The sequence below is a fragment of the Pelmatolapia mariae genome, linkage group LG4 (assembly GCF_036321145.2).
Source record: "Pelmatolapia mariae isolate MD_Pm_ZW linkage group LG4, Pm_UMD_F_2, whole genome shotgun sequence".
Taxonomy (NCBI): domain Eukaryota; kingdom Metazoa; phylum Chordata; class Actinopteri; order Cichliformes; family Cichlidae; genus Pelmatolapia; species Pelmatolapia mariae.
The window spans coordinates 874,448-1,018,626 of NC_086230.1; the positions used below are offsets into that span (position 1 = coordinate 874,448).

At 43.2% G+C, this 144,179-nt stretch overlaps 4 protein-coding genes and 3 long non-coding RNA genes across 8 annotated transcripts in view; 4 read left to right on the plus strand and 3 right to left on the minus strand.

Moving 5' to 3' along the window:
• LOC134625762 (guanine nucleotide-binding protein subunit alpha-13-like) overlaps window positions 1–7,238 on the minus strand; it is a 17,257-nt gene extending 10,019 nt beyond the window's left edge. The window contains exon 1 of the mRNA XM_063471030.1: window positions 6,940–7,238. Within this exon, the coding sequence (XP_063327100.1) occupies window positions 6,940–7,222 (283 nt within the window). The 5' untranslated portion in view covers window positions 7,223–7,238. The remainder of the gene's footprint in view (window positions 1–6,939) is intronic.
• A 21,746-nt stretch (window positions 7,239–28,984) lies between these two features.
• rgs9a (regulator of G protein signaling 9a) lies at window positions 28,985–88,048 on the plus strand. Its single transcript, XM_063471049.1, has 17 exons — window positions 28,985–29,218; window positions 33,204–33,300; window positions 40,689–40,739; window positions 41,358–41,464; window positions 53,199–53,250; window positions 58,605–58,663; window positions 59,178–59,254; window positions 60,178–60,259; window positions 60,373–60,435; window positions 62,332–62,361; window positions 62,500–62,561; window positions 82,776–82,889; window positions 84,075–84,190; window positions 84,749–84,836; window positions 85,362–85,500; window positions 85,598–85,680; window positions 87,292–88,048. Exons 1-17 carry the CDS (start codon window positions 29,150–29,152, stop codon window positions 87,446–87,448), a joined length of 1,446 nt encoding a protein of 481 aa, XP_063327119.1. The 5' UTR covers window positions 28,985–29,149; the 3' UTR covers window positions 87,449–88,048.
• Window positions 88,049–88,159: 111 nt separating this feature from the next.
• Window positions 88,160–109,545, minus strand: cog1 (component of oligomeric golgi complex 1). The gene is made up of 15 exons (XM_063471041.1): window positions 109,148–109,545; window positions 107,986–108,233; window positions 107,692–107,873; window positions 107,403–107,579; window positions 106,828–106,984; window positions 105,007–105,217; window positions 104,516–104,873; window positions 103,578–104,026; window positions 102,919–103,065; window positions 102,664–102,825; window positions 99,611–99,735; window positions 97,272–97,380; window positions 94,393–94,502; window positions 92,479–92,563; window positions 88,160–90,959 (listed from the first exon to the last, which is right to left on the minus strand). Exons 1-15 carry the CDS (start codon window positions 109,451–109,453, stop codon window positions 90,822–90,824), a joined length of 2,964 nt encoding a protein of 987 aa, XP_063327111.1. The 5' UTR covers window positions 109,454–109,545; the 3' UTR covers window positions 88,160–90,821.
• An 8,424-nt stretch (window positions 109,546–117,969) lies between these two features.
• rogdi (rogdi atypical leucine zipper) lies at window positions 117,970–127,391 on the minus strand. Of its 2 annotated transcripts, XM_063471033.1 has the most exons (12): window positions 127,282–127,391; window positions 126,900–127,072; window positions 125,364–125,435; window positions 124,958–125,040; window positions 124,720–124,777; window positions 124,556–124,636; window positions 123,033–123,128; window positions 122,857–122,955; window positions 121,830–121,943; window positions 121,695–121,744; window positions 121,187–121,313; window positions 117,970–119,800 (listed from the first exon to the last, which is right to left on the minus strand). In XM_063471033.1, the coding sequence occupies exons 2-12, from the start codon at window positions 126,972–126,974 to the stop codon at window positions 119,759–119,761; spliced, it is 897 nt and encodes a 298-aa protein (XP_063327103.1). In that variant the 5' UTR covers window positions 126,975–127,072; window positions 127,282–127,391; the 3' UTR covers window positions 117,970–119,758. The 2 variants fall into 2 exon arrangements, with proteins under 2 accessions (XP_063327103.1, XP_063327104.1); XM_063471034.1 differs by lacking the exon at window positions 127,282–127,391 and having other exon boundaries at window positions 124,720–124,774; window positions 126,900–127,119.
• A 168-nt stretch (window positions 127,392–127,559) lies between these two features.
• LOC134625765 (uncharacterized) lies at window positions 127,560–129,711 on the plus strand. The gene is made up of 3 exons (XR_010093756.1): window positions 127,560–128,078; window positions 128,847–128,938; window positions 129,606–129,711. It is a non-coding gene; the product is annotated as an uncharacterized LOC134625765 (long non-coding RNA).
• Window positions 129,712–130,061: 350 nt separating this feature from the next.
• LOC135932817 (uncharacterized) lies at window positions 130,062–131,826 on the plus strand. Its single transcript, XR_010573647.1, has 5 exons — window positions 130,062–130,117; window positions 130,231–130,382; window positions 130,499–130,531; window positions 130,836–131,020; window positions 131,479–131,826. It is a non-coding gene; the product is annotated as an uncharacterized LOC135932817 (long non-coding RNA).
• An 84-nt stretch (window positions 131,827–131,910) lies between these two features.
• On the plus strand, window positions 131,911–134,509 carry LOC134625232 (uncharacterized). The gene is made up of 3 exons (XR_010093710.1): window positions 131,911–132,777; window positions 133,249–133,342; window positions 133,452–134,509. It is a non-coding gene; the product is annotated as an uncharacterized LOC134625232 (long non-coding RNA).
• Window positions 134,510–144,179: the final 9,670 nt, after the last annotated feature.

Here is a 144,179-nt window from a genome sequence, read left to right on the forward strand (position 1 = left end):
TAGATAACAAAATAATTATCCTTATTGCTGTTTTAGAGGAGCGGTGCTTCAAAGGATAGTTGCAGATTTCTGTCAGAATCTGCAGATTATACAGTAAAAATAAAATGTTCATCTTGTCTTCCCAACAGTTTCACTAACATCTACACTGGATGGCCAGGAAGCGTTCGCGATGTCTTCTCCGGCGCTGATAATTGGCGTCTGTCTCGTGTCAGTGACGTAAAAGACGGATTTAATGCGACATGACCGTTCAAACAGCAGTCGCTTTCTAAAACATCGGATATGTATCGGATTCAGTACCACATACGAAAGTGACCCAGATCGGATTTGAAAATATCGGATTTGTGCCGTTCACACTGTCATACCATGATCGGATATGGGTCGCATAGGGTCAAAAAAATCAGATTTGATGCGCTTTCGCCTGCAGTGTGAACGTAGCCTAAATTAATATCATTGTTCTGTTTTATTCTTCCGTACGTTTTGTGTGCTTAACTACTTCTGCAAATCAGGACTGTGCTCTTACTTTCATTTTTGTAACTTTTGATGAATTTTTCTTCAAACGAAGAGAGAAACTCCTCTTCAAAGCCACTCCACTTTGAAACTCAGCCCGTTCAGCAGACTTGGAGCAAGAGGAAAACTTTAAACAGCTCCTCGAACTATTAAGGTGTTATCTTAATATAATATCTTTAATGTTTTCAAACAGTGATAGTTTAAGTTTAATGAAGAATTTTGCGTGATGACATCACCTGCTCTAAAAACTGAGGCTGGACGATAATCTGCAAAAACACCTCTCTCTCTTTCACAGCCAAACATACATGTATAACATATATGCAGCTATGGCTGTCCTCACTAAGACAATGACCTTTATAAAAACACAGTGAATCACACGATTTAAACAAGGACACTGTCTACATCTGCATCCACAACAACGTTAGCTGTTCTCTGCTCCTGGGGCCATTGTTTCAGCGGTACAGACTCAAAAACACGTGTCGTTGTGCTCACACTGTTACAGGTTTCTCAGTGGGACCCACAGTGTGTGTGCTGTTTGTTTGTATCTCAGCAGGGATTTCCTGCCTAAGGATCACACACAGGCTGCTCCTGATTGGTCGATTCAGCACCTTCAGCCCAGTGACCGTATAAAAGAGAGACACTGATTCAGACTGCTCGACTGGCATAGAAACACAGAGGTGCATGTGTGTGTGTCAGAGGGGTGTTTACTACCTGCCACCAATCAGAAACCCTTTCACGATAAACTGTGTGTCAGATCAACTTTGACATGCAGCAATATTTTTGTCTTATTCTGTATTCTGGCGGTTTTATAGTAACAGGCGTCCATACCTCATGTGAATAATTCCCTGAGTTTCTGATCTCAGGCTGACAGATCAGGGTTTTGTTGGTTTCTCTTTTTTCTGATCTTATTTACATTTTCAACTTTAACATCCAGACTTTGTGTTTGTGACAGTGAGCCACAGTCAGCGTCCCTTTGGCCTTTCTGACTTCCTCCTCAGACATGATTGTTTCATTTATTTAACATCGTCACTACTTTCTACACTTCAGCTCAACAGACTGCAGACTGCAGGCAGCATGCACGAGCCCAGGGTTCACAATATGTAAGGTGGTAACAACAAGATCAGCAAGTACGCACGTTTCATATATCTGACTGTGATTCTGCATAAGCACAATGGTAGCAACATTTCTAGGTAGGATATGATGACTAGGGCCAACACTTTAAAAACATGTGGTAGAAATGGCAGAAAACTAAACTGGATGAACAATCATATATATCTATTCTTCTATGGACTGGGTATGCGCTACAAATGAAATGATTTGAAAATGATCGACCTACAGAGGACTAAATTCAAAGACATGGCCTCCATGTGCTACGAATGACACGATCGGGGCATCACTCAGGTCCATCCTGGTGCCGTTAAATGGCCTGAAACATATTTCTATAAGATCCAGGTGAGCGAGGGGGTCAATGGTATCAACTGCATCATTCTCCAGGAACTGCCTGATACTCCTGCCACGTGAAACTGGCTACTGCTGCACACAAGGAGGACCCACTGTACCAGCGTAGCTAACCGACAAAGGCTCCCATGATGCCATCCCGATACCTAATGCCAGTCAGGCTGCTGTTGCCTGGGCTGCAGAGGTTCAATGGATGTGCCTCCCTGCAACATCACTGACCCAACACCAAACCAGTCACGCTTAATGATGTTTCAGACCTTTCCACATCTGTCACACATGCTCAGGCTGAACCTGCTCTTATTATTATGTGAAAAGCACCGAGCACCAGTGGTGCAGCTTCCAGCTTTGTTATTCTATGGCAAATACCAGTCGGGCTCCAGTCACACCAGTGGGCTGCTGGAGATCATTTCAGCACCTGGGTGGAGTTCTCTTTTCTCCTCGTCTGTCCTCATATTGTGTATTTCCATTGTTCTACCTCTCCGATCTGTCTTCCCCATGTGATGTTTGTGTAATGTATGTATGATCAGAAGGGTAAGTTGGCGCTGGTTAGGCCGGCAGCCTTAACGCTTTATTGATCCTTTTGGATCAATAAAGTACAATCAATCAATCAATAAACAGTCATTTTGCTTCTTGTCTTTGTGTGTGCTGACGCTGCCTGAACTCTGCCCATGGTCCAAGTCCACCACAGGTACTGTGAAAAGAAAGAAAATGAGCTGCTGCACCTAAAATCTTTGAATGTTAGGGAATGTTGACACTTTATGTACATGACCTCTGTTTGACAGCGGTCACATTCAGAAGCATATAAGTCACATGTGCATTAAGTTAAGGGGGTGCCATAAACTCACTCTAATGAACTGTATGGCACACTGACCTGAACGTCATTGTGACGTTGTGCTAATGCTACCTGTTCCCCTCTGCGGGCCAAATTTCCTTGGTGAGATACTAACACCAAGTTGTTCTCCGATGCATCAGCTGGACAGTGGAGATGTGACAATGTCAGACAGAAAGCACTGTGTGAATGAAACCGGCTGTGTGAAGCCCTTTGAGTAAAGTCCATTTGCCATTTAGCACAATGTATGCTGTGGGGGCTCCCGGGTCCATACAAAGATGAAATCTGACACGTGGTGGTGGTCAGAATGGGACTTTTACAGAACCATCTGAAAGTAGTAGCACTGCAGACAGAGGGCACACCAAAATCAAGCATGCATTTTGTTTTTAAAAGGATAGTTACTGAACTTTTTAATTCCGTCTTGGACGCATGTTCCTCACCTATTAATAACAAAGGCCAACGTAGGACCCAAGCAGCCCAAGTGTATCTACTCAGTTTATTAATATTCAGGTTTTTGGGGCTTTAACATACTCGTGAAATTTTGCACATGGGTGAGAGCCGGTGAAAATGTAAGTATTTTACTGGCTTTGAACACTGCTGATTTAAAAATGGCTCTAGAGCAGCACCAAAGCAAACGTTGATCATTCACCAGGAAATTGTAATTTGCCATCATTCACACATAGACTGTCCAATCCTGACCAACCTTCTCACGTGTGATGAGTCGACACCCCTGAACACATTTCAACTGCCATATTTAACAGTGGTCACAGCACCACCCAGTGGGAACAGGAAACGTCATGTTTTACACTTTGGGCTACAGTTTGAAGACGGGTTATGTCAGCAACCTCAACTTTATCCAGGAAAGCCTTCAGAGGTGGTCTTAGGTCACATTCAAAGCTGACTTTTCATCCGAGGCCATGACCCTGGCAGCGTGGAATCAGAGGGGGATTTGAGGGGCTTACAAAACCTGATTATGCCTGGCACACACCTCCTGTGTGATGAAGCCATTTATGTTTTATAGTCGCTGTCGTGGAATTGTGCACACTAGGGCTGCCACAAACGATTATTCTGATAGTCGACTAGTCACCGATTATTTTTGCGATTAGTCGACTAATCAGATCATCATCCATTGGATGTAAAACGTACAGCTTATTGCACCAGCAGCATCTGCTCTTATATAACTATCATTAGCTTACAGCTTTAAGTGTTTAAGGTATGTGCTAACTAAAAATAAAGACAAGATGATAGTTTATTGAATTTTAATGAAATTTGCAGATTGCTTTGGTGGAGTTTAATAAACTCAGCCGTCTGCTCCTTGCTATCTAAAATATATCAGAACACCGGAGTAAACTCTCGAGCATCTCACACTTCTGATAATCAGCTGTCTGCTTGGTGTTTATTCAGCTGTGTAAAAACTATAACTTTAATCTCAGCCAAACAGATTTACTCAGGAACAAATAAAATACTGAAAAAAGCCAAACAATAACATTTTTAAGTTATCTAAGTGACTTATATATCATGTTTAACCTGAGTAGCGAAAGACGGCGGTGGGTTTGAAAACGATTTGCCGGGAGTCCGGTGTTCTCAGCGGCTCTAGTGAGCCTTGAACCCCGGCTCGCTATCGAGCTGGTGGGTAACAGACGTCTCCGAAAACGTTGGAACACTTTTGAAAATATGTGGTGTCTTGATAAACTGAGCAGATATTTGAGGTTTACATTCTCGCCTGAAAATATGTTAAACGTTTATTTTGTGACCCAGAAAGAATAATAAGAGTAATATTAAAACTAACTAGCTGCCGCCATTGTTGGAAACTGAGCAGGGCCGCGCTATGAATTCTGGGACACAGCTTCTTCTTCTTCGGGGTTTAACAGCAGCTGGCATCCTTGTACACGCAGCGCTGCCATCTTCTGTTTCAGTCCGTTATTACACTCTTAAATCCTACTACTTATTCCTGCGTCTTTGTGATCTTACGAAGCTTCAAACGACGCGTCGACTATTAAATTAGTCGTCGACGATTTTGATAGTCGACGTAATCGTGGCAGCCCTATTGCACACTGTGTCCAAGCACCACCTACAAAATGTCAAAAAGCAGCCGCTGCACTACGTTTCATCTATGAGTCTGACATTTGGCAGCCTGTAAGACAACAAGGCGTAAAAAGTCTCAACTAAAAGAACCAACAACATGAAGTCAGCCATTTTTAACTGAATGTGTAATTTTGGTGATATTTTCAGATCTTCTATTTTTAGGAACTCCTCTGAGGGATTTGGTCAGATCAGTTATCTTCGTACAGTGTAAAGACAGTGGTGACGTTAAATTGCAAAGCGAGTTTTCGTGAAATCGTGTAATCATGGTGGGATTGACAAATTTCGCTATTTCGCCATCCAGGACGAAATACTAAACTCCATTATAAGAAAGTTGCTATAAGAAATCTAAAGGAATCCCTCCCAAACTTCATGGTGAGAGTTCCACCCTGAAAAGATTTATATGCCATCTGTCAGCAGTTGTTAGAGTGACGCCTGGTAGAAAGAGGAAATGTGCAGCAGGTCATAAGAATCCTTCAATCTTGATGAAACGTTAAGGAAGTAGGACAGCATTATTCTTTAAAGTAGGCTTAGTTAGTTAATGCTGTTTATTTCTGGAAATACCCTGAAATCAACGTATGATCTGCATCAACATGAAACACATGTGAAACCACAGGTTTGGAGCACGCTGAGCTCCAGTGCCTGCCACTGTGTCTCAAGTTTGACAAGTTTAAAGACCTCACTGAATAAAACCTCCACCTGTACGGGGCATAATTATGTCAGCTCAGCTAACAGTAACGTGATTGAAAGTATGGTGCTGTGATGAGCATAGTGCCACAGCAGAGACATGATCTGCCTCACTCTACCAGATGCCTTTGACTATTGTTTGCTCTGTAACTGTCGGTCACAGTTTGCTGTGCTTCTCCACAAACAGCTCGTTTTTTCCTTTCCTGTTAGGTTGCAGGTTGTGAGATTTCACTTATTCAGCAATGTTTAAAGAGACGTGAATGGTCCTTTATATGTTTTAATTTATTCATCAATTATCTATAGAAAGTCCCAATGAATAACTTTTGCATCTGTTGCAACCTAAACTGCTGACTATTTTGGCCAACAATCAGAATCTGGACATAGATTTACTTCAATATTTGATTACAAAAAATGACTTACTACTTATATCCAAATTCAACAACAAAAACAAACTTCCATTTTCACTTATAAAATGTCATAAATATTATCAATCTGCGACTAGACATGTCTGTTAAGACCAGTTGAAATGTTGGCAAACATCCCCAGAAAGCATGAAAACCAGTTAAGCTGGAACAAAACCGCAGCTCTCGCATGGGTGGCCCTGCAGTTCTTACAAAAACTTTCATGACAAACCACACAAGGCAACACTTCCCATAATACAGCATGCTCACGTCTGCACTTTTATTCCAAAGCAATGAAAAACTGGTCTGGTTCGCAAAAAGACATCGCTGCAGAGCGATTATGTAACACTTAGAGCAGGGGTGCCCAATCCCAGTCCTCGAGAGCTACCGTCCTGCAGCTTTTAGATGGATCCTTGTTCCGACACACCTGAATCAAATGAATGGCTTGTTATCAGGCATTTGCCAAACTTGATGGCATGCTGAAGAGGCAATCAAACCATTTGATTCAGCTGTGTTGGAGTAGGGATGCATCTAAAAGCTGCAGGACAGTAGCTCTCGAGGACTGGGATTGGGCACCCCTGACTTAGAGGCTTAAAAGTAATAAACAACACACCCAGTGCACTCTAAATAAACTAGTTCCCTTTTCCTCAACTTTGTCCATACACACGGACCAGTCTGCATGTTTTTCACTGAACAAGAGAGCAGAAATCACATGTAAATATCGGCGAAGCTTTTACTAATCACAAACGATAAAGCGCTGCATTCAGAACCACCATGCAAACACAAACAGCAGAGGCGTTTCTTGGTTACTCAACAAGCTAACCAGACTAGCTTGGTCGAGCACAGAAAATCGGCTGAACAGAAGCTAGCATGGCTCCCAACTTCCCACTGGCTACTCCTACAGCCCCATCACTACAAACGTCGGAACAAACCTGTTCCAATATGTGAAAAGCAGTCGGTATAATGTCGGCTTACCTTTAATAACATTACTAAAAATCGTAGCCCTGAATTCTTCTTTGGCCTTCTGATCGAAGTCCTGCCCATGAATAATACGCATTTGCTTGAGGAAAGTGGACTTGCCGCTTTCTCCCGCCCCGAGCAATAAGATCTTTACTAGCTTTTTAACATAAGTCTTTTCTCGATCAATACACTTATCTATCTCTTTGGATTTCCGCAGCTGCTCTGCCTCGCGTCTTGTAAGGAGGCAGTTGGAGAAAAATTCAGATAAAGCGGAGCGGGATGGCAGGAAATCCACCATGTTTGAAACAACTTCATCGATATACAGAGGGTGGATGGGAGGGCTGAGTCCAGTGCTGCGTTCACGGTCCGTAGGAATCCTCCTCCGAACGACGTTTCGCTTGTGTGTTTCAGCTGACACTCAGTTTTGATTTAAAATGGACGTTTTCTGCAAATGATGCCCTTATTGGCACATTTTTCATGGAGACTAATTTACAATACAGCGCAAAAATCTTGAACAGTAATGTAATATAATTTCCAGAGGTGGGTGGTAAAGAAATACAAATACTTTGTTGCAGCTGTAAGCAAACTCAGAGACGTGGCAAGAATGAACTCAGAACTAACTCGTTAAACTTAAATCATCCTAATAATATCAAAACACTCGGAAAAGTACAAAATTAAATCAATAACTAAATAAACTTGATTCCTGTGTGGGCCATTGAGTCATAGGCTGTCTTGTAGTCAGTCCAGGCAGTGCACAGTTCAGTCTGGTATTGCAGTCTAGGACGACTGCTCGGTCGTCACAAAAATAAACACAAAAAAATATTTTATTTTATGTGCTGGAATGTGCAGAAAATAGGTTTAAATGTTAAACAAATGTCTTCCAGTCAGAGAATGTTGCATATAATTAAGTTTTTGCTTGATGCATAAAGTTAAAAAATTTAAAGTTTAAAGTTTTAAAAAGAGACGTTTCCATTTGATTACATTTTGCATGATGGATTATGCAGAAAAAGTAGAATTGGGCTGAAAGATCTATTGCTTTATCACCTATTCAGGTTGTAAATCGTGTTTTTAAAAAGTAACTAAGTAACTAAGTAATTAATTACTTTTGAAAATAAGTAATCAGTAAAGTAATGGGATTACTTTTTTGGGGAAGTAATCAGTAATTAGTTACTGATTACTTTTTTCAAGTAACTTGACCAACACTGGACAGGAGCTTCCATGTGGTACTAAGGCAGGTTATTGTAGTTGGATGGGACCGGTCCCTTCTGGGGGTCCTTGGGTATCAGGACTGTCCGGCCTTCAGTTAGCCATTCTGGGAGTCTCATCCATTAGCAGCTGGGTCATTTGTGCTGCCAGATGCTCATGGAGTACCTGAACATCTGGGGCCTGGTTATGTCTAACTCTTTTTACTGGAGACCTGTTCTTGGATGCCTACCACTGTGATATATATATTTTCTTTCTTTAATTCCCCTCTCACCCCTGCGGTCTATCCTTCAAGCTTGTGTCCTCTACCAGAGGCCTGGGAGGCTGAGGGTCCTGTGCAGTATCTTAGCTGTTCCTAGGACTGCGCTCTTCTGGACAGAGATCTCCAATGTTGTTCCTGGGATCTGCTGGAGCCGCTCACCTAGCTCCAAGTGCTTTGATTACCACTGGGACCACTGTTACCTTCACCCTCCATATCTTCTCGAGGTCTTCTCTAAGACCTTGGTACTCCTCTTAAGTACTTTTGTTCTAATCTACCAACTTTCTCATGGAGCAAGCTCTTGCACCAGACTGAGGGTAATTGATGGTCTTTAATATTTCTCCCATTTCCATTTAATTGCACCAGCAGTTGTTACCTCCTCACCAAGCTTCTTGCTAATGGTCTTTTATCCGATTCCAGCTTTGTGCAGATCTATAATCTTGTCCCTGATATCGTGATCCGAACAAACAAACAAACAAACAAACAAACAAACAAACATGAAAACTGTAATAACTTTTCAATCAATTTTTCAATCATATGTCTTTCACTTCCACTCTTCTGTTAATACCTATTAACACCTAATAAAGCATACTGTCAATGTGCTGTGCGGCGGGCAGGTTCAGGACCGAATATAAAGAAAGTAGCTCAAAGGGCAGATTTATTATTGGCACTCACAGGTAAAACCAATAGAAACACTAGCAAGGCTGGAGAGGAGCCAGGAATCCAAACATTAATAATAGAAGAAACACAAAACAAGGGAGCATTTTAGAATTGAAAGATGAATTAAAAAGAAATAAATAAATATTTGTTTGTTGTTTGTTTATTTTTACTCTTGTCATCAGAGTTTTTAAGAGGTTTGTGGACAAGATGGCGGATGTAGCAGGTGGTGGTGCAGACGTAGCTCCGGCTTTCAAACCAGAGATATATAAAACAACTGATGGAAGGGTAATTGTAGAGGATGAACTACTTAATTTCCTTGCTGTAAAAATCAAAACTTTAAGTCAGGATGAAATTGTGTTGTTGGCCACGAACACATTTGAATCCGAGGGGATTGATGCCTCCAAGAAAGTTTTGTTTGAGCTCTGCCCTACTACCTCACAGCGGTGCGTTGGATATAAAGGACAGCATAAAGACGCCAACAATATTAAACTCTGTCTCAAAGTGCTGAATGAGTGTGGGGAGAATATCCCAAGATTTGTCTCTCATCACCTGAATGATTTGCCGCCTGTTACATACTCCAGCATGGATGTGTGTTGTCTACTACGGCGAATGTACCAGCTGTGTGCTGAGGTGGCTGCTTTAAAACATGTAGTTAAACTACAGGCAGATGTCTTCGAGCAAGTTATGACCAATGCTGTGGAGGTCGACCAACGTGTGACTGCTTTTGAGTGTCAGTCTGAGGTGCCGGCTGAGCCTGTTACTCTGAATGCTCAGGGGTCGGGGACCGCTTCCCACTTTCCCCTGGGGAAACACGTAGAGGAGCGGTGGGGGAGTCGAAGTAAAGGCGGCCCGCGCGGAAGGCAGGGAGCCGGAGCTTTGGCTGCTTCAAGGACTGGGACAAGCACAGTGTCAGCGTTTTGTCCGGAGATGTTGCTATGTGGTCAAGATCGGGCTCCGACGACAGCCTCAGGTCGTAATATGGAAACTACTGCAACAACAGAGGATCCCGTTGAGACAGTGATTTCTACATGCTCCCCGCAATGGAGTAAAGTTGTGAAAAATGGCAAGCCTCGTCACAAGCTGGAGAAGGTTAATTCGGGTTCAGGAATGCATGCTGCTACCACTGGACGCAATAAGAGGCCTGGACCTGTATCGATTATCGGCACTGGAGCTGTGAGTACAATCAGAACTGTGAAAACTAAATTGGTGAGCGTGTTTGCCACTAAATTTGCTCTGGATGTAGATGCAGAAACTCTTGCTCTGTATTTGAGAGAGAAACTCAGAAGAGATGTGACCTGTCAAAAAACTCCTAGTAAACGTAGCAGGTTCGGCTCTTTCAAGGTTACTGCTGAATGTAATGATGTGGGTGAAATGTACAATCCTGAACTCTGGCCTGAAGGGGCTCTGGTCCGGCGTTTTTATGAACCTCGTATGCCCGGTACGGTGGTGCCAAACTCAGTGGATCCAGCAGGGGAGATAACTGCGCCTTCTGGTACCAACGTATCTACATGAAGATGTCTATTAGGGTATTATCTTACAACTGTTGTGGTCTACGTTTGGGACAGAGTGCAGGGGACAAAGCTCGACGGATTGTTGTGGACAGTCTGCTTGCAGAATGTGACATTTTATGCTTGCAGGAGACATGGTTGTCCAAACAGGACCTGGGAAAACTTAACTGTCTAAATGCAAGTTTTTTGGGAGTGGGGGAATCAACAACTGATCTCAGCACAGCTATAGTCAGAGGTAGAATACCTGGAGGGGTTGCTGTGCTTTGGGACAAAAAAATAGACCCTGTGATAAAGCCCATTAGACTGAATGTAGACTGGTGTATTGGTATACAATATACACAGAATAATAGTAGTTTTATCATTCTTAATATTTATACTCCCTATGAATCTTGTCAAAATGAGCAAGAATACCTCAGTAGGCTGGCTTTTATTAATGCATTTATTCAAGACAACGATACCTACAGCATATATGTTTTGGGTGATTTTAATGCTGATCTCACAGACAGCAGTTCTCGGTTTGCTAACCACTTAACCCACTTTTGTGAAGTTAACAATCTTATCCTGTCTACCAAAGTGTTACTGCCTGCAGATAGCTATACATACATAATTAAAGCCTGGCATAGTACATCATGGCTGGACCACTGTATTTGTACAGCTGATGGACATGCAGCTTTAGCAAACATGACTATTAGGTATGAGGTAACTGTGTCAGATCATATACCTTTTGGTTTTACTGTGAATGTGGAACAAATGCCAGCAACAACTGGAAATAATATTGCTAATATTGCTACCAGTGTAAAATTAGACTGGTCAGCATGTAGTGAAGATGATTTCTTAGCTTATCATAGTAATACCGATATACATCTGAACAACATTTCTTTGCCCAAAGAAGCTATTTTGTGCAAGGATGTCAACTGTAAGAATGCTGTGCATAAACATTTACTCTGCTCCATGTATGATGATATAGTGACTGCTCTGTATGAAAGTGGTACACTGCTTGATAAACAATATAAGCATAAGAAACCTAAGATCAGACCTGGCTGGAAAGAACATGTATCCATGTACCATGATGAAGCTCGTATAGCTTATAAATGTTGGGCCATGGCTGGAAGACCTAAACAAGGCCCAGAATTTGAACAGAAAAAATGTGCGAATGCCAGATATAAGTACGCTGTTTGCTTTATAACTAAAAATGAGCAAATGCTGAGAGCAGATTCTTTGGCCAGGAAAATGCTGTGTAATAATATGACAGATTTTTGGAAGGAGGTAAAAGCTCTTAATAACTGTAAACCATCTCTACCATCAACTGTTGAAGGTGTTTCTGGGGCAGATAACATTGCTGCATTATGGAGACAGCATTACAGTGCGTTGTTTAACTGTATAAAAAGTGATCCATATGAGGACAATTTTGACATGAGTAATGACACAATAAGTGTAAGGACACATGAAGTATATGAAGCCATTCATAGGTTATCTGATAATAAATCCTCTGGTTTGAATTACATCACTGCAGAACATTTAAAACATGCTAGTTTAAGGCTAGCTCCTCTTCTAGCGCTCTGCTTCACTGGGTTTATGATTCATGGCATATTACCAGACTCAATGCTGTGTATTTTACTGGCACCAGTTATGAAGGACAAAGCTGCAAAAGTGAGCTGTTTGGATAATTATAGGCCGATTGCACTAGCCAGTATTTTATCTAAGGTGTTAGAAAGAATCTTGTTTGACAGAGTTAGTGTGTTCATCTCCTCTCTGGATAATCAGTTTAGCTTCAAACCAAAGCACGGCACTGACATGTGCATATATGCACTCAAGGAAACAGTCAGTTTGTATAGGGCTAAAAATTCATCTGTCCTCATGTGTTTCATTGATGCCTCTAAGGCTTTTGATCGAGTGAACCACAGAAAACTTTTTGATAAATTGAAGAGACGGGGAGTTCCTCAATACATCGTGAGGATTCTCTCTTACTGGTACGCTCATCAGAACATGCAGGTTAAATGGGGAAGCAGTATTTCTGCCCCCTTTGGTGTCAGCAATGGTGTCAGACAGGGTGGGATTTTGTCTCCAATTTTATTTAATCTATATGTTGATGATTTGTCCATACAGCTGAGAGCCTGTAACACTGGGTGTATATTAGGTAAAACATTGATAAATCATCTTATGTATGCAGATGACCTGGGTGTTTTTAGTCCAAGCAGTGCTGGGTTACAGGAGCTTCTTAACATCTGTACTGAATATGGTGTGCAATATGACATAGAGTACAATGCTGTTAAAAGTGCTGTTTTGATATGTAGAACCAAGCAGGATAAACAGTTAAATTTCCCTTTGTTTAAACTGGCCCAAAAAACTCTTGTAGTTCATAAAAAGGTGAAATACCTCGGTCACTTTATAACTGAGCAAATGAATGATGATGATGACATATACAGACAACGATGTGAGCTCTATGTGCAGGCAAATACTATTGCACGCAAATTCAGCTTTTGTTCACTTCCAGTTAAAGTGGCTTTGTTTAAAGCGTATTGCACACCGCTATATACTGCCCCCTTGTGGTCATCCTACAAACAATGTAGCATGCAGAAGCTGCATGTTGCATATAATGATGCGATGAGAATCCTTTGCAGGATACTTAGAAGGGGTAGTGCCAGCCAGATGTTTGTAGCTGTGGGTGTTTGGACTTTTAAAGCACTTTTAAAAAAGTTGATGTTCAATTTTAGAGAACGACTGGATGGTTCAAGTAACAGTATAATTTTAGCACTTACAGATCCGACAGTGAGTGGTTCCTGTTACTCATCCAGTCTGAGAAAGCACTGGTTGAAGTGTTTGTGTATTTGTTGTTTTCTTTTAAATAATTGTGTTATATGTATATTATGGTTTTATGTTTTTACATATGCTTTATATATACGGCCATAGTGATCGATGTAGCGGTTCCGAATGACAGCAACATCAGAAAGAAGGAACACGAGAAGCTGGAGAAATACCAAGGGCTCAGAGAAGAGCTCGAGAGTATGTGGAGGGTGAAGGTAACGGTGGTCCCCGTGGTAATCGGTGCACTAGGTGCGGTGACTCCCAAGCTAGGCGAGTGGCTCCAGCAGATCCCAGGAACAACATCGGAGATCTCTGTCCAGAAGAGCGCAGTCCTGGTTTATACCTTGCGTTTTTTGTTTTTTTTGGGGGGTGGGGGGGTGGGGGGGGGGGGGGGGGGGTTCTGTCTTGTTTTTATGGACATGAAGTCTGCCAATAAAGATTGAATTGAAAAATATGACAAAAGATAAAACACATTTCAGAAATATACATGGAAACACTCACTGCACAGTAGGAAATTATTTCATATGGAAACACTTTCTTCTGTGTTCCCTTCACAGTCAGCCGATTTGTCAAATATACTGGATATGGCAATGCTGCCGGGCTGTTGGCAGCTCAAGGACTGCTTAATGGAAGAATGAGTTCTAGTAACAGCCAGTACTCCAGCGACTCAGACTCAGACACAGAAGAGTCCCGAGAGGCCAAAGCCAAGATTAACCTGGTGACTGGCCGGGTAGAAGCAGACCAGCCTGATCCAATGGAGGGCATGACGGACGAAGAGAAAGAAGAGGAGGCACGTCACCTCATCAGTATGATCAACACAGGGCTGGACTGGCCATCGGGCATACCGGGCATTTGCCCGGTGGGCCGCCCGTGATTTTTCATTTTTATGGTGGTGTTTTATTTCTTTTCTATTTTTAAAGGTATAAATGAATGGTGGTGGATTGACCAGTTGGTCATGATTGACTCTGGGCTTGATCAATTACAGCCAAGGAGGTCGGACTTTAAAGTTGAGGTGAAACGGAACGCGATTTGTCCTACTTTGTTGTACTACTTTGGCTAGAAAGTTGCTAATTCAATCATGAAACTGATCAATGATCAGCTGATCGGCTTTTCTCTCTGCGCCAGAAAGAGGAAACCGACGGAGGTCGAGTTAAACAACAGCAGCATGTTTAAGCTTGATCAGCTGTTGTTAGAATTTATTTAATATTACTTTCTAGTATCAGCTGATGTTTGCTGGAGCCACAGCTGTAAAGCTGCTGGTCATGATGTCGGTTTGGATATGTGGTGAGAGGGAAACATGAAGATGAAACCAGGAGATGTCCTTACTGAATCATCAGAGCTGAACAGGTGATGGAGAAACAGGTTTACCTTTTAGGTGACATGAATGAGTTGAAGGGAAGTTATGAAGTGTTTCTGAGAGACAAATAACACCAGGATCCTTTTCTAAGTAGCTGACAGCTGGTAACTGTGCAGGGGCGGGTCTAGCAAAGTGTTGCCAGGGGGGCAGGTAGGGCATTAACAGGGAAAGGGGGGCACAAAGAAATACTTTCTTATTCTCATTTAAAATGTCTCGCTTTTATTAAATAATTATCTGAATCTTACAACCAAAGTTTTCATCTGATGTAAAATGTATAGAAATCTATTATTGTATTCAATAAATATTAAGTCTAATATACCCTAGTAAGTTATAGTATTCTTTCCTTTGGGAAAGTACCATCTGTGCAGTCTGCAATTCTGTTGAAGAAAGACGTTGAATCTGTTTAATTACTGGAGAAAAATGATAGATTTCTGTGCATTTTTTATAAGTGCATTAAATTAAAATCGGTTTTGTCAATTAAGCATCTTGAGGCAGAGGGTGGGGGGGGTGGTTCCCTATTTTTTTTCTTTTCGTTTTTTTGCTGGGAGTTGGCAACCCTATTAGTGAGGTATATGTAATTATGAATTAGGTTGTTTTATATTTTTGCTAAGTACTGTTTAGAATACCAGAATAGGGAGGATGGTGTAGGTTTAAGTTTATTATAAAGGCTTTATGGCTCTTCCTATAATACCATGGTGGGCTGGTCACTAGTCAAAATGCCCGGGCTGGTTTTTTGTCCCAGTCCAGCCCTGGATCAACAGACTGTCACGGTGAGTGTGTTAATAATGCAGAACACACAGTATGGTTAAAGAGAAGCTTTCATTTATAATGACGTATATACTGTTTCTTACCCAGTGACCAAATCATTCAGCCAATGGGTGTGACAGCAGAGGGCAGACTGGCTCCACTTTGGGGCCAAATGAGTGACTGCACGCTGGAAGAAGAGGAAGAGGAAGAATTGAATCTCATGCCAGAGGGGAGCAAAGACAGTCAGATGGAATAGGATGATGTAAACACAGAGCGAGGCAGAGATGCTAACACACATATATCCAGTGTTGGGAAGGTTACTTTTGAAATGTACTCCACTACAGATTACAGGATACATGCCCCTAAATGTTGTTTGTAATGTATTCCATTAAGTTACTCAACTTGTGCAGATTTGCAGCTAGCAGGTTGTTAATGCTATCCAGCTAGTCTAACAGTCTATGACCTAACCTCAGAAAGCAACAAATGTTTGTGGATTTTGTTATAAGGGTTAATAAACATCTCTTCTTTGAAACATTGTTCTTCTTCTTGGAATCAAAATGAACGTTGCAGAAACAGCACGAGCTGCTTTGATCTACCAAAAGCAGAAAATCTGAGGTAAAATCAGTCAGGTGAAAAAATTAAGATATAAATAATAATTCAATGCAATGTTTCAGGTAGCTTAGTCTTACAGTTGTTGATATCAGTACAATTGACACTGTGTGTCAGGGAACTAGTGGCTTTTATGTTTGTAGTTATTTAACTTCCATCCATCCATCTAACTTAGGGGAAAGAAATGCCAGGTTGGTGCAGGCTGGTTACTTTAGGTGTATGTGGTCACGTGTTGTCGTTAACTAAATGAGTTGGTTCACTTTATGCAGGCATTCCCCAGCTCTCTATGAGTGAACCTAAAGAAGTCACTTAGATAAAACATTTCTCCCACTGAAAACGTCCAGATGAACAGAATGAACTTGTTGGGATTTCCTGTTATGTTATCCACATGCTGGCAGAACAGCAGTTTGTGCTCCCCGATGATGATGGCGTGGAGAGACGGAGGTGTTTTCTCTGAAGAACTACCAGAGTCACAAAGGGCTGCAGAGCCTGTTTCTTGACAGAGGCTCTGCAGAGGCTAAACAAAGCAGAGAAAATTACAGTGCTGATGTGATCAGTTCTGATCTCTCATGAGAGGCAGGTAAACCATCCCAGCTAAAGAAGAAATAGTTGTAGAACTTAACGTTCTTCATACGACACATGTTGTGCAGTTTGTGTCAGAGTTTGTGCTTTGCATTTTCTGTGATTTTGTTGCCTGATGTTGTGAGCAGGTATGGAGAAATGGAATAAAAGGGAAATGGAGCTCATAATTGAAGCATGTTATAACTTTCAGACTGTTTGCTCAGGCGTACCACAGTACAGGCTGGGGACATTTGTGCTGTATTTTTCAAATGAGATACTCTTGTAGTAACATAACCATGTGGTAACGTGACTTAACACTGTTTCTTTTTGTTCCCCTCAGTGTTGAAGAAGATGACATTTCAAGGAGTCCTAAAAGAGAAGAAGACTGGAGCAGCTGAGAGAATCCCATCCTGAAGCAGGAAAACTGTCGCCGAGCACCTCCATCAGCAGCACGCCATCACTGACACAGACCAGCCTGGTGAGACAGCTTTCCTTATCCAGCATGTCCAACAGCTGGAAAAGAAACTGCACCACTGTGATGCTTCATCAACATGTGCCAGACGATGTTCCTGATTTAGTTCCTATTCTCTGAATTCTGTATTCTCTGTATGCTCCTAAACTGATGATTCATGAACCAGGACGCCGCTGAGAGGTTCTCTGCCATGTTTGATGCTGACATGACTTGCAGTGATGTGGACTCACTTGTTTCCTCCTTTGAGAATCGGTGTAACTCTATTTTAGACATAGTGGCACCTCTGAAAAAAGTACTGTCCTATGTTTGAAATCTCTTCCTAGGATAAATGAAAATATTCATAATTTTAGGAGATGCTGTCACAAGCTGGAACTTTTGTGGAAGGGTTCCAAGCTCGAGGTTCACAGGTTACATTTTAAAGAATCTATTTTCTTACTAAATGACACGTGGAAAATGTCAGAACAGAGTATTTTGGACACCTTATAGCTTCAAAAAAGAAAAATCCTAAATTCTTGTTTAATACGATTAAGACTATTGTTTCTCCTGATGCTCCTTGTGCACCAGTTTACTCAACATCTGATTGTAATGAGTTTTTGAATTATTTCACAAATAAGGTCACTGCCATCAGGTCAAACATCTCTCCATCTCAGTATCAAGCTTACAATGTGCTTACCGTTCATACTTGGTCCTCCTTTACTCCTGTTACCTTACAGGTCATCAGAGCTTTGTTGGTCATATGAAACAGACTTCAAGCCTCCTTGATGTCCTTCCTGCCTCACTTTTCACTAGTGTCTTTGACTCTATTGGTCCCTGTATTGTGGAAATGATAAATATTTCTCTTCATACTGGCTCAGTTCCCAGCTTCTTTAAAAAAGCTGTTGTTGAGCCAATATTAAAGAAACCTCACCCGGATGCATCCCTCCCTAACAGTTACAGGCCAATGTCCAAATTGTCTTTTGTACCAGAGATTTTGGAAAAAACTGGAGGACAACAAATTAACTATTTCCTGGAGAAAAATGCTGCTATGGACGTTTTCCAGTCTGGTTTTCATAAATTGCACTCTACAGAAGCAGCTTTGCTTTAAGTGTTTAGTGACATCTTGATGGCAGCAGACTCTGGAGAGTACACAGATCTGGTCCTGTTGGATCTGCCTTTGATACTGTAGGTCACAGGATCATGATAACCAGACTCAAGAACCTGTTTGGGATTACTGGTATTGTTTCAAATGGTTCATGTTCTAAACACAGACGACACGAGAGCTCTCGATTAACACTCCTCGTTTATTAGTCATCACCACACAACTGAATACTTTTCCCTCCAAAACACAGCAACAACACTTCCTGAGAGCTGGGTGTGAGTGGAGCCCTCCAGTGGTCCACCACAATGTCATATTTGTCTGGGAGATCTTTTACTGTTCGTATGAATCAAGTGATGATCAACAGTTTTGCCTTGTGAGGTACCTCAGGGATCTGTCCTGGGTCCAATTCTCGTTTTGCTTTATATATTCCCCCTAGGCCAAATTATTAGGCGCTACAATAATATCTCCTACTATCTCTATGCTGATGACATTCAGTTATACTGTTCTTCAAAGTCTCTGAGTTTCATAAATTGTCTAGTTTAAGTAATTGCCTGACAGAAATTAAGCAATTGTTAAATGACAGCTTCCTCCAGCTAAACTCTGATAAAACAGAAACTCTAATTATTGCTCCAGACCACATGGTCTCAGAAATCAGGCAGCATATCAGCTTCTTAGAGCCTTCTGTTAAATCGAGCCTCAGAAACCTCGGTGTCATGTTTGACAGCTCGATGTGGCTCGAGCAGCACTCTAAGCAGCTGGTCCGAAACTGTTTTTTTTATCATCTAAGGAATATTTCAAAACTCGGACTAATGATGTCAAAGTCTGAAGTGGAGATGATTATTCATGCTTTTATTTCTTCCTGTTGGATTATTGCAATGGTCTTTTTATTTCTTTTGACAAATCAGCTTTAAATTGTCTTCAGACTGCGCAGAATGCTGCAGCACGACTCTTACACCAATGCTGTGTTTGATATTCTCCCATCACGCATTGTTAAGGGCTGCTTTGACGTAATTGGACCGAGCATTCTATTCTTAATGAATTTTTCTCTACTCTCTGGATCTGTCCCACTGGCCTTTAAGCATGCTGTAGTCCAGCCTATTTTGAAAAAAAAAAAAAGAATCTTGATTGTTATGATCTCTTGAACTATAGACCGATCTCTAAGCTTCCGTTTCTGTCCAAGATCCTGGAGCGACTACTTCTTTCTCAGCTTCAGGCGTATTTAGACGCGAACAACATTGCCGAGAAGTTTCAGTCTGCCTTTAAGCCACGGCACAGCACTGAAACAGCCTTACTTAGAGTTCTCAATGACTTTCTTGTAAGCACTGATTCAGGACGCTCTGTGGTCCTGGTTTTATTGGACCTTTCCTCGGCTTTTGATATGGTGGATCATAACATTCTTCTACTAAGACTTGAGCATACTGTGGGTATAAGAGGCACTGCCCTTAACTGGTTTAAATCTTATCTCGCTGACAGGTCATTCTCGGTTAAATTGGGCAACTTCTCATCTTCCTCGGTACCTGTACGCTGTGGTGTGCCTCAAGGATCTGTATTAGGCCCTATTCTCTTCTCACTATATCTGCTCCCTCTTGGACCAATTTTTGAGAAGTATAATATTGCCTTTCATTGCTATGCTGATGATATACAGATTTATTTTGCGATTACTGACGATCTTGCTATGTCTAGATGCAAGATGGCACCGGTGTGTATGGCTGGCCGTCTTCCTCCTCCCTGCTTTAGACTCCTTTTTCTCGACTTTTGCATAGTACTACTCATTCTTTTAACATTATGTTCATCTGGTGGCAACACACTAATTACCTATGACCGGCAAATGCTTCTGGACCTTTTCTCAATCTCATGACTTGGACTCACGATGGACCTTGGGAGGCGCCAGTTTGATGCGCTCGGTCACGGGGTAAACGGAGCGGCATTCGTGTCTGTCTTAAGGCTTATTTTCGAGCTCAGGCTATGGCTGATCCATATGCTACCACGGACCTTCTAGCTACCTCTTCCTGCTCCCGGCACCGGCTTTCTGTTCGATCACTCAGCCGTCGGTGGATTTGCTTCGCTGGGCAGCAAGACTACCCCGCCCTCCCAGAGGAATCCCTACCTATTCGGACCTGGATATCATCTTCCAGAGGTGGTGTGTGCCGCAACAATCTAAGTCATCTACGCCGCGCTACGAGCAGAGATGCAACTATGACGCGGATGGCTCTACTGAATGCAAGGTCACTGGTGAACAAGACTTTTATTTTAAATGACTTCTTCCTCTCTTCGGGGCTTGACATCTTGTTCCTGACAGAGACATGGATTCGCCCTGATGACTCCTTCTCCTTCTCGGAGCTTCTTCCCCCTGCCTGTTCCTTCTTTAGCTCACCAAGGCTTACGGGTAGAGGTGGTGGCTTAGCCTCAGTTTTTAAAAATATACATAAAGCTCGGCAGCTGCCTTCTCCTACCTACGGTAGCTTTGAAGTTCAATTAGTGGAACTGGTCAATTCTTCTAAAACCTTGTGTGCTGTGGTTTATCGACCGCCGAAGTATAATAAATTTTTTATTCATGATTTTACTGATCTGTTAGGATCTATCTTTGTTGAATATGACTGTGTTCTTACTACTGGTGATTTTAACATTCATATTTGCTGTAAGGATGACCTTTTAGCCACGGACTTTCTTACCTTAACTGAGTCTTTTAACCTTGTTCAGTGGGTTAATGGGCCAACCCACTTCAAAGGCCATACCTTCGATTTGGTTTTCTCATATGGCTTGGATATTTGTATTAAGCATATTGATAATGTTGGGATCTCTGATCACTTCCCAGTTATCTTTGACACTGATCTGTGTAAGATTGAACTGTATCCTGAGAATCCCCGACGCCCTATGCGTATTATTAATTATGAATCTGTGACTAAATTTTCTGTGGCTTTCCTCAACTCTGCCTCTACTACCAGCTTTGACTGCTCCAAACATCATACGTTTGACAACATCGCTAATTCTTTGCTATCCATGTGTTCTTCCATCCTTGATACTGTAGCACCGATCAAAATGAAATCCCCTAGAACTAATGCTCAATGTTGGTTTAATGATTCTACGCGTGCCCTGTGGCGTGTATGCCGCCGAGCCGAGAGGAAATGGAAGAAAGATAATCTCCAGGTATCCTTTGATACTTTGTGTTCTAGCCGCCTGGAGTTTCAAATTGCTGCTAAACGTGCTAAAGCAGCCTTTTTCTCTGATATTATTGTGACCAATGGCCATAACCCTCGATTGCTATTTAAAATCTTTAATTCAGTGGTTAATCCCTGCCCTGATATGCCGATGGTCCCATCCCCAGCTCTCTGTGAACAATTTCTAAAATACTTTACTGATAAAATTCTATCTCTCAAATCCTCACTCCCCCCAGTGGTGAGCCCTGCTCTCACTGGAGAATGTGCTTCAACTTTTCATCAGTTTGAGCCAGTGTCACTCTGTACACTTAAGCAAATTGTCAAGCAACTGAAAATGACTAGTTCTGCATATGAACCTCTTCCGCCTCGCATTGTGAAGGATGGCTTTGATGTAATTGGGCCCAGTATTCTGTTTTTAATGAACTTATCATTGTCTTCTGGCTATGTTCCCTCTGTTTTTAAATATGCTATAGTGCAACCTGCTCTTAAAAAAGGTGTCTTGATCATTGTGATTACGTTAATTATAGGCCGATATCCAAACTTCCGTTCCTCTCCAAAATCCTAGAGAAGATAGTTCTCTCGCAACTCCAGGCTTACCCGGATGCGCATGACATCTGTGATAAATTTCAATCTGGTTTTAAACCACGCCACAGCACTGAAACAGCTTTGCTGAGAGTCCTTAATGATCTTCTCTTAATTACTGATTCAGGGCATTCTGCTGTATTAGTCTTATTGGATTTGTCCTCAGCCTTTGATATGGTTGACCATAATATTTTATTAACGAGGTTAGAATGCACTGTGGGCATTCGGGGTGAAGCCCTTAACTGGTTCAAATCATACCTTTTGAACAGGTCTTTCTCCGTTAACTTGGGTACTTATTCTTCCTCAACTGCATCCTTATGCTGTGGTGTGCCCCAAGGCTCTGTGCTTGGCCCAATGTTATTCTCATTATATATGCTCCCCCTAGGCTTAATCTTTGAAAAATATAACATTTCTTATCACCTCTATGCCGATGATATACAAATATATTTTCAATTAGATGATGACGACATTGCTCCTTCGTTGCACTGCTTCCTCGAGTGCATGAGAGAAGTCAGAGAATGGCTTTCAGGCAATTCCCTTATCCTGAATGAAAAGAAAACAGAGATTGTGGTGTTTGGCAACCATATCCGTAGGGGTCTATTAGCTGATACCTTTGGTTCCTTTCCCACTTCTGTCTCTGACTCAGTTAGTGACCTAGGTGTCCTGCTGGATAGCTCCTTCAAATTTAACAAACAAGTGTCTTCAGTAATCAAATCTAGCTTTTACCAACTGCGCCTTAAGATAAGATAAGATAAGATAAGATAACCTTTATTAGTCCCACACGTGGGAAATTTGTTTTGTCACAGCAGGAAGTGGACAGTGCAAAAGTTATGAAGGACAATTAGAATAAAATAAAATAAGAATAAATACAGTACACAACTGTACAGAATAGAATAAAAATAGAATACTATATACAGTAGAATAAAATAGAATAAAATATACAATAGGATAAAAATAGAATACAAATGCTATATACAACAGAGTGAAAAATACAACGGTGCCAGAAAGATTATTGCACATTTGTGTTATTGCACATTTGTGGATGTGTGTGTATGATCAGTTAAAGTCTTTGTTGTGGAGTCTGACAGCAGTGGGGAGGAAAGACCTGCGAAATGTCTCCGTCCCACACCGTGGGTGCCGCAGTCTCCCACTGAAGGAGCTGCTCAGTGCTGTCACAGTCTCATGCATCGGGTGGGAGATGTTGTCCAGCAGGGATGACAGCTTAGCCACCATTCTCCTGTCACTCACAACCTCCACTGGGTCCAGAGGGCATCCTAGAACAGAGCTGGCCCTGCGGATCAGCCTGTTCAGTCTTTTCCTGTCCCCAGCAGAGATGCTGCCGCCCCAGCAGACCACACCATAAAAGATGGCTGAGGCCACCACAGAGTCATAGAAGGTCTTCAGGAGTGGGCCCTCCACTCCAAACGACCTGAGTCTCCGCAGCAGGTACAGCCTGCTCTGCCCTTTCCTGTAGAGGGCGTCTGAGTTATGAGTCCAGTCCAGTTTGTTGTTCAGATGAACACCAAGGTACCTGTAGCTGTCCACAGTCTCAATGTCCATACCTTGGATGTTCAGTGGTTGCAGTGGAGGATGTTTGTGCCTGCGGAAGTCTACCACCAGCTCCTTGGTTTTACTGGCATTGATCTGGAGGTAGTTCAGCTGGCGCCAGTCCACAAAGTCCTGAGTCAGTCCTCTGTACTCCTTGTCGTCCCCATCAGTGATGAGGCCGACTATAGCAGAGTCATCAGAGAACTTCTGCAGGAAGCACTGGGTGGAGTTGTGGGAGAAGTCTGCAGTGTAGATGGTGAAGAGGAACGGAGCCAGAACCGTTCCCTGTGGGGCCCCCGTACTGCAGACGACCCTGTCCGACACACAGCCCTGAGTCCTCACATACTGTGGTCGGTCGGTGAGGTAGTCCAAAATCCAGGTAGTGAGGTGATGGTCCACTCCAGAGTTCTCCAGCTTGTCCTTCAGAACCGAGGGAAGAATAGTGTTGAAGGCACTGGAGAAATCAAAGAACATGATTCTCACAGTGCTCCCAGCCTTATTGCTAAGGCTAAGCACTATGTCTCTCATAAAGATCTTGTAAAGCTCATTCATGCTTTTGTGACTTCTAGATTGGATTACTGTAATTCTCTCTACTTTGGTCTTCACTCAGCTCTCCTTCACAGACTTCAGCTTGTCCAGAATGCTGCGGCTCGCCTCCTGACTGGCACTAGAAAGCATGCCTCTATCACCCCTGTTCTTATTGATTTGCATTGGTTACCCATAAAATATCGCATTAAATTTAAAATATTGTTGCGCACCTTTAAAATTATAAATAATTTAGCCCCTCGTTATCTTGTCGATCTTCTTAGTCTATATGTCCCTGGGCGAGCCCTCAGGTCTTCAGCCCAATTACTCCTGGCTCAGCCTAGATCTAGACTTAAATCTAGGGGTGACCGTGCTTTTGCCCTGGTTGCACCGAATCTGTGGAACAACCTTCCTATCGCTATCCGTGCGTCAGACTCCGTTTTATCTTTTAAATCCCGTTTAAAAACTCATTTATTCAACATAGCTTTTCCATCTAGTTAGTGTCCCCATTTTATTTTTGGTTCAATTTCTTATTTATGTACTTTATCTTTCAGCTATATCTGTTCTTAGTAACTTTGTTCTTATATTCCCTTCTATTGAATAGTGAGTTTGGTGAATTCTTATCAGGACTTTCAGTAGATTTTGATCATTTTCTTATTGTTGGTGATCTGAACATCCATGTGTGTTGTCCATCTAAACCTCTGGTTAGAGACTTCGTATCACTGCTGGACTCTTTTAACCTGACTCAGTATGTGTCTGGCTCCACACATGAGAAAGGTCACACACTGGACCTCGTTATGTCTCACGGCCTGAGTATCCACGTCTCTGAAATCTGTGAGAGTGCGTGTATCTCTGATCACCGTCCTGTTCTGTTTTCTGCCACTGCACAATGTTCTGTTGCTGCAGTTAAAGCTCCTTCACGCCGCCACCGGATCATCAATACCCATGTACCATCCCAGTTTTCTGCTGCTTTTAACAACTCTGAGCTCTCCACGGTGGACTGGATTGATTCCCTGTGTGCAGAAGATTTAACTGCTCTTTTCAACTCAACATGCACTTCTATTCTGGACTCCATCGCTCCCCTAAAATCACTCCGTCCCAAAGCTCATGCTGAACCCTGGATTACAGACTCTGTTCGCGCTCTCAGGCGCTCCTGCAGGCGTGCTGAGAGAAAGTGGAAAAAGGACAAGCTGCAAATCTCCTTCAATATCCTGAGAGACTCTCTTTTATCTTATCAGAAAGCTGCTAAAGAGGCTAAGTCCTCCTACATATCTAACCTGGTTAGCAGTAATGTCCATAAACCTCAGACTTTGTTTCGTGTTTTAAACTCCATTGTTGATCCTCATACGTCCACTGGCCTCACACCTTCTGCCACCCTTTGCAATGACTTTTTATGTTTCTTTGTTAATAAGATTTCCTCCCTGCAGTCTGTCATTCCACCTCCACTTTTAAATCCCTGTGTTTCTCTCCCGTGCCAATCTGCCTTTAATCAGTTCGAGTTAATCTCTCTTTCTCAGCTGCATGAAACAGTCTGCAAGGTCAAGTCTACCAACTGTTCCACTGACGCTATCCCCTCTTGTCTTCTGAAGCAGGTCCTGGACTCAGTTGGACCTGTCCTTCTGGTCCTGATCAATGCCTGTCTCAGCTCTGGTTGTTTCCCAACACTTTTTAAGCATGCTGTTGTTCAACCTCTCCTCAAAAAGCCTAACCTGGATCCAGCTATACTCTCTAATTATAGGCCCATCTCCAATCTGCCCTTTCTGTCCAAAGTATAGGAACTAGTTGTCTTTAGGCAGCTCCAGTCATTTTTAGACAACAACAGTCTCTATGAGAAGTTTCAGTCTGGTTTTAGAGCTCGTCACAGTACTGAAACCGCCTTACTGAGAGTTTTTAATGATTTGCTTTTAACTGTAGACTCTGGTCGTGCTGCTGTCCTAGTAACCTTAGACCTGACAGCAGCCTTCGACACTGTCGATCACAACATACTGTTATCCCGCCTAGAACACTGTGTCGGTCTGAAAGGTACTGTTTTAAAGTTTTTCCAGTCCTACCTGGATAACAGGAGTTTTTCTGTTCACCTTGGTGAACTGTCATCTCCCAGAGCTCCTTTAACTTGTGGTGTACCTCAGGGGTCCATTCTAGGCCCCCTGCTGTTTATTCTGTATTTGCTCCCTCTGGGCGATGTGCTGCGCAAACATAATGTGTCCTTCCACTTTTTTGCTGATGACATACAGATCTACCTCCCTCTGAGGTTAGACTGTAAGGACTCTTTGCAGCCGTTATTCTCCTGTCTGTCTGACGTTAAGTCTTGGATGGCTCTTAACCTTCTACATTTAAATGAAAGTAAAACTGAAGTCATTGTGTTTGGGCTTCCTAAAGACCCCAACCCTTCCTTTGATTTTATGGGACCCCTAACTTCTGAATGTACTTCCTCCATTAAGAGCCTCGGTGTTACTTTTGACAGTGCTTTTAAATTTGATAAACAAATCAGCTCCGTAGTCAAGGGATCTTTTAATCACCTACGGATTTTAGCTAAAGTCAAGTCTTACCTGTGCAGGAACGATCTAGAAAGGGTGGTCCATGCTCTTATTACTTCACGGCTGGACTACTGTAACTCCCTTTATGCTGGTTTAGATCGTTCCTGTTTGCATCGCCTCCAACTGGTGCAGAACGCTGCTGCTCGCATGCTGACCGGTTCCAAAAGGAGAGACCACATCACTCCGGTCCTCTGCTCTCTCCACTGGCTCCCAGTTGCTTTTAGAATTGATTTTAAAATTTTATTGCTGGTTTTTAAGGTTCTAAACGGTACTGCACCTCCTTACCTGGCAGAGCTTCTTAGCACTTACTGCCCCAGGAGATCTCTGAGGTCAGCAGACTTGATGCTTTTAGATGTTCCCAGGTACAGATTGAAGACTAGGGGAGAGAGGGCTTTTGCTGTGGCTGCACCCAGACTGTGGAACAGTTTACCCCCTCACATTAGATTCTCCACAAGCCTAGGAACTTTTAAAACTGCTCTTAAAACTCACCTCTTTTCATTGGCTTTTAGCAAGGTTTAACCTATTGTTTTAATTTATTGTTTTATCAGTGAGGTATTTTATGTACCTGTGTTTTATAGTATTTTATATTTGTATTTTATTGTACAGCACTTTGGTCAGCCTTGGTTGTTTTTAAATGTGCTTTATAAATAAACTTGACTTGACTTGACTTGACTATTGCTGTATAATTAGTGCCCTTAACCTGATGACATATGTGGTACTTTGTTAATAGTCTTTTATTTAATGTCTTAATTTTCCTGTTTTTATTGTAAAGCACTTTGGTGTACCGCCGGTCTTTTAAGCGTGCTATACAAATAAAGTTGTATTGTATTGTCTTTTCACTATTTTTGTGAATGCATGCGTGAGGTTAAAGATTGGTTCAAGAGTAATTCTCTTGTCCTGAACGAAAAGAAAACGGAGATCGTGGTGTTCGATAGTAAAATCCCCCGTGACCAATTGTGTGCTGCTCTGATGCCTTTTGCTAGCTCTCCTTCTGATTATGCCAGTAATTTGGGCATATTACTGGATAGCTCATTTAAATTTGACAAGCAAGTGTCTGCCGTAGTGAGGTCTAGTTTTAATCAGCTGTGCCATATTTCTAAGGCTAAGCACTATATTCCGCACAATGACCTGTAAAAACTTATTCACACATTCGTGACTTCCAGGTTGGACTACTGCAACTCTCTTTACATTGGCCTTTCCTCCTCCCTTCTCCTTAGATTGCAGACTGTCCAGAATGTGGCGGCACGCCTTTTGACAGGTAGCAGGAAATTTTCTTCCATCACTCCTGTTCTTGCTGGCTTGCACTGGCTGCCAGTTAAATACCGTATTCAATTTAAAATACTATGTTTCACATACAAAATTATCAATAATTTGGCGCCGAGCTACCTCAATGAGCTTCTTAGGCTACACACTCCTGTCAGAGCACTTAGATCTGCTACCCAACTTCTTCTGGAGCAACCTCGTTCTCGGCTGAAGTCTCAGGTCGACTGTGCGTTTGCTGTAGCTGCCCCAGTCTATGGAACAATCTTCCTGTTGCTATCCGGGCGTCTGACTCTATGCCATTGTTTAAATCACGGCTGAAGACTTATTTATTTAATCTTGCTTTTCCACCTAGTTAATATTTGGTGTGCGTTGATACATTTTTATCCATTATGCTTTGTTAACTACTTTTATGTATTATGATTGTCAAGGTTTTATAATTGATACGTGCCAGGTCCTTTCTCTTTTCCCTCCCCTCTCTTTATTTTTTGACAAGCACCTTGGTATACCCTTGGTTTTTAGTGTGCTTTATAAATAAAGTTTATTATTATTATTACTATTATTATTATTATTATTATTATTATTATTATTAAACAGGCACCAACAGAAGATCTCATATCACTCCAGTTTTAGCCTCCCTTCACTGGTTGCATGTAAGTTTCAAGTTTCATTTTAAAATTTTAGTTCTAACCTTCATGGCCCTAAATGGTCAAGTTCCCCAGTACATATCTGACCTGCTGAACCCGCATTCATCTTCCCGAGCTCTGAGGTCATCAGGTCAGAGTCTGCTGGTGGCCCCACGCACTCTATTTAAACTCGTGGTGATCGGGCAGCAGCACCACGGCTGTGGAATCCTCTTCCACTGTTTTTACACTGACTCCATTGATTCTTTTAAAAAACAGCTGAAGACATTTTCATATAGACAAGATTTCAACTAATTTGTTGTTTTTATGTTGTATTTTGCTGTTTTACATTGTATATGTTGTATTTTCAGTCTTTGCATTGTGAAGCACTTTGTGATTTTTATCTGTGAAAAGCACTATATAAATACATTTGACTTACTTACTTACAGCCATTACAACTGTACACTGAGACACAGCATCGATCTTGACTCTTGTCAGTCAGAGCCAGGCCTTTCTCTGTAATTGCCTTGGGTGAGAGAAAAAGCTTACAGCTGACTGGAAGATTAATCCATCCTTAGCCTCCGGTCTTACAGTCTCCTCACAGACGCTACCTCTGTTCACTGCAGGCATGCATTTGCCTGTCAGCAACTAAACCTGTTCTAACTGGGACATTTCATACCAGGATTTGATTTGATTGCTTTACATCTGATTCACGCTTCATTCATCTGCAAAAATGACTATCAGAACAGCGCGCCCAAACCGGGCACAACATTTCCAGCCCCGTTTGTATTGCCTCAAAAAGGTGGGTCAATATCATTACTGTTATAGCATTATTATGTATTCCTTTTGTAATATATCTTGATTATCCATCATTCATTAATAATTAAAGGCTTTTTCACATTAGGCTCTAGATTTCTATATAAACTGCTTTTGTGAAAAAAGAAAAATACAAAGCACACAAGCTGCAATAACCTTGTTTCCCTACTTCCTGTTCTTAAGCGTATATAAAGATTTTTCTGTTGCATGCAGTATCTAATGGATACCCATGCATTTGCATGAGATTTAAACATGATTGGTTTGCCAGCATGAGAGGCTTGCTGAAGCTAATCCTTTATTCCACCTAAAAGCTAATTAGTGTTATTGTTTGGCAGCATGATGTCACTGCAGTCTAAAGCATCTGAACAACCTTATCGTTATGCACTTCAGATAAAGATATTAACTTTCAAACAATTCATTGGCACAATGAGGCAAAGACACAGGAATAAGATAAACAAAGAAGTATTCCAGTATTAACTGGGGCGATTGTGGCTCATGAGTTGGGAGGTCACCTTGTAATCGGAAGGTTGCCGGTTCGAGCCCTGGCTCGGACAGTCTTGGTCGTTGTGTCCTTGGGCAAGACACTTCACCCGTTGCCTACTGGTGGTAGTCAGAGCGCCCGGTGGCGCCAATGTCCGGCAGCCTTGCCTCTGTCAGTGCGCTACAGGGTGGCTGTGGCTACAATGTAGCTTGCCATCATCAATGTGTGTGGATGACTGGATAAAGCGCTTTGGGGTCCTTAGGGACTAGTAAAGTGCTATACAAATACAGGCCATTTAACCTAACTAATCAGATTCTTTATGAAATAGGCCTGGTGTTTTACAGTATGAAAGCTATTCTTACCCAGTTTACTACTATTCCAATTTAAAAAACTTGCGTAAAGAGAGGGGCTGAGCTGTCAACTGATCAACATTTGGTGGTGAGTTGGATCAGGTGGCAGGGGGGGATGCTGGACAGACCTGGCACACCTAAAGGTATAGTGAGGGTGCGCTGGGAATGCCTGGCAGAGACAGTGGTCCGTGAGATCTTTAACGCATACCTCCGGCAGAGTTTCAGCAGCATTCTGAGGGAGACTGGGCACACTGAGCCCCAATCCGGTCTTTAAGTCTGATGTCATTAGCCATGTCTGGGCCCAAACTCCGCTGCAGGTCCCAAAGTCAAACGATCACTGCAGCATTAGTGAGAGTTGAAAAACTGTTTAAATTCTTTCATCTGTAATAAAATGATCAGTGTGGCTGCTCTACCAGGTGTAACAATTAAGTTTAACCTCTTAAGCCCCAACGCCCCCTGATACGGGGGCAAAAGGCAGGAGATCAGGTAGGCTTGGGGCTTAAGAGGTTAACATCCAGGTATCTATGAAGACGGAATTTATGACATTTAACGGAGTTAGAAGTTAGCAGGAAGTTAGCTCGCTAGCTTCCATCTAAATATAATATAGCATGTTCTGACTGAGAGATTTCTGAAAAAAATCAAACATACAGCTCTGCTATCACTTCCAACATAAATGAAGACAGAAAACTAAACAGCATTTCCAGTGGGATTAAGGAGGTCCTCGAAGTATTCCTTCCACTGCCTGACAATGTTCAATGTTCAGCAGTGCTCCACCTGCAATATACATAATGCAGGTACAGCGCCGCTTTCCCCTCTTGAGTCGCCTGATGATTTGCCAGAATCTCTGCAAGGCAATCCAAAAATCTTTTTCGATGGCCTCCCCGAACTCCTTCCACACCTGAGTTTTTGCTTTAGCCATTGCCGCATGCTGCTTGGCCTGTCGGTACCTATAAGCTTCCTCCGAAGTCCCACAAGCTAACCAAGCCCGATAGGCTTCCTTCTTCAGCCTGCTGGCTCCCTTCATCTCTGGTGTCCACCATTTGGTTCAGGGGTTACCACCACAACAGTTACCAACAACCCTGCTGCCGCAGCTCAGTGCAGCAGCTTTGGCAATGGAGGTACTGAACATGGTCTATAGAGTTCGAAATTTATGACGTAATTCCCGGGGTAAAAGCACAAAGGATTGTAGGTACAAGTGGCTAGCTTGCGACAAGAAATCCCTTTCCTTTTCCCTTTCTGCACTATCGCTGCCCCCTCTCTCTTCCAGTACTCCAAAGCGAAGAGACAAACACGACGGCCGGGCACGTTGCCGGGTTTTCTTTGTCCCGCTCCGATTTTGGTGGATTTTAATGCTGTGGCTGACGCCAGTGGACTTTTAGTGTTGTTTTTATGTTTTTACTGTGTGTTCTAAGTGGCCAGGGGTGTTTTTAACTGTTTAAAATCTTTTTGTGAAATAAATTATATTTTAGTAATCGAGTTTTATATTGTTCTATTGGCTTGGCTACTCCACTGCTCTGTCTGTTTTTTGAAGGGTTGCCCTTCACTTAAAATAAAACCTGGTGTCCACCTACACATCTGGCTACTCAGAACATGTCAGTGTCCTGTACCCATCCATCGGTAAACTGGAACTGGGCTTGTTGCAGGGATCTGAAGTTACCAAACACTTCATGAGTGTATGCACTCACACTTAGGAACATATAATTATAAATATGAGCGTGATGAAGGTTGGGCAGCACGCTAATGTCTTCAGTCCACTCTGCTCGTATGGGTCTGACCCTTTCATTACTTTGATTTTTTTCCTCATACCTTTTTTTTTTTTGCCTTTTTGTCAAGTCTGTCTTTGTACGGACCTGCTGTGTTCTTCTTCATTTTGTACATAACTGTTTGTGGGGCAAATAAAATGCAAGTAGGGATTAAAACAGCAGAATGAATGGTTACCGGTGCTGGAAATGCTAGCGCTTGATGGTTTTTATTACCACTAATCATTTTAAAGCTCAGTTTTTAAACCCTTCCGATGTAACTACAGCCCAGCCCATGCAGCAGTATATTAATGACTAACCTCGTATTGTGGATGGATTATCTCAGTTGTTCTCCTGACTGAAGTTTGGTCCGTTTACAGCATCGTGCCATGCGACTGCATTTGCCCCTAACCATGGGGAACGCTCACATGAACTTTTATCGAGTGGAAAAAAGTCCTCCGTTTGTTAGCGTTCATCCTCCAGCTTTACTGTTTATGTTATGCTAACATAGCTTTGTTGCACTAGCGATCACGTAGCACATCATTATATACCAGCTTGCCCAATTTCAGTAACCCTACCAACATCACTGGAAGCAGAGTCTGGGGATGAGGGGGACGACTCGTCCATCTTTGGGGGTGAGGTCTCTGAGGCTGCTAAACAACTCCCTGGTGGCAGGGGCTCCTGTGGAGGGTGAGGTGTGCCACCTGAGTTCCTGAAGGCTCTGCATGTTGTATTGCTGTCTTGGTTGACACGCCTCTACAAGGTTGCATGGAGGTCTGGGGCAGTACCTTCGGTCCTGGTCATGGAACACTGGACCAGCTCTTTATCCTCTCGAGGATACTTGATATAGGAGTTTGCCCAGCCACTCTAGATGTGCTTTGTGGACTTGAAGAAGGCATTTGACCGTGTCCTTCGGGGTGTCCTGTGTGAGGTGCTTCGGGAGTATGGGGTGTCTGGCCCATAGCAACAAGTCAGACTTGTTTCCGGTTGGTGATGGGCTCTGCCAGGGCTGCCCCTTTGTCACCGATTCTGTTCATAATTTTTATGGACAGAATTTCTAGATGCAGCCAAGTAGCAGAAGGCTTTCTCTTGGTGGTCTGAAAATCTCATCTCTGCTTTTCGTGGATGATGTGGCTCTGTTGGCTTCATCAGGTGATGGCCTCCAGCTCGCACTGGAACAGTTCGCAGCTGAGTGTCAAGCGGTGGGAATGAGGATCAGCACCTCCAAATCTGAGGCCATGGTTCTCAGCCGGAAAAGGGTGGCGTGCCCACTCTGTGTCAGGGATGAGTTCCTGCCCCAAGTGGGAGAGTTTAAGTATCTCGACGACAGCGACAGCTTCCAAAGGCTGTGTCTCTGTTGTTCTCTTTATATTAATCTTTTTCATTCACCTCTGTTTTCAGCTGGAGTCGATTTTGCTAGAAATGCAGGACCCAAAAAGTGGAGTTAAAGGTACAGAGCAGAAGCTCAATATCACTACCATCCCACATGTCATTGCTGGTGAGTGTGACACACACACACACACACACACACACACACACACACACACACACACACACACACACACACACACACACAATGTAAATAAAACTGAATTAAATTAAACTCAAACATTTTTAACTGGTACATGATGTAGGAGGTAGAGCAGATCATCAACTAATCAGAAGATTGGTGGATCAAACCCTGGTCTCCCAGAGTGCTTAGAGTAGAACAGCACTATATAAAAACCAGTCAAGACTATTTTGTATGATGCCTGCTGATACCTTCCCTCTGATATGTTGCCCAGAGAGGCTAATAGTAAGAGAGTCTCTTACTATTAGCCTCTCATTACTAATGACACTCATTCTCTCCAGTCACTTACATACCCCTCAAAAGTTTGGTATCACTTGCAAATATCTTTGTTTTACAAAGAAAAACACATTCTCATGCAATTCACAAAGAATTTGATACATTTCACAAACAATTAAAATTAATCAGATTATTTTTATAGAATGATCTACCTTTGTGGAGAGAGGCCTATTATCAACAACTGTCAGTGCTGTGGATCAATTTCCTGGTGTGGCTGCTTATCCAAATGAATAATTTTAAAAGGCTAATTCATTAGTAGAAACCCATTTTGCAATTCTGTTGCACAGCTGAAAACCATTGCACTAACAAGGAAGCCAAAAAGGAGCATGGCATGCTCATGGCATGGCCCAAAGGGCCTGTAAACAAAAAGAAAGAATAATCAGTCAGAATTCCCACTGTAATGGAACGGCCAGCATGGTCTGAACCTTATTGAGCTGTTGTGGTAACAGCTTGACTGTATGGTACGAAGCCAGTCTCCATTGAGCCAATACATCTTTAGAGATGCTCCAGGAAACATGGGCTGAAGTCTCATCAGATTACCTTGAAAAATTGACAGTTAGAATGTCTGAGGTCTGCCAGGCTGCAGCTGCTGCAAACGCTGTTTGTTTTTAAATTTAAAATTCATTTTGTTTATATAGCGCGAAATCACAGCAACATGTGGTTCAAGGTGCTTCATGTTGGAAGGTAAAGACACTAAAATAATACCATAGAGCAGGAGTGGGCAACTCCACGCCTCGAGGGTCCTGCAGGTTTTAGATGTGTCCTTGATCCAACACAGCTGATTCAAATGGCTAAATGACCTCCTCAACATGTCTCGAAGTTCTCCCGAGGCCTGAGAATGAAGTAATCATGTGATTAAGGTGTGTTGACCCAGGGTGAGATCTAGAACCTTCCATTGAAATCTGTATTTTCAACTCTATACATGAGCGTGTTCTGTTTATTTTCTATTTCCTGTTCAGACTAATCTAATATGTTTTTAATGGAAAACGATAGAAGCTCCAGGCTGATCCCAGACGGTAGTGGAAATGTGAGGAAAAGGCAATTAATGGTAAGATGAGGTGAACAAACCCTCACTGTATCATTTTTCAAAGAGGAAAGTAGAAGGTTCACTTCTACTTCTCACTCACAAGGTGAGCGTTCCTCTTCTCAGCCGCCTGTTTCAATGAAGTATGAGGGGAAAACACGAGTGCTGTAATCTGTTGCTGCAGGGACTGGAGTTTGAGACCAAATCCAAGATTCTGGCAGCCTTCTTAGCAAAATCCAGATGACCTGACATCTGCTGTGCCCTGGTAACATGGGCATGTATAGAAAATGGCGTGTTCGCTTGGAAATTGCAGTAGTCCATATGAGTGATATCCATGATAAAGATGCTTCCATTTACATGCACACTGACTAATCCAAGTGACGGACTGGTTTTTTCAGAGGCTTTAACTTTACATAACACAGCAACTGCTATCATTTTGAGGCCTTTGTGGAAGTTGACACAAACAAAATATGGACCAGCTCTACTTCCCATTTGTGTTGGGCACGATGGGAACTTGTCAGGTGCATGCTATGAAAAAATGACTGTACACTAGAACATGGTTGACTTTTGACATATATTTTTTGAATCATCCTGCCTCGTTGAAAACCTGCATTCATGCATTTATTTCTTTTCTTACTTCTGGACTGGATCAGCATTCCCCGGATTTCCCCCAAATCTTCCCGAAAGCCTTCTGTTGATCCAAAAATACCAGAGTAAATGTTAGATTTGTATTGTTGGATTGTCATTTATGCTTAGAAATATCTACTCATATATGAGTTTATAATCAATGTCATGTTGGTAGAGGTTTGATCCTTAGGAGTCTGCAAAGACTGTGTGCATTCCAGAGTGTTCTGGCATTCACACCCACATCCTGGGAGCATGGGAGAGGTCGTACCTTCTCTTATTGTTTTGTGGTAGGATAAACATATCTATGTCTGTTTTAGTCTAAGTGCCTTTTGTTTAGATGAACTGCTGGACTTCCAGACCAGCAGGTTTAGGGAAGTCGTTTATGGGGTCACACTCTGACCCCACACACACACACACACATACTTACACAACGTACAGGCAAGGTACTCTTTGTTTGTATGTATACGTCACATGTTAATGAACCTATGTATATTCATGTGACCTCAATAAAAGAGCATTGTTGCGAGGGAGCAGACGAGAGTCCGACGGAGGTCAAGTGGGCGGAACGACATCTGGCTCCGGTCCGGTCTCCCTCATGCATGAGTAACACAAAGAACTTTGCCTACTTGGTGTTCAATGCTTTTGCTGTGTAGTTAAATTGTCTCGTTCCAGCGGTGGGCCTGTGCTAGACAGACCCATCAGTAAAGATTGAGATTTATATCATATATATTTTGTAGAGATGGCACGATACCACTTTTTTATGTCCGATACCGATACCGATATCATAAATTTGGATATCTGCCGATACCGATATTAATCCGATATAGTGTGTTTTTAAGAATAGAATAGAATAGAATAATCCTTTAATTGTCCCACAAGGGGAAATTTTTTAATCAATAAAACTGTTTTTTTTTAATATCTTGCTGCATTTTGTATAAGTTCATACTCAAGTTTAAATAAACAACAACACTAAAGCTATTCTGTTATACCTGTATGTAAAAAATACACTGCACCCAAAATATTTCATAGTTCAGCAATACTGATCAATCTAATAAACTTAAACCTACTCCATCCTTACTATTCTGGTATTTTAAAAAGTACTTAGCAGAAATATTAAGCAACCTAATTAATAGGGTTGCAAACTCCCAGCAAAAAAAAATAGGGAACCACCCCCACCCTCCACCTCATGATGCTTAATCGATGTAATCAACTTTAATTTGATGCAGTGTGAAAAAATGCACAGAAATAAATTATTTTTCAAGAATAATTAAATATATTCAACATCTTTCTTCTACAGAATTGCAGACTGCACAGATGGTACTTTCCCAAAGGAAAAAGTACTATAGCTTACTAGGGTATATTAGACTTAACAGTTACTATATACAGTAATGGACTTCTATACATTTTACATCAGATTAAAACTTTGGGTGTAAGATTCAGATAATTATTTATTAAAAGCTAGACATTTTAAATGAGAATAAGAAAGATAAGTATGTCTTTGTGCCCCCTTTTCCCTGTTAATGCCCTATCGGCCCCCCTGGCTAAACTTTGCTAGATCCGCCCCTGCACAGTTACCAGCCGTCAGCTACGTAGAAAAGGATCCTGGTGTAGAAAGTAATATTAAATAAAATCTAACAACATCTTATCAAGGTTAAACGTGCTGCTGTTGTTCAGCCGCTGGTTTCCTCTTTCTGGTGCAAAGTGGGCCAAAAACAAAGAAGAGAGACGGACTCACGACAGAAAAGCCGATCAGCTGATCATTAAGCAGTTTCACGATTGAAGTAGCAGCAAGAGAGGGAGAGAGAGAGGCTCCATATATCGGTTGTTAAGCTTAACGTGGGAACGCTTTACAAACATTCAGAGATGAACTTACACACTTGCTTTACTTCTCTGTGGAATAACTTCCTCGGAGATTAAATGCTGGATTGCTAGCGAGGCTACAAATAAACACAGCCGCTCTATCACGTGAGCACACTGCTTCAACGTGCTACGGTTACAAGCCGAGTTACGTCGTGTCACAAGTTTTGTGAGGTGCTTTTTTGATATTTAATGGATCGGATTACATTTTTTAATTTCTCGCTGATATCCGATCCAGTAATTTAGGTCAGTATCGGACCGATACCGATACTTAATATCGGATCGGTCCATCTCTAATATTTTGCAAACATATGTTAATAATCACTGTATGTGTTATAATGTCCATGCAAAGTTTGGTTCTGATTTTCCCATTTGTTGAGGAGATGATGGGGTAGGTTACATACATTATACTAAGGTAACTGCATGTCACTGACCTTTCTACTCTTGCCCATAGTTTATCTTTTGTCCTGTTCATTGGGTGATTTTTGTGTGGTCGGTCTGAGCTCCTTGTCTTCACCTTACAGTGCACCTTGAACTGACTGTTACTGTGAACTGGTGCTATATATAAAAAACAACCAAGTGAATAAAAACATATAATTCTGTAAATGGCATTAAATAAATGTTTCAAATTGATTTAAAATACCACAAACTGATACAGAACAATTAAAGATTTAAGTAGAAAAAGAACAAATAATTCTCATAGTTTTGGTTCTTTCACTAAAGCCTACCTGTTATTTCTGAAGCTAAATGCTCCTGTTTTTTGAACCTTCATACTTTGTCCTGTCCGATGTGCTAGACCACAAGGTGACAGTGCGTTTACCTCTCAGGTATTTAATCTGTACAGCCTCGCTGGATTATTTAAAGCTTTGCTGCTTAAGCTACTCTGCCAGCAGCTAAATAAAGCAGCCATGATTGGATGATATCTGTGCAGTGCTCTAAGAACCAAAGTGGCTTTTTAATCTGGACTAAGGCCTGGAAGGGAAATTTGAGCAGCCAACCAGTGTGTAAATGATGTGTTAGAACCAGAGGTATTCCATCAGGGGGGTGTAGGTGTTGGTAGCTGTAGGTGGCTGCGACCTGCTCCGCTGCTGCCCACATAGCAGCAGCAGCAGCCCATTGTGTGGACCCGGATCTGGCCCACACAATGGGCTTACACATGGCCCACATACCGCACAGAATGACGGCTTTTTGGTGGCCCACACATGGGCCAGCACAAGGCCAGTTGCAGACACACTGCTGGCCCTGTGCTGGCCTAGAAAAGTTTCAGCTCTGGCCCCAGATGTCAGTCTGATGTGGACCTTAATCAAGCCATGTAATAACAACATGTAGTGCAAAAGTACCATGACGAAACTCTGCTCAGACAGTGAATGGACTGATTCTTATATAGCACTTTTCTACTCTCCCAGATTACTCAAAGTGCTCTATACAAAATGCCACATTCACCCAACCACACACTTTATCTAAACTGAGTGCTTCCTAACTACGTTCATAGTCTTGACATGCAGACTGGAGGAGTCAGGGATCGAACCACTAACCTCCCGATCAGTAGGTGACCTGCTCTACCTCCTGAGCTACAGCCACCCGGTAGTAAACATGAGTAAACCCTCACTAGGTTTTGGATAAAGTGTACACTCACAAACCTGTTAAACCTGCATTTGAAATGTTGGCTACCATAGCAGTATTGCCAGACCTGGCCCACATCTGGCAGACATACACCCTGCCATGACACCAGTCAGTCAGAAGTGCCAGTTGATGCCGGATCCGGGCCAGACCTGTTTTCTATGAGCCAGGGCCACGTAGACCAAACCACAATCGAGCCAGATGTGGCATGCCATGACATAAAGAGTGCCATCTACGCCAGACCTGGCCCATATCTGCATGATATGTCATGTCTGGGTATTGCAGCATAACTAAGGAAGGATTCAGGGTCACCTGGTCCAGTCCTAACTATATGCTTGAGCAAAAAGGAAAGTTTGAAGCCTAATCTTGAAAGTAGAGATAGTGTCTGTCTCCTGAATCCAAACTGGAAGCTGGTTCCACAGAAGAGGGGCCTGAAAACTGAAGGCTCTGCCTCCCATTCTACTTTTAAATACTCTAGGAACAACAAGTAAGCCTGCAGTGTGAGAGCGACGTGCTCTAATAGGGTGATATGGTACTACAAGGTCATTAAGATAAGATGGGGCCTGATTATTTAAGACCTTGTATGTGAGGAGCAGGATTTTGAATTCTGGATTTAACAGGAAGCCAATGAAGGGAAGCCAATACAGGAGAAATCTGCTCTCTCTTTCTAGTCCCTGTCAGGACTCTTGCTGCAGCATTTTGGATTAACTGAAGGCTTTTCAGGGAGTTTTTAGGACATCCTGATAATAATGAATTACAGTAGTCCAGCCTAGCCTGTGGTAAACAGCTGATTATAAGATCCAAGCATTTATTCATGGCAGGACTTCTATGAGCAGTCTTGTAGGAATGGGGTCTAAAAGACACGTTGATGGTTTGGAGGAAGTAATTGTTGAAGTTAACTCATACCAATAAGTAAGGTCTCTACCACAGCAACAGTAAACAGAATTAAATAATCCCAGAATCAAACCCAGTGCCCTGCAGCACAGTGAGTTAGCAGAGAGCAGGAAGACCTACCTTACATGAGGGTTAAATGAACCATAGATATTAGAATCAAACCCTTTGAAACAATGAATGAAGTCACCCTGGTAAAGATAAGCAGAAGCTGCTTGTTGTGAGGCAGCAGTGCTAACCACTGTGCTCCCCGCTGTGTAATCTATTACTGTAAAGATAAATGTTATTAAGAAATGATCATACTAAAGAAGGGTTTCAGAGTTTACTGTTACATATTCTGTTTTTATGTGATGATGTGCTGAGCATGCTCACTGATAGTTTGAGAAATGCCTGATACTAGTCTAATACTAGATTAAATGCAGGGCTGAGGTTGACATTTCCAGCACCTGCATGCATGTTAAAATGACCTACTATCTATTATATCTGAGCCTATATAAGGCTGTGTGCCAGGTTCTCAAATAAAATAAAACTGTATCTGGTCGTTGGTATGACTCGGGGGTGATGATTCATTTAAACTAACATACTAATCATGCTGTAACCATGTCTCTGTAAGACATTATTAAAGGAATTTAACCTAATGTTTATAGTCCACATTTAACTGTTTTACACTTTGGAACAGCTGAGGGTGCTATTTGGTTCTTTCTTTGTGAATTTTTATTCTTAAGTTGTTTTTATTTTCTGTTTTTTGCTGTTAAAGCAAGAATCATGTCAGTATCTTCTTCTTTCTTAATAGGATTTCCAAATTAACCTCTAGTGTACTCATGTTTCTGGCTTTCATTAAAATAATTTGGGATGAAATAATTTTCTTTTTGCTTTTTTTGATTTTGGTGAGATTTTGAACCCATTTTTTCAAAGGATTTATAATTTTGGTTTCCACTGACCAACAAATGACACAACATAAACACAAAGACGTGTGATTTAAGTGTTCTTAATTCTGATCAGTATATTTGTCGCCACACAGGTAATGACATAATTGCTTGGATTAGCAACAAAATGAAGACCACTACAGAAGGTACGATTAAAGCTCTTTTTCTAAATGTACTGCAGCCCTGCACTTTGAGACATTAAATCACTGCACACACCATTTACCAGAGTTACTATAGTTTTATTTCTTTTTGCCTTTTTGCTTTTACTTCAGTGTAGTTTCACTTAGTTTCCATTGTGAATTTGCTCATTTCAAGTTAGTTTTTATTTTCTGAGAATGTTTTGTTTCAGCCAGTTTTAGTGTTTATTAATTATTAATGTATGGATTTGGAAAAATCAGTACAAGTTTAAAAACCCCCCCAAAAAACTAAAGAACTTTTTGAAAGCAGCGGACAACCAAAGTGGAGTTGGCATTTACTTCCTGTGTTTGCATAGGTTCCCTCTGGGTACTGGGCTTCCTCCCACAGTTCAGACATGCAGTTAGTGGGGTTAGGTTAACTGGTAACTCTAAATTGCCCATAGGTGTGGATGTGAGTGTGAATGGTGTTTGTCTCTATGTGTTAGCCCTGCGATAGACTGTCACCCTGCCTCTCGTCCTGTAATAGCTGGGATATTACCTCTGTATTATGAATTTATATTTAAGAGAACACCAGCCAAATGTTGTTTGAACTGATTTTATTCTCTTTCTTTCCTGCCTTTGTTCCAGAGGCTCAGACCTTTGGCACCATGTTGGTAGCTTATGGTTACATCTACCCGCTGCAGAACCATAAGAAGCTGGTCATGTGCAACGACAGCAGCCTGTACCGTTTCCAGGTAAAGCTAAATGTTTGCTTCAGCTTTGCTACATTTGATAAGAGTCAGAGTCACACTGTCCCATCGTAGGTAAAGTATGTGAAGGAGTTTATATGGAATTTGTCAGAAGTTACACGTGAGAAAAAACATAATCTGAGCAAATCGTTTCATTCTGTGGGTGCAGGTATTTATTAGCAATTAAATTCCTTCTGCATAAATTCAACAACCTCTGAGCGTAGGACTCAGACGTAGTCCTGCTAACGTGTCTGTGCGCATACACTGTTTGGTTGGAAAGGGGGATCAGTCAATCAATAAATGAATTAAATAAATACAGCCATCATTAAATAATGAATTAAATGTTTTAATTAAATTATTTAATTAATTAAATAAACATAAAAATAATTAATTAAAAGCCCATTTGTTTAATTTATTTCCAATTTTAATTAGCTAACTGCACATTTAATTAATTAATTAATTAATTAAGTATTTAATTAATCATTTAATGATGTATTTATTTAATTCATGCTGGCACTCCTGGCTCTACAGCTGTGTTCATAAATGTATTTTATTTGTCAGCCGTCAGGTTGTGGGGTTAACGCTGATCGAGTCAAAACCATTGCTTTGGTCTGGTTGCTGTTCTTATAATGGTACCAATACAGCCTACACACAATCGTTTGGACCCAAACGATACCTAACCTTTTGAAACACCCTGTTTGTCTGTCACCCATACACTGACAACATGTTTTAGCCAAGAATGTCCTGGCTTAATCTTCAAATATATGTGAGATGGAGCGCAGAGTGAAGGTAGAAGGACCAACAAGTGCTCAGCATCTCTGGGAACTCCTTCAAGACTGTTGGAAACCATTTCAGGAGACGACCTCATGAAGCTCATGGAGAGAAGGCCAGGAGTGAGCAAAGCAGGAATCAAAGCAAAGGATCTGAAATATCAAACATGTTTTGAGTTATTTCACACGTTTTTGTTTACTACATAATTCCACGTGTTCATTCATAGTTTTGATGGCTTCAGTGAGAATCTACAATGGAAATAGTCATGAAAATAAAGAAAAAGCTAACTTTTGATTGGTAGTGTATGTAAAATAGTTTGCAGTCAACATGAAAAAAGTTGGGTCCATGACTACAGTATATTACTGATGCTCATCAAGCCAACACAAAGACTTCGAGGCTGCTATTTTAACCATTTTCTGGAGAATTGATTGGTCAGCAGGCAGTGATTTCATACCTGTTAATCTCTAATCTGAATCTTGTAACCAGCTCCAGAGTAGGTTAGGTTTGCAGTGTAAGTTACCATGGCAATGTACTGTGGCAAGAAGGGTTCAGGGTTCTCATGTTGGTGATACAGAACCCAGGGTTAACCTCGAAGTTTCCTGGATAAGTAACCTCGTGCTTCATAGTACAGGCCTCAGACTATATGAACTGGACAGGAAACTTTGAAAGATGTGCTAGCACTCACGTACGCTGTGCATAATTATAACCATACACACAAACAACATAACAGGTGGAACCACTTCCTTGACCTGATATCAGCTACTGCATGAAAACATGATTCATGGTGCCACAAGTCCTTCAGCAAAGGGAAACTGAAAACACCCATATAGACTGCTAAGAAACCCTTTAGGCCTGTGGATTGGATCCTCCAATCAGAGTACAGATTTGTATGATGAGCAAGATGTTGAATCATCTCATCAGTGAAGGGTGCATGTACAGCCTCAGGGGTTCAAATCTTGAGTCATTAACCTGGAAATCCTTGATGTCTTCATGCCTTCAGATTTTGCTCTTGTTTAGACCTGAGGGGGGACTTGGATCAGGGGTTGTCCTCTGGCTCCTCCAAGGAAACTGTTTTTTAGCCTGATACCAGGCAGAAAACGTTCCCTCTGAGCCTGAAGGAAAAGGAAAGGAACACACACACACACTACTAGTTAAAAGTTTTATAACACCCCAATTTTCCAGTTTGTTATTGAAGATTATGCAGTTTAATGTCTCATTGCATTCTTAAATGAAAGTATAGTACCAATAAACAGTTGGAGTAAAAAAGAAATCATGGAATCAGTTTATGGACCAAAATGTATCCTAAACTTTGACTCATCAAAGTTGCACCTTTGGCAGATATAACAGCTGAACACAGCCGTGGCTTCTTTCTACAATAGAAATCAAATCTTCTCCCATATCTGTAGCAGAAGTTCCCATAAATGTGGACCTTGTAGGTTGCTTTGCTTTCACTCTTCTGTCCAGTTCAAACCAGCTCGATGGGGTTTAAGTCTGGAGACTGTGCTGGACACTCTATGTTTTCAAGCTCACCATCCTGTTCTTTTTTCCTGAGGTAGTTCTGGCACAGCTTGGACTTATGTTTTGAGTCATTATCCTGCTGTAGGATGAACCCCTGACCAACCAGAGGGTCCTGCATGGTGCTGCAGGATGCTGTGGTAGCTGTTTTGGTTCAGGGAGCCTCTCACTCTGTACCAGTCACCGACCCTGGATCCAGCAAACAGCCCCAGACCATCACACTTCCTTCTGCATGTTTGACAGTTGATGCCACACACTGTGGAACCATCCTTTCGCCTACTCGACGGCGTACAAAGATCCTGCATGATTTCAAATGTTGATCCATGAGTCCATAATACCTTCTTCCAGTTTTCAGTAGTCCAATGGTGGTGTTTCATGGCCCAGCCAGGCCTCTTTGTCCTATTCTGACGTCTGTCAAACCTGCAGCTTGAAGTTTTCTCTTTACAGTTGAAACTGAGACTTGCTCACTACAACCAGTATTAAGCTGCTTGAAGCTGTTGTCCTGTGAGCCGCCATCACACAAGCTGTTAACTCTCAGAAACTTGTCCTCTGGTTCAGTCGTGTCTTTGGGTCTGCAGACCTCTTCCTGTCACAGTTTCTGAGCCTTTGGATTGTGAAGGAAACTACTCACTGACACCTTGACTTTCTTTGCAGTTTCTCTGTAGCACAGACCTACATTTATAAGTGTTATGATGGTCTGTCTCTCTTCCATTGTTTTCCTTTTCACACCATTTTGTACCAACACACTACTTTCTGCAGTCCAATACTGTTCAACTGATGCTTACGAGGGTCTGGCACCACAGTGTGTTCCAGCACTGCTTTTATGCAGACAGAGGGGTTAGAAGTAATCCAGAAAAGTTGAAACACCTGTAGGAATTTGTAGCTCCAGCTTTCAAGACTTAAACAAACTATTGCTGCAGAACAGCTTTAAATTGTTAACTCATTTTATGTTCCCCTGAAAATGTATAATTCTGAAATGTACATGATTTTTCAGTTTTTGAAAAATAACTTTTTAAAAAATCTCTGGCAGTTCATCACTTACCTTTGTACCATTTCAAGCTGTTCATTGGACTTGAACGACTTGAACTGCAATAAATAACTGGAAAAATTGGGATGTTCTAAAATTTGTATATAAAGAAATCTCTTTTCATCAAATGCAGAGTAAAGATGGCGGGACACCAACTAGGGAGAAACAAAGGGAACAACACTGTCACCCCTGATGTAGCAGGTTTATCAGAGACACTCAGGAGAAGCTTCTCCAAGCACGACATCCCAGATTTGTTCAACATGCCATAACCAAGTAGTAGAGATGGCTCAGATAGTCGGAGTGAAGTTAGGCACTCTCATTAAAATGTAGTGACTCAAAATGTGCTCATCAGTTTTGTTGAACAGGCTCATACAGGGGTATAGTTTATCTTTATGTTTTTATGAATAAATAAAAAATCACTGTGAAAGGATTGATCTGTGCTACACAACAGTAACTGGCTGAGTTTTTTGACTTTTTGAAAGTGAAGTATTGGTTTAGGCCAGGGGTGTCAAACTCAATTGCACAGGGGGCCAAAACAAGGCACACTTTAGGTCGCGGGCCAAAGAAAATAAACATTTTTTGAACACACTTAAACAATGTTTTTTAAACATAAATATGAATAAAAACAGACAGGAATATAATTCCAGATTAAATAAACTTAAAAAAATAAACTTTAACTTTAAATATTTTGCTCTTCATAAAATTATATCCTGTCAAAATTATGCAAGTTAGAAATATGAACATGCTGCCAAAAACCCCAGAAAAAATAAATGAAAGCAAACACAAGGTTGGAGCCGCATGTAGACGGAGCTGGGAATTGCTTCAGGAATGGAACTAATAAACTGTGCGGGCCATTCTTTGTTGTACTTTCCCTTGAGTGTATCATTACTCTGCAGCTCCATCTGAATCTGCACAGGTGCAGTTTCCACGTAAATTGGTTGCGAAGCAGCTCGAAATTCTCTTTTTGTGCTTCAAAGTCACCAAAGCGTCATGCGAACTCAGTGCGCAGTACGCTCAGTTTATCAGCAAAGTGCGCCGACTTGGTTCAACATTACTTGGCAACAGGGAAAGTGAGGCAGGTTGCACTGGTGCATTTGTGACAGCTTCACTTGAAATGCCTTCACCGCATCATACATGTCCATGAACTGACAGATTTCCTTGCTGAGCTCAAAAACTCTATTGAGAACTTTTCCCCAACTCAGCCAACGGACCTCTGTATGATGAGGAATGTCGGCAAACTCTGAATCTGTTTCCCACATAAAAGACTGAAATTGATGGTGATTTAAACTTTTAGCTCAGATAAAATTTACAGTTTGCGTTGCGGTGATCATTACATGCTCCATTTTTAGGACTTTACCACACAGCCTTTCCTGGTGTATGATGCAGTGATATGCTGTTAACTCACCGGTACAGTTCTCCTCCTGCATCTTTACTCGCATCCTGCTGACTAGTCCACTTTTTTCACCGCACAACACCGGCGCTCCATCTGTTGTAAGTCCAACAAGTTTGTCCCAGGGCAGTTTCATGTCGGTTACACTTTGACATACGTTTTCAAAAATGTCTTTTCCTGTCGTTGTCCCGTGCATCGATTTAATGTTCAATATTTCCTCTCCACTGATGAAGATGGTCAGCTGTGTCCATCATGTCTGTACTTTCATCCACAGCAAGAGAGTATGCAATAAAGTTTTTGTTTCTTTCACACAACTGTGTTCTTAAATCAGTGGCCATCTCACAAACCCGATCAGCAATCGTATTTCTCCTCAGGCTCACATTTGCCAAAATCTGCGTTTTGTCCGGACACAAGACGTCTCACACCTTCATCATGCAGCTCTGCAGAGTGCCGGGCTGATTTGGCTGTCTCCTCTGCTACAATAAAATTTGCTTTCACAACAGCTTCACTTTGTGATTTACCAGTTTACCAGCAATGTCTGTAAACATATATTCAGCCTCCCACCGGTGCTGAAAGGCTCTGCTTTCAGAATCAACTTTTCTCTTTGCCATTGTGAGGGGCTAGCTTCGCAATAACAGAAGTTTGACTTGATTGACGCGGGCATGTTCCCAGGTAGCCTAGCGTTCGGCAAGGAGGCTGCAGCGCTGCATTATGGGATCTGTTGTCTGTGTGTTATTAGCGCCTCATATCGCCTGGCCATGCATAACAGTAATAAAAAAATCTAGTTAAAATTATATTATACACCGGAGGTGAGGCAGCAACGACGTGAGTTCAGCGAGGTGTTGAAGATATTGCGGGAGAAAAAAATGGAACAAAGTCTTCCGTATCCAGCTAAACTTCATGTGAAATACAATGGACACCTGAAGGTCTTTGCTACACCGGGTGAGGTGTCCATGTTTATAAGCTCTGAGCTGAATAGTTTGTAATAGAGCTGTATGATTTAAGCTTCTTCTGTAAAAGATTATTTAATGTTCTGAGAGACCGTATATATTAATTTTTTTTTCTATTTAACAGTTTGTTTGAGCACGGACTTAAGCCTAGTGTATTTTTTTTTTCTGATTGAATTGGACACTCTGTGGAGGAAGGTGTTGAAGGCCGTGTGCCCAGTGGCCTTGGGCCGAGAGGGACGCCAGTACTTCAGTCCAGAAGTGCTTTATGCAGGGGTGGGGGTGGATGGGGAGTGGGGAGTGCCTATGGGTTTTTTGTTTTGTTTTGGGGTGTTTTGGGGGGGGGGGTTGGTGTGGTTTTTTTATGTGTGTGTGTGTATGTACGCGGATGGCGATGGAAGTCGATATCTGATCGAGTTGATAGATGATGTTTGGGTTAAACAATGAGGTGTGCTTTGAGGGAAACGATGTAAAAATAGTTTCTTGGAATGTAAAAGGTCTCGGACATATAATTAAAAGAGGTAAAGTTCTTTCACATCTTAAAACACTCAAAGCAGAGATAATATTCCTTCAGGAAACTCATATAAATATTAACAACCAACGTAGATTAAGAGCAAATTGGATATCTGAAGTGTATCAAGCTCCTTTTACCAGTAAGGCCAGAGGTGTTGCGATTCTCCTTAAAAAGAATGTTTCATTTTGTTCAGACTCTGTGATCAGTGTTGCCAACTTAGCGACTTTGTCGCTATATTTAGCGAGTTTTCAGACCCCCTAGCGACTTTTTTTCTGAAAAAAGTCGCTAAAAAAAGACGTGAAAGCGCGTATCGCTTTTACTCTCAACAAGCAGTGGGTGCTGTAACGCAGTCAGTTCTTCTTTTACTCTTTTACTCTTATGCTGTTTTGTGGATCACAAGGTTTAAAACTACTTATAAACACACACACACAAAGTAACTCCACCAGAGTGCCTATTTCGGGTCACTTTTGCCGGTCCAAGCCCGGGTAAAGGAGCAGGGTTGGAATTGTGACATTAAAAAAAACAATAATTGCTAAAAGAAATTTAATTTGTAGTTCTAAATAAACTCTAAATGCATTTAGGACGTTTTTTACTCACTTTATGTCTCTTCCACGATGTTATTTCTCTCTCCAACAACGTAGGTTACAATTATATTAGCATGACCAATTATGCAAATTAGGTGATGACGTCATTTAGCGACTTCTAGCGACTTTTAGGACAACCAATAGCGATTTTCCTTACTGAGGAGTTGGCAACACTGTCTGTGATCGCTGACCCATATGGCAGATACCTTATAGTCACTGGTCAAATTAATTCACTACCGATAACCTTGCTTAACATCTATGCGCCAAATGTGGATAATCCAGATTTTTTAAGAATGTTTTCAACTTAATACCTACAGTTACCGCCAACATTATTATTGGTGGTGACTTTAACTGCTTTCTCGATACTTTTTTGGATAGACTATCTATAAAAGCACCCTCTAATATTAGGTCAGTACAAACTCTGAATGATTTAATTAAAACCAGAAATTTAATTGATATCTGGCGCGTACAACATCCCACTGAGAGGGCCTATTCATTTTTCTCTCATGTTCATAAAACCTATACTAGAATTGACTATTTTCTGATATCCTCAGAGCTGCTGCCCATAGTTGTTGATTCAAATTACCATAATCTTGTAATATCTGATCACTGCCCGGTTTCAATGGTCTTTAAAAACATTTTGACCAAAAATTATAATTGACGTTTTAACCCTTCCCTTCTGAATGATCAAGAATTTATTAATTATCTCAATGTGAATATGGATATGTTTCTTGCTACAAATGATAACGGAGAAGTTTCAGATTCTACTTTATGGGAGACCTTTAAAGTCGTGATGAGAGGTCACATTATTTCCTTTGAATCTTCCAAGAAAAAAATATTGGGAAAAAGGCTTAAAGAAATAGAAAATAAGCTTCCTGAACTGGAAGAAGTATATAGATCATCTTTGTTGCAAACTGATTTAAATGAAATTTTGAAATTAAGGTATGAATATAACACAATTTTAAATAAACGCATTAGCAATCTTCTCTTGAAGCTCAAACAGAGACATTTTGAATTTGGAGATAAACCAGAGAAACTGCTGGCAAATCAACTTAGAGGGGAACAAGCAAAACGAGCAATTCAAAAAGTGATAATGAAATCCGGTAAAGTAAGTACCAATCCAAAGGAAATTAATACCTGTTTTACCAAATTCTATAACGATCTGTATTCTAGTAAAATTAAAACCTCACAAAGTGATTTTAGCAACTTATTCGATCAATTGTCTATTCCCCAGTTAGATGAAGCCCTGAGAGATGAAATTGATTCCCCTATCTCCGAAAAACATCTTTTAAGAACAATCCAAGCCTTACCACTTGGAAAGACAGCTGGCCCAGATGGATTCGGTAATGAATTCTATAAAGCCTTCCAAAATAAAATTATTCCTCTCATGCTTAGGATGATAAATGATTCCGTTAAAAATAAAAGGTTACCAACTTCACTTTACGAGGCAAATATCTGTTTGCTTCACAAAACTGGAAAGGAGGAAGGCGACCCAGCCAATTATAGACCCATTGCTCTTTTAAATTGCGATCATAAAATCATAACCAAAGTCTTAGCTACAAGATTGAGCAAACATATTTCAACAATTATACATCCTAATCAAACAGGATTTATTCCTGGTAGATGGTTATTTAATAATGTCCGTTTATTATTAAATACAATTTACTCAGGTTATGGAAAAGAGGTTAAAACAGCAGTACTTTCTCTGGATGCCCAAAAAGCGTTTGATCAGATTGAATGGCCTTATATATTTGAGACTCTAAAAAGATTTGGTTTTGGGGAATATTTTAGGGATTGGATTAAAATGATTTATCTGTGTCCGGTGTCCTGCATTCTCACTAACGCAGAGAAATCCTCCCCCTTTCATCCACAACGCGGGGTGAGACGGGGGATCCCCTCTCACCGCTTCTTTTTGATATAGCTCTGGAGCCCCTTGCCATTAACATAAGAAACCACCCTGGTATACAGGGAGTTAAATTTGGAACTGTTGAAAGTCTTGTTAATATGTATGCAGATGATTTACTGATCTGCCTTTCCGAACCAGAAATTTCACTCCCTAATCTTTTAAATTGCATTAAACACTTTGGAAAATTATCAGGATATATGATCAATTGGGACAAATCTGAATTTATGCCAATAACAGATAATCTATGCCCAAAGTTTCTCAGCTCACTCCCATTCAAATTAGTGACAACATCTTTTGCCTATCTTGGTCTTAACTCCTCTATAAATTGAATTTCTTGGAAATGCTGGACAAGCTCAAAGACGATATTAGAAAATGGAAACTGCTTCCTCTGTCTCTGATTGGTCGAGTAAATGCAGTTAGAATGGTGTCTCTGCCACGATTTTTATATCTTTTTCAAAACCTTCCTATTTATTTGCCACTTAAATTTTTTAAGCAGCTTGATTCTTTGATTCATTCATTCATTTGGGCAGGAAAACCCCCTCGGATATCCAAGGCTCATCTTCAAAAAAATACTTCCAGCGGGGGGTTGGGTCTCCCTGTGTTTAGACATTATTACTGGGCAGCAAATTCAAGAGCTCTATTGCACTGGCAGTGGGGTTCGCCTACTGATTAGTGTTATGATAAGCTTCCGATCTGGCTCCAGGTAGAGGCAGCAACAGTATCTGAAGCCTCATTACCGGTCTTATTGTTTTCTAACACGGGTTCTTCTAATAATTCTATCAGTCATAATTTTGTTGTTAAACACTCCTTAAAGATATTAAGTCAAATTAGGAAATCCCTTAAACTACCTGACTTTTCAGTAAGAATGCCAATAATACATAATTACTTGTTTAAGCCAGGTAAAATGGATAGGGTGTTTTTAGAATGGGGGGGAAAGGGATTGAAATGCATTGAGGATTTGTATATAGATGACAAATTTATGTCTTTCCTTCAACTCCAACAAAAGTTTCAGTTACCTCAATCACATTTTTTTTCGTTATCTTCAAATAAGGAATTTTGTTCAACAAAACTTTTCAGACTTTCCACTGAAGCCACTAAGTCATACTTACTTTGATATAATTCGGAAAGCAGATTTTAAACATCTGATATCTCAGTTTGTCAAGTGCTTTACAATCCCAGGTGATTCTGATCGAATTAAGAACACATGGGCTGAAGACCTCGGTGTTCCTCTGTCTGAGGACCAATGGTCAAATTGTTTGTCCAATATTCAGAAAGGCTCAACAGACGCCAGATATAAATTAATCCAGTTTAAAGTTATTCACAGATGACATTTTTCTAAACTTAAACTTAACCGGATCTATAATTCTGTATCCCCCTTATGTGATAGATGTAATATCGGTGAAGGTTCCCTTGCACATCTATTTTGGCATTGCCCTGTCTTGAAAGCTTTTTGGAGCCAGATTTTTACATGGTTTTCAAACCACTAGTACCACTAGATAGTACACTGGCTATACTTGGATCATTTGCATCAATCGAATCTTTTTCCTTTTCACAAAAACAGATAATTACAATGGGTATGCTGGCTGCAAAGAAACTTAATGAGATGGTGTCTGTGGCCAGGGTGGAACAGATAAGATTTGCAATAAAGTGCAATAATCTTTTCTGGCATCGTTGTATTTTTACTCAGTTGTATATAGCATTTTTATCTTATTGTATATTTTATTCTATTTTATTCTAGTGTATATAGTATTCTATTTTATTCTATTCTGTACAGTTGTGTACTGTATTTATTCTTATTTTATTTTATTCTAATTTTTGCTTCATAACTTTTGCACTGTCCACTTCCTGCTGTGACAAAACAAATTTCCCACGTGTGGGACTAATAAAGGTTATCTTATCTTATTTGATAGAAAGGGGAATCTGGCGAGTTTTTGTACGATTTGGCAGCCATTTCTAGAATTTTTAAAAATTAACTGATCATAATTTATGCCTCACATTCCGCGTGAATTTTCTTATTTAATTTTACTCTTTAGTTAGTTAATATTGTTATAATTTTTTTTTCTTTTGTTTCTTTTTTCATGCTTATAAGTTCACAAAGGCTAAATGTAGTAATTGTCCTCAGTTGAATCTGTATAAGCATGCTGTGTTTAATTTAAAAACAAAAAATAAAATATATTTAAAAAAAAAATCTAGATAAAATGATCTCACGGGCCAGATATAAATGTACGCCGGGCCGGATGTGGCCCGCGGGCCCTGAGTTTGACACGTGGTTTAGGCGGTGGCTGTAACTCAGGAGGTAGAGCAGGTCATCAACTGATCAAAAGGTTGGTGGTTTGATCCCTGAGTCCTCCCGTCTGCATGCCAAATATCATTGGGCGAGACACTAACCCAAGTCGCCCTGTGATGCATCCACTGGAGTGTCAATGTCAGAAAGAAAGAATGCTTGTGTGAAGGAGGTATGTTGTAGCTCTTATTTGTACTGTACTGGCTTCACTTTGATGGTGTGTGCAGTTACATGTGTTTGCTGCAGGCATGTTTACATGTCTCTATTTTAGTTATCATTTCTAGATCCTTGAGCTCACACGATCCTTTCCCGATTCTCGTTATGAGTTTTTGTTTTTAAGTCCTAAAACGTCCTTTTCTACAGCAGACTGATGGGACAGTGGTGCAGAGACTTCAGGACTTGCCTCCAGCATTAAAGTAATCCACAGTTAGTGGAAAACAGACACGTGTGCGATGGCTTCATGTGCGCATCCATACTGAGTTCTACACACATTGTTGTGCGACTGGGAATAAACTCCTGTGCCTGTGAAATGAAATGATTTGCTTGCATTATGTTTTTTATGACATAAAATAATTCTGTGCTGGTCATGTATATGTGTGTGGGCTGTGTATTTTATGTTGGCAAACTATTCATTAAACAAAACCAAAGAGTGTACGTACAGTTAAAGGTCAGGGAAGTACATGTGCTTTCTTTAGACTGTTTGCTGTAATTTAGTTGTTTAAATAACATCTAGAAACTCTGTTATTTAAAATGTAAACATTGAAAGCAGACCTATAACTGGTGTCATTTTCAATATTTTCAGACTCCTTACTTCTGGCCAACACAGAAATGGGTCCCAGACGACTCTGATTATGGTGGGTATCCTGTGATATGAACTTACCTGCACTTTGTTTCTACTGGAACCTGCAGGCGGTGTCATACCTCAGTCACCACATATTAAACATTTACAGTGGGATGAAAAAGTGTGGGCAACCTTGTTAATAGTCATTATTTTCGTGTATAAATCGTTGGTTGTTACAATAAAAAATGTCAGTTAAATATATCATATAGGAGACACACTCAGTGATATTTGAGAAGTGAAATGAAGTTTATTGGATTTACAGAAAGTGTGCAATAATTGTTTAAACAAAATCAGGTAGGTGCATAAATTTGGGCACCACAAAAAAAGAAATGAAATCAATATTTAGTAGATCCGCCTTTTGCAGAAATTCCAGCCTCTAAACGCTTCCTGTAGGTTCCAATGAGAGTCTGGATTGTGGTTGAAGGTATTTTGGACCATTCCTCTTTACAAAACATCTCTAGTTCATTCAGGTTTGATGGCTAAGAAAACAGTCCTCATGAACTGGAAAAATAAAAATAATCTTAATTCTAACCAGTATAGAAATTATCTATTAGATTACATTAGTCTTGATACAGCCTCTGCCACCACATCAGATCAATTGCTCTGGGCTCCTTTGATCAGCTCCATCACCTAGTGGGGGTGGGGGGTCATAGTTTGGTCCCACCTTCACTATTGTGATTGGTGTGGGGGTAGGGACAGGCTTAGGGCGTCGGGGGGTTCCCCAGGAGCATCTTCCTTGGGGGGCTCAACCCGGGGTAGCGGTCATGGCCAATTAGGGGCTCTGTCGGCTCTTAGGTGACGGTTTCCTCGTGGCTGCGTGCAGCGGGGCTAGGGGAGGGTCTGTGCTGACGGACGTGGGTTACTGACCTGGTAGCCTGGCTGCCCCTGGGTGGATCCGGGACGGGCGTGAGGTTCTGGGGGCGCTCCGTCTCTGGGCTGGGGCCCTGGCCGGGCCTCAGGGGTTTGGGTCCTGGTTGGTGTGTTGCCGGGGTTGTGGGCGGGTGGGTGTATGGGGGCCCAGCCCTGGCGCAGGGTGCCGCCGGTGCATCGAGCCACCTGGGGGGCTCTTCAACTGGTGGGGGAGGATGTCACATCTTGCAGGAGCTTTCCTCTCCTCAGGAATTCTCTCTGCAGGAGGGGGAGATACAGGAGAGGTGGAGGAAGATCTCAGCCTGGGCGTCTATTGTCTTGTGTAGTCTGGAAGATGAGTGGATGATGGGGTGGGTGCAGTTTTCTCTGTAGTGGGGTCGGGTGGACTGTCCCGGGCTCTGTGGGGCCGGGTGGCGCTGCTGCACTTGGCCCCGGTCCGGATGGGCCTGGGCCCCCTTTCCCTGGCGGGTTGCGGAGTATGGGGGTGCCTACTGGGGTCAGCGGGGGAGCTGGCCCCAGGGAGGGGTCACTTGCCCCTCCCTTCCTTCCCTCCCCATCTCCAGCGGCCTCCCTCTTCCCGCTCCACCACAATCACCCACACATGCAGGGCCTTGGGGTAGGGGTGTGTCACCAGGGTGCAGAGGAGGCATCCCCCCCCTCTGTCCCCTTCTGGCTGCCTGTGCCTCAATTTTATCCCACGACTTAGACATTCACATTACTCACACTCTCATTACACATACATATAGGATCTTGGGGGTGGGCACGCTACACAGAATCCAAATTACCATCAGGGTGTACAACCTCACCCCTGGCGTCGTTGCCCACCTCTCAATTTTAAATACACGTAGACATTGAGGGCTAGCAGGAGGGGCTATGCGCTTACCTGCTGCTCTGGCAGGTAGCTCCATGCCCTCCTGGGTTTTAAATGCACCTTAGAACACACATACATCAACACTACATATGAGCGGGCGGAGGGAGGTTTGGAGTCTTCTCACACCCCCGTTCTCTGCGGCCTGCTGGAGCGGGGGGGCTAGGAGGAGGAGTTGGCCGTCCAACTGGGGTCTGGAATGTGGGGCCTCCCTGCTGCTGCGGAGTCGGGGCGGTCTGCTTCTCTCCACCGCAGGGAAAACGGTAACGCCACCTGGGTCTGGGTGCAGTTTCCCCCTCCAGGGGCAAGGGTACCTAGACCCGGTTCTTAGAGTACGCTTGGGGAGTGTGATTGTGTGTACAGTGTCTCTTTATGTCTGTCTCCACGTTGGTTGAGTGTGGAGTAATTGCCTATGAGAGCATGAGGGTGGGAGTGGATGTTTGTATCTGTGTGTGTCTGTATGTCTGTGTCTATATGTCAGGTTGGGTATCAGACGCCACCTCTCTGGGGACATCTCAGGTCCTCCAAGGTTTGGAGGCCCATCTCCCCCCACCACTTCCCCTGCCGGTGGCGGACGCCCCCAGACATCGGTGCGTTGGTGGTTCTTTGTGTCCGGGGGTGGGCGTCCAGATACACACCAGCTCACTCCTTGGCGGCTGCTTATCGAGGCCTGGAGCCTGGGGCTCGCTCGGGCCACTTCGGAGGTGGGGTGCCCTCGGCCTCTCGGCCCGGGGCTCGGTCACTCAGGCACAGCCGGCTGCCGGCGGAGCTCACGGGCACGTCACTGCAACCCCCCCTGGCTTCTGCTCTGCGGCTGCTGAGTGACCCCTCATCTGGGACTCTCCTCAGCTCTTTCTGGGATAGTGGCGCGGCTGCCCCTCTGTTGGTCGTCCTTGGTCTCTTGTGTTCTGGGGGCCTCTGGATGTCTGGAGTTTTGATCTCCTCCACACCTGCTTCATGCCCTGGAGGACGGGGCAGCGGCCCTCCACACCCTCTAGCAGATCATTACATGAAGGAACCTTTTAAAAAAATCAAGCGCGTCCATGCTCACAGGTGTACACACGGGTGATCACACACACAAACTACACCCTTTTTGGCTCCTACCTCAAAGCACACTGTGCGCTGTCAATCTTACGTGCTGCACAACAATGTTTAACATTTAATATTTACTGCCATATTCCCATATATCATTGTGATGTTGTTTATTCTATTACTCTTGTTTTCTTCTGCTTGTTTTCTTTTTTCTTTCTCAACAGGTGATCCAGGTGGTCAATATGCATTTTTTTTTTTGTCTGCTTATTCTGTTGGTTTTTGTTTTTTTGCCCTTTTTCCCCGTCCTTCTTCCCAGCTGTTTTTCTTTCCCTCTTTCTTTCTCCCCTTTCTTTCCCCCAGTAAAGTCTGTCCCGCATACAACAAGTAAAAATAAAATAAAGAATTAAAGGTGAAACAAATAGACCATTACGGCAAGGCTGGGATGGTCCATTTGGTAAAGTAAATCCGTTGGGCATCTTTCTTCGCCTTTAGACAATAATTCTAATGGCAAAAGATCCAAACGGGACAGGCAAAAAAAAAAAAAAAAAAAAAAAGGTTTGATGGCTTCCGAGCATGGACAGCTCTCTGTAACTCACACCACAGATTTTCAATAATATTCAGGTCTGGGACTGAGACGGCCGTTCCAGAACGTTGTACTTGTTCCTCTGCACGAATGCCTTAGTGGATTTTGAGCAGTGTTTCGGGTCGTTGTCTTGTTGAAAGATCCAGCCCCGGCACAGCTTCAGCTTTGTCACTGATTCCTGGACATTGGTCTCCAGGATCTGCTGATACTGAGTGGAATCCATGTGTCCCTCAACTTTGACAAGATTCCCAGTCCCTGCACTGGCCACACAGCCCCACAGCATGATGAAACCACCACCATATTTTACTGTAGGTAGCAGGTGTTTTTCTTGGAATGCTGTGTTCTTTTTCCTCCATGCATAACGCCCCTTGTTGTGCCCAAATAACTCAATTTTAGTTTCATCAGTCCACAGCACCTTATTCCAGAATGAAGCTGGCTTGTCCAAATGTGCTTTAGCAAACCTCAAGCGGCTCTGTTTGTGCTGTGGGCGGAGAAAAGGCTTCCTCTGCATCACTCTCGCATACAGCATCTCCTTGTGTAAAGTGCTCCGAATGGTTGAACGATGCACAGCGACTCCATCTGCTGCAAGATGATGTTGTAGGTCTTTGGTGCTGGTCGGTGGGTCGACTCTGACTGTTCTCACCATTCGTCGCTTCTGTCTATCCGAGAGTTTTCTTGGTCTGCCACTTCGAGCCTTAACTTGAACTGAGCCTGTGGTCTTCCATTTTCTCAATATGTTCCTAACTGTGGAAACAGACAGCTTAAATCTCTGAGACAGCTTTCTGTATCCTTCCCATAAACCATGATGGTGAACAATCTTTGTCTTCAGGTCATCTGAGAGTTGTTTTGAGACCCCCATGTTGCTACTCTTCAAAGAGGAGGGAAACTTACAATTGACCCCCTTAAATACTCTTTCTCATTATTGGATTCACCTGTGTATGTAGGTCAGGGGTCACGGAGCTCACCGAGCCAATTTGAGTTCCAATAATTAGTTTTAAAGGTTTTGGAATCAATAAAATGACAACAGTGCCCAAATTTATGCACCTGCCTGATTTTGTTTAAACAATTATTGCACACTTTCTGTAAATCCAATAAACTTCATTTCACTTCTCAAATATCACTGCGTGTCTCCTATATGATATATTTAACTGACATTTTTTATTGTAACAACCAACGATTTATACACGGAAATAATGACTATTTACAAGGTTGCCCAAACTTTTGCATCCCACTGTAAATACAGAGAATGACTGGTAGGAGTATTAATGGATATAACTCACTTAAACTAACAATAAAACTTGACTGTCTGTTTTTAGGTAAATATATTTAAGTTGAATTAATTGACAAAAGTTTTGTATTTTAATTTTTTCCCACAAAGATAAATAAAAACGTTCTCGCCTGATCTTCTCAGAAACAAATCCTGATCTTTTTCAAAGGGAGCGGAGCCGGTTTGAAAAAGCCTCCAATGATGCACTCAGCAAACAGCGTTAATATTTTCAATGTTAAACATTTCCTCAAATAATAAGTGGAACACCACAAATGCAGCCCAGGAGAAACAAGCCTGTGTTGAGTCAGTGTGCCAACATCATACCAGAGCTGTGCAGGCTGCACCGGTCGCACAGTTGTTGTTTGCTTACAATGCTGCTCCTGTTCTTTGTGCTGGATTACTGCAGCATGAAAACACTGGGCTAATTTTATGACATCGTAGGACAGATCGAATCATTTGAAATAATTCATGCGAGTTAAAGCTGCTAATAAACCATTTTACTTCCATACCTTTAATATAGTAACAGTATAAAGCAGTAACCTGGAGGACATAGAAACAACTATGAAATTACCAGGATTTATATTAAACAAAGACATTTAAACCAGTAAATTATAAAGAAAATAATGTTGTTTATAAAAAGACTGGTTTTGTTTATTGTAGCTAATAATCTGATGAATAAAAGTTAGTTTTATTTTTTAAATAGTCAGTTTGCAGTGACTGTGTTTTTATTGTGTTTTGTGGTTTTAGCTATTTACCTGGCAAAGCGCAACATCCGGAAGAAGGGCATGTTGGAACCACATGAACAGGTATGACAATGTTTCTGTTTCTAGATGTGTAAGTGCATGAGTAGCACAATCATTATTCCATTATTAATTGGAATACATTAAGTCTATGTATACTGGTCTTCAACTCAATAAGGCTTCTCAGATTTAAGCTGGAAGATTTAAGTTGAAGGCTGATGTCACAGAATGATACTGAAATAAACCAACAGTGCAATTTTGGTTCTTCTTGTTTTACTGTTTTCTTATTTGAAGCAGCAGGAATGAAATGGTGATGAAGACATTTAACTTTTCAAACGTCACCAGCCCCGGCCTCATACTTTCTGCCTCGATTGTGCCGCAGTGGCTCCTTTTACTCTGTGGGCCCTCTTTCTGTCTTTTTGATGCTCACCTCCTCTTCACCTTTCTGTTTCTTTGGCATCTCACCGATCAGAGGCTCTCTTCATCTCCTGTTTACAACAAGAATGCAATCAGCACGTGCTGATTAAACTCTTAAACTAAAAGGGATTTTCACCTTGCTGTATGTTTGTGTTTCAAACAGGCACATTACAATCACCTCCATGAATGGCTGAACCACAAATGGGATTTCATTGTGATGCAAGCAACTGAACAGTATAAGTAAGTGACACTATCACTTCTAATAGATGGGAGTAAAAAAGTTTGATTTTTGGATTTATACTAAAACAGTGGAACTGCTTTAAATGGACACGATTGGTGAGTTATATTTAGGAAACTGTAAAACAGAAGCCCTTATTCTTGTGTACACTTTTGGTATTTATTATCTCACCTTTTCAGCCATTTCCTCTTGAAAATATTTTTGATCATTTTGATTTTTATCTCTGAAGAAGTTAAATATTCTTCCTTTAATTGCATCAACATATCTTTGACTCTCATACTGGGAGTGAACAGCTACCAAATGCAAGCTTGACACAATCAATCCCAGACCTTAAACTGTAGTGGAACGAGGGAATCAGCTTACCTGGCTGTTAAACTATTGGATAGAGACAGACAGTGGGAGGGAGAGGAGGATGGACACACCTGGATCAGGCTCCATGACAAACTGTTTCCTGACAGTAATAAGCAGGCTGTTACTACACAAACAGATACCTTCTTGTTGGCTAGATTTCAAAGCTCCACCTACAGCTGCTTTTTTCCTTCTACGTCAGATGGTTTGTTGATTTGATTAGTTTAGGTTGAAGGACAACCTAAACTAATTCATAACAGTTCCAAGGAGAACTTCATCGATGGTTCTGTGTAACAAACCATTTTTGGGGTCAGGTTAAGCAACAGCCACGATACAAAGTAATATGGGCTTTGGTTTGCCACAGTCATCTGATGGCACCGTATTTTCCAACCACCTGCATACGTCTTAGAATTGTTGCACATGCCATGTGCTGCAGTTTGCTGCAGTGTGGTCACTAATGTACAGTGATTGGTCCTGATGCTGTGACGGGTCTTGTAGGCACTTCTGTCATTTGGTTTTAGGTTTTCACAGATGATTTCCTCTTAAAACCCCACTTACCTGCTTGTACATGTGTCAGGGCTGGCAAAGAGAGGAAGAAGCCAGATCGCGTGGTGTTTGACTGCCAGGAGAGGGCGTACTGGATGGTGAACAGGCCTCCGGTCAGTCTTTCAAACTCTGTGCTGTCTACATGTTTTAATCTCATTTATAATCGTGATCTGTAATTGTATTATTTAGACTGTATTTATCTTGAATGTGTGTTCTGTGTGTCCAGCGTTGTGCTCACAGTGCCATGGACTGTGGTCCAGAGAGGCTCGTTGACCCAAACACAGATGAGGTGAAAGGTCAGTAAACATAGAAACCCACAAACAGGTGTGGAGCCACGACTGTGTTACATGATTACATGAACTTAAAATCCTCTTTCTGGAGACTCAGTCTAACATTATAAAGCACTGTATGAGTGAAAAATGGTACCGTAAATACCATTTAAATACCATGATACTGTAAATACTCTAAATACTGTAAATACCCATTTCCACATCAGTTTTCAGATTTTAATTATATTTCCAAATTTACGAAAAGCTACATGTTTCTGTTATAAGTGGTGAATAAATTAGAGGCAGAGACATTTTAGGAAAGCTGCTGAAGACACACAATGAAACTAAAACTATCAGTATATAAAATATTTCCACCAGTGGGAGCATCAAACATCCCTGTTAGCTGAGTGAGGTGACACTAGCTCCTGTCTGTCCTGTTAAATGCATAATATCAGCTTGTTAGTCTCTGATCCTTGGAGGCACTTCTATACTGTAATAATCAAAGTGAAATCCATCATGGCACTGTTTCATTGGTAATTTTGTGATGGCAGTAGAGCTTCAGTTGGAGTTTTGATTGGATGCTCAACCTTCTATATCTGTATTTATTTTAAATATTAAAGGAAAGGCTACTTTCTTTATACTGTATTTACAGGGTTAAGATATTCAGAAAACGTATTTATTGCATCTCCCTTCCTTCTGTTTTCCTCTAACACAGATCTCTTTTCTCACATGAAGATGAAAGAGTAATGCAGAAAGGTTTATGTGTGTCTACACAGTGGGGTGAAAAAGTTTTCACAGGGTCATTTCTGGGGTGGATTTACTGCCACACTCATTCCTAGAAAGACTGGTAACTGTCGAGAAAGTTCTCCACCTGTGGAGACATAATCTTTATGTGGAGACATAATCTTTATGTCTTTTTTGCATGTTTGTCACACTTCAATGTGTCAGATCATCAAACAAATCTGAATATTAAACAAAGATAACACGAGCAAACACAAAGTGCAGTTTTGTTCACAGAGAGAAAATAAACACAGATCCAGAATTTACTAAATGAAGAACACAAGAGTACTTCACAGAAGTCAAAACAAGGCTTCATAGTAGTGAAACCTTGTAATGGGCACAGAAGCAGGAGGGTAACGAGACAACTACAAAAAAGAGACCAATAAACCGATGGATCAAACTCCATGGTGATGAAGAAAAGACATGTGCAAACCAGAAATAACTTTGCTTAAGTAGCCAGACTTTATATCCCCACTGTGTGACATTATAGTGTTGTGGTGTGGTAAGTGGTCATTGTACTAATGAGCAAAACCAAATTGGCTGCCCTGCAGCAGACTGGCAACCTGTCCAGGCTGTACTCTGCCTTTCATCCCATGGCAGCTGGGATGGGCTCCAGCACTCCAGAGAACCTGAATTAGATACATGGAATAAAATGGATGGATGGAAATGGACTATCCGATGAACCTTGAGGATGGTTTGATGGTACAGTCTTCCACTGTTACCTCACACCATGCGGGTTCTGGTATCAAACCTCCAAATTTGCTGGGGCATCAATTTGGCCAAAGGCATGTTTGATGGAATAATGAGTCGTTCTGAATTGTTTATAGGTGTGAATGTTAGAGTTTGTGGTTGTCTGTCTCTGTCTTAGAAAACTTATTCAATTCTAGCATAGGGGAAAAGCACTGATATTGATATTTGGCTGCAATTGTCAAAAAGCTTTGCAAAGTTAAGTAATCATTTACCCCAGAGGAACCATTTCTGCTTCAATAGACCTGATCTAGACCCGTAGCATCAAAACGTCTTTCTGTATTTAATCATACTTGTTAAGCTTATCACATAACGAGTACTACTGCACCAAAAAAATGCTTCCATGAAAACTATTTTATGATTTTTATTTTATAATTCTTTTCTTTCAGAAAACCACTTTTGATATCTATAGACGCAAGGTAAGTCTTAATTTGAGTTGCTATTGAAAAATTAAAAATATGCATGCATAAATACACAGCTTTAGCTGTACATAGGTACAAAGGTACTTTAGAAATGGAAATAATGCAAATAACGATTCTGTGTGTGTTTTATTCTAGAACTTGTTCTATCAACAAGCTATCATGAGGTCCAAGGTCAAATCTAGCGTCTCTCTGGGAGCGTAAGTTTCTTTCTGGTACCAAGACACAGATTAACCCTGCAGATGCCCCGCCCCTCCCTGAGCCTGGTTCTGCTGGAGGTTTCTTCCTCTTAAAAGGGAGTTTTTCCTTCACACTGTCACCAAAGTGCTAGCTCATAGGGGTCATCGGATTGTTGGAGTTTGTTTGTGCTATCATCTGATCTTTACCTTACAATATAAAGCACCTTGAGGTGACTGTTGTTGTGATTTGGCGCTGTATAAATTAACTGAATTGAACTGAACTGTAGTTTTACTTGTTCATTGGGTTTTAAAAACTGGGATATATCGACAAAGAGTGATTCAGAAAACCCCTATGAGAAGACCATCGAGGGAACAGTTCAAACACTCTGCCCAGGATAGAGTTACCAGGGCCCCGCCCTGGAGCCAGGCCTGGGGAGGGTGCCTGAGGGCAAGCGTCTGGTGGCCCGGCTGGGCACAGCCCTAAAAAGGAGAGGCACCGTAGGGGTCAGTTGCATTGTGAGCAGGGCGGCGGCCAGGAGTGGAGGTCCTGGCGGACCGATCCCCGGCTATCAAGACTGGCAATTGGGACATGGAATGTCACCTTTCTGGTGGGGAAGGAATCCTGTTAGTGCATGAGGTTGAGAGGTACCGGCTAGATATAGTCGGGCTCACCTCAACGCACGGCTTGAGCTCTGAACCCAGTCTCCTGGAGAGGGGCTGGAGTCTGGAGTTGCCCCTGGCGAGAGGCGGCGGGATGCACTGGGTATCCTGGTATCCTCTCAGCTTGCTGCCTGTATGTTGGGGTTTGTCCCAGTGGATGAGAGGGTTTGTTCCCTGTGCCTTCGGGTCGGGGAATGGGTCCTGACCACCGTCTGCACTTATGCGCCGAGTGGTGGTTTAGAGTACCCAGCCTTCTTGGAGTCACTGGGTGGGGTTCCGGAGGGTTCTCTGCCTGGGGACCCTGTTGTCCTACTTGGAGACTTTGCTCACATGGGCAATGTCAGCGAGACCTGGAGGGGCATGATTGGCAGGTACGGCCTCCCGGATCTGAACCCGAGCGGTGCTTTGTTATTGGACTTCTATGCAAACCACAGTTTGTCCATAACAAACATCATGTTCGAACATAAGAGTTTCCATAAGTGCACGTGACACCAGGATGATCCAAGCCACAGGTCGATGATTGACTTTGTAATCGTATCACCAGACCTAAGGCCATTTGTTCTGGACACTCGGGTAATGAGAGGGGCTGAGTTGTCAACTGATCACCACCGGATGATGAGTTGGATCAGGTGGCGGGGGAGGATGCTGGACAGACCTGGCATGCCTAAACGTACAATGAGGGTGTGCTGGGAATGCCCCAGCACACACTGGAACGGTTCGCAGCCGAGTGTGAAGCGGTGGGAATGAGAATCAGCACCTCCAAATCTGAGGCCATGGTCCTCAGCCGGAAAAGGGTGGAGTGCCCACTACGGGTCAGGGATGAGTTCCTGCCCCAAGTGGAGGAGTTTAAGTATCTCGGGGTCTTGTTCACGAGTGATGGGAGAAGGGAGCGGGACATCGATAGACGGATTGGTGCTGCGGCTGTAGTGATGCGGTCGCTGTACTGGTCTGTTGTGATGAAGAGAGAGCTGACTGTAAAAGCGAAGCTCTCAGTTTACCGGTCGATCTACGCCCCTACCCTCACCTAAGGTCACAAGCTGTGGGTAGTGACCGAAAGAACAAGATTGTGGATACAAGTGGCAGAAATGGGCTTCCTCCGAAGGGTGGCTGGCCTCTCCCTTAGAGATAGGGTGAGAAATTCGGCCATTCGGGAGGGGCTCAGAGTAGAGCCGCTGCTCCTCCACATCGAAAGGAGCCAGCTGAGGTGGTTTGGGCATCTGACAAGGATGCCCCCTAGGCAGTAGCGGTTTTAGATATGGGCAACAAGGGCGGTTGCCCAGGGCGGCATCGTGGTGGGGGGCGGCATCACGGGCATCGGCAAAAAAAAAAAATGCTCGTACTCATGCTGCCCCGACATCATGCCAGCGCATATTGGGAATGGCATAGGGACCGATCGGTTTTCTATCGCACATTTGCTGGGAGTAAGGGCGCCCTCAGTTTGCGAGGTGCGCCTGCTGCTTGCGGCACAGGGAGGAGAGGGCGGGGCGGCGGGGGATTCTCTGGGTGGCTGGAGCAGCATCTAATAACCAACTTGCAAAATAAAACAAAATAAAAACAAACCAACAACACGAAAACAGCAGACATTATGATACAGACTTATAATTTGCACCGATGTTTTTTCGAAATTCTATAAGCGAAAAGTGAGCTCGAGAGCCCTCGGTGCGCCTGCTCGCTGCTGAAGTAAAGTAAACTTTATTGTCATTTCCGCTACATACAGTCCAGTATATAGAGAGACGAGACGACGAGGCTCCAGTTACAGCAGTGCAGGTACAATAAATATAAGAAGAGTAAGAAAATAAATATACACTTTAGGACCAGGGGTAAAGGGATCAAAAACAATTTAAAATGTATATTTTATATTTTGTTGATTTAAAGTCTCACACACAACCCGTTTTTAAAGTTTAAAAAAAAGAGAAAAGAAGAGGAGGAGTGTAGCGACTTCCACAGTCGCTAGATGCCGGGGACTGAGCCTGCCTATTTGCCTGACGCGCTGTCAACTGTACGCAATAATGCGAGAGGTGGAATTGCTTGCTTGTTTATTAAAGTGCTTGAAAAGTTTACAGAGCAATGTGATCGGCTCGCGATTCAAACTCTTAAAACATCACAGCTCTAATGCAACAAGGGGAAACTCGTTGTGCTGCGGTCAACAAAAACTACGGCTACCCAGCCCTCCTCTCTGTCAAAATCAAACCAGTGAAAGACAGACTGACAACGCCCTCTTAATGTCACCGCTAGCACCCACGTGACTCCCGTTACACATCACCATAGCAACCAAACAAATGAAAACCCAGTGATCATTAAAATTCAATACATTTAATTATGGCTCCTACAAGGAGAAACGAGCAAAAGATACAGGTAAGCAGATGTGTCATTGGATAATGGCAGGTCATGTATCCTAAAACATTAAGAATCAGAATACTTTCTTAATCCCTAAGGAAATTATGTGGGTTACAGTTCCTCCAAGAAGAAATGGTAAAAATAGTAACAGTAACAGACTAAACTCCAAACAATATATACAATAATATAATATTAATTAGTCAGTGTCAATTGTTGATTTGTCCTGTTCTCATTGTATGACGAATTATGATGTCTGTTTGGTAGCCGTTTGCATACTATGCATACTCTCACTCTCTTCATATATAGGGTCATATATGTGTGTGTGTGTGGGGGGGGCAAACAGGCTAGGACCGCCACTGCCCCAAGGTCCCTCCTGGGTGAGGTTTTCCGGGCATGTCCCACTGGGAGGAGGCCCTGGGGCAGACCCAGGACACGCTGTGTCCATTCACGCTGTGTCCATGTCCATACACAAGTGAAATGGTAGCCACTTCTATGCTGATTGCTATAGTTGGTGGTTGCCCTTCTGCAGATCTACTAAAGGGAGCTGCAGTGGTCTGATGCTATGCTATGTCATATTCAGTTGAATAAATTTGTACTTGGAACATGCAATACTGGCTATATATAGTTGGACTGACCTCAACACACAGCTTGAGGAATGAGTATCAGGAGATATTCCAACCTCAGTGACAGGTGTGTCCCGTCAGTTCACTGTCTACACACAGTGTTGGGGAGTAATAGAATACATGTACCAGCGTTACGTATTTAAAATACAAAATATGTGTTACAGTTGAAACTTAAATCAGTTTTTCTCAAACAAATTCATCGATGATGAATCACACAAGTTGTAATTAAGGTTTTTACCAAACAGCAGTGTTGGGGAGTAATAGAATACATGTACCGGCATTACGTATTTAAAATACAAAATATGAGTAACTGTATTCGGTTACAGTTACCGTTTAAAAATGTGGTATTCAGAATACAGTTACTTTGTTGAAATAAATGGATTACACGGCAGTCTTTTCCTGTTTCACATGTTAGGCTGTCCCCTCTCTATTTTTGGTAATTCCACGGCGGGGGAAACCCAAACAAAACACGCATTAAGCGGCTCTAATGCCTGTGTCTCAATCTCGTGGCCCAAGTCACCTCTACTTGCGGCCCGGATAATGACGTGAAGAAATATTTAAAAAAATTATTATTCAAAAAATGATTTAATATTGTCACGGCTGGGGCAGCAGTCGTGTGGTGGAGTGAATGAGGACACAAGTTGCAGACAGTGGTGGAGATGCGAATGAGGTTTATTTACAGTGTTGCAACGTGACAAACGGGAAATGAGGAACAAGCCAGGCAAAACCTAAACTGGGAAAACTAAAAACCAACCCTGAAATCATAACACAAAGAGAGGACACGAGGCGAGGAGCAGAGAGACATGGAGAAACACCATGTCTAATAACACAGAGTAACACAGCCAAACCGACAAGGAGCACTGGCAGGCACACACTATAAATACACACAAGGTAATAGGGATGGGTATCGAAAACCGGTTCTTGTTGAGAACCGGTTCCCACTGTTTCAATTCCTTGGAATTGTTTGCCATTTTTGCAAACGATTCCCTTATCGATTCCAGTCGCCCCGAATGACGTCACCGCGTTGCGGAGCGTCATTTATCTGGCAGGAAACATGGCGGCTCAAACGCTCAAAAGTTTGGTCATACTTTACGAGAACGGATGACAACAGGGCAACTTGCAATACTTGCAAAGTAGATATTTCATTTAAGGGAGGAAACTATGGAACGCCAGGACTGCCATAATGAATTAATTAAATACACCATTAAATAATTAATTAAATGTGGCAATAATTAATTAAAATTGGAATTAATTAATTAAATAAATAGTTATGACACATGTAATTAATTAATTATTGACACATTTAATTAATTATTTATGTATTTCACATTTTAATTAATTATTGACACATTTAATTAATTAATTATTGACACATTTAATTAATTATTTATGTATTTCACATTTTAATTAATTATTGACACATTTAATTAATTAATTATTGACACATTTAATTAATTATTTATGTATTTCACATTTTAATTAATTATTGACACATTTAATTAATTATTTAATGATATATTTATTTATTTCATTTTGGCAGTCCTGGCGCCTGGCTCTCACCATGAAATAATTTTATCTGTCAACCTCACCCATCAAACTCACGGGGCGGGGTTAACACTGCCCATGCAGCTTCTCTAACAGTTGATTGGTTGCCGTGCAAAGTAAGTCAAAACAGGTCAATCCTAGATAATTGATAGCTTCTGTAGACTTGAGGCAGCCAGCTATCCCAGAATGCATTTCAAATCACAGGCAGCAATGGTGGTGGTGTAGTTTTAAAATACCCCGTTTTCTGTCACCAACTACACTTTTAACAGTGTTTTAGCCACGAATGTCGCGCCGTAATCTTCACATGTCTGGTCAGGTTGTCAACATAGAACATGTTTGCAAAAGTGTTCAGATGTTTTCAGAGATTTTACTGCTCTGCTAACAGTCAGCATGCAGAGTGCACCGAGGGGGTTACGTTAACCGGTTTATTTACATATTCCACTCTCCGTGTTCCACATGTTCGCATATTCTCATTTTCACCGAACGATCGTCTCTTTCCGCCTGGTCTTGTGTGTCTGTGCTTCTGTAACATAAAGAACGAGCTGACATTTTTCTCACGAAACCAGCGATCAGCTCAACAGACCCTCAGTTTACCTGCATGCATCCTCCTCACCTGTCAGCTGTTTAACACCTGCTGCTAATTCAAGAAACACACCTACGTTACCTGGTGATAGTCACAGTTTAACTGGGCAGCCGGTGCTCGATATAACGCAATGTCAGCGCATTTTTCTGCACAAGATAATATAGTATTTTTCCCGAGCGCAGAGCTGCTGGAGCTTGTTTCCTTACAGAGCACTTTATAGGCGAACCAGCTTCATCGGTGGCTGATGTCCAATCACAGCACACAGCTTTGAAACCTCACCTGAGTTTTAGCTCTCAGTGGTTAAACGCTGGACTTAATTCACTCAGGTTTTGTCTGTCGGGTCACGTTTACTTCACTGTTTTATTTACAACTGAGCAAATCAGTTTGGCTGAGGCTAAAGTTAAGTTTCATAACTGCAGAGTTTTACAGACGTGTTGTTAATGGTTCACTGGCACATGTGTTAGACTGAACTATTCGCTTTTCATTATCTGGTGTGTTTTGGATTTAACAGTGAATTTTGAGATTAAACTGACTTTTAAAATGTTTTTATACAAAGAGGAAAGAGAAGGCGCATTTTCACCGAGAGCAGCAGAGTTTGCAACAGCATGTTCATCATGCAGACTGCAACCTGGACAGAAATATTATATCATCTGTTTTTTAATAGTTATTCAACTGTATTCTAAGCACCAGCGATCTGTTAGAATTTTTAGTTTACTTAACTAAAAATAAATGAGGCTAACATATAATTTGTGTGATTTCTCTCTCTCTCTCTCTTTTTTTTTTCTTTTTCGGTCATGTTGTGTTTAACTGTAAAAGGTTTGTTACAAACTATGAAACACATCGTGCAGACTTCTGGATGTTAGAAGAAAACTAATACTGCTCATGAATGAGACTAAAGGCAGGAAGGTTCCTTTAAAACTAAACATGTTAGTAGGACCTCCCTATTTATATCATAGTTTATGATATAGCAGGTGTATTTCAGTAATAGCCTACTGATTTCAGTGTAGTGGTGAGCAGTCACACAGCTCACATGGGCGTTATCTGTGATACTCCTTAACTATAATTTATCCAAGTTAACGTCAGTTAACCATTCAGACAGCTCTTTTGCAATGAAAAACATAAACATTCGTGCTGCCGGTAGGTTTCCTCAGTGCCAGCTATTAACATTATAGCCGCCCAGTAACCATGGTAACCACGGACTCTGAGCGGCTGGATCGACGGAGGTCAGACAACAATTTTACATGTATGATCTTAAAACAGGACACAGCCATTATCCGTCCTGGCCTCATATCAAATGTGAACGCAGACTGAGTCTATGTTTGACGTTTGCTTTATATCTAATCTTCCTCTCAAACATTTAAACAGCAGCGAGTCTGCAGCTGAGGGAATACAAACTCAAACTGTCGGAACAGGTTCGATCGTGGATTCATTTGGTAATTTATTAAATGTATAAATGTTATTCTAATCTGCTGCTGAGTCTCTTACGCTGATGAAAACGCAGATAACACAGATCATGAACACCTGTTCAATCAATCACTTTCATTCCACTTTGATCTGCGACAAACTGACGGTTCATCTCTGTTACAGTGTTGCGTTAGACTGCTATATTTTTGTGTTATTTGTGCTGTAGATTTTCACGTCTCTGGAATAGTTGGCAGTATTAAGGATGCTTTTCTGTAAAATCATATTGATATGACCCGTGACATATTCGTAGATGACAGTTAGATAGTCAGCTGGGAAACTCTGGGTTAACTCAGAGAGCTGAAGATATCGTGGATATGCTGACCTCGCTCCGTGGTGTACAGGGCCGTTTACCCTCATGATTAATATTCACAATAAAAATATTAGCCGAACATCATGAAGTCTGTGTTTCATAGTGTCGAACAATCTTTGTACAGTTAAAGCCAGCAGCTACTACATGACGGAAACACCAACGTTATCTCTTTTATGCGTTTATACGCAGGTCACGCTGATTACTGAACAAAAACCCAAAGATCAGCTGTTAATCGAATTTATTTGCTCTCTCTCCTCCTTAAACATGTTTTTAATGTTAGTTATAATTCAGAATTGGCGATTGAAACACGTAGGACACATAAGAACATCAGGAAATAAAACCCCGATAAATATAACCTCAGTAAAAGAAGTCAGTATCAGCGGGGGTTATTACAGCTGTGTACCGGGCCCTGCACTTTGTCGGCGGTAATAACAGCTCGATTGCTTGCGAGGCGAGCGGGTCTATCCCACGCTTTGCCATGAGACTGGGCAGACATCTTCGAAATCATCGAAGCACTTTTGCAAAGAGGCTGTATCTTGACAAACCGACCAGACATATGAAGATTAAACCACTACATTCTCGGCTAAAAAAAAATATTAAAACGGTATTTGGTGAGACACAAACAGGGTTTTTCAAAGTTCAGTTCTGTTAGTTTCCACATGCTGGTTGTTGTGTGCTAAAAACAATGGCCACCAGGCCAAAGCAATGGTTTTGACTCGATCAGCGTTAACCCCGCCCCCTGAGTTTGATGGGTGAGGTTGACAGATAAAATTATTTCATGGTGAGAGCCAGGCGCCAGGACTGCCAAAATGAAATAAATAAATATATCATTAAATAATTAATTAAATGTGTCAATAATTAATTAAAATGTGAAATACATAAATAATTAATTAAATGTGTCAATAATGAATTAATTACATGTGTCATAACTATTTATTTAATTAATTAATTCCAATTTTAATTAATTATTGACACATTTAATTAATTATTTAATGGTGTATTTAATTAATTCATTATGGCAGTCCTGGCGTTCCATAGGAAACACTACAAATATGCAAAAGCATTTGCTCACAAAACACGCGATGACCTTAAATGAATGTCGTGTTTTTAATTCCGCTCCGGACTCGTGAATTTCAACCCAGCATCAGCGGTAACGTTTGCACGTCCTCTCCCGTTAATGCGGCAGGTAAATAATCAACTAACAGTGCATATTATGTTAGCGCGATCTGCCTTATTACAAAACCTGCCATTACTGTGCATTTAGGTGACCATGATGAGAGAGACAGAGTCTGGCTGGCTCAGATGCTGGCAGTTCTCGCTGCAGTCTACCGGTAGCGTCTCCTTTCAGGCCAGGATAGATGAATGTCACCGAGCAGTGACTAAGTTTGTGGTCAAAGGCTTGCACCCATTTGCCACAGCAGATGCCCCCGATTTTCAGTAAGTGAATGTGTTTAATTGTAGGCAGGGACATTACTGGATATTCTTGTGTAATTGCTACAGAATAATGTATGTTATACTTTGTTATTGCTACAGAAGAATATTTATTATTTTACATTTACAATTTTTTTTCCTGGGGACCCTGTGACACCCCATTGAAGAGCCGTAGGCTGCGGATCTCTTAAGATTTCACTGTTTGTAAGACCATGTTACTCCTAAATTTCTATCTTGTTCAAAGAGAAGATATAAAACAAAGTTCTAAGCTAATCGACCTTAGTGTTCTCCTTTTTTAAAAATAACAATCCATAAGAGAATCGATAAAGAATCGAATCGTTAAACAGAATCGAAAATGGAATCGGAATCGTGAAAATCTTATCAATACCCATCCCTACAAGGTAACGAGGGAATGAGACACCAGAGGGGGAACACAGCTGAACCAAATTAGACATGACGAGACACAAACCTTCAAAGTAAAACAGGAAACTCACAGACTGTTTTACAACACAAAACTTGGGGACACGAACAGAGCACAGGGGGGAAGACACAGGTAGGGATAACACTAAACACAAGACTCAAACCCTAAGAACTAATACAAAAACGGAAGAAACTAGAAAATAATAACAAGAAACTCAAAACACTGGGTCAGTGACCCAGGACCATGACAAATGTGAAGGCAATAGTCAGAGTGCTACAGGCATCACCCTAAAGCTTGTAGCCTCATGGGCAGTGTAGTCCGTGCTGCAGGGAGAATGGACCCGTTATGTGTCTGTGAGCGAGGGAGCGAGAAAAAGGAAAAGTACGAGCTGTCACCGAGCAGAAACGGGAGCTGGAAGCATGTAAATATAATAATAACCACTGCAGCCAAGAAGAGTGCCTGACGAGCCCAGCTGTAAGTAAGCTATTAAGACTCGACTGTACACTGTGTTCGTGTTTTCCTCCCAAACAATAAGTTCTGTTGGAGCAGCCTTTCAACGCCTCTCTCTGTCTCTCGCTAGCAAAGTTGACCCAGACAACAAAGTAAAGCTAGTTTTCAGCTACGAGCCCGACACGAACCCGACGTATTAGCCAGAGGTCCCTTTACTACGGTTCGGAGCCGCGGACCTGTTTTATATTCGCGCGGAATAGTTTTCTATATGAGATCGCTGCAAAAAGTGCAGCCTTACCTAATGTCCACCTACTGTTACTCATTTATATTAAGATTTAAACATCTAGTTGGTATTGGTATAGTGAGTAACCTTCAGTAATAGTAATAAATCACACAGCAATAGGACATTCATGTAGTTGTAAAAAGCATGATAATATATTAAGTAATCCAAAGTATTCAAAATACATTACTCTCATTGAGTAACGTAAGGGAATACGTTACAAAATACATTTTGGGGCATGTAATCTGTAATCTGTAGTGGGATTTATTTTAAAAGCTACCTTCCCAACACTGGATACACATTGGGTTTTGTCACAGTGGACAAGAAGGCTTCTCATGCTCTTTGGACATGAGAGCTCCATCTGGGGCTTTCTCCTTCTGCTTAGGTGGGCATGCAGTTGTCATTAGAATATGTGGCTTTGGGACTTCTCTTGGGTTGCTATGGATGGCCTGGGTGTCCTGGGCCTTTCTCTCTCTCTCTCTCTCTCTCTCTCTCTCTCACACACACACACAAACACACACATACACATGTGTACACACACACACACACACACACACACACACACACACACACACACACACACACACGTACACACACACACACGTACACACACACACACGTACACACACACACACACACACACACACACACACACACACACACACACACACACACATGGGCGTGACCAAAATGAACAGGATTATAAATTACTACATCAGAGGAATAGGTAGAGAGATGGTTTGGACATGTGTAGAGAAGGGACAGTGGATTAACGAAAAGAGGCTGAAAAAAGTTATAAATACATTTCCTTTACCACTCCAGCAGGTGAGAGGCTCTGAGTCAGAGAGATCATGCGGCTTGCTGTGGCTATGGGCTGTCAGCAAACACCTCTGGTGAGGGTTAAAGGTGAAACAAGCAACTGGAAAAGGAGCTTGGCTAGTTTATGGGACTCTGGAGACAAATTCCAGGTACCAGCAGGTCAAGCAGCATGCAGCTTTGGCAGTAGCTGAATAAAACAGTCGACAGGCCTCTGCAACATTGCACAGAAGTCAGGGGCAGTGCCTTTGGACTGGGAACTGTGGTGGTAGTTGGTGCTTTTTAAGAAGGAGTGCCAGAGGTGTCTTCCACCTTATACTTCCTTTGGAAGGTGTGCGGCCAGGATACTGGAGAGCAGATTTTACCCTTTAGTTTAACCTCAGGTTCAGGAGGAACAAAATAGCTTATGTCCTGGTTGTGGACCAGTGGAACAGATCTTTGTCCTTTTGAGGATATTTAGCATATGGTGTATAAGGTTTGTCCAACCTGTCTACAAGTGTTTTGTGATGTGGAAAAGGCACTGACTGTGGCCCCTTTTCTGTAAGAGGTGTGTTGGGAGAATGGGTTATTAGGCCCATTATTAAAGGGTATTTGGTCCCTGTACCATAGTGAGACCTTGTTTATCTAGTTTACCCGGGTTTACCCTAGTCTGCTCTAGGCAGTAACAGAATGAGATTATATCATATATAGTTTCATATCAGTATTCTAAGCAGGCATCTGCTTTGATGCTAATTGAAAGAACAGGTTCAAAGATTTATTATTAACAACTAACAGAAATTAAATACATAATTTTCCCTAAAAATTATGGCACATTATTGGTTTACAGGTATTAAAAATACAGTAAACCCAAATGAACAGTGTATGGTGTGTTTGACAGTACAAATATGTTTAAGTACAAGCATAAAACAATGCACTGGCTGAAAACTACAGAATTATTTTTCAGTGTCGCATCACTGCAGAATTAAATAAAACACATTTCCTCAATAAAAGCACCAATATTTCAAAGTAACGAGGAAATGAACTTATGTTTAAAAAAGTGTAAAACAAGTTTAATGTTAAGGTGGAAAAATAAAACTATGTAAGCCAGGTGTGCATTATTACCTGCAATAACTAGTGTTGAGAAATCAGTTTTGCCCCGGTTCTTTTATTCGTCGAGGGATCCAGAGATGGCACCGGAACTCAGTAGTTATTTTTACAAAATCTTTATTCATCTTCATTTAAGCATGCACTTCTAGAAGGGAAGACGAGGCCGGTGTCCCTCTGAAACAATCTTCACCCCTTTGTTAGTTACAGCCAGCTTTATAGAGGCGACCCCATCATAAATTCCCCATGGTGTGCTCCAAACTCTGTCTCCGTGTGTATGCACGAGCACGTGAGTGCCTGTGTGTGCACGTTCCCGTGTGTCTATGTGAGCGCACGTGAGTGAGTGTGCATGTAGATGTGTGAGTGTAACAGTTTAAGCACTGTGTGTGTGTGTCTCTGCGTACTAACCCGGTCATAAAAGTCCATCTCCCTTCCAGACCACAGTTATCAAGTTACAAACTTTGAGACCCCCACACAGGTATGCCCTGAGGAATTTCCACTTAACATTAACTCCTTTCTGTCTTAGCTTCACAGTTCAAACTGGGGGAGGGTCTCCTAAGTTCATGACACAGTCAGGCCTTTATTTATATCCAGGGCAGTGTCAGTGTCTCTACAATAATTCTACATTCTATCTTAACACATTTCTAAACTCTAAAACAAGCTAAACATTCCTACATGTCTAAACTCTAAAATAAGCTAAACATTTCTACACTAGCTACCTGAATTCTAACTACTCTAACTCCTAAAAATCTGTAATCCAAAAAATCCCACTAACAATAATAGCAATAAAATAGAAATTTCCTAAAAATCAGGTTTGTGATTTGTTTCCAGTTTTCAGAACAATCAGAACTGTAATAATAACATTACAACAGTGAAAGAAACAATAAAATATGATGAAATGATTTCAAATAGTCATTTGTACATCTTTTAAAGTCTGAAAGTGAAATCAACTGAGACAAGTCTTTCTGTGATGAAGACGGGGCAGGAAGTGAGATTTCCTTCTTTCCAAGCTCTATACGAGCTAATGGAACGGTGAATGTAATGAAGTCCTGAGACTGAAGTCTGTGACTAAACTGTTTATCGAACATGTAATCTGGTAAATAAGAGGCAAGTAAACTACAAATAGATTTATAGATAAAATTCTACCAATGAACCATCCCCCCAAATCATCAACAACAAAACAGTAAAACAGCTCAACGGTGCAAATATGTTAGTCATAAAATTTAAGAAGAAATGCAGGCCATGTCTGCAGAACTAGGAATGCTCCATAATTCTTTATCCTTTTTAAAAAGAATAGTACCTGAAATTATTTATTGTTTTCCCCCAGTATTGCATGAATGGGAAATACCTTTCCCTGCTCACAGCTTTAGTAGATGCTCTTTTGCAGATAACAATGGCAAATGGACCGAGTCTTATATAGCTCACAGAGCATTTTATACAACATGACACATTCACTTTTGTCTATGCTTTTAAGTGCGTTCTAACTACCTCATTCATGCTCTGATGGATGCATCAGAGAGCAACTTGGGGTTCGTATCTTGCCCACTGTGAGAGCCAGAGATTGAACCAGCAACCTTCCAATCACCAGAGGAAGTGTCAAATGTCAAAACAGCAGCCTTGCCATACAGCATCTAACACTTGTAACAATAAAATTACTTCTCCTAATAAAAACAATACTTGTAGGTGACTTTGTGTAATATTTTGAGTGAAATGAGGAGAAACAAAGACAGAAACCAGAAGGAGTATTTCAGTCACAGTTTGGAGGGTCCCAATGATGAGCCTTACCAGCTGCTTTCCATTCTGTCTGTGTGGCTTTTCTCAGGATATTGGAGAGGGGGTGTGGCTTGCTTCTAATCAGCATGGCTGGAAAACAGCTGGCCCCAGTGAGCCACTGCTCTATAAAAGCCCTCAGAGCTCAGTGACTTGTCACTCGCTTTTTTAAACACCTTTTTGTTTTTTCAATACTCTGAAACTCTGAAAAATCTCTTCACTCGAGTGCTCACCCACAGCACTAAGAGTTCTCTAGCATATCGAGACTATCTCTCCACACCGTTACATATTCCATATGTACGGGGTACGACCCCCCTTGGTCGTGGCGTGTGGATATTTCTTTAAGACACTCCGGCACACCCGGCTACGCCCCACAGCTCACGTATAGAACAGCTGTGGAGACGTGACACCAGTGATCGTTTGATCTCCACTTGGTGTGTGTGTGTGTGTGTGCGCTTACCTTGAGAGTGCTGTGTGTTGCGTCTGTTGGAGCGTCCTTCGGCATCCTCCATGGGCACTGGTTCTCCCCCTTCCATTTCCCCTGGTAGCCCCGGTATTCCCCTGGTAGCCCCGGTGTTCCCCTAGTAGCCCCGGTATTCCCCTGGTAGCCCTGGTGTTCCCCTAGTAGCCCCGGTATTCCCCTGGTAGCCCTGGTATTCCCCTGGTATCCCCGGTATCCCCCTGGTGTCCCCTGGTGTCCTCCTCTTAGCTAGTCCTTAGCTTGGTCCGGCTGAAAGCTAGCTACAGTCCGATCTCCTTAGCCTCTTCTGCAGGGAGACGCGGCTTCAGTGCTCCGACCGAGCGCTGTCGCCTGGGCGTTGAGTGATTCAGCTGCCGTGAGCTGACACTGGGGGCACACGGCCTCAGCGTTACAAGTGTGCGCTGTCGCCTGGGTTCAGCTACAGTGGGCATAACGCAGAGGGGTTATGGCTTCGGTGTTCCTAGCGTTCGCCGTCGCCTGGGCTTGAGTGGCTCTGCTGCTGTGTGTTACCGCGAGGGGCACGCGGCGTCAGCGTTACGAGTGTGCGCTGTCGGCTACACTACTGTGCAAGCATAACACTGAGGGGACACAGCTCCAGCGTTACTAGCGTGCGCTGTCGGAGCAAGCTACTGTGCAAGCATAACACTGAGGGCTCACTGCTTCAGCGTTACTAGCGTACGCTGTCGGCTACTCTTCTGTGTAGCATAACAGGCTAACTTCTGTCGAGCTACCACAGTGGGAGCACTACTTCGGCGCTGCTAGTTACGCCGTCGCCTGCTTTTGCTTGGCTCAGCTGCGGCGTGAGCATATAAAGCCGGAAGCGCGGCTGTGTTCTCTCATTCACTGACAGCCTGCCTGCCCTGTGGGGAATAAACAGTGGTTGGGGAATTAGGCTAGGGCTCGTACCGGTTAACTGTTAGCCACTTCCCGGTTGGTGTGTGGCCGCGCCCCTTGCTAGTCACGCAGTATGGCAGACCACGCCTCCCAACCTTGCCTCGAGTGTGGCATTCCTATGCCTTTGGACGATGGGCATGAGCACTGTGTGCTGTGCCTGGGTCCCGAGCATGCTTTGCTGGCTAGAGAAGCCCCTGACACATGCATGAACTGTTTTATTCTGCCTGCACGAACTCGAGAAGCTCGCGCCCGTTTTTTTGCTGCCAAGCAGCCCACCCCTCCCTCATCTCAGGCCTCTCAGGCGAAAGTGAAGAAAATGGCTGCTGCTGATGTGGAGTCTAGTCCAACAGATCCATGGGCCGGGTCCCCTCCCCCGTTTGCTGACCTGCCAGGCCCCTCCCGTGCCTTTACCTCCCGTGGCCCCGCCCCTGAGCATAGGCCTTTGGAGGTGGACTATGGTGAGGCAGATCTTGAAGAGGCCTCCGTCCTCTCCTCCGATGCCTCCCACCTGTCTCCCGAGCTGCCCCCTGCTGGTTCCCCTGGCACAGAGTCCGGCCAGTTTGGTTTTTATCAGCTTTTGGAGAGGGCATGCCGGGCGCTTGAGCTGTCCCTCCCTGAGGTACTGGTTTCGGCACCATCTAGGTTTGACAACGTTTCACGGCCCGAGCGCTCCTTATCTCAGGTGCCGCTGCTGCCTGACTTTAAGGATCTGGTGTGTAAACAGTTTGAGGCCCCTGCTGCCCTGCATCGTTGGTCCCCTGCCTGTAGGCACTTTTCGGCCATGCACGACCAAGAGCGCATTGCCTGTGGGCCCCTTCCCCCAGTGGATCCATCCCTGGCCCCTCTAGTTGCCCCTTCGGGCTCCCTCCTGGGGCGGGCTGCATGCCCCAATAAGGCTGTGAAGGCAATGGACGGCCTCTTGGCTAGGTTGCACAGGGCTATGGCAACCCAGGCCTGCCTGTCCAATTCATTGGCCATTTTGTCGCTTCATCTTCAACACTTGGCCCCTCAGTTGCAAGCGAGCTCGGGCGACCTGGAGGGTGTCGGAGAGTTACTGTCCACTTCCTCTCTCCTAGCCTCACTCATGAAGCATCAGGCTATTGCCACGGGCTCTTCTTTGGCTGCGTTCTGGGTGGCATGCCGCCACCTCTGGCTGTCTCAGTCCCGGCTCTGCTCAGACGATCAGGATTGCCTCATGAGGCTCCCGGTCGACCCTGCAGCCATGTTTGGCCCTGGTGCGGCCCAGCTCCTGCAGCAGGCTACAGAGACTCGCCGGGCTACTCAGGAGATGTCACGGGGCTTACGCAAGCGTCCGGTCAGGGTAGGGCGGGCCAGAGCTTTTATGCCTCCCCCTGCCCCTGCGGCCACGGCATGGGGTCCTGAAGATCTCCGGACCCAGCTGGAGGCCTTTCGTAAACGCAGCGGCCGCGCTCAGGGTCGGCAAGGGGGTCGGGGTGCCAAGGGACAGTCGTACTCCGGCCGCCCACCTCCCTCCTGGCATCTCTCGGGGCCAGGCCACCCTGCTCACCCCCCTGTCTGCAGAACAGCGCAGGGTTGCCTGGTTGGCACTGGGGGCGGATCCTTGGGTGGTATCTACCATGGCCCAGGGTTATCGCCTTCAGTTTTGCCGCAGACCTCCCCTGACTTCCACCCCGACCTTCACCTCCATGACCGGCACGGGCCAGGGCCAGGTGTTGCGGGAAGAACTGCCGACCCTTCTGTCGAAGGGTGCCATACGGGAGGTGGATGCCGGGGACAGCCAGATGGGATTTTTCTCCCGTTACTTTCTGGTCCCCAAGCGATATGGGGGTCTTCGTCCTATTCTGGACCTCAGGGGCCTTATTTGTTATCTCCGGCCCCTGAGGTGCAAGATGCTCACAGTCCCCAGAGTGCGTCAGGCCATCGCTGCTGGGGACTGGTTTGCCACCATCGACCTAAAGGACACCTACTTCCAGATCCCTATCTGGCAGGGTCACTGGCGGTTCCTCAGGTTCGGGTTCGAGGGGCAGATCTTCGAGCTCCACGTCCTCTCCTTCGGCATCTCCCTGGCACCCCAAACCTTTACCAGATGCATGGACACAGCCCTTGCTCCTATGAGGCTGCGGGGCATCAGAGTTCTCAATTATCTGGATGACTGGCTGGTCTGCGCCTCTTCAGAAGAACAGTACCGCAGCCATGTTGCCCTGTTGGTCTTGCATATTCAGGCTTTGGGACTCCGCCTGAATCTCAAGAAGTCCAGGTTGCTGCCGTCCCAGACCACCTTTCTGGGCATGTCCCTGGACTCGGTCAGGGCCTTGGTTTCCCTGATGGCGGAACGGTAGCGGGTCCTCAGGGCGTGCCTGGCCTCCTTCAGCCCCCACTCTCAGGTGAGCTGGGGTCTGTGCCTCCGCCTCATGGGGCTGATGGCGGCAACAGTGCAGGTGGTCCCGTTGGCTCTCCTGCACATGAGACCGGTTCAGCATCGCCTGCTGTCTCTCGGCCTGTGCCCGCAGCGGTCACACCTGACCACCGTGCTGGTTTCCCGGGGTCTTGCCCGGGCCCTGCGGTAGTGGAGAGACCCTGTCAATCTCCAACAGGGTCAAGCCGTGGGTCCCGTGACTGGCCGGCAGGTGGTCTTCTCCGACACCTCCCCAGTCAGCTGGGGGCAGTCCACGAAGGTTGCGGGGTCAGCGGCCGCTGGTCGGGCCCATGGTTGTCCCGACACATCAATGTCTTGGAGTTGCGGGCCGTGTTTCTGGCGCTTCGGCTTTTCTTGCCTCGGCTGCAGGGGTTCCACGTTATTGTCCGGATGGACAGCACCGTGGCAGCTGCCTATGTCAACCATCAAGGTGGGTTGGGCTCTCCTCCCCTCTGCAACCTGGCCACCAGACTGTGGTTGTGGGCCCACCCCCAGTTCCTCTCCCTCAGGGCAGTCCACGTGCCGGGCCCCCTGAACATGGCAGCAGACATCTTGTCCAGGGGGGGCCCGTACCCTGGGGAGTGGCGGCTCCACCCGCAGGTAGTGGACGGGATTTGGCGCCAGTTTGGCAGGGCGGCGGTCGACCTCTTTGCCTCAAGGGACTCGACCTACTGCCCCCTGTTCTTTTCCCTGAAGGCCGACGATCCCCCTCTAGGCTGGGATGCCCTAGCACATCCCTGGCCCCGGGTCCTCCTGTACGCCTTCCCTCCCTTCTTCCTCCTTCACTCGGTCCTCCGTCGAGTTCAGACCGAGGAGGTGAGGATCATTCTGGTGGCCTCTCTGTGGCCTCACATGCCCTGGTTTTCGGCCATTCCACCCCTGCTGGATGGGGTGCCCTTGCCACTCCCGGTTCGGAGGGACCTCCTGCCTCCTGTCCCAGGCCAACGGGGCTCTGTTCCATCCTTTCCCCGCAGGGTTGCGGCTGACTGTCTGGCCCCTGAGAGGGAGGGGCTCTGCGCCTTAGGCCTCCCTGCCTTGGTCATTGACACTATGAAGGAGTCTCGGGCACCTTCCACCAGGATTGCTTACCGCTACCGCTGGGGACTGTTCGCCGCCTGGTGCGGGGCCCACGGGCTGGACCCCCATGGCGCGACAGTGGATGCCGTCCTGCAGTTCCTGCAGTCCCAGTTGGAGGCCGGCAGGAGCACTATTACCTTGCGTGGCCTTGTGGCGGCCATTAACGCTGTTCGCCTCGGTTACTCAGCACTTAGTGACGCCGATGCGGTCTTGATTCCGCAATTCCTGAGGGGCGCCCGCCCAGGGTTGAAGTGGCTGTCGCTTAAGACCGCTTTTCTCCTTGCTATCACTTCTGCTAGACGGCTTAGCGAGCTGCATGCGCTGTCGGTCAATCGTGACTGCTGCAGATGGCTGCCAGACGGTCAAGGGGTGGTCCTTCGGCCTAACCCCGCTTTTATGCCGAAATCCCTCTCTGATTTTCAACTCTCCCAGTTGGTTGAGCTGCGATCAGCTCCCACTGGCGGTCTGGATCAGGAGGAGGCGCAGGGTCTCCGGGCCTTGTGCCCCATTCGTGCGCTGGCGCTATATGTTGCTCGTACTCAGCCGTTTCATTCCACGGACCAACTGTTTGTCTTGTTCCATCCCGGGTTGCTCGGCAGGCCTCTGTCCAGGCCCCGGTTGTCCCGCTGGGTCGTGGAGGCCATCAGCCAGGCTTACGCCTCGGCCGGTGTCCCTCTCCCCTCGTGCGACCAAGCCCACTCCACACGTGGTGTGGCCACTTCTTGGGCCTTGTGGAGGGGCGCCTCCCTCTCCACTATCTGTGCAGCAGCTACGTGGTCCTCAGCCACCACCTTTAGAATAGAATAATCCTTTAATTGTCCCCGCTTGAATGTGGCGTCCAGCCCGTCCTTCGGGGACCGTGTGCTGGGTGCCCCTCGACGGTAGCTTCCCCCGGCCAGCGCAGCTTCTGCGGGCTGCCCGGGTGCGGCCGATTGTTGCGGTCCTTGCGTCTGGCGGGACCAGCTCGGGCCAGTCTTGCGCCTTGCGCACTGTGCCTCCTTCCCCCGGCTTGGCCTTCGCATCTGGCTCGGCCTTGACCCAGGTGGAGTGTACATATGTATATTTGTAAATAGTTCATTGGTCATTCACTCTCGGCGGTTCGGTTGCACTGTCTCCTCGCGGGGTGTCTTACAGAGTTATCCCGTACATATGGAATATGTAACGGTGTGGAGAGATAGTCTCGATATGCTAGAGAACGTACGGTTACGGTGTAACCTTGGTTCTCTTAGTGAGAGACTATCTCTCCACCGTCAGGCCGCTCGGAGACATGTTCCGATCAAACTATCACCGGTGTCACGTCTGCACAGCTGTTTTATACGTGAGCTGTGGGGCGTAGCCGGGCATGCCAGAGTGTCTTAAAGAAATATCCACACGCCACGACCAAGGGGGTTCGTACCCCGTACATATGGAATTTGTAACAGTGTGGAGAGATAGTCTCTCGCTAAGAGAACCAAGGTTACACCGTAACCGTACGTACTATGATCATTAGTTTAAAATAAAGTATATTTAAATGAACATATATATGCATCTCCTTTTGTCGCGGCTGTGCTGCCTGGTTTTGACATCCTCAACTAAAAAATAAATGAAGCTAATAACAGTTCTGTCTCTGCAGGCTGGTCAAATACATCACAACCTACAAAAATCATGACCCATTCCTGGCTTCCTGTCTACCCAGCAACCCCTGGCAAACAGACCATGATGCATACTGGACTCTCAACATGAGAAGGTGAAAAACAAAACAACACCAATTGTACCAATTTCAGCAGCAGCCCCGAGGAGTCTTTGCAGTCTAACATTTTAAGTGTGTTTATTTGGAAAGCCGTTTAAAATTTTATTCCCCAATCAACTGGGGAATAAAATGGGATGGGCACTCAGTTTCGTTTTGTTTCCCGTGTTTATTAAAAGTTTCTGTACATGAAAGATGGATAAAGGTCTAAGCCTTTGTGATACCCAAATATGAGTGATGAAACATGTGCTACCTTTGTGACCCTGATGTTAAGAGTGAAATATCCTCATATGTCCAAACTATTGTTTTACCCACACTGTAAACATGTGTTTTAATGCTGCTGGTGTTGAAGCAGTACCTGCAGTTTCTGGCACTTCTTCACTGGCTTCATTTTACCATTAACTCTAGTTCATGTTGGATAAAGTGATCAAACATGTTTCCTGTCAGACAATATTAAACTGACAATAATATTTCATATTTAAATGTCTTAAAACTAGTGGAAAATCAGTGGAAGTGGCTCAGTGGAAAATCCATCTTACTGATCGCATGAAAGGGATAAATTATTGCTATTTAATTTTGTGAGCCCCAGAGGTATGCTTTTTAATTGTTTTATTTTAGCTTTTACATTACATCATATGAAATGTACAAATAATGAATGTGTCATGTTAACTTGACTCACAGGGAGAAACTAAAGGAGGCAGCGTTATTGCTGTTACTCAAGACTCAAGAATAAAATGACAAAACACAGGATGAGATTAGAGCAGAATGAATAGACCTGGAAGCAAAAGGGAACATAAGATGGGAGACTACCAGAATAAAACAGGAAGTCACACACACTGATACTCAGACTAAGACATGTGAACTTGACAGTGGGGACAAACAGACACAGAGACATGACAAAGGGACAAAAAACAGAGTGATGAACACAGGACTACAAACAAGACTATCACAGAGAGACGAGACAGGCACAAGACTGAAAGGATAACAGAACAAGAGACACTGCTATGATGAAAATGCAAAAACAGTCCCTAGAAAATAACATATTCAGGAACTAGAAGATGATTATCTTATAAAGAAACAAATAAAAAGTTCAGAACCAAACTTCAAACCCTGGGTGAACCCAGGGACCACAGCAGGATGATGATGGATTGCCCCAGTAGCAACTGAACCTGTGTTTGTCCTTAGGGTTGAAGTTCCTACTAAAATGCGTGTGGAGCGCTGGTCCTTCAGCTTATTCGAGCTGCTGAGTGACCTGCGAGGGCGAGATGACTTCAAGATCTTCCTTAAGAAGGAGTTCAGTGGTACGTCAACAAATGTCGTTCATCACATTTTCTCTTCTTGGTAGAGTTGAGAGTTCTGCATAACTAAACAACTACAAGCATGGAGTTTTATCCATGTTTAGGTAAATATAGTGAAGTATAGGACACATTTAAACTTCATCATGTTGATGGGTGGTGGATAAAACGTGAGACAAAGGGAAGGTGGATGTTTCAACTAAACTGTGAAACACCCACGTCAGCCATATTTTTTCCACAATAAACATCAGGACCCTTATTATTCAACATAGAGCTCATTTGTATTTATTCAGTCTTCACAGTTTATTTTAGTTTTGTCCAATCTTTGTACCAACGATTGTGGAGAGGTATCCATAATTTGACAAAAATGTTACAGTTTGGCTCCACTGGTGGGGTTAGATGAACCACCAGTGTCTTATAGTGTCTTACTATTTATATTTTATTCCTGCACATTTGGCATGGAGCCCCCATGATTTTGTTGTACATGTACAATGACAACTCTATAAGTCAGAAAACTGTCATATTTATTAGGAGCTAATGTGGTATATGGTGTGTGCACATCAGGCGAGAACTTGGCTTTTTGGGAAGCAGCAGAAGAACTGAAGTGGGGAACTGCATCGTCTATGTCAACAAAAGCTGAGACCATTTTCAAGTAAGACAAATAATCTAACCTCATTCTTCTTTCTTTGATTTCTTTTAATTTTTTTACTTTATTTTACATTCCACATTTTTTATTTAAATTCCACATTTTGTGTTTTCTTGAGACCCATCCAGCCATCCATCCTGGTTACACAATACATCTTTGTTTCACATGAGAATCATTTTCACACTTTACAGTAGCTTTTGATTCAATTCACTTAGACAGCACCAAATCGCAACAACAGTCACCTCAAGGCGCTTTATATTGTACAGTAGACCCTACAATAATACATACAGAGAAAACCCAACAATCATATGACCCCCTATGAGCAAGCACTTTGGCGACAGTGGGGAGGAAAAACTCCCTTTTAACAGGAAGAAACCTCCAGCAGAACCAGGCTCAGGGAGGGGCGGGGCCATCTGCTGCGGTGAGGGGAGGAAGACGGGGTTATTTTAAATTGATTTCAGGTTTTCTAAATCTTCACTCCTATAACTTTCAGCTATGGAGGAGATTGATGTAGAATGTGTGTGTATGCAGGACCTTCCTGGCCCCTGGCGCCCCCCGCTGGATCAACATTGATGGCAGGACAATGGGTCTGACAGTGAAAGGTCTGGAACATCCTCACCGCTATGTGCTGGAAGCAGCACAGACACACGTCTTCCTGCTCATGAAAAAGGTGTGTCCAGATTCATGATTGGTGTGAGGATCAAAAATGATCTGTTCATACCAAAACGTGGAGGTTGCTAGCATGCTCATGTTTTTGATTGGCACAGGACACGTTCTTCCGTTACCTCAAGTCACCTACATACAAGGACATCCAGAAGAAGGCACTGAGCCCTGAACCGCACAACTTCAGGTTAGTATTCTACATAATGTAGACACAGAACCTGAATTTCACTTACCACTTATTCCAATTTAAAATGATCCAAACAGGAATAACAGGGAAGGAACCTCTTACTATATTGGGATATATTACCACAAGTACTGACGTACACACAGGCAGTACTTTTTGCCTGGATCCTTCATAATAGTAATCCGACTACATCACAAACTTTTGGAATTGACACATCCATCTTTCCATACAGATCTCTATATAAGGAGACATGTTTAAATCCAGGCTGAAACAGGAAGTGGTGACAGTGTTGTAAGAGAGAGGCCTGCAGTTAACAAGAAAGGATGACCGTATGAAATAGTGTCTGAAGTCCGCAGGAGAAGCCAGAAGAGGTGCAGCTTGTTTCCACAAGAGTGATGACTGTTAAAAACCAGCGATACTCAGACTGAGATATCAGTTCCTCTGAGACCTTCACTGTGGCTCAAGTAAAAAATGTTTGGAATTTAAGTTTATATGAAAAAGACGAAGACTAAAAGAAAAAGAAGACAGAAAGAGGAGAAGGACCGCGTCACTGCAATGGGGGAAACAAAATAAATAAAACTTCTCCAGCATTCATGATAGAGCCTCCTGTAATGATAGTCATTTTCAAATTGAAGATAAGAACATTTAAGATGAGATGAGACAGCATGAGGGATGTTTACATGTTTCCATCTGGTCCACAGACTGATAACTGTAACGACACTGGCTCCTCGATCTGCTCTCATACTCACCTGTTTGTCCTCTTCTACGTGCCAAGAGTTAAGAAAATATTTTAAACTACTCGCAAAAAGTTTGTCTGTGTGATCTTCAAGAAAGAGATGCGTCGATGCAGGAGCTGGATGTAGTGCACAGTCAGGCTAACACACTGCGAGGGCCCAGTGTCCTCTAATGTGCCCTCTGCTTGAGAAGCAATGAAAAACATGCCTGTAAAACAGCACAGTTTGGTGAGGGCTCAGTGATGGTCTGGGGAGGCATATCCACTGGGTGAGTGCCCAGATGACGGCAGTCTGACTCCAACAGGTATCCTTAGACCCTACACTGTTGGTCCTCGGCTCCTTCTGGTGCACGATAATGGATGACCTCATAGCAAGAAAGATTCAATAGCATTGACAGAGCCTCGCTTGCCTGAGATAAATCCGGTCAGACCACCTCTGGGAAATCATTCCAGGATTGTCAGGCAGGAGCACGGGCCCATTCAAACCACTGAATACCATTTTGAGGCACTGCAATTTGGAGGTTTCTTTGAATTCAGCCCTCTGTAGATTAATAACTACCATATCACCTAGTCCATATTAGAATAATCCAACCTACTTTATCCCCCACTGATGTCTGATGTATTTTTTAAAAGTCCTCCTTTCCCACCATTTGGATTGGCATCACATTCAAATATTGTTTTCTGCGTTGTGTGTCACCAGTTGCTAGCTAAGCATGTCCTCCTCTTGTGCCTATAGAGGTGAAACAGGTTCATTTGAACCCAAACCAGGGACAGGACAAGTAAAGAACATAAGATTCTACAATTGATAAGCAATGTGTGCTTCACAACTTTACTCTGGTGAAAGAGGCTTTTTTGTCATTAACGTTTGTATTTCATTCAAGTCCTGCCAATTTGGAGCAAAATGCTCTGAACCGGAGCCCGGGCATCCACCCCATCATCCTCTGGCAGCAAGAAGAGGAGGAAAAAGCCAAGGCTGCCGCTGCCTCCGCTCCAGTGGATGTCAAAGCCATGATGAGCAAGATTGACAGGAAGAAGTAGAAAAATATAGTGCAGGTGTGTTTGTATGCATGCAGTTTCATTCAAAGCAGTCCTCTTTGTAGCTGGATACATAAAAGGTCTCACTTTACTTATTAATTGTCTCCTGTTTTAGTAAATGTGAGTTATTTTAAATTGAAATGAAAAACTTTATTGGCTTTCAGGGCCAAGATCTGGAGAAACATGGGCTGAGCCATCAAAAGCTTTTCTTCTGTCTGTGCACAGATTACATTTCATTTGCTTAATTGAGTGAAATTATCCTAAAGACTGTTGACAAGTTACAAACGATTATTTACATTTCACTTTTTCTGATGTATTTAAAGCTGTTTCTCCAGTTTCTACTAGTCAGCAGATCATCTTTCATGTATATTGTGTTAGCACAGTTTGTTAATAGCACTCCTACTGTTGTGTGTTGTGTTGTGAATATGCACTGCTGTCATTACAGGGTTTTGTTTTGGTCTTATTAGATTAAATGTGACACGATCATGCAAAATAGTATTTCAGTGCATGTCAATGAAAGTATCTGTGTAGCATCCAAGTGTGGACCATGCTCCAAAAATACAAATAAATGAAACGTAATAAATAAGCTCAACATGTAGAAGACTTTGAATGTCACAGCTGATTTTTTTAACTTTCACTGATGTTTCTTTTAATCAGCCAACATAATCAGTCCCTACTGATATATCAAGGATACATCAATGTTGGCATATATACTGTGTTTGTATTCAACTCAAAAAGAGTTTGTTTTAACAGAGCTGTGCAAAAACACGCTTGTGATCATTTATTAATGGTGTCTGCTACAGCAGCTTAAACCTCGTCGTCTCTCAGCACCGTAGGTATCTGTGGCTATGAGGCTACAGTAGGTTGTAACACTGGGTAAGTTTATAAGTAAGTAAAGTTTATTTACAACAATTAAAGCACAATAAATACCAAAGAGAACCATGTTCAAACAAAAGGAAAATGGTTTAATCTGCTGATTTTTTTCTTAAAAGGTTTTTAACGACTCCACAGAGCTTAAGTGTGAACTGTTTTAAAACCTTGGAGCCAAAGACTGAAAGACTCCGTCCATCTTAGTCTTCAGTCTTACATGAGATACAAATAATAAAAGTTTAGATGAGAAGTGTGGAGACCGACCTTCCAGTGCTCTGTGTGCTGCAGTGATAATCCTGAGCCATCTGTGGGTGGATGAGTGTGAGCGAGATGAAGGACAAAGAAGTGATGTGCGCTAAATGTGTATTAATGTTTGAATTTTAGGTAAGAAAGGGCTCTATATGTGTCAGTTCTGTTTATGCTTACTAAGTACACAGCTGTAGTCAACAAGTATTTTCATGATAAGTCGCTAACCTGAGAAACACTTCATATCAATCAACACTTTCAGCATCTTTTTAAACCAAAGCTCCAAATGTACTAAATAAATAAATAAAGGTGATCAGGTGCTGGTCAGGTGCTGAGTGTTGTCTGTTTACTGCAGATGTGAACTTTGGCTTTCAGGCCAAAGGTTCAACATTAGCTTCATCAGACCAGACTTTGGCTGCCTTCTAGCTTCAGTTGGGTCAGCTCACTAACTACGGACCTTCAGTTGTCCAGATTGGTTCAGCTCTGGGAAGAGTCCTGGTGCTCCCATTTAGGAATGATAGTGGACACTGTGGTCACTGAGACCTTCAAGAACATTTTCTGGACCCTTCCCCGGATATGTCCCTCGAAACAATCCTTCCTCTTCGGCCTGGAGACAGATCCTTAGACTCCATGGAGTGGTTTGTGCTCTGACATGCACTGTCTATGAGATCTTAGGAGTGTGTGTAACACACAGCTAGCTGCTCAGGCTCAGCTGTCACCATCTCCTGCCACGTCCCAGCACACCACTGAAACAGGGCCAGAACAATCAGACAGGTATCATCTGTGGCAGCTAGCACTCCGCTGGCACCAGCCCTGACCGACACACCCGAGCTCGTGTCATGGTAAAGGCTCAAATACTACTCACTGTTCTTTTTATTTCATGCAACAACTTTTTTCCCTTCATCATTACGAGGTACTGAGTGTACAATGTTGAGTTAATGTATTTGAAATAAGGCTGTAAACATGAGTGAAGTGCTGTGAATACCCTGCAGATGCACTGAATCACAGCCTGCAGTGTGTTTAGCCCCCTCCTTGTTATCCAGCCAAAGGTGAGCAGCACAGATCTTATAACTGTGAAAAGGATCGATGAAAAAACTATTAACTGAACTGTGGGAACTGTGGGGGCCGGTGTTGGTGACACTTTCTGTGATACCAAGCACCTCAGTTACAGCACAGCACCAAGTATCTGCACTAAGCGGTTCCTCCGACACACACGGACCTGTCTGAGGGTTTTGCTACATGTGCTACTTTTACAGTGTGGTCCCAACGTCATCCAGCAGCTTTGCAAACTAGAAACTAGCCAATCAACAATGTCAATGTTATTTTCACCGTCAGTGACACAGAGATGAAGGTTTGGCTGAGTTTATTTTGGTGAGAGACCAGCAACATTTAACCACAAGACACATTTAGCATTACAATACTTACATACCCAACAACCAATAAGAACCCATGATTAACATACGTTCAGAGTCCATGCAGGCACAGATTCAAACCCACAACCTGTTTGATGTGAGGTGACAGCACTAATCACCACAGTGATGTGTCACACTGGTGATTACTGGTGACACACTGGTGATTACTCTGAGGCAATAATAATAAAGTCAACCTGCTTTCTGCCATCATAGCAGCCAGCCATACATCTCTATCTGAACTTAATAAATACATAAAATACAACCTGACATATTAACACCCAAAGAAAATGTAGAACCCAGTACAGAATGTGTCAGCTGATCAGCTGGAGTGTTTGCAGGGATAATGCTTCCTGTCAGCATGTTCACATCTGCACAGTACTCACTCGTACAAATGTAGCTTTGGAGACATCCTGTGATAGAAGCTGACTGCATCAGTCTGTATGTCACAAACCACAGTGTGTTAAACATGTTTCAGCCTACCCCCACCAACCAGCCACAGCCTAAGCTGCTCTCCGATGCATCCATCAGAGTATGAGTGTGAATGTTAAAAGCACTTTGGTAGAAGGAGCATAATGAAAGTGTGAATGAGGCGAGTTCAGAGTAGAAAAGCACTACAGAGGAAGCATCCACCCTGTCACATACAGTTTCCTTTCAGGAACACAGAGTGCCTGAACGGTGCTGCTTGTGTATGCACACATTCAAACTAAAGTATCGCTGCTCTGATCACCAGTCAGCCAACACACGTCAGTGCTTACACAACATTTACACATCACACAGGAGGCATTTTGTCAACACACAAAAGGAGTATTTACTGTACATGTCACTGTAACAAAGCAGCCAGCTGAGAATTATTTGCCCATCCCAGAGAGCCAGTTAAGCTTAAATAAAGAAGTCGCTGCTGTGTCTTCATCCTGATCAGCGAGCTGCCTGAAAAGGCTGCCTGGCCGGAAGCTGTCATCACTGCCTGCTGTGAAGGACTGAGGAGCCTGGAGGAGGAAGGAGAAACAGGTCACGGGACATCTGAAGACAAGCACCTGGCAAAAGAGCTGCTCTGAAACAGGAGCCTGACTCTGCTCAGACCTTCAGCAGAGTCAGAGAAGGGCTGCCATCTGAAAGCTCCTAACGTTTTACCACGAAGCAACTTTATGAATGAGGAGAACGGAAGAGAGTCCAGCCCTGGAATTATTTCTGGCCGTGAATGATTCCAACACTGGAAATGTTAAAGATAATACAGTCATATGAAATGTCTGTGAAGGTTCTCAGTCATCCAGGTCATCGTAGTCTAAGGAGCTTGGAAAGAAAAGCGTCTGGACTTCTTTAAGTTGCTTGAAGACGTTTCACCTCTGATCCGAGAAGCTTCTTCAGTTCTAAGGTCAAATGGTGGAGAGTCCCAGATTTAAACCCAGTGGGAGTTTCCCCCCAAAGAGGGACAAAGGACCCCCTGATGATCCTCTACCTAATCACATGAGCCAAGGTGTGAAAGCGGGTGTGGGTCACAATCAGCCAGGGTTTCAGGTGAGCTCATTGTGAAACCTGGCCCCACCCTATCATGTGATTGCCTGAGGTCAGATGGCCCAGGATGTGAGTGGGCGTTAAGGCGTCTGGGAGGGAACTCAAAACTGGATTATAGATGGCAGACAGTTGGTGTCGTAAGCCCCGCCTCTGTTCAAAGATGGTCGCTCACAGTGGACATAGATGGCCTCTTTCACTCATATAGGATTTGTCACATTCTCGAGTTAACATGTTCACGAGATCTTCAGAAACCTTGACCTCTGCCTTTGACCTCTGCCCCTGACCTTGAAGTCGAGCTCACTGAGACTTTTACTACATGCACCTATGGTATTAACCCTTTGAAGCCCACCATAAGACACGTCTACTAGAACTTATCTTTTACATTTTTACATGCTGTAGGTCCATTTTTGGAGCATCTCAGGTTCCTGTACATCAATACAACTGTTAGGTCCCAAATTTGAATCATATGTACTCCTCCATTCAAAACAATCATTGCTCCGGCTTATTTGGTTGGCCTTCTGCCTGGATTTAAAAATAGTTATGGAAACGGGATCACGGGCGCTCCCGTGGGCTTAAAACTTGGGTGTCCACGCTGCCCACAGTGGGCACAGTGATGACATCACCCCTTCACTCTTTCACAGCTCAGTGGTAAAAATGTTTTGGGTGATGTTTTACTCTATTTAACAAACTGGCTGTTATTTCACATGTAGCGCTTGTACTTTAACTTTACTGTAGAGTACTTTAGCTTGTTGGTGGCAGTATTCTGTTGTAACGTGGCTGTTCACCAGCAGAATCCAAACACACACTGATGAACACACTGGTTTGACACTGGTTTGCTTGAACTTAGAAATGCTGGGAAGGCAAAGGGTGTGACACAGGACATTTAGATAAGCACAGTAAAACAGAGACGTAAAGTCATCGTGTGGCTGCTAGTAAATAACACCACAGAGAGGAAATGTCCCAAACAAGAACTCTGACAGACTCTGAACTCACCACCAGCTGCTGAGGAGCTTCAGAGCTTCTGGAAGCTGCCTTGGATTTCTGCACATTTGAGACGCTGAGAGGCAGCAGCCCGAACCTGTCAGACACACAAACAGAGTATTTCCAGTTTGGCCAGTTGAACAGTGCAGTGGTACGTTGGTCACCAGCATCACATTTTTCTGCTATTGGGGAAAACAAGCAAATCTAAACTAGCAGTTGAACCGCTGAAGTCATAATCGTGTAAAACCAGCAGACCAGCTGAAAAGCTGCTTTTGTCAACATCTGTTTCTTTTCCTCTCTGTGTTCATCCTGGTGGTGTTGCTGGCTCTCTGCAGCCCACTATCTGAATGTCAGCACCACCTGCCAAGCCAACAGACCCACAGACATTAGAGATAGGCTTCTGAGGCCTCCCCTGTGCACCACACCTAACTTCTGTCCATAACAGTTATGAACAGTATCAGTGACATACTGCACCAAACACTCCCAACGGCTGTACAGAGACTGACCTGCCCCTGGCCAGATACCATGGGATTAAGGAGGTCCTGAAAATATTCCTTCCATCCCCCAACTATACCCTTAGGTAAATTCAGCAGCTAAGGCCTCACACTCACTACATGTATGAGTCGACACTGCTTCCCCCTGCTGAGTCAGCTGAAGCTTTCCCAGAATCACTCTGAGGCAGACTGATTTTTGTTTCCAAGGACTCACTGAACTCCTACGAGTGAGTCTTTGCTTCAGTTACTACTCAGGCTGTGTTCTGCTTGGCCTGTTAGCGCCCCTCAGCTGCCACCCAACTCTAGGCTAACCAAGCCTGATAGGAATCATTCTTTTTGGTTCCCTTCACAGGGATTACCAGCACAACAGTCACCGATGATGTTGTAGCCTCAGCACCGTCCAGCAGCTTCATCAGAACATAGTCCACTCAGATTCAGTGTCCCCAGCCTCCCTCGGAAAGCTGCCAAAGTACTTCTGCACACAGGAGTTGAAGGTTTTGTGGACCAGGGCCTCTGCCAGGTGCTCCCAGTGCATCCTCACTATACTTTCAGGTGTGCCAGGCCTGTCCACCACCAGCTGGTGAGAAGCTGCCGGATCAACTCCTTTCTTCACCAGAACATATGTTCACAGCCACAGACATGATGACACAACTACAAAACTGATCACTGAACTGTAGCCTAGGGTGCGTTAGTGCCACATGCGCTGACGGACATCTTTATTCTTGAACATGGTGTTCAGTGTGGAACAATTGATGACCACTTGGCTTCAGATCAGGCAGGCCACTCTTCCCAGTCACACCCCTGACTGTCATTGCCCACATGTGCACTGAGGTCTTGTAGTGGGATGATGGAGACACCAGGCGTAGTACCCTCCAGCCCTCCATCCAGTGCATTCAAGAAGGCTAAGTGTTCTGAACTGAATTATTAACTGCACAAACACAAACAACGTTTAAGACCCACTCCCCAACCTGGAGGCAGGGAAGCAGCCTTCCTGTCCAAAGGTAAAAACCCAAATGTACAGGCAGCAAACCGGCAGATACAGGAATACCCTCCTGGCAATTCAAACTGGAACAGGTTCCAGCTCCTCTGCAGGAGACTGGTTCCAGAGCCCAAGCTGTGCATTAAGGTGAGCACAATGAAATCTAACTGGTATCGCTCAACCTCACGCACTGGCTCAGGCTCTTTCCTCACCAGAGAGCTTCCATGTCCTGATATGCAGCATCAATAGCTGAGGATCAGGCTGCCCTGGCCTCTGCTCCACACAGCTTACAACAGAGCCTTCGGCCATGTTTATTCTCACCGTGTCGCCTATGTCACGTGACGATCCCATCTTATTGATCATTAAAGAGATGAAAGTGAAACTATACCATCAGATTTTACTTACCGATTACTTTCTTTTTCATTTAGTAACTATTAGTAACTAAATTCTGACCTGATCTGGCTGCTGGCTAGCGGCAGTATGTTGTAAGGATCCTGGGAGTTCAAACTGCTGCTTCGCAAAGCAAACTGCTTCTCTGAGCCTGTCAGGAGCCCCAGCAGGACCTGGAGGAAAAACAAAAAGACTCCTTATAAACTAACAAGGAAATAATTAGGACAGCATTAGATGAGTGGCTCATAGGATCCATTCAGACAGCAAACACAACATAGAAGACATGTTCACTGACTTTGGACAATAATCTTCAGAAGTACATCAGGAGATATCATGACACTGTATAGTAGGGCTGTGCGATAAGACATTTATCATCCTGACAACCATATAAATCACAAAAATGTAATATTTTCTGTAAATTCTGTGAATCTCGAGCAACTCGACTTGCGTGAAGCTTTTCCAGCTGGGCGTCCTTTACCTGGAGTCGAGTGTTTTAACTGATGCATGAAACGATACATTTTTAGACAAAAGTTGTAACGGCCACCATTTTCTTTCAAAGTTTGAGTCAAAGGTTTATATTTTAGCACCTGACGGCTCGTTTTTTGCTTCTCATCCGTAAACTCTCTGCATACTCTTGCACATGATTCAGTTTATTTTGAAAAGTACCTCCTGATCTACAGCCACCCCCAAAGACCCTAAAGCACCACAGGTTATGCGCTCTGCTCTATGTTTTACAAATCAAAAATCTGTGACTTACTGTTAATGTAAGAAGTCAAAATGAACAATAAGTCTTCTTCATAGTGGTGTGACACACTCTAAAAGAGGCAGGGAATCACTGACTACAGGTCTATATGATACTTGCCATGTGTTTCTTAAAGACATTCACTGGCTGTTGCCTTATGTTTTTGATCTGTCTGGACTGGGGAAGCAAATGTTTTAATTCACCTGATGGCACAAAGGAACATTCAAAAGGCTAGCTGTAAGAGCTATGTGGTCATTGTAACTGTTTGGATGTGACGATGGATGTGTTCATGTGCCACTCGGTTCCTTTGCAGAGTCTTCCATGCACTTGTGTACTTGCAGTGACTCAGGCTAAGTGTCTGTCTTTGTATACACTACCAGTGAAAGTGTGGACACACCTTCTCATTTAATGGTTTGTCTTTATTTTTACTTCTTTCTACATTGTAGATACAAACTGAAGACATCAAATATATGAAGCAGCATATATGGAATTATGTAACAAAGAAAAAAAAGATAAATAAATAGAAAAATGTTTTATATTTTAGAGTAGCCATCCTTTGCTTTGTTGACAGCTCTGCAAACCCTCAGCCTGCTCTCAGTGAGCTTCATGATGTCGTCACCTGACATGGTTTCACCTCACAGGTGTGCCTGTCAGGGTTCATTGGTGGCATTTGTTGCCTTCTTAATGGAGTTGGGACCATCAGTTGTGTTGTGCAGAAGTCAGGCTGGTACACAGCTGACAGCCCTCTTGATGCATTCTCAATCATCCAGGTAAGTAAATCTCCAAAGGTTGACTCTGTTCATCTGGACATTTTCAGTGGGAGAAACGTTTCATCACTTATCCAAGTGACTTCTTCAGTCTTAGCTGACTGCAGGTTTCCCCAATCTTATAAACAGTACATTTGCATAATGACTGAAACCAGCCCACTGAAGGAACAATGGGCTGGCAGGTCAGCTGCAGTCAACCTGTAGTGTGACGAAACGTGACAAAACGTTTCTCCCACTGAAAACGTCTAGATGAGCAGAGTCAACCTTTGAAGACAACTGTTAGAATTCATATTATGGAAAGAAGCAATCAGCTAAGTAAAGAGAAACAACAGCCCATCATTACTTTACGAACTGAAGCTCAGTCAGTCCAGAACATTGCTAAAACTCTGAATGTGTCTCCAAGTGCTGTCACAAAAACTATCAAGTACTGATAGTTGATGATGAAACTGTCTCACATGAGGACCAGCCCAGGAAAGCAAGACCAAGAGTCATCTATGCTGCTGAGGATACATTCATCCCATTACTCTCAGAAATCCTGCTGGCCTCCACAGTCACCTGACCTAAACCCAGTGGAGATGGTTTGGGATGAGATGGAGCGCAGAGTGAAGGCAAAAGGACCAACAAGTGCTCAGCATCTCTGGGAACTCCTTTAAACGCCTTCGATGCTTGTTCCCTCCTGGAGAACACGGCGGGTCTGAGCCCGCGCTGGAACAATAGCGCAGGTCAGGATGGCTGCTGTGTTTGCTTCGGATTACTCCTCACCCCCTACCCAACCCTGTGGCTTGTCACGTGCTCCATAATGTTGTGCTGTGGACATTTATGTGCTCTCTGTGCAGAGGAGTTTTTTTGTTTCCTGTTCTCATGCTGTCCTCCCATAGGAGCCCAGCATGAGTAGAGGTCTCTTTTTTTCCTCTTGTACTTTCCCATTGTAGTGTACATTTCAGTGTTTTTCTGTAATGCTACCAATCTCCGACCTGTATCCCCATGTGATGTCTGTGTTGTGTGTGTAAGGTCGGGGGGGGGGGGGGGGGGGGGGGGGGGGTGTCCCATTTCACTGCAGGGCAACCTGCATGTGGTGAATAAAGCTTTGATTGATTGATTGATTGAAGACTGTTGGAAACCATTTCAGGAGACGACCTCATGAAGCTCATGGAGAGAACGTCAAGAGTGAGCAAAGCAGGAATCAAAGCAAAGGGGGCTGTTAGGAAGAATCTGAGTCACTTTTTTGTTTAATACATAATTTCATGTTGTGTTCATTCATAGTTTTGATGCCTTCAGTGAGAATCTACAATGGAAATAGTAGAAAAACCATTAAATGAGAATGTGTGTCTTTTAATGTATGTGTCCCATATGAAATGTGTTGTCCAAATGAACTGACTGTTACAAAAATAGCATTGTTTATCTTTGACTCATTTAAGCATAGCTGGAAGTACCAAGGTCCTTTGAGACAGGCGGTTGAGGCTGGCGTTCAGGTGAGGTGTAAACACGTCCAGGTCAAAGGGGTCAATGAAGCTCTCCAGCCAATCACAGGTTTCATGGAATCTGTAAGACATACAGCACAATGTTTGCAGTTATTTCACACTCCACTGTCAATAAATGGAAATGGATTCTTTCTAATCTTACTGACCACCAAAGGCTTCACATTACAAAGTGCTTTACTGATTCATACAGCACATGACTGTAGGGTCAAGCCATATCTGTGGGTCTGCTGCTGTGATGGTGTTTCTAGATTTGCATTAGCATGTTGCCCTTACAGCTCGCTGGGAGACAATCAGCTTGTTCTTTGCGTTAGACCTGGGTCCAGTTTTCAGCTTGCTGTCACAGAGTGGACAGAGTGGCTATGTTCATTCCTCAAAAGCTGTACACTGCTGCTATGTTTATTCTTCTCCCACTGAAACTCAGGCATTTGCTGTGCACAGGTACACAACTGTTTCTGTCTGCTCAACGTGGAGATACAACTAATTAATTATTTGTGTAACTGAAACAAGTGACCAGAAACTGTGCTTTGATCATTACATTTAAGAATAATGTGATTAAACTAACATGTTACACATAAGAAATCAACAGGCTGTAATGCACTACTTTTTGGACTCATGACTCCAACAGTAAAGAGGACACGCTGTCCTTCCACACTACGTGCCATGGGGCTGTGTCCAGAGTCAGGGGGCTGTGTCTAGAGTCAGGGGGCTGTGTCCAGAGTCAGGGGGCTGTGTCTAATGTCAGGGGGCTGTGTCCAAAGTCAGGGGGCTGTGTCCAAAGTCAGGGGGCTGTGTCTAGAGTCAGGGGGCTGTGTCCAGAGTCAGGGGGCTGTGTCCAGAGTCAGGGGGCTGTGTCTAAAGTCAGGGGGCTGTGTCCAGAGTCAGGGGGCTGTGTCCAGAGTCAGGGGGCTGTGTCTAAAGTCAGGGGGCTGTGTCCAGAGTCAGGGGGCTGTGTCCAGAGTCAGGGGGCTGTGTCTAAAGTCAGGGGGCTGTGTCCAGAGTCAGGGGGCTGTGTCCAGAGTCAGGGGGCTGTGTCTAAAGTCAGGGGGCTGTGTCCAAAGTCAGGGGGCTGTGTCTAAAGTCAGGGGGCTGCATTTGAAGGCTGATTACGTCACAGTGAGGCGCAAAAGGATGTGTGCATTCCAATAGTCTATTTTCCTTAGGAAGTATCAGTGTGGTGGCCATAGTAACACTGTTCCAGTTCTGCAAATACTAAGGATAGAGCTTCAGTGCTTCCTTCATTGCTTTCTTCCACAATGCATACACAGGATACACAATAAAAGGAGAAAATCCCGTCCCATACACCACAGAAGTAGTGATACCATCTGGCAGCACAAATGAACCAGCTACCAGTGGATGAGCCACACCCAGATTGGCTCACATATGGATCCTGGAATAGCCTGGAATATCTAGCTCTGTACCCGGATCAACAGGACCACAACAACCTTCATCGGGAATTTGATGGGGATGTGGCGAACAACACTAGAGGCCAACTTCAAGCCAACAGTACAAGACACTATCAACTGTGGGATTTACCAAGGAGATGCTCTGTCCCCACTGCTGTTCTGCACAGGCCTGAACCCCCTCAGCCAGATCATATTGGTAGACAGAACTGAGGGAATTGCACTACCACAGAATATCTGCAGGGGGTCTGGCAAGTCCTGAGAGGTCAGCTGAAAGGGAAAAACAAGTCCTGGGGAATCAGCACTTACACCCAGCCGGTCATCAGATGAGCTACATTAGCAGGGCTCGCAAAACAGCTAGTCCAATTCCCAGGGCTAGCGATTTTTCCAGTCGGGCTAACAAAATCCATCTTAGCCCTGCCCGTCGGGCTATCATAGGAAGGAAAAATATACGTCAATGCTTTGGCATTCTTTCGAAAATGTAGCTGAGTAATTATGTCATTGGCATCAATGAGCCACTGTCAATATGTGACATATTGAAATCGCGTTTGAATTTGCGCTTGTTTTTTGCTTTCACTTTCACTTTGCAATCACAAAATGATTTTCTCTATTTCAAAACAGAGAGTTTAACACGCTGTTCATCATGTCTGTAGCTGTCACGGTTACTAGGCAACAGCAGTAGTATGTCATAGGCTAGACCTACCAATTTAACAGCCACTCACGTCGAAGGATTCAGTCCCTGATTCTGGACACAACCATATGAACCTGTGAACACCTCTGACACATGCTGCACTACACAGTATTACAGGGTTACAGTTTCCAAGCTTCCTCGGGTGTTTGCAGACTATGCACAAACAGCCCATGACACATATTTTAGATGCGAATTGATACCTTGGGTCTTGCTGTGGTCGGGAGTTCTTCAGTTCTTCCAGTCTGCTCCCCAGTGTAGCGCTCAGGTAGCGAAGGTCAAACAGGAACTGCAGGGCTCTGTTCTGAGTCATGGGGAATACAGCATCCTGAAGGAGAAGGGAGGCAGAACCAAAGAGAATACATTTAAAGTGCTAACCACGCCCTTATGCTTCTGTGCTCCTTTGTCATCAGATCAGTTTCTTACTGCCATCGTTTTGACAGTTGCATTGAAAAAATACACTAATGAGTCATAACTTTATGACCACCTGCCTAATATTGTGTAGTTCCCCTTTTTCGCTGCCTTGTGCTCCAGTAGACCCCTGAAGGTGTGCTTTGGCACAAAGATGTTACCAAGAGATTCTCTCTCACAGAGGCTGGACGGGACTGAGATCTAAGGAATCTGGAGGTCCAGGCAAACACCTCAAAGTTATATTGTTTTCCTCAAACCATTCCTGAACCATTCCTGCTTTGTGGGATGTTGCAGGACCCAGCAGGACATTACCTAAAGGATTATACTGCATCTGCAAGCTTGCCACGCAAACACCCGACCAGCCACGTCATGTTAGCCTGGTCTGATAAATCATGTTTTCTCTATCTTCCTCCACTGCACCGTGGTCCAGTTCGGCGGTGGATGGGTCAGCATGGGCACCCTGACAGATCTGCAGCCCCAATAAAAACAAAGTTGCTATCAGAACAAGCATTACACTTTTGGCAATGTGAGCTACAGAGCTCGTCTGTTTGATCAGACCACGCTCTCCATGTGCATCAGTGAGCCTTGGCCCTGTCACTAGTGACAGCCATCACTATCTGGACTATGTCTGCCCATTTTCCTGCTAAAACACCAACTTTGAGGACAAAACGTTGACTTGCTCCCTAACATATCACACCCAGTAAAAGACGCCATGATGAAGAGATGGTCAGTGATATTCACTTCACCTGTCAGTGGTCATGTGTTATGCCTGACTGGTGAACAGGCCTATAGGGAACGATTCTGATATCACGTTGGACCTCTGATCTCTTCAATTCAAATAAGGTTTCTTTTAGTGCATTAACGCGTTAATACGGCATTAACGGGGTGTTAACGCCGAGTAACCCCTCACACGGACTAATCTGCATTAACTCGTTAACGGGGATTTGCCAATTATGACGCGTTAACCCGGTAACGCTGACAGCTCTGGTTTAATTCTGTCATAAAACTTCCTACTGCCTTTTTTTCTATTGACAACATTAAAGAAATTATAATGGTATATTCAAAATATCACATTATAGTTTGCATTGCAATGCCAGGTTGACCCTAGAATTAGGGCTGGGCCATATCATACCGTTCACGGTAATACCGGTATAATGTCGGGCAACAATAAGAAAATGAAACATAGCGATAGAATATGGGTAAAACGCGCATGCGCAGTGTCTTTGTTTTCATACGCACATGGCGGAGAATGAGAAGGGCGAAAGCGGATCGTTGAATGAAACAGATGAACCTGAACTGGTTTGTAAAAATGCTGCAACTTCAGTGGTGTGGAACTGGTTTAGCTTTCGTCTGTCAGATACACAACAAAGCACTATTTTTGGTAGCGCATGCTAGCGGGCCGTTGTTATTACCGTGTTGTTTGGAAAATACGGCACACTTAAAATCCTTTTCTGAAAATCGACAGTGCCCCTTATAATCCCGTGTGCCTTATGTATGAACTCTGGTTGTGTTTACTGACCTCGAAACGATTTTATGTGCTACACGGCGCTCGAAAATCTGTCAAATGTTTCAGTACGACTTTGCTAAGCTACGAAGCCGCACCGCTTGATGGATTGTCGGAGCATTACGGCTATCGTAGGCAGGAGCCTCGCAGAGTGATACGTGCTGTGCTTCAACATAATATTACCGTATTGTGTGTGTATAACCTCTTTTTAAGTTTTGTGGATATTATACATGGTTATGCTGAGGATATGTCGGCCAGTTTCCACTGGAAATGCCTTTTGGTTAAACTGTCAGCAAAGAATTTGCATTTGCACTGTTACATTTTTATATAACTTTAATGCACATAAAAAACAGCTGCTTGTTTAAGTGAAAATACATTGATTTCTTTTTTTTGCACTAATAAAGTTGTGGAGTTGTAAAGTATTTTGTCTAGTGTCAATTATATCGTCAGTTATATCGTTATCACAAATTTTCAGATGTATATCGTGATAAATAGTTTTGGTCATATCGCCCTGCCTAGCACTGAATGTGCCATTTTTACTCCAAACCTCTTAAATCCTTTGATGCTCGTGTTCATGTCTGACCAAGCATGAACACGAGCAGAGCACGTTGTCAAATCAGACATCACTCTGTACACGTGATAGTAGGTTTATTCATGTTCATGCTGCAAAACACACTACGTTAGACTGACTGTGTTACTGCATGAAAGAACTCTGCAGTTCAAAGCAGGACAAACAGGTTAGTTTGCTGTGATGGATTTAAAGTAACGAACAGTGTGTGACTGATGATCACGGTCAGAGTTAAGCAGAGATGATTTAGACGTTAAGCTCATGATGCTGAGATCCATTCACTGAATTCACTCCAACTTGATACCAGCTAGTATAAAGACAGCATGAGCAGTATACCAACCAGCTGCTTCTGTAAATCTACAAAGAGCCGTAAACCTCAGATCAGCTGATCACAGCCTGACCACTAAGAAAATAGAGCCCACAGCAGAAACCTGTGTGAGCTCTCTTTCCCCACGCTGAGTCATTGAGGGTAATCTCAGGGTTCCATGTGCTGATCCCACTTTAAGCCCTTCCCTCCTCATTTCCCTGATTCGGAGGAAAGTCACCCTCTCAGCGTACGTACCAGAAAACAGAGCTTACATTTAATTGTCCTTTTTCCCCACTCAGGCTCTACTTAACCAAGCTGAGTACATTTATTACAATTTAACTTTTGACTAAAAGTTTGTTTTCCAATCTATTAATATTACACTGTTATTGAACTGATGCAGCACAGGGTTCAGTTAATAATCCAACCTTAGAACTATCAACCAGACAGGTCCCAGTAGGGCAGTTACCGTGCTGCTGGTCTGTTGTGTCAGGCTGTGGTAATGGTGCAGGACTTCAGTCAAACAGGTGTGCAGAAGCTCCTGGAGGGTGGAGCGAGGAAGGGCGTGGCCTCCCACCCTGTTTATTTCCACACATAGCTGGAACAGCAGGGACTGCACAAACCACGTTGGCTACAGAAGACACCAGAAACAAAAGGTTGCCGTCAGACCTCGGGATGGATTCTGGACTCTGTCCTTCCAGTTTGCATCAGATGTCCTTCTGACCTGTACTGGAAGACGGATTTTGGATGTAACGCTGCTTCCAGACTCAGCCTCTTCCTGGATTTCCAGATCCTCCCAGTTAGTTGCTGTAGCTAAGATGGTGCCCGCAGACTCAGCATGAAGCACCGTGCCAAACTTCTCCAACAGCCCCTGAAACACAGACACGAGCAGGTCTTCAGACAATACCAGAGGAATCAAAATCCAAGTCACAGCTGTAGATTTTTGACCCCTCACACATACTGTCTGATGAAACTGTTCAAGCTAAAACATTAGCAAACAGACAGGTTTCCACAGCCAACAGTAACATGATCACTGGTTTAGTCAGTCTCCCTCCACCCATGTTCTCAACAGTTCAGTTAGATAATACACTTTCACTCAACCTTTATCAACCAATGATTATACCAGTTTAACCACAGATGCAGCTGAATGTGTCCACAGCTGGACATTAGAGCCAAGCTTACTGCTGCTCTGCTGAACGCTATGTGACCTGCTGACTCAAATACTCAACTTGCTGCAGAAGCTACAAAGATGATCATTACTGTTGTTTGCATAAAGAACAAAGCTGTGATTCTACTGCTCTCTGTATCAGATTTCTACAAACCTCACCATAACAGACATTAACACACGTCAAATTTACATGTACACTTGTGACTGTGTCTGACTTTAGAAAGAGCGGCGCTCCAGATGCGGTAGGCCTCCATACTGCAGCCAAGAAGCTCCTCCTTCAGCGCCTCCCACTTGTCCTGGGAAGGCCTGACCTCTGCAGTGGCTTTGCCCAGCTTCTTGCCTTGCCTGGGGGTCCCTTTGGCTGTGCTGTCAAAACCACACTGCTTTCCCAGGATGCAATGCTTCAGGTTGGGGCACAGTTTGCCCATAGACTGGCACAGCCTGGCCATGAATAGAACTGAACTGAGACAGATGGGCCTGGAGTCTGGCGAGACTGCAGCCAGCTGTGATCGGATGAAGGACAGAATGTGGTGAACACAGGCCAAACAGCCGTCACGCAGCGCCTCCTCCACTGCCGAGGAGTCGATGAAGCGATTAAATGAGGATGATGATGGCTTATCAGCAGATCCAGAGGAAGGGACAGCGGCCAAAGTGGAGTCAGAGCCTGCAAAGCACGACACATTAACAACTGTCAGTATTTTCAATATTTCAATGTTCCAATAGAGGCCATTTGTATATTTATACAATCCAAAGAGTATAAAACCCTCAAATTTAGCTCCAAACGTTTCTGTGATTTTCAGCACTGCATCAGATTTGAGTTCAAAGAAGATGTGACTGAAATGCAGACAAATGTACTCCATCAGTCCTTCCAAGTACTTCAGTTTCAGACATTCAAAAGGAATTGGATAGTTGACATCACCCAGTTTCATGGTCAGGTGATGTCACTTCCTGTTTTTCCATGAGAAATGAAAAAATCTAGAGTTGGTTCCAAAAGACAAAACTTCAGCAAAGATAAAAGCCTGAACTTTTCACTGGTCTTTCTCAATATTACATTAAATCAGGATCTGCAGTTTGGAATAAATACACCACCATAAATCTATCAGCTGAAATACAAGGAAATACGAAACCCCCACAACACTCCCAGTGGACCTACCTACATCCTGGGAGGGAAGGTAGTGCTGGAGATCGTCCAGTCTGGCTTTCAGCTTTGCATCAATGGAAGAGCAGAAGTTCTGAACACAAGGTGTGAGCGCCTGAGTCTTCATGGCCAGGCCACTCCTATGCTGCTGCTGGCCCCGCTGGCTCACACTGAACCAGCCTGCGTCATTCAGCAGGTCCCCTGGAGACTCCAACCACAAGAAGGAGGAGACATCTACCTCATACTGGGCCCCATGGCTGCTGTGGGTACCTGAAGACGAATGGACGCTCTGGCTCTGCAGATCCCTGACAGCTGATGTAAGGAGCTGGATAGATAGCACTGAGATGGCTTCAGTTTCCTCTTTAGTGATGACCTTGAAGAGTCGAAAGAAACAATAAAAATGCTACAATAAATACATGTTTATCCCCCATCATTAGAAAGTGTACAGACTAAGTGGGCCCCGAAAATGAACCTATAAAGCTGCTTGAAGATAGAAGAACAGCAACCTGCAGCCGCTGGAGGAAAAGCTGCTGCAAGATGTCCTCCCAGACGGTTAGGGGGTGCTCCAGCAGACGCTGACAGACGGTGTTCCAGTGCTGACTGATGGAGTCTGCTGACAGAAGGTCCCAAACAGCATCTCTGATGGCTGCCAGCCCCTTCAGGCTCTTGACGTAGACCAAAAGGCTACCAACACCATGGCAGATGTCCTCCTTACAGCTAGGAAACAACGACATTTGGAGAGACTGGAAATGATATTGGCACTGTAGCCATTGTAGCACATTAGCAGTAACTCTTATGAAACACCTGCACATATCAGTCCCTTCACTGTTTATAACATCAAGGTGACCTTTGCAAACAGGCTAGAAATAACCATGACAGGAAAAAGCACCATCTGAATAATAATGATAACAATAATAATAAGAAGAAGTAGTAAATAAATAGATTTGCCAGTCGTGAGCACATGTGACATGGTGGTGGGAGTGAGACGCTCTGCTGAGCTTCTCGCGCTCACAGCTGCTCCCTCTAAATCATCTTTGTGTTGTTTGTTCCGTCTTTGGTCTGAACTTCATGCACTTCTAGCTCAAGCTTCATGTGTTCCTCTTTGTTGTCCTGCAGTATAAGACATGATTGGACCACAGACACTGGTCTTCATTGTGTCCCACAGCAGTCGAGGTGCACACATCTGCAGTGGATCGAATGTAAGTCAGCAGTTCTTAAACTCTCCTACACGGCTGCTGAGCACCACCTGCCCAACCCCTCACTAGTATTTCACTGCTGCCTGGACATCAGTCATCACACCCGTCACAGATACATCCAGTTTTCATGTCGACGACTCCAAACCAGCAAACTTCATCTGGTCTTCCACTCGTCATCCCCCAAACTAAATTAAACTAAATTAAACTAAAATGAAGATCAAACTGTCCTAGACAGCCTGGCCAAGGTCAAAACAGCCACGCCGACGTCAGTGTTGGATTAGTTAACATCTGCTCTTACAAACAGAGGTCTTCTTCGTGATCTGTTTGCTCATCATGACATGTGAGTGCGTGCGTGTGTTTGTCTTTTACTGACAAGTGGCAACAGCTTAATGAGTTTACCCAGCAAAGTAAATCGACTCCTCAAAGGTCGGTTTAGTTTGGGCTGTCAGCTCCGAGCAGCCGTGACGAGGGCAAAGTCTTGTATGTGTCTCAGTTTCCCAGCAGTACGTCATCGCCAGCAGCAGTCTAACATCTGCAGTTCTCAAGACATCATTTTCAATAATAGTAACAATGATACTGCCCAGTATCACAACCTTACATTTTCAACACGGCTGAGCAGATAATGATCCTGTATTATGAAGACTGAAGAGAAGGAGATCCCCCCTAACCACATTAAACACTAACTCTCCTGCTCCTCGTGTCTAAACCTAAACCTTTGTCCTTGAGCCAACGATCATGACTGTGTTCATGGCTCCACCGTCACTGGTCCCCAGGTGGATGGCCCACAGTCATCTCCGGACATGTTTAAGGCCACTGCAGCGGTGTGTAAGTGACCGAGGATAAAATGCAGTGCGTTGGCTCCCTCTGCTGCTCAGGGAAGAAGTCTGCAAGGCTGTGCTGGATCACGTATGCTACCCCCCGAGGACTACTGCCGCCACTTCTGTGAGCTAGACTCAGACTCGGGGTGATCGCTCCCTTCTATCACCTCAAAGTGATCGCCAAGTGGCTCTCACTCCTGACAGCACAGAGGCAGAGCTGGAATACTACTATTAGCACATTTTTCTATGCAAACAACACTGAAACTGAAATAAAGGAAACAGCAGGTATGAAGAAGATATTCAGTGCCCTTACGTATCGATCCACTGTTGAAGAGTGTCTTGCAGGTGCTCCCTCTGGATTGGCTGAGCCAGGGTGCGAAGGACAGGTTGAAACTCTGAGATGGACGCAGGCAGATACTTTAACCAGCTGCCTGTACTCACATCTTCCTGCAACACCCTTCTCTCCTTAGCTGAGGACAAAGATGGGGAGCATTGGAAAAAGGAGGGCTGTTAGTTTCTGAGGCTGAGGAAAAGTTCCTGCTCAGTGAGCTCATCAGACTGCAGACTGAAGTCAGTGTTTCAGAGTAGACAGGCGCGGTGCTCTTCTAGTCTTACTGCACACTTACAGCAGCTCAGACTACATGCACAATACATTCATACAGTGTTGTATTCAGCAAGCCATCTACATTACATGCACAGGCAGTTTAGAGTCAGCTGTTCCTGTGAGGCACAGGGAGACATCCATATGCACACAATGGCCATGCTCAACCAGGAGATTAAAGCCAACAAAGTTCTTGCTCTGAAGCAAAGCTTATTCAAAATTCCCACAAGTGAAGGGTCGAAACCTAAACACAAAGACCCGTGACGTGTCCTGCCTCAGCTGTTTACCTGCAGGACTCGTAGACGTGACGTTGTCCAGGACAGAGAAGAGCATGCCACAGCTCAAAGCTTCATCCCCTGGCCTGGGGCTGCCCTCTGGGGGGAGGTAGAAGATGGCATAGGCCTGAAACAGAGTGGTGATCAGCAGCTCCACAAGGCTGCACACCTGGGACTTGATCCCTGCACCTGCAGAAAAGATCAGGTTTATGGACTAACAGAAGTCTCAAAGTCTTTTTCTTTATCACATAAAACATTTGTCATAGCACGCTTTACAGCAGAAGGAAACTATAGAGAATACCATGCTGCGGCTGGTTCAGCAGCTGATGTATGGATGATTTCCGGGCCAACAAGAAGTCAGCCAGAGCCTGCCGAGGAGAGCTGTCTTCAAGCAGCATGATGGACACCAAGGCTTCAGCGATGGCCTGGTCCGACACTGCACGGCCCCTCAGCAGAGACCTGCTGTCCAGCAGAATGGCTGCCCTGCAAGAAGACGCTTACGTCTCAGCTGGGTCTACTACAAATGGACTATTTTAGTTTTGAGCCACGGAGTTTCGATTTCAAGTTTCCGTTAAGCAGGAATTGTGACACAAACCTGAAGTGTTCGGTGGTGGCAACCTGGCGGATTAGGATGGGAAATCGGACAAGGACGGAGCTGTAGAGGCCTGCTGTGGTGGCCTCCAGCTGCAGCAGATGGTGCAGGTGGCAGCACATCAGGTAGAGCTGCGTGGCTTGGAGGTACTGAGACGCCTCCATGGCACTCCAAATCCGCTCCGGGATCTCCAAAAGCAGCTTGATCTGGGAGGCCATGGTGTAGAACTTTACCTGCCACGGTGTCTGGCTCTGCAACAGGACACACAGACGCGTCTCCATCACAATGTTATCAGCTTCAAACAGTTGCTGTAAAAGCAGTTTGTGCACATGTAAAAGTGTTCTGTTCTCTTAACTCAGGAGAAGCTTTAGAAGGAAACAGACGCAGTTTAGACGTCATTTGAACCAAGTGTTGAACTTTGGACTGATGAATTCAGTTTCCAATGTTAAATATTTAAAATTGTAGTAAAGCCTTTTCTCCAGAGCGTCCTGAGCAGCTGCGTCACTGTCTGCATGGTAACTGCGCCGCATCGCAATACAGTGGACAGTGAGAACAGCTGGGAAGATCATTGGAGCCGCTCTTCCCTCCATCACAGACACTTATCGCACCGGCAAAGCCACCAGCATCGTGGAGGACCCCACACACCCCACAGACACACACTCTTCACCCTGCTGCCTTCCAGGCCCTCACTGCCACACTACAAAATAGTTTCTTCCCCCCAGGTCATCAGACTCCTGAACACTCAGTGACTGGGCTGACACACACACACACACACACACACACACACACACACACACACACCAGGTCACTTCTGCACTGTTGTGTGTCTGCATCGTTCTGTTCTGCCTGATGTTGCGCTGTCTTTGCACACTTGCACGTTGTGCAGTGTTGTGTTGCTTGTCTGTTGCATGTCGCAGCAGGTGTTGGAGCTGTGTGGGCTCACTGAACAGGTTGGAATGACAGTAAAGCCACGTGACACCTAAGTACTACATACTGCTTTGTGTTCAGCAGCTCCGAGCATGCCCTAGCCTCACCTTTACTGAGCAGCTACGAGTGTGTAACGTCTGCGCTGCCGCGTTTGTAGGTGAGGTTACGGTAGATTTTCATGAAGTTGTAAAGTACTACTAAGGCGCATGCGTTGACACACGGGTTGTGTTTGGCTCACCTCCACTCTGCAGCTGGCCACGCTGGCTTTGCCCTGCTTCAGCCTGTGGCAGTACTGCTGCATGTCCTGGATGGACTGCACGACGCTCTCCGAACACTGCTTCATCTCTCCGATCGTGTCGGCGGCGTCGATCAGGTCCCGGTACCGCTCGCCTACCATCTGCCTCAGCTCCTCCCTCTTCTGCTCGATCTCCCCGCGGACTTTGCGTTCGATTCCGCGGATCTCCTCAGTATTATAGCACTCAAAGAGAAGCGCTGGGTCGCTGATCTCCGACACCCGGAGAGAAAGCGCGGAGTCCTGGGCCATCGTAGATCCACAACAACATCAACCGAGACTCGAATCCGGAAACCAAGGGAAGACACTTCCTGTCTCCACGTAAGCGACAACAACGGAACTGGTCACGCTGCTGTCATTTCCGTGGGCGTCGCTGTCGTTGTCCCGTGAACCGAGTCCGCTCATCTTATGTGTGTGTGCGCATTATGAATTTAACACACAGGATCATTTTATATAAGCCATTTATACGTAATCAGATATCACTGGTCATCACTGTGTGACACTTAAAACACACTAATGACTTTTTAACAGCTGCTTTATAATATTTCGATTTGATTTCTTATTGTGTAACTTTGACTGTGTATGTACAGACTTTACATTAGCTCAGTGCAGCAGCTGTGCTCTCAAACTCATTTAAAGTCCACAAACAGGAACGTTTGAAAGCTTTTAAATACAAGAGTCAGCAGGCAGAGTGCAGCAGTGTGCGCACACCATCGTAGAAAAAGCAAACAAATAAACAACAACACCAATGGCGACTCTATGTACAGGTAAACACATGACCTCCACCTGTGAAATAAACACAACGGCCTGTTTTCTGCAAACTGCATGAATGACTTCTGTATGATGTGTGGTGATGTTTGAAGATGCTGCTGTCAGCATACAATCAGTCAGTCAATCAATCAATCAATCAATCTTTATTGACAGACTTTACGTCCATAGTTTAAAAAAACAACAACACAACATACAAATCTTAATAAAAAATATAAAATATTTGTAAAGATATAAAACCATAATAAAAACCATTGCTTGTAAGATGACCATAAGGGGGCAGTATATAGCGCTGTGATCAAAGCCGCTTTAACTGAACAGAAGCTGAACATTTGTCTGCACAGAGCTTCCTGTCTGTATCATCATTGAAGGGTCTCTCTTTATTTGGATACAGAAATCTACGGTGGCCCTGAGAGGCCAAATGGACTGCAACTTCAGAAAACACTTGCAAAAAGAAAAATGCTGCAAAAAGAAAAACACCTGCAAAAAGAAAAACACTTGCAAAAAGAAAAATGCTGCAAAAAGAAAAACACCTGCAAAAAGAAAAACACCTGCAAAATGAAAAACACTTGCAAAAAGAAAAATACGGTGGCCCCTAGAGGCAAAGCACTTGCAAACTCCAAAACACTTGCAAACTCCAAAACACAACGGAAGTGCTCCAGGACGCTAGGGGCAGTGTTGAGCTTTTGTTAGCTAGTAACTACACAAGCCATGAAGTACCGGATTTGGGCTGTAGGCCGCATTTTAAGGCCGATTACGTCACAGTGACACGACGAAGGCTGTCCTAATTCAAAGGCTGCTCCAACTGCGGCCCTCAAATGCGGTCCTTAATTTCCCTGAATTTTAAGGATGGGTCGGTGAAGCCTTCATCGCCTAACATACCCCAGATTTCATAGTGCGGCGGTGGTGTGGATAATTTTGCCGAAAAAACGGCGGAAGCGGAGCGGCCGAAGAGTAAACTTTCAGAAGTAAGTACTGAATATTATGTCACTTATTTATGCGCAAATATTTTTATAATGAAGATCATTAAAACATTACTGTTGGCCACATTTTGGGAAAGTTATGTGACATTAGCTTGGTTTTAAAGCCTTTACTTAAAAATATTAGTCGACCTTAGTCTTACAGAGAATGTGATGATTTTATGGATAATTAAAGTCAGTCATATATCCACAAACACAACAAGCTGAAAGTCAGTGATGCTGCTCGGTTTGCAGTCCTGAATATCACGGCACAAGCAGGATTCACTGCACTGTTAATGTTAGCTATGTTATATTGCTGCCTCTGTTCGGTGGTGTCGAGCCAAACGGACTTTAACGTGTGTTTGAACGAGCTGACGGTTCACTCGTTAAGCTGAAAGAAAGATGCTTTAATCACAGGAGTCACACATGTGTCCACTGTACCATCTGGGAACTCTTCTTGTTTAGCACTCGTAATAACACAAACACTAAATCCTCCTTCTCTTGTGCTGTTTTGTAGCAGTGTATACACCTGAGACTGTCACCTGTCTGTCTGTCCTGCACTCTCTCTCTGTTTCTTTCTCTCTGATTGTGGAATAAAAGTATGAACATGTATTTATAAGTTACACTTGTGTTTGAATCCTGCAGCTTATCACACATTTGATTTCCATGTGTGACGACTGCAAGTGTCCAGAATGAGGACAGACTGAGGGACCCACTGCTGCACATCATCTGTGAGGCTTTGCACCCCTGATGATCCACCAGGACAAACTCAGCAGTGTGTGAGGAAGAGGAAGAGCCAGCAGCAGCTGACAGATGGAGAGAATAGACAGACTGTTCCCTGTTTGTGAAGGATTGCTAGGAAAGTTTAACATAACTAATGTCTGTCCTGAATCAGTCTTATTAGGTAATTTTCAAATAATGTTATCATTCCAGTGTTTTCAGTGTGGGAGAAAGTACTCAGGGCCTTCAAGTTACACACTATGAAAGGCAGCAACAAGTTTAATGTTCAGAAACCTAAAGTATGTATCAGCAGCAGAATGGAGCTAAAAATAAATGTTTGTTTCAGTTCTATGAAGCTTTGAGTATTTTGGATTAGTAGCACTGCTGTGTTTGTTGCATCATGTTGCTGTGATTGTTTATATGCTTTATATATTCTGAGGTAAGTTGATCTATAGTGTTACATCATATTCTATAAGGATGTTATGTGTTTGTTTACTTTCTGCCCAATATGACCCATTTAGCAGAAGTCAGCCTGTTTAAGGCCCTGATATCTATTCTGTATGACTTAAAGCAGTTATGACATGGTCTGATTTTCTCACCCAATAAAGGAATATTTAATATATCAGTCTACTCTTCATTTTATCAGAAACAGTTCATACATTTGCTTTTTACACACATATGTAAGCATTGAGCCAAATTTAGTAATGCCAACATACTGAAGCACCAACATTTGTCTCTTATATATGATACACCTATATATATGTATATATATATATATATATATATATATATATATATATATATGCACTGTCAAAGATACTTGTCTTTGAGTGAAGATTTAAGGTGATAAGACATAAATAACTGCAACTTGAATCTGTAAGCTCAGTATTTAACACAGAGTTCATGTTAACTGCCGCAATAGCTAATAATGATCAATATAATAACTATTATATTGGCCATATTATATTTACATTACCAATGTGATATGACTTTAGTCTCATAAACAACATTAGCAAATTGTTATTTATTAACTAATCTTAAATGACTGTTCAGTACAGAAATGAAGCCCAAAAATCATGTTTTACTGTCCTGTGGTCTCAGCCTCAGATACTTATCAAAACACACAAAGCTCTTGTAGAAACAAACAAACAAATGAACAAAATATGTTCTCCTTCATTTCTGTCAAACAAAGTTGTATGACTCGTTTCCAGTGGTTAGTATCATGGTTGCTAGGCAACCTGGGAAGCGCGACGGTCATTGGTACTTCATGGCTTGTGTAGTTACTAGGTAACAAAAGCTCAACACCGCCCCTAGCGTCCCGGAGCACTTCCGTTATGTTTTGGAGTTTGCAAGTGTTTTGGAGTTTGCAAGTGCTTTGCCTCTAGGGGCCACCGTATTTTTCTTTTTGCAAGTGTTTTTCTTTTTGCAGGTGTATTTCTTTTTGCAGCATTTTTCTTTTTGCAGCATTTTTCTTTTTGCAAGTGTTTTCTGAAGTTGCAGTCCATTTGGCCTCTCAGGGCCACCGTAGGAAATCCATTATTTATCATAAGAAAGCATCCTTAATTGCTGGAGTCTCCAGTGTATCATAAACACAGAGACACATTTTTATTGCAACAACCATTTAGTTTAGTCTGATACGAAACAAACAGGTTCCACTACATGCTGACTAGATTTCCAGCGATAGTGGAATAAATGTATGCGGGGTTTTGGAATTTGTGGGGAGGGGGTACTTCTTCAGTAAAAAATAGTTCTGTAAAGATATAACAACCTAAACAATATTTGTGGGTTGTTATATTTACTTGTTTTGGTTTCGTCTTACTGTTACTCTCTTTTTAAACGTACCTGGACACTCTCCAAGGGCTGCATATGTGAAATAGGTCCACAGTAATAACTCCACAGTACGAGCATGAAACGTAATCCAGAAAGTAACGTTTCCTTGAGCAGGCCAACTATCTGTTGGCTTTTGATTGACTTCAGTGATAAATTACTGTCCTACTGCATTTATTTGGATGTACTGAAAATAAAAATGTGGAGGTCTGAAGGGACAGGACCTTCCCTAAACATGGCTGACTTCACTGTAGAAACTGCTTTGCTGTTTGCTGTGAAACAACCTGTTACTGTCACTAAAAACGACACTGACTTGTCTGGTATATAAACTGTGATTAGGTTTCCTAATGCAGAAAGATTTCAGGAGTCTTGAGTGTATGATGCAGAACTGTTTTTGCTCGATATGGACAGGCAAGCCAGATACAGACCATAAATATTTTCCCAGTGTCAAAGCTATCCTTCCACTGGAAGCATTTTTGTTTTGTTCTTCCATTCATTTCAAATAAAGCAGAGTACAGAGCAAAAGTCTTCTTTTCTTTATATTTTGACAGGAAACATGGAAATAGGTGCAGTGATTTATTGAAATCTCTGCAAAGACATAGAGACATACAGTATAAAAGGCGAAAGCTGAGTTTTTACAGTTCTAACAAGCTTGAAAGTCAGTAGCTGATATCACCACTTTTATTCTTCAGTGCAGCCTGAACTCTCCTAATCAAGCTTTCTTGTAATATCTTCCATAGTTTCCCACTGCATGCTTTTGGATGGCATCTTTTTCCCTTCACAATTTCATCAGTTTTGACAAGATTCCCAACAGCACTGCCTGACATGCAGCCCCAAACCATTCCTCTACCATTTTTAAAGATGGTTGAAGATACTCACTGTCATAATCACCTCCATACATAATGATGATCATTTGACCCAGATATGTCAAATTTGGAGTTATCAAGCAGCGTATCAGTGTTTTAGACTCTTCCGTTCAATCGAGTCTCAGAAATTTGGGCGTCATAGCGACAGTTCAATGTCTCCAAACAACTGGTTCAGAACTGTTTTTATCACATAAGAAACATTTCTAAAGTCAGACTGCTGGTGTCAAAGGCTGAACCTGAGATGATTCTTCATGCTGTTATTTCTTCTCGTTTGGATTACTCCAGTGGTCTTTTTACTTGTTTCTACAAATCAGCGTTGGATCGCCTTCCGACAGAACACTGCAGCACCAATAGGAGGCCACATATTACTCCAGTTTTGGCTTCTCTTCATTGGTTGCCAGTAAATTTTAGGTTTCATTTTAAAATTTCAGTTTGAACTTTTTGAGCTCTACATGGTGAAGCTCTGGTCAGTTTATCTCTGAAACCTCATGCTTCATCTCGAGCACTCAGGTCTTCATGTCAGAGGTTACTGTTGGTCCCCCGTGGGGATCGGTCTCTCAGGCACCATTTCTATACAAACAGGCTTTAATTAATGTTTTCATTGTTTTATGTCAATATTTTAGGTTTTATTGTGAAACACTTTGTGATTTTAATCTATGAACAGTGCTCAATAAACACATTTTCAGTCTACGTCTTTTGCATAGCTCTGCATTGTGTCTCTGTTTTCCTTACGTTAGAACGGCTTCCTGACAGCCAGTCTGTGAGCAGTTATATACTCTGATTCTTATATAGCGCTTTTCTACTCTCCCAGAGTACTCAAAGCACTCCATACAACATGCCACATTCACACCCATTCTCACAAGCACTTTCTCTATACATAGTGCTTTCTAACTACATTCACACTACAATGGATGCATTGAAGAGCAACTTGGGGTTAGTATCTTGCCCAAGGATACTTGACATGCAGACTGGAGGAGCCAGGGATTGAACCACCAACCTTCCGATCAATAGGTGACCTGCTCTACCTCCTGAGCTACAGCCACTCATCATTACATTATTCTCTACATTTGTCTATTTCCTATTATCACTTACTATCCTGGGTTTGTTTTAGCGTTATCCGTCCATCCATTTTTTTCCGCTTATCTGGGTCCGGGTCGCGGGGGCAGCAGCCCAAGCAGACAAGCCCAGACCTCCCTCTCCCCAGCCACCTCCTCCAGCTTGTCCGGGGGAACACCAAGGCGTTCCCAGGCCAGCCGAGATATATAATCTCTCCAGCGTGTCCTGGGTCTGCCCCGGGGCAGATGCCCGAACCACCTCAGCTGGCTCCTTTCGATGTGGAGGAGCAGCGGCTCTACTCTGAGTCCCTCCCAAATGGTCGAACTTCTCACCCTATCTCTAAGGGAGAGACCAGCCACCCTTCGGAGGAAGCTCATTTCCGCCGCTTGTATTCGCAATCTCCTTCTTTCGGTCACTACCCACAGCTCGTGACCATAGGTGAGGGTAAGGGCGTAGATTGACCGGTAAATTGAGAGCTTCGCTTTTACACTCAGCTCTCTCTTCATGGGCCCACCACCTGCAGGAGGCACCGTAGGGGTCGGGTGCAATGTGAACCGGGCGGCGGCCAGGAGTGGACCGAAACCCGGCTACCAAGACTGGCAATTGGGACATGGGATGTTTTAGTGTTATGTTGCAGTTAAATAAAAAATAGCAGATTAAAGCAGTACACAGTCATATCTGTTGTATCTAGTGTTTTATTACGTTTCGGGTTTAAATGTTTGCTTCTTGTTTAACGAACACATAAGGGTTAAGCTTACTATTATTACTTTGCTCTGAGTTCGTCCTACTAAACGTAGGTCAGGTGTAGGAAACATCCAGCATTTCCTGACTTTTAAAGTGCTGATGATGTCATGTCTGACATTACCAAGCCTCTTGTTTGTTTTCTAGATTTGTCAAGAATATTTCTTATACAGAACCATTTAACTGTGTAAATTAGGCAATGACATAAGCACAAAATGAAGCCATAATAAGCATGAGTAGAAGCTAAAAAACTATGAGCAACCTATAAACTGTGACTAGAAGTTAAATATAACACAAGTTGGAAGCACTTAATTGTAAATAAATAAATGATAATGAGATCAATTAGATCAATTGTTTGTTAGACCCTCATTATAGTAGTAACAGTTAGAGAAAACAGAAATAGAAACAATAGAATGCTATAGCCAAGAGGAAGACGTACCAACTCAAGAAATAAGCATTTGTAGTTAGAAAGACAACCAGGGCATTGAAAGGCCACACTTCTGTCATAACATAGTTTAAATGGGAACCACTTTAGTACAGTATACATGAACCTTTTACAGTAACTTTAAGCTAGCATCACAAAGACAGTGGAAAACATAATGTCTACAAATACATGTCGAAGCTGGTATATCAACACCACATTAACTCACTCATTTATTAAAATCACTGCTGTCCATTTCAATCCTTTTACCTGGTAGCACTGCCTTATTTGCAGGAAGTCAGGAAAATGGATTTTGGACTGTTCCCATCCTTTTCTCTGTGGCCCTCCGTGTGAATGGATAACAAACCTGAGCGATTAGCAGGGGTAGAGGGCCTCTCCTGGCTCCTATCTGTGGGGCTGATTACAACCAATAATGTCCAATGAATGGACTGATAACATCTGAAGCAAGTGTGAGGACCGCAGACAGGCCAGTCCATCCTGTCCATTCCCATATTTTGGAGGTAAGCTCTGATAAATCCTGCTCTATGGGAACGAGAAATATAGAGTTCGGTCTCAGAATATGGAAATATGGGAGTGCCAGTGGTTGCAGTATCTCATCTCAATATCTCTCAGTATTGAGACTGCAGTGATGACAAGTCTTGTTTATTCTAGTGAGAAAGATGGTGCCCCAAACTATATCAAGGTCTTCCTCATGGTCGTGTTCTAGTGCACAGGTTGCTGACACTGACAGTCCTGGTGGTCAAGGGCAGTCCTGGCAGCACTATGACCTCAGAGACTGTATGAATGTCGTCTGCTCTGAACTGTCTGAGCCATTGGTCAAATCATTCTGCAAACCTTGATTGCTGATCTGCAGAAGATGGTTTGTCAGTGTTGACGAGGAGGGGAAACTGTTTTTTTTTTTTTTTTTACCTTGATTTACACAAGTTGCTCAGTTTGTTTTGTTTTTTTCCTGGTCAGCAACCATTGTTGCTTCCCTCAGCATTTATTCTTGGGAATGACAAGGCATCACAAATGGACTTTGACTACGCAACTCCAATATCATCTCGTCTTTTTTGAGCCTTTCAGAAGTAAACGTCCTGGTGTGTTTCATCTCACTGTGCTGCAGTATAACCCAAGTACATGAACATGAGCTTCATGGAACAAACTGATGGTTGGAGATGTCTTTCAGAATTTTGATTGCAAATCAGGTGCAGCTGGTGTTACCACAAAAAACCCAAACAAACAAAGACCGGGCCAGGTAGGTTTGGATCTCTTTCCACCCTAATATATGAAATCATTACAAAAATGAATTTTGCATGAATCTTTGTCTAATATTAAAATGTATCTGACAATCTGAAATGTGACAAATATACAACATGGCACTGCATTTACAATAATACAAATGTGAAGTTTAGTGATGACTTTTTTATTACATGTATCTTCAGATCACCAAAGAGAGAGTTCAACAGGACAAAAGTTTAATTGCACACATTCCACATTTTACATGACAGGCTTTTAAATACATTAATACTTAGTGGAATGAAGTCATTTGTTCATGTCTACAATAGTATTTGGTTCAAAGAAAATCAACACGAGACAAAACGAATACAAACAGCAACAGATGATGTCACATGTAGCTTATTTAAATAAATTCATGTAGTACCAAACAGGGAATGTGAGATGAAGGGGATAAAGGGCCCTGCTCCAGCGGGTGCCATGTTTGTGTTCATGTTTATCAGTTTGCACAACAAATGTGTTTATGGTCATCCTGCTCGTCAGGTTCTTTTCTTACAGCTTCTGCTGTTCTGAAACAAACGTGCTGCCATCTGTACTGAGCTCAGGACGGTGTGCAGCTTTCTACAAACCCAGCACATCAGGACTGTGCACGACAATCTGAACAAAACGAGACTGGAGGAGCGCCATGACACATGCAAATATACGCCGTGCATGGTTCTCTCTAAAGCAGACCACAGGGGGAGACTGTGGCATATCCTTGATATTACTCCTAACAGATATTTTACCCATTACAACAATGTTTGATTCTTACTGTACTGTGTCACACACACCCACATACTGAATGAGGGAAATAATTCGTCGGAGGAAGAGGTTGTACTAGAGCTAGAGAAACACTTCCTCTATTGATTGTGCACCATATAAAACTGGAAACAAGATAAATTAGAGCGCTCAGATCTGTGAAGAAGCATTTCAGGCATCTCAGTATCTACATACACAGATCAACCAATCAGCTAGTGACAGGTAAAATGAGCTGAACAGCTGACATCTATGTCCAAACTGCAACTCATTACACCCCAAATGACCTGGTCCTGCTACAGTGATGACAGCCTCCAGAGGCAGAGCCCTGTCCTCGACGCACTGTGGAGCAGGTTTGTTGGTATGAACTGTGGAGTGGTTTGTTTCTTGTGGGAAGATTAAAAAGGTGCTACGGCAGGAGAAACAGAACAGGAGCTTCTTCAAAGACCTTTCTCCTTTGTTTACTTTCTTAGTTCCATCAAAAATACAGAAAACTATTGTTACCTTCATCACAGATTCCTCCTCCTCATGTTCCCACTCCAAATGATGTGCTTGGCTGCCACTAAAACTGCCTTTTCCATGTGCGTCATAACAGTAACGCACAGGCAATGTTACACAGCATTACTGCTGCACGTGTGAGGTTAATATTATGCAGCAGAGTGAATATATGACGCTGTTAGTGGCATTATTTAGACTGTTTTACTCTGAGCATTTTACAGCACAGTCACAGGCTTGTGGTATCCACCTGTGTACCAGTACTACAGTACTACAGTACCAGTACTACAGTAGTAAAGCAGGACTTTACTATGAGGAAACGTTCAAAGCGATCACCATGTAAGAATGCTGCGACAGAGCAAGTACAAGAAAAGATGAATTACTTGAAGTACAAAATTAGTGTTCTACAAAACAACTCAATAAATACAATTAGGAATGTGAGTGTGGGTAACAAATAATTCTATTAAAGTGAACCAAATGATATGAATCCACACGTCAGTACTGAGACGCACTGACAGGACTGTCAGCTATCTGGGCTAACATCACTGGGGGCGGAGCTTTAGCGCTCTGACATCACACTGCATTTCAAATACCTAAAATAATGAACACTTCCTTTACAACAGAGTGCTAAGTTTGAGTCCGAGCGGAGCCTGGAGGATGACGGGCTGCAGGATTAAAAAGGTCTGTAGTTCCAGAAACTGGAGAAAACCGATATCTGCAGGGAAGGAAGCAGCTGGGATTTAGTCAAAGATTAAACAGTTTTCACTTCCTTTCACTTTCTGGCCACTGTAACAGATTTAATGTTGAAAAACAAAGAACTGTCTAGACCAATAGGAAAAGTCACTTTATAAAACAAACTGCCAAAGGGTCCAAATACTTCAAGCCACTGTAGAAACACGTTTAGGCAAACTGTGCTGTGTTTACGGCCTTCAGGAGGGAGATCGTTTAACCCAGAGCAGTTATCCCAGAGGTCTTTGATCCTAATCTGTTCCCACAGCAAAGACACAAACCTGGGATTCAAGGATGGTTCTACAAAGTAAATGAAACAAACCCAGATTCTTTGTTATCCAACGTTGCCAAACCTAACTGCAATCATAAAGCTGTCACATGACCCTGGCTAACGTCTTAGTTCACCCCAGGTTAGTTACACAGTGGTGTGGAGACGTGTTTGTCCCCTTCATCATTTTAGATTCTGTATAATTGACTTTTTGTATGTTTGATCTGAAACATTTAAGCGTGACAAAAAAGACCCCCCACCCCCCATTAAAGCTCCAGAACCATCAGCATCAGGGGTTAGGGTAACCCTCTTTACACTGAATGGTGGTGTTATTAAAAGTTCATATTTTCTAATTAGTTTCTGTTTTTATTTCACTTTTAGCTTTTAATTCAGTTTTCAGAGTAAATATTCATATTTCATTTACATGTTTGAACATTTTTAGTCACATTTGTCTCATGTTGGCACAGAAAAATCAGTACAGGTGTTACAGTAGAAGTTGTCACCAAGCAGAAACGGGAGCTGGAAGCATGTAAATATAATAATAACCACTGCAGCCAAGAAGAGTGCCTGACGAGCCCAGTTGTAAGTAAGCTATTAAGACTCGACTGTACACTGTGTTTGTGTTTTCCTCCGAAACAATAAGTTCCGTTGGAGCAGCCTTTCAACGCCTCTCTCTGTCTCTTGACCCACACAACAAAGTAAAGCTAGTTTTCAGCTACGAGCCCGACACGAACCCGACGTATTAGCCAGAGGTCCCTTTACTACGGTTCGGAGCCGCGGACCTGTTTTATATACGCGCGGAATAGTTTTCTATACGAGATCGCTGCAAAAAGTGCAGCCTTACCTAATGTCCACCTACTGTTACTCATTTATATTAAGATTTAAACATAGTTGGTATTGGTATGGAGAGTAACCTTCAGTAATAGTAATAAATCACACAGCAATAGGACATTCATGTAGTACTGTAGTGGAATACATTTTAAAAGTAACCTTCCCAACACTGCCAAACAGACAGTATGTACTCCCAGAATGAATGCTCCAAAATTTCCTCCACATCTCTCACGTCATGACTAATAATGTATGGGAGTGTTTGGAGGGACTGACCTTGTCCTTCAGCTGCTGACAGAGCTGCAGGGATATGGTGAAGAACACCAGCGTGTCACTCAGCCAAGGCACCACACACTCAACTTTGTGAACATGGCTCACCTCAAACCGGTTGTTGTTGAGCTCACTGTGTTAGCAAAATGTAAAGAGAACTTAAATACAGTCCACCATGTACACTTTAGCACTACTGTGTGTTACCAGTAACTATATAGTAAATCACAATTTCCATCCACCATCCAAGCCAGCATCGTGGGGGCAGGAGCCTATCCCAGCTGTTGAGTAAGAGGCCATTTGGCCACAGTAATACTTAAATATTACTTATAGAGCCAGGTTTTAGTAATATTACACAACAGGTGCATCATCTGGTAATGAAAATATGTAGTTTTCTAATAATAAGCATGTATATAAATAGTTCCAATGACACTGATGGCTCTTTGTGTAAAGCCACTGAGCACGTTTCACCTTCCTACAACATATTTAAGTTTCATCAAAGGACTGAAGGACTTACAACATTGCTCCAGGGCTGTGCAACACTGAGCTTCCAGCAGGCTTGAAATTCTGCAGATATGAGAAGGATCACAAACACTGGTCACATGACAGAGTGTGGCTCCACAGACAGGTGCATGGTGTCACAGTGTCTCACCTTGGTGGTGTTAGGAGGCAGCACGTGGAGCTGGTACACAGTCAGACACAGTTTGCTTAAGTTGATGTAAAAGTTGACCATGACATCCCCGGGTATGGGAGGAGAGAACATTTTCTGGTGATCAAACAAGAGAGGCTGGTGTGAAACAGTCAGGCTGACGTTTGATCTTAACCCTCAAACATCACAGGATGGTTTAACCTGTCATCAGTATTACTCTGCTGGGTTTTCTCTGCAGTGACTTTACTGAGGTAGCACACTCAGAGTTCATCAAGTCCTGCTTTAAAATTCATCATCAAGAGCCATGAACAACCTGCAGATTGGTTTGGTGTATTTCTGCCCTGGTGGAGTTTATTTCCACCCACACCACATCGATGAGTGCTTCTCCAACCTTTCTCCTCTAACATCAGAACAAGGTCAGCATGGGCTCAGAGCAGGTTCATTGGGTAACAATCTAATGAGTAATAATTGATGTGGCTGTGCTACTGCCAAATGGCTTTAATAACATATCCTGCATTACACAAGTGTGGACAATCCTTTTGTGAACAGCAAAGGTATAAACAGCTCCTACAGGTTACCTGAGGCTTCGGCCACTAAAATTTAACCGAGTTCATCTCTGATCCTGTGAGTCTCGACTGAGGTTAGTCAACGCCAACCCAGACTGCGGGTGCTGGTTTCACTGAACAGTTGTGGATTTAGAGCCCAGCACTGAGACTGGGCTTTTTACAGTTTTAAAGGACCTCCTAACTATTACTGACTCCGACTGTTCCACTTTAGCACTGCTTTTGATGCCATAGATCACCCTCGTCTGTCAGCGGGAGCCTCCCACCAGAGTCAGAGGGACTGCACTGGAACAGTTTACACTGCACTGACCTACAGGAGGACACAGCTTCCTCAGAAACCCTGCTCTCACGAGGAACCTAATTTGACTAAACTTGCTGTCATATATCCTCAAAATGTTTTCTTTAAAACCTGCATCTTTACAAAGACAGTTATTCTTTAGTAAGATCACTGAGTGCAGCGTGTATACCATCAAACCGCTGGCAGCCAGCTCAGGCAGCGTCATGGAGGCTGGGGTAGTGAGGCGGTTTCGAGCTCGTGTAAGCTGCAGCATCACTCCATCCATGAGCTGCAGCATGAACACAAACCTGATGTTAGTATCAGCAGCACCAGGAGAGTGGCAGCTCTGTGCTAACAGGCACACACCTTGTTAACCTCAGCCCCAGACTTGAAGTGGTAGCTCTCGTCACGGCTGCTCAGCAGCTGCAGAGCCTGGTTCACGTGGTTCCTGGCATCTTGGATCTGATGGGTCACAGAAACGAAGACCAGTGAAGGGTGGGGTTATATGTTAACACAAGTTCATAAATAAAATTGTCCAGTATCACCTCTCGGGTTCATTGCATTCACTTTTAAAAGCTAGGTGGTCTGGACTAGACTACCTGATGACTTACAGATCTTCATCTGTAAGTCATCAGGTACAGCTACTCATACGGATTATAAGTAAAGCTTTACACTGTGAACATGTTTAACAGTTTGGTTTTTCCATGAGCTACTATAGAGACGAGCAATCTTCTGTTTCACAACATAATCATGCAAATTAAAACAGGACTAACAGGTGGACTCTGTACAGAGAATTTCAATAAATAAATACAGTTTGAATTCTCACAGCCTCACAATGACAAAGCTATTATTCCTAAATACAAAAAAAATGTGCTGCTGCTTGTGGTCTTTCCATCACTGCAGAGCTCAGATATTAAGACAAACTTAGTGTTTACAGCCTATCACTGATGCTTTGGCTGTGGGAAAAACATTTTCCACTGTAGAGAAGAGAACTGGATCCACCGTTTGGAAACATCCTGTTAACACTTTGTTGTCCACCCCTGGATCTTACCAAATATCAGACATGTAAAACAAATCTGCTGCTTTATTTTCAGCTCATGGCATAACATGTCCCTAACACGAGAACAACAAATATCTGTGACCAGTGTCACATTTCCAAAGTATACAGAGACGTGAACAAATGCTGCTGCATGTGTCTGCCTTCACCCACACCTGGCAGTGATGGCTGACTGCATTAACAGTACTCGGCTGCTTTGGGCTCAGTAATGTTTTTCATAATACTATGAAGGTCAAATTGTGTTTGGTATAATTAATGCAAAGTGTTGATTCAATTCAAAGGAACGTTAGAAGCTCGCTGGTTGTGATGTGGTCAGGCCCACCTGGTTAGAGACCCCGCCCCTCTGAGCTGGACCACACTGACACATGTTGACAGTCTTATAATTATATGGATGCATCAGGTAATACTTATGTGATGTCACACTACACGTGTGCTAACAGAGGGCTGTACTCTGTACAGCAGCTGTAACTCTGCTGCTGTACGATTTGGCTTTTGGGCCCACACAAATATTACAGTGATTGTGTTAACACTGTGAGACTGGTTTCATTGGTAGTTAATATTTGACTTAACATAGCTCTGACTCAGCCTGGCTCCACTCCTGAAAAGGACCCTGACAAACAGTAAGAGATTGCTGCTTTGCTCTGTGTGAACCACGTCGGTGCACTGCCTCTGCAGCCTGCACGTTAGCTGCTTTATGGTGAGCGTTATACCGCGGAGCTGAAGAGTTGTCTTCTTCCTCATTGTTTTCTAATGTTTCATCCTTAAACTTCTGTAGCTGTAAAGTCAGAGTAGCAGCTACGTGTTTTATTAAGTGTAGCTCTGTTTTCTATACCTGTTGCAGTTTCCACTGCTTGTCTTCTCTAAACTGGAAGTGCAACACTTGGCTGCTCTTTGCAACCTTCAGGTTGATATCCTGTTGAGACAGAGTCAAACATTAAAGATGCTCAGCCTAAAGCAGTGTCTTTAAAAGCCTTTGTGAGAACGTCATAAACTCACAGCCTGAGTCAGCACTTCCCCCTGCAGAGTCAGCACGCCCTTCACTTGATCCATGCTGCTGAAAAAAGTCACATTTTAACCTTTGGAATCATCACAGAACAACAAATACAGAAGGAAGTGGATCTGAAAGGTGACCCTAACACGTATAATGCCGACAGCGTTACATGTAACGTGCAGAGTCCGCTCATGTCACAAATGATTACCACAGTAACAGTACGGCAGTGTGAGCTGCATTTACGTTGAGCTGCCAAGGATGAAGTTCTCCTGTTTAAGCTGATTTTCAAAGCCTGGTGTCGGCATGGAGAAACGTCTGGATGCCTCCTGGTGACAAGAACACAGCAGAGACTTCTTCAGTCAGAACACGTGCTGAAACAACCTGAGAGCTTCTTATTGCTCTGCTGTAGAGTCCTGTGAGGACTGTGTGTATTTATGGTCCCTGTGCTGAGGACACTTGTGTTTGATCAGCCTTTCAGTTAAAACAACAGCGCTCTGTCACAGTGACCTGCCAGATGCTGTCACTCTAACAGCCTGGCAAAGACTTCCTGTGACCAGCAAAGAGCTCCATGGGTAAAACTCAATAATATGTATCATTTCAGCCACGTAATTATGCAACTATTTCTAACACATGAAAGCTCATCGTTTACCTTGAGAACATCTTGGAGCTGCTTTAAGACAGCGTGCACTTCTTCTTTAAGCAGCCAGTTGAACTCCTCCTCCTGCCAAACACAGTAAACCAGTTTACTGTTAGTGAAAGACAAAGATAACAGACCAGCAGCTCGCCCTGCACGCGTACAGATTACTATTATTAATCAATAATACATATCAATAACTATACCGGACGAGACTTCAAATTACTCATATGTCAGTAATTTACATGATTACCCAATAATTTGCAACATTGTGTCCAATATCCATAAACTTGTATTTTGACTTCATATGATTAGACTGATTGACCCTATGCAAGATTTCTGCTGCAACACAGGCAGTCGTCTGGTCAGGTCTGTTATTTGACCTTTTTGTAGTCTCACCTCTTTCAAATAATGTGAGACTGAAATTGAGCACTTCAAGGGTTTGAATGAAATATTTACGCCCATTTTATACAGTCCTGCATTTTCAGAGGCACAAAGCTAACTGGCTAGCAGTGTCATTAATGTCAGTGTAACATCCACATGAACACAGGGAACCCTAGAACAAATGATGGGGTGTGCCACACTGGGGGAAGCACCGGTCTACAAGGGGACAACCCGTCCTGCCAACGAGCCGTTGTTTCTTTAACGTCCCCACACAGACCATTGTTTCATGGTCCAGATTCAGCCACTTAAAACGGTCTGATCCTGGACACTAATGATACCAACAGGCTGTGACGTGGAACTAAGCAGCAGTGGTAATGTGTCGCGTATCCACAGTGGGGGCTCAGTGCAGAGGCTCGCTACACTTAGACCTTACACCATACTGGTGTGCATGAAAGCAGAAAAACCACACTGCTAATGTTCTTTCACAAAAATGAAAAGTGTTGACATTATTAGCTGTGATGTTACTGCCCCGTGTCTCCAGCTCAGACTTTGGACATGGATGCAGACGTTCCTGTGTGCGTGTCATTACTGAAGGACAGGCCAGGTCTGAGCCTCGAAACCAGCTGTGGACCATCAGCCAGCTGTGACACTGGGAGCTCCAGCGAGCTTACTTGTGATTGGTTGTTACTGGCAAGCAGACGGTTTTACCAGTACATGGCTGGATCTGTTCACAGCCATATTAGATCGTTCCCTCCTGCTGTCGTAGAGATACACTCTGTGCTGACAGTGACATTTACACGTGTGGTGATGCCATGTTTAACAGTATGACCCCCGCCCTGCAGCGAGGAAGACCAGGGAAAACGTTTAGGTCCAGTTTGTCATCGGTAGTCAGCAGTAAACAGAAGGCTCGGGCTCACCTGTCGGTAACGGTCTCACGGTGACGGTCAGTGAGCCGTTGCCATGGGCCCACTGACCGTCAACCACAATGTCATAATAACATGACAGCGCGAGCTCGGGCTGCAGGCTCGGGGCTAACAGCTACCGTGGGCAGCTCTGTGCAATAACAGACGAGTCAGTGGGAAGCACCACCAGCCATTCAGTCACACAGCGCTGTGTTTGCTAGTCTAATAGCAGTGGTGCAATATACGTGACGGCTGAACAGCTTACCAGCACAACGCGCTCCACCTGACTGGCCGTCGACGTCTTCGGCAGCTCCGACAGAGACCTCTGCGGGTTCAGCATTTTGTCCTGGCACCAAAAACAAATCCCCAAACACCGGCCTCTGTTTCGCTCGGGATGAAGCCGTCTCACGGTAGCCTTTGGAAGCTCTGTTGCCTTCACTGACGTCGGATACAAGTTAAGTTAAGTTGAGCACCCAAAGAAACGGCGAGAAGTTGAAAATACAAATAAAAAACAAAACAAAAGCGACCACGGCACGATGTTCCGTCACTGCAATAGTTTATTATCCGGCCTGTAATCATGTGAGTCAGACGTTATATTCTCCACGTTCACTATTGCAGTTCATATAGTCTTTATTCTACCTACGTACCTGTGTGCTGTCGTTACACACAGATGATGTTTCTCCTCTTTAGTTTCCGGCTGCTGCATTTAGTTTGATTAGTTACGCCACGAGAAAATGAAGCTACATTTGTATTATTTATAACAACCACCTGAATGCAGCATCAAATTAGTCACATGTTTAGTGCGGAGCCCTCCCATCCAGCGGCTCTGGCGTAGTGGCGCCGCCCACCAATCCATATCTGGCTTAAGAACTTCCGCTTGGCGTTTTCAGAGCCGTTACGCAGCCCACGTCTCACAGTTGGTCAAACTGGACTTGACGTAGGTAGTGTCAATGCGGCGACATTCCTAGTCCTGAGAGTTGAGTCGGGAGGAGGTCACAGGGAATTCCAACGTGTGTGGGTCATGTGACCCGTGCGATTGGCATGTGTGGACAGAGTTCCTGTCTTCTTTAGTGATCAGTGATCACTGCACTGAGATTTTATGTAAGAGCGAGGGGACGTTTGTTTTGCATTCACACTTCTTGGAGGATTAGCATCACCTGCGAGGCTCACCTGCCTCCTTCACATGTCTTGCGTACACATTCATACAAGTCGCTGTGATCTTGATGGCACATTTATTTCAAGGTTATTTTCAGATAGAGCAGGCTAAGCGGACTGATGGTCAGGGATGTCAGCGGATTTAACAAACTAGCTTGAGGACAAACAAGTTTCCATAGAAAATACAGTCGCGAATCGCTCCAACCAGGATCCAAAGATGCCAGACTGTGCCATTTAAGTGAGCAATAGTTAGACTGTGTGAAGGTCATTCACAGTGTTTAAGTCAAAGGTGAGTAAAGCATTTATTCTTGAATTAGAGACCGAGAAGCAGGAAAAAAATAAAACACCTTTTCAAGAAGATAGAATGAAATGAATGAATGAATCCAAGTGAGAACGTCGATCGTTTAGCAGAAAGTGCTTTTCTAACAGTCAGTAATTTGAATGCTTAAAGTGGCTGCTCTACTCGTCTAATGCTGTTGTCGGTTAGATGTTAGTCTTCAACTAGTTTCAACATCCTCGTATAAACTGCAAACCTCCCAGATAGCAAGACGACATTGAATCTATGTTGATTTTTCATCCGAACCGTCGTATATGGTCGGGGTTGAAATGCCAATGTTGTAACAACATTGAAATACTGTGGTAAACCGACGGTCTTACTATAGAGACGTTGTAACGATGTTGATTCACCGTTGTTTTTTTGTCATTGATATTTGATCTATTTATAGTCGACCAGGTGACAACAACAACATCGAGAAAACGTCTATTTATAGTTGACGATCATTCGGCTCCGGTCACCATCAAAAACCATCGATTTGTAGTTGAGCATTAAATTGCATTGCAACTGATCGGGTATAAAGTACCAGAGAAAGTAGATTTATTGTTCATTTGTTATCAATGACTTGGTCTAGTTCACCAGCTTAAAAAAATCGTGTCTACGTGCAATTTATGTATAGTTGACCGGGAAATTAAAGCAGCGATCACTTGGACTATTCCGCAGCACCCCTCTCACATTGGTACACCCCCCCCCCCCTCCCCCGGTATTCATTGTCTTCTACAGTAGAGCGGGACATTTGATTTACTCTCAGCGGAATTGACCGGAGAAGGCATCAGTTCATGCACTGCACTGGCCTACACCATGATTAGTATAAGGTAAGAATGAATGATTTTTATTTCCTACTCGGTATTTCCATGTTTGCATTTGAATAACATTAAAAAAAAAAACTCGTTAATGTTGTACATTAACGAGTTTTTTTTACTGTTATTTAAATTGTGTCTACTTCTTACAATCCGGCAACAAATAAATTGCACTGCGAACAAAGTATATCAACAAAGAAAACATTTTTGTTTCATAATTTCTTCGTTATATTCCCTTACAAAGCTAGCTTTAACGCTTCGAGGTTTCCTTTGTTCTTGCCGTCGCCTCGGCGCTTGACCCAGACTTTCGCTCTGTAGTTGCTTAGTACTACAAAAAATTCTAAATCTGTGATATATGATTGATAAACGTAAAGTTAACTGTATAAACGTGTTCAATGACTTTGTTACTTTTGATGATTGGAGAGCACTCGCTTCAATGCGCACACGAAAACTTTAGACTCAGTTTGAAAGCTCACGCAGCATGCCCACGTGACTGTACGTTGCACGCTCACCTAACTTTAAGTTGCACGCGTACATGACTTTCCGTTTGTGCCTTGAATAATGAATAAGGCTACGTCCACACGTACCAGCGTATTTTTGAAACCGCTGATTTTTCTATGCGTTTGCACCTTTTGTCCACACGTAATGTATGTCTGGCCGTACATTGTGTTTGTATTTCCAGGCACATTTCACGAAGCAGAACGCAGTCTTCAGAGATATCCACGTGAACGCTGTGATACGTCTGACCTTCAGTCCGAAGAAGAAACCCAGACCAGTCTTAAAAGAAAGCACAAGTAAAACCTTTATATTCACAAACATATCTTTGATTGTTAAGAATTTATGATCTTGTCTTTTATACATATCTGTGGTGCTTGCATACTGCAATATCACCACATAATATAGTCCAAAAAGTGGAAGTTTTTAAACTTTTTAAAAATGCAAAGCCGTGTACACTTGTGCACTTCAAAAATTCATTGTATACTGTACCTTCTTGCACGTCTCTGTTTCCTGTGTGTGTTGTTAGAAATCAAACTAACTTTAGGAAACAATATGCCAAAAGCATATTTACAATTACTTAAGACCGTTTTTAATTTATTTTCTTTAGACCAAATCCCCTGTACACATATACGGACTCAGAGGATGAGCAGCCTACAAAAAAACGGTTTCCCCAGGCCCCTCGAGTGAAAATACCAGGTAATAAAATACTGTCTAGTGTCTGTGTACATATCTGTGTCTGACACGAGGAAACTTTTTTGACAAGTTGTCTGTATTCTTAAATACTTAAAAAATTATCTTTTTCTAAACAGCCCTCATCACTCCGCAGTCTGCCCCCCAGCCCACTGATAGCAACCATCATAATGCCCCACCCAGCTTCCGGCACCTTTCGCCACTCCGGCACAAACCGACACAGCTTTGCGATCTCGCCAGCATGCAGAGTCTGATGTCTTCCCTATAGATGGTATGCTTTTAAAAAAGCTTTAAAGCTGCATCACAATGTCATTGTACTCTTATCTAAAAAAAAAAACCAGTTTATACTCCTGAATGTCATCTTGTTGTGATTTTTTTTTTCTGTAGATTCCAGAGACTCTGTGAGGCCACTATTACAAGGCAAGTTTGAAAATCTTGGAATTTCACAGTTTACATGGTATAACAAATATATGTGACAGGCAAAAACTAGTAAACACTTTTAGCAGTTACAAGAACTAACAAATGAATATCCAACAAAAGGGAATAGAAATACATTGTACTGCCAATACTTTGGTTTATTCTTTGTATGACTTGAAAATCAGGCTTTAGGGAAAACTAAATGACATGTTTCTATCATCAATTACATGAAGTAAACACACAAGCACTTGCATACACATTTAAGACATGAGACTCGCTAATTCCATCTCATAAAATGTGTCTATAGGTGAGACGCTTTGCATTGATTGGTGCTGCTGGACCACACTGGAGGTGCGAGTCCGCCGTGTAATGGTTTATGCCATTACAAAGGAGCTGGCCTCTGTACTCAACTGGACAGGGGAAAAAATACCAAGGACCAGACAAAGCAGAAAAGGGCATTTAAAGACACAGCGCCGTGCAGATGCATATTTGGTAAGTTTTAACATTTATTGTAGTTTTATGAGCCTAAAGTGAACAATAAAGGGATCAATTGATGTGCTGGGTGCATTTCACATTTCCTATGTCTGTTTTTTGCTATATTACTTTGTCTTTCTTAATAACAAGACTTTCATGTCCGGTTAATCTGGAGATGGAGTCTTTGGTCTTCGGCTTGTTTTGTCCTCGGGTTGTACACTTTGTACAGCCCGAGGACCCCATGTTTTCTTTTTTTTTTTAAAGGATACACGGCACACCATGCTAAGACATATCACATTTTCAGCTTATAGCTCTTTGGGAATCAAATGTGGCAGTTTGCTGATTTCCGCCTGGTGACTTTCATGTTTATCAGCCTAGGAGTTTACATACTTTCTCCCTGCTGAAGACAATTAACAAGAGCTTATTCATGTGCTCTAATTCCCTTTTTTTGTGTGTGTGTCTATTTTTTGTCCTAGATGGCCTGGCGCAGCAGGTAGGGGCGAACTCTATGTCTGAGTTGGTCTTTGCTCAAGCAGTCCAGAAATGGCTCAGATATGCTCCAGATCGTACGGGTGGCGCGCAGGACGCACATCATCCATCCCCATCCCGGAGTAAATAATAAAAAGTGACGTGAAACATAGAAATGTAAATAGGAAACTTTGTCTTTTAATAAAGTATTTTGCAAATGATACATGTCTATTGACCTTTTTTGGTTTTTTGTTTTTTTTCAATAAAAAGCAACTGTGCGAATGAGGTGGAAAATCAACACCATATCTCAACAGTGTTTCAATATCAGAATCTGACATTGTTTCAATGTCAACAGTGTTAGAAAATATAACGTCGAATCAATGTCAGGTTTCAACATTGATTCAACATCAAAACCTGACGTTGTTTCAACGTTAAAAATGGGTGCAAGAGTGATGTTGGGTCAACGTCACACTTCAACGTTGCTTCAATGACGTCGCCTGATATTGACTCAACATTGTTTCATTTGTCTACAGTGTTTCTTCTGTGGTTCGTGTACAGAAACCTGTAAACAGACAGGTACTTTTAGCACTACTACTCGTGCTGAGCACTTAACGTTGAGCCATTCTGTCTTACTCACAGGGTCCAGTTTCCTGCACAGAACAGACATTACTGCTACTGCATGTGCTGAAGACCCAATTAGGTATTTATTAGGTGTCGTCCTCCAGCTTAAGTAGGAAGCTGCTGATCACACAGTTATTCACAGGTGAGTTAATCATCTGCAAGAGCTGGCAGCAGGGAGCAGGAGACGGACCACCTCTAAAATACAAGGTGTGTTTAATCCATAATCACACACAGAGACATAAACACCAGAGCATCATGGCAAAACAAAGAGTGAGTAAGATGTGTTGCAACTGTAATGGATTTCAGTCTTTATAAGTGTCACCATAACAACGGTCTACACTCATGTACAAACGAGAGGTGCATCTTCTCGAGTTCAGTGAACTTATGACTGGGGGGTTAAAACCTGGATTATTTTGGTAAACTGGAGGAATGACAGATATCCATGTACCAACTTTGGAAACAACATTTTTGGATGTTTCACCACTGTTTGTATTTTTCTTATTACTTGAAGCCTCTAACAGTGGAGACTGGTGGGGGCACAGAGACAACTTACAGGTGTTAAAGGAGAAGTGGAGTGAAGGGACACCCCTCCCCTGCAGGTAGATTTCCCCATGTAGCACACTGCAGTGGAAGCTCGGATACAGAAGCTGTGCTGCACAGAGGGAAAGTGTGGGACAGATGGAGAGGTAATTCAGGAGCATCCATTCTCTCTTCTCTACATCTTCCTCTTTCTCTTCCTACTTCTTCCCTCCATTCCCTGCTTTCTTTCTCCTGTGTAGTTAAAGGGAGGCGTTTAATGTTTTGTTTCTGGGAGAACAGGAAGAAGAAAAATACAGAGCTCTGTTTTGGGGAAGTATAGAGCTGGAGTCACCTAGCATAGTGAATGCAAGCTGGTGGAAACAGAAGCTTGCACATTTATTCAGATCTTTCATATCTGAGTTTAGTTTCACTGTAGAAAACCAGGATACATTTCTGACAGGTTGTACATTAGTTTTACTCATTTACATTATTATAATAATACTTTGATTTAAAGGTAAAGCGGTTTCTCATGTGTGGAGAATTAGCACTGACGGTTTGTCTCAGTGAGCAGGCTGGTAACGTCAGGACTAATCGGAACGATTAGTGTTTTTTAAACAAAATGTGTTTGTCATTTGTAGCTGACATTTCAGAGCTGAAAGAAAGAATGACTGACCGGGAGTGCTTCCTGGGTTAAAACTGCCATAGAAATGATCATCTATATAAAACTAAAAGGTATTCAAATCAACTGATGCATACATTTTGTATATGCATACATTTTTATCCTTAGGTCTTAGCATACATGTTTGAAAAAGGATAACTATCTGCCATCTTTCTCTCACAGCTACAATGGCCAAGCTGACTTTAGATTGGCTTCCCATACAGAAGAATCATTTTGAAGTGGTTTGTGGCTGTGGTTGTTTCTAGTTTCTACTGGGACCAATCCTGTTCTCTGCCTTTGTGACCCGATGATCTAAAAACATGTACAAGTCCAGGCTCAGTCTGCGACAGCAACTGCAGTGACTAGCTGTCACACTTTATGGGTTGTTTTATGTGCTGTGGTGCTGAACTTTCTGTTTGCTAAGCCTAACTTAGTGGCTTAGTGAACTAATATGTCTGTGGAAGGTTCTCAGTCATCCAGGTCATCGTAGTCTGAGGAGCTTGGAAAGAAAAATGCGTCTGGACTTTAAGTGCTTGAAGACGTTTCACCTCTCATCCGAGAAGCCTCAAGACATGCTTCCCCCACACTGGATCCTCACCAATTTGCCTATCGAATCAACAGGAGTACAGAGGATACTGTACCCACAGCGCTTCACTGTGTACTCTCACACCTGGACAAGAATGCTGTTTGTTTCCTTCATGTGGAAACAGAAAATGGGCACAAGAACAGTTTAAGGGAGGAAAGAGTTTGATTGTATAGTTCGGGTCACTCCCTTGGTGAGGAATGTCAAATGAAGGAGAGTGACAGCGAGTAAGAGAAGATCCCAGAATGATGTCTAAAGAACAGTTAGGAGATCGTGTGTGTCTGTGTGTCTTTAGAGGACACTTTGTGATGTAAGGAGCCAGGATGTAGTTCCACGCAGAGCCGTTAGACACATTCAGACACACAGAAACTTCTACAACTGCAGATACAGATGTATGCATCATGCGTGGTGTCACACAGAGGTCATGTATTAGCCCAGGCACAGACCTGAGCCACAGCCACCCCCAAGTAATTCATAAACAAATCATCTGCTGATCGGAAAGTTAGTGGTTGGTGGTCTGTGTGCCAAAGTATTCCTGAACCCAGTTTGCTTCACTGGAGTGTGAATGTAGAAAGTGCTATAAAAAGCAGTCTGTTATTTCATTGTTACTAAACACTTATATGAGAATCAGCTTGTTTGTTAAAATAAAAATGAAAATTTTGAACCAATTAGTTGTTTTCTCATAAATTTACTGACATTTTGTTACACTTAAAACACTTTATTGTCCTGAAGCAACAAACCAATTTCTGGTGTGTTTGTGTGCGTGTGCGTGTGCGCTGAGGGGGACTAAATTTATTGACTTATATACAAACTGTCTCGAGCCATCAGAGCAGCGGCGACACGTGGTGCATGTGGCAGGGCATCCAGGCCATCAATACCTGCCTCCCTACCAGATGCACTGAACAACTTCTATGCACGGTTTGAAGCTCAGAGTGACGTGGTGATGAGGAAGTCCATCCCCCCTCACAACATCCGGGTTCTGTGTCTGACCTCCGCTGATGTGAGGAAAACTCTTTGCAGAGTTAACACATGGAAAGCTGCTGGTCCAGATAACACTCCTGGGAGATTCCTGGCTTCAAACTTTAACCTCTGCAGAGGTTAAAGAAGTTTCACAGATAAATAAAAATATTGTAACCTAACAGAAAAAATGAAGGATGTGCTCATAATTCACAAAGAACAAGTAACATTGAATGTGTTTATTACATTAGATTGAAATGAATGAAGAACTGTTTACTGGAAACAGTTTTGGTGGTTTGTGGTACAAAATGTCTAAATGGTCAAACTGTAAACTTTTATCTATTCAACATTTTCTTTGAGTTTTTATGTTTTAACAGAGGTTTAAGAAAAGCTGTCAAAATAATGTGACATTCAAGTAAATTCAGTTTCACTTCTATAGTGCTAAAACACAGCAGCAGTCGTCTTTATTTTACAAGACACAATAATACCGAGGAAGATTTTTGTGAAGAAAGCGCCATCTGCTGGTGACACTCTGTAATTGAATGAAAGAGGCCTGTTTACAGGGGAAAGGAGTAGAGGAGGGACTCCCAGCAACTGTCAGCTGCTGAGGGGGCAGTTTTAAGAGTCTGCATCTACACATCCTCACAACAAAGTAATACACATATGCATGCCTCATCCACGGATCCTGTCCACACGCATACTTTGCATGTGTACATGTAGAGTAAGTGTGCACATATATCATCCTCTGTAATTTCCATACTATGAGAAGTGCTACTCAGTGAGCTAACCTAATTAACTGACTGTGTGTTTAAATGTGCTCGTGCTCTGTTTGCCACGCTCTGAGTGTGGATGTGAGGCAGAAAGCTCTTAGGCACGTTTCATAAAGCACTCTGAGTGCTCCAGTAGAACAGAAAAACACCCTGTAAGAACCATAAACTTGCATTCTGTTTGTGCCTGCAATGCAATCTACAGGCTCTTGATACAGTTTATGAGAAATATTTGCATGCAGTTGTCTTATTGGACACTAAACTCTATGAAGAAAAATGTCAAAATACAAAACATAATATATTAAAGTTAATATTTCAGTCACCTGAGAGGCGCTGAGCAAGATTGGTTTGATTTTCATACAGACGCCAAATTATATGTAACTGTAAATAATAATTTAAGATTACTATTTCTATTTTTTTTTAAATAAAAATATGCTCTATCCAACTACACTGACACACTGATAATACGTTTAACTGCGCTATAATGACATATAATCAAATACTTTGTGGTTTAAAGATAAAACAGCTCAATCTGTCATAACTTTTTTTCTAAATTTAACCTTTATTAAGGAAAAACTCTTGAGATTAATCCCTTTTTCAAGAGTGTGCTGGCTGAGACGTACAGTGGTGCAGTCATAAGTTGCAGCAAATGCACATACAAATCCAAACACTACTACAGACAAGGAGTAAAAAAAGAGAAAACACAGAAACAACTCAAATTTAGAAACTTCAATACCTTTAGTAAAAGTCACTGTAAAGCGCCAAAATAAAAAAGGTAAAAAGGCAAACTATTGGCAGCATGTTGAAAGAGGTGGGATTGGCTCTCATTACACCCGAGAAGGGTAAAAGTTCTTAACATCCATAAGAAATGTATCTCTGGCCCGTTATTATACATGATTTAAATAAGAGAAATAAGAGAAGTATTTTTGCTGCACGGTGGTCAGCACTGTTGCCTCATAGCTAGAACGTCCTGAGTTCAATTCCACCATCAGGCTGGGATCTTTGTGTGGAGTTGGCATGTTCTCCCCGTGTTTGTGTGGGTTCCCTCCGGGTACGCCGGAGACAGCTAAAACAGCTGGGATAGGCTCCGCCCCCCGCGACCCTGAAAAAAGATAAGCGAATGGATGAATGGATTAAGTATGTTGTAATTCATAACTGAGAATCAGAATTTATATGGGATTTTGCTAATAGTTAATTCTGCTGAATAGAATAAATGTAACAAACATAACAAATCAGAAAACGTATGAAATGATTGTACTAACAGGCCTCAGTGTGGCATGTTTGTGCTGTGTGGGAAGAACAGGAGACACTGAGGCTGCACTAATCTCAGACAATCTCTGACTTTAACATGTAGTTATATTGTGATGAACAGAGTTATGAAGTGTTTCTTTGAATTAAAAAGAGATGAGGGTGGAACCACAAAGAGTCTAATGATAAATCCTGTTAAACAGCATAAAGTGAACGAAGCATCGAGGAAAGTAAACTCATACGTGACTGAATGTTCTTATGTGATGGAGTTACTGATCAATGTAAGAGGACAACACAGAAAAGAGGAACATGTAATGAAGTGATTTTAATAAAGTAACCTAATAATTACAGTAATTTGATTTGGTCATAATTAATATTTGATTTGGCTTTTGCTCCTGCTACATCACTTCAGTGGACGTTACCTTTTAAACCTTTTGTAAACAGTAAAAACCTGCATATTATTATAACATCACTCAAACAGGTTTTTACTCTAGTCTTTGAGGCCCACCTGTCCAGGCCAGTCAATTCTAACCCAATCAGTTACAAGTGCACACATTTAGTTACTGATAACAGGTGAGCGTTTGGCCACAGGGCCATCTTGGCGAGCACGCCTTCAGAGGGAGCAGCACGGACGGTTAGAGCTTCATCTAAGCTCTGCACTGAGTACGGGTAATACTCACAGAAGCTGAGATTAGGATGTTTTAAACAGAGAGCCCATTCCAGACCTTCCTGTATTAGGAGCGCCTGTTTGAAATTCCACAAGCCTGAATTACTTCTACTCTTGCTCTTCTACTTCTACTCTTGCTCTTGGCGAAGGCGGTCGCACTTTTTTTTCCCTCCTCCTCCTCCTCTCCCTTAGCTTCCCTGCTTAGCCTCTTGTGTCCTTGTCTAGTCTCGTGTTTTTTGTATTACTTTCCCTGGAACACTCTCTCACAGTCTGTTCTCTAAAACCTAAAAGAGGAATTATGGATTTGATCAACTGGTCTCTGAATGCAATTGACACCCCTTCAAAGAGAAGTCTGGGCTCGGGTGAGCCTGAGTGCTGAAGATCTCTACGTATTCGGAACCATGATAACAGGGTTCTTGCTGATCGGAGCTGGCTTGGCCCTGGCTTATCAAAGAATTAAGGAAGCGGAACCGGCTGTTCAAACCCCCACAAGGCTGCCCGCTGGGATTGAAATGATGGGACGAGGCGTGAGTTTCTCGAAATGGGTCATTGAGTGCAGCATGGATGAGATCTTGGAGAACCGCACGGCTGCCGTGAATACTCAGAATAAGACCTCTGAGTGCAAACTGATTACATCTGGAGGGGCTCGCTCGGAATAACACCTCTGGGCGCAAATTGATCACATCTTGGGAAGCGCACCGCAGTCGTGAGTTCTCAGAATCGGCTCTTTGACCACAAGAATGACAACACCACGGAACGTAAGTTTGGATAACATCATAGAAAGCTCACGGCTCTCCAACGGGAGATTGAGAGACCAGTGTTGGACTGTTAGAACAGCTTTGAAATTCTTATGAGTTGTTCGCACTAAAGTTAAAACCATCATCATTTCATGCGGAGACCCCTTCGGCGCCAGCTGTGGTCTCAAGGCTGGAGCTGAACAACAACACCCTGATAACGACTGTGTTTAGACTGTTCTTCCCATTCTATGCAAGGCCACCTGGGTTGGCTGGAAGACTGTTTACTTAGCCTGGCAGGGCGAAGGACGCTGTCTCAGCTGAACTCTGGACACACACACACACGCACACAGACATATATATACACATGCAGATGTACACTCATCCCCCCTCCAAACGCCTTCGACGCTTATTCCCTTCCGATGCTGACGGTGGATCAAGGAGACCAGCGCATAGGCTGCAGGCCCGGATGTACTGTCTACATTGGCTGTCTCTCACCCTTTACCCACCCCTGTTGCTTGTCATGTGTTTCTTTGGTGTATTAAGAGTTTTTTTTCCATGTGCTATGTGCAGAGGTGTTTTTTTTTCTGTTCTCAAACTGATCTCCCTGTTGGAGCTCAGTCTGGGGGGAGTTATTTTTTTTTCTCCTTATTTTTCCTCATGTTGTGCTTTTCCATGTTATACCCCTCCGACCTGTCTTCCCCATGTGATGTTTGTGTAATGTATGTATGGTTGGAGGGTAAGACGGCGCTGGCACGGCTGGCAGCCTTAACCCAATTTCCCTCGGGATGAATAAAGTATAATCAATCAATCAATCAATCAATCAATCAATTATCTGTAAACTCATTAAATGAGACCAGTTCCTTAAGGCAGTGCTTCTTAAACTTTTCACAGTGAGTCCACCTCAGAAAACACATGGCTCTTCAGATACCACCCTTATGACCGCTCGTTTAAACGAGAGAAATGTCCGACAAGTATGTAAGCTGACTGAGCCACACAGTGTCTTCAAAAACATCTGATAAGGGGAAGTTTGTGTGCTGTAAGAACATCTCTGTGCAATTCAAAAAAGCCTAGAAAAGGCCTTCCCTCTTGAAAGCCATCTTACTTCTGCATGGAGCAGAAGCTGGACATGTTCACTGCCCATCTCATCTCAGAGCACGTGAAACAGTGCATCGGCCTTATGAAGCTGACAGTTTTCACAGCTGAGTCTAGTACAGCCTTAAGTTCTCCAGGTGTCTATTTCACTGCGAGGGCCTCACGATGGATACTGCAGTGAGTCCACTGTATTTCTGGTGCCAAATTCAGCTTACTCCGCTGTGGCGACCTGTCATGGCTTTAGCACCATCCATGTAGACTCCAATGCACCTTTTCCAATCCAGCCAATTCTCTTGAACGAATGCATTCAGGAGCTGGGAAATGTGTTCAGCTGTAGTTCTTGTCTGAAGTGACTTACAGAACAGAAAGTCCTCTCGAGCTGCACTTTGATGTTCATATCCAATATAAACAAGCAAATTGGCCATATCTGCAACATCTGTAGTCTCATCGAACTGAGTGTGTGTTTTTAACATCATCTGTCATGGATCCTATTCATCGCTAACCTGTGTCGTTGGTAAGCGGCACCAAGTTCAGCTGTTTGGCAGCCTTCTCCTCACACGTGATGCCTGTGAACTCTTTGGCTAACAATAGGCACAGCTGTTCACCAAGTGTGTGTGGCTTACCTGCTGTTGCTATGAGGAGACTGGCACTGAGGCTTCTTGTGCATTGGCTATGGGTGTAGCACAAAACTGAATTTGTGCTACACCCATAGCCTGCTTTGGACTGCTTTAGTTCCTCATGTTTTCTCAGAAAAAAGTCAGCTGGCTTGTCTTCCAGCACTGTGTGCTAACATGTCGTCACGTGTTACAACCATGTTCACCGCAGTTCCAAGTTTTCACCATCATTTGTGGATAATGCTCTCACTGTGGTTCGCTGCTGTCCCACAGCTTTATAAAAGGCTTCATACCTTTTTCCACACTGTGAGATCTCACTTGCTTGGATCGCAGCTTGTCAGGCAGGTCCTATTTAAGTGATTTCTTGATTGAGAACAGGTGTAGCAGTTATCAGGCCTGGGTGTGGCTAGACTCAGCTTTTGAAAGAATGATATACCACAGTTAATTTATGTTATAATGGGGGGTAATCACTTTTTCACACAGGGTCATGTAGGTTTGGCTTTTTTCCCCTTAATAATAAAGACTTTTATCTGCCTTTCAAGGCAGTCTCTCGGGATCTGATGGCTCCTTGTGGGCTGAGATCTGCGGTTGCCACTTTGGAGTGCCCATGTCTCTGCCTCAGTTGGTGATGATGGGGGACTGGGGTGGGTGTCTTGGGGTGTGGGGCCTGGTGGGCTTGTGGTGGAAGATCCTGACCCCTGGCCGGGTGGCTGGCCTTTTCTGGGTGGCTCCAGGTGCAGGGCCTGGTCACCTGTTCTCTGGCTGGGTCCCTCCTTGCATGTGGTTAGTGTCATTAGTGGGTGGGTGGGTTTGTGTGAGTGAGTGAGCCTATGGTGTGTGTGTGTGTCTGGGTGTGGGTCTTGGTGAGCCTTGGATCCTGTGGGACATGATCATGGAGGGAGGGGTTCACCCTCCATACAGCTCCCCACTGGACCTCCTTCTCCCGGATCCATCTCCATGTGCCTCTGGGTACTGGGGGGCATTATTGCGGCTTCCCACCCTCATCACTTTAAGTACATATGGTGACAAAGACACTTACACACTGACACTTGACATTCTCTCTTAGTTCTGCTTCTAATACAATGATCCCTCCTCTGGTGCAAGATAAGCTCTCCCTGCAGGATGTGCCTGCTCTAACCTGCAAGTGGATCATTGGCTTACTGTATGACAACATGTGAGACTGGATCCCACCTTCCTACTTGCCCAGTAGAGACAGTGAAGTCCTTCCACTTCCTGGGAACCAGAATCTCCCAGGACCTAAAGTGGGAGCTAAGCACGTACAGCAAAGGATGTACTTTCTGCCCCAGCTGAAAAAATACAATCTGCCAAAGTCAGTGATGGTACAGTTTTACTCCTTCATCATTGAATTGATTCTCACCTCCTCCATCACCATGTGGTACGCTGCTCTGCTAAGAAAAAGGCAGACTGCAGAATGTCATCCACTCTGCTGTGGCAGGAGGCTGCTGTCCATCAGAAACAACACAATACTACTTAACAACACCCCCTCACAATGACCACTGCTTAGTTAATGTGTTACAATAACACACACATTTGCTCAGGCTATTACAACTTTGCACGCCCAAATCAGTAAAAGCACTTTGTACATCGTGTCCTCCCTATATTTTGAAATACTCCCTGGATCATAATCTTACATATTTCTTATTTTCTAATTGTATTCTAGTAGCATTTTCTATTACAGGTTGGTAATAGTAGGGTAACAAGGCAGACACAAGAAACTTAAAAAGAGTGTGATTATTACCTGAAAACAGCTGTGGTAATATATGTGTAATAAGTGCGAAACAAACAGGCAAACTGTCTGTTGCTCTTTAATAACATATTAATAACCATGTTAATTACCTTTTAAAACAAACTTAAAGAACAGTGATGACTAGCAGGAAACACTGGTCGTGTGGAATAGGCAGGATTTTAATACCATGGTAATGATAACTGATTAAAACAAGCATCATTGATCTGGAACGAACTGTAAACAAAATGCAAAATGTTAATAATTAAGTTTAAAAGAATAATACATATGAATACATTAGATTCACAAAGGAGTGTAGGGGACTGTGTGTGGAAAATGGAAGGAGAGGACCCAAATGCAGGACAGGTTTATTGTGGAGACAGGATGGACTGAACTGTGTGAGAACTAAACTGGAAACACACACAAGGGGTTGACGGTGACGAAACAAGAAACTGAGAGAAACTGAAGGCTTAAATACACTGGACAATGATGATTGATGAAAACAGCTGAGAACACAGCTGAACTAATTCTGACTAATGACACAGGAAGTAGAAATAAACATAATGCATACAGACACATGACTAATACAATAAAGCAGGAAACAGTCACCGTTTAGTTGCACATGTGGAAGTCCCAAATGCAAAACACAGGAAAGTGCAAAGGTACAAAGAATAATAGTTTGCCATTTGTGGACTGTGCTGTGCACACTGAGGAGAAAGGAAACCTCAACACTGAACACAAAACCTGGTTCATCTCAAGGACAAAACACCCAAAACATCGACACCTCGACAGGACAAAACTCAGCTGTATATTTGGGTTTTGAGGATAAAAGTCAAGAATGCCAGTGTACACATTTTGGACAGAGAAGACAGATGGTTTGAAAGAGGAGTAAAAAATCAGAATCAGAATATTTTATTAATGACTAAGGAATGTGGGTTACAGTTGCTCCAAGACAGTAACAGTAAAAGATGAAACTATTTCAAATCAAATCACTTTTATTGTCACATCACATGTGCTGGTACACTGGTACAGCACATGCGAGTGAAATTCTTGTCTGCAAGCTTCACAAGCAACAGAGGTTTGCAAAATACAAGAAACATAAGAACAAGCAAAATATACGAATCTCTGAGAATTATAAGAATAAATATTTGTACAATCTACTTGGGAAAAAATAAAGGAAAAGTCAAATTAAACACAAAAACCAGCTGTTGCCTGGGGGAGCTCGCGACGAGGCTGCCATACTTGGCGCCATCTTAAGCTGGCTATTTAAACAATACAATATGTTACAGAGTTTACAAATTTAACGAATAGCACTAATATATACAAATCACTCAATTATAAATGTAAAGAATATTGACAAGAATGCCAAGAATGCCACCCATCTTTAAACAGGTCACCCTATCATGTGACCTATTGAGATCACCTGATGCAATATGCGAGTGGGGTATCGGGGGATACCCCACTCGCATGGGTGGCATTCTTCACAAGAATGCCACCCATGCGAGGGGGATACCCCACTCGCATGGGTGGCATTCTTGTGAAGAATGCCACCCATGCGAGTGGGGTATCCCCCGATACCCCACTCGCATATTGCATCAGGTGATCTCAATAGGTCACATGATAGGGTGAGGCAAGGTGTCACAATGGTTTCATCCAAAACCTCTGCTGACAATGACCATGCCTTTTTTCCCACTTTGGCTCATGTAATGAGGCACATGATGAATAGTGGGTCAACGACCCTCTTAAGGGAGAAGACACACTAGGGCTTCAAATCTGGGACTCTCCACCCTTTGGTATTAGATGAGAGGTGAAACATCTTCAGTTAATTTTAAAGAAGTCCAGTCACTTAGAACATATACAGACAATACAATAAAATACAATTTTATTTATATAGCTTATTTAAAAACCAGAGGTACGCCAAAGTGCTTCACAGAACCAGTTAAGAGCAATAACAGATACAAATACTATGGCCCTGTGAGGCCAAATGGACTGCGACTTAAGAAACACCAGCAATAAGAAAAACGCTGCAAAAGCACACAAAACACAACAGACATTTTACCATTTACTGTCATTTGTAAACACTGAAGCAGCTGTGTATTTATGTGGAACATTTGTGATAATTAGATTAATTCAAAATTGTTTTTCTGTCCTAAGACAGCTGGGATAAGTTCCAGAGCCCCCCCGCAGGTTAGCACTGCACTGACAGCTGACGGTGTTGTATAACAACCAGCAACTGTGACGTGCAAAGTTTTGGAAACTTTTATTGAAGAAAATAAACTTTATAAGATTTGGGTGTCTGGGTGGGGGGAGGAGTGCCACATGAACTGCCTTAACTCCGCCACTCCCCCTGCTTCTACTTCTAAGTCTCCTTCGTTGCCTGATCCGCCTGATCTCTCCTCTGTGCCACCTGTCTACCATGTTTTGGTGGTGGTCTTCAGAAAAGACTGAGTGCTACTGTTACTGTGAAGAGGAATGGAGCCAGAACTGTTCCCTGTGGGGGCC

Excerpts from the sequence above, each read along its gene's own strand:
- rogdi (XM_063471033.1), bottom strand. The coding sequence starts at position 126,974 with ATGCTGAACCCGCAGAGGTCTCTGTCGGAGCTGCCGAAGACGTCGACG. Across the intron at positions 124,637-124,719 it reads GGGAAGTGCTGACTCAGGCT|GATATCAACCTGAAGGTTGC; the intron begins GTGAGTTTATGA and ends CTGTCTCAACAG. Across the intron at positions 123,129-124,555 it reads AGCAGTGGAAACTGCAACAG|ATCCAAGATGCCAGGAACCA; the intron begins GTATAGAAAACA and ends GTGACCCATCAG.
- cog1 (XM_063471041.1), bottom strand. The coding sequence starts at position 109,453 with ATGGCCCAGGACTCCGCGCTTTCTCTCCGGGTGTCGGAGATCAGCGAC. Across the intron at positions 102,826-102,918 it reads AAATCCGTCTTCCAGTACAG|CCAACGTGGTTTGTGCAGTC; the intron begins GTCAGAAGGACA and ends TGTCTTCTGTAG. Across the intron at positions 99,736-102,663 it reads CACAACAGACCAGCAGCACG|GATGCTGTATTCCCCATGAC; the intron begins GTAACTGCCCTA and ends CTTCTCCTTCAG.
- rgs9a (XM_063471049.1), top strand. The coding sequence starts at position 29,150 with ATGACTATCAGAACAGCGCGCCCAAACCGGGCACAACATTTCCAGCCC. Across the intron at positions 84,191-84,748 it reads CCTTAAGAAGGAGTTCAGTG|GCGAGAACTTGGCTTTTTGG; the intron begins GTACGTCAACAA and ends TGTGCACATCAG. Across the intron at positions 84,837-85,361 it reads AAAGCTGAGACCATTTTCAA|GACCTTCCTGGCCCCTGGCG; the intron begins GTAAGACAAATA and ends GTGTGTATGCAG.